At 33.4% G+C, this 128561-nt stretch overlaps 12 protein-coding genes and 1 long non-coding RNA gene across 25 annotated transcripts; 5 read left to right on the top strand and 8 right to left on the bottom strand.

Annotated features, from left to right (window-relative positions):
- Nucleotides 1-1702: 1702 nt before the first annotated feature.
- LOC120358523 lies at nucleotides 1703-3850 on the bottom strand. Its single transcript, XM_039453003.1, has 3 exons — nucleotides 3633-3850; nucleotides 3229-3348; nucleotides 1703-1991 (listed from the first exon to the last, which is right to left on the bottom strand). Exons 1-3 carry the CDS (start codon nucleotides 3774-3776, stop codon nucleotides 1806-1808), a joined length of 450 nt encoding a protein of 149 aa, XP_039308937.1. The 5' UTR covers nucleotides 3777-3850; the 3' UTR covers nucleotides 1703-1805.
- Nucleotides 3851-13323: 9473 nt separating this feature from the next.
- On the top strand, nucleotides 13324-27530 carry LOC105202753 (retrovirus-related Pol polyprotein from transposon TNT 1-94). 2 transcript variants are annotated; one of them, XM_039453049.1, is made up of 5 exons: nucleotides 13324-13523; nucleotides 13840-14036; nucleotides 14121-16454; nucleotides 27156-27347; nucleotides 27424-27530. In XM_039453049.1, exons 1-3 carry the CDS (start codon nucleotides 13433-13435, stop codon nucleotides 16371-16373), a joined length of 2541 nt encoding a protein of 846 aa, XP_039308983.1. In that variant the 5' UTR covers nucleotides 13324-13432; the 3' UTR covers nucleotides 16374-16454; nucleotides 27156-27347; nucleotides 27424-27530. The 2 variants fall into 2 exon arrangements, with proteins under 2 accessions (XP_039308983.1, XP_039308982.1); XM_039453048.1 differs by having other exon boundaries at nucleotides 14121-16499.
- A 68-nt stretch (nucleotides 27531-27598) lies between these two features.
- Nucleotides 27599-54406, bottom strand: LOC105207104 (protein ALP1-like). 2 transcript variants are annotated; one of them, XM_039453058.1, is made up of 4 exons: nucleotides 53433-54406; nucleotides 29906-30132; nucleotides 29738-29837; nucleotides 27599-29289 (listed from the first exon to the last, which is right to left on the bottom strand). In XM_039453058.1, the coding sequence occupies exons 1-4, from the start codon at nucleotides 53970-53972 to the stop codon at nucleotides 28966-28968; spliced, it is 1191 nt and encodes a 396-aa protein (XP_039308992.1). In that variant the 5' UTR covers nucleotides 53973-54406; the 3' UTR covers nucleotides 27599-28965. The 2 variants fall into 2 exon arrangements, with proteins under 2 accessions (XP_039308992.1, XP_011174849.3); XM_011176547.3 differs by lacking the exon at nucleotides 53433-54406 and having other exon boundaries at nucleotides 27974-29289; nucleotides 29906-31103.
- LOC120356847 lies at nucleotides 31187-44207 on the bottom strand. 6 transcript variants are annotated; one of them, XM_039453052.1, is made up of 13 exons: nucleotides 44072-44207; nucleotides 43157-43335; nucleotides 42468-42646; nucleotides 34442-34629; nucleotides 34223-34372; nucleotides 34002-34133; nucleotides 33774-33908; nucleotides 33511-33591; nucleotides 33220-33309; nucleotides 32377-32451; nucleotides 32047-32258; nucleotides 31560-31719; nucleotides 31198-31456 (listed from the first exon to the last, which is right to left on the bottom strand). In XM_039453052.1, the coding sequence occupies exons 1-13, from the start codon at nucleotides 44100-44102 to the stop codon at nucleotides 31350-31352; spliced, it is 1719 nt and encodes a 572-aa protein (XP_039308986.1). In that variant the 5' UTR covers nucleotides 44103-44207; the 3' UTR covers nucleotides 31198-31349. The 6 variants fall into 6 exon arrangements, with proteins under 6 accessions (XP_039308989.1, XP_039308986.1, XP_039308987.1 ...); XM_039453053.1 differs by having other exon boundaries at nucleotides 32440-32451; XM_039453054.1 differs by lacking the exon at nucleotides 32377-32451.
- On the top strand, nucleotides 44478-52619 carry LOC105207124 (cytochrome P450 4c21). Its single transcript, XM_039453057.1, has 12 exons — nucleotides 44478-44763; nucleotides 45124-45230; nucleotides 46644-46734; nucleotides 46973-47161; nucleotides 47967-48030; nucleotides 49491-49617; nucleotides 49681-49738; nucleotides 50002-50093; nucleotides 50258-50326; nucleotides 51551-51728; nucleotides 52076-52255; nucleotides 52322-52619. The coding sequence occupies exons 1-12, from the start codon at nucleotides 44601-44603 to the stop codon at nucleotides 52489-52491; spliced, it is 1488 nt and encodes a 495-aa protein (XP_039308991.1). The 5' UTR covers nucleotides 44478-44600; the 3' UTR covers nucleotides 52492-52619.
- Nucleotides 54407-54502: 96 nt separating the features above from the next.
- On the bottom strand, nucleotides 54503-57234 carry LOC120358534. Its single transcript, XM_039453059.1, has 6 exons — nucleotides 57099-57234; nucleotides 56184-56362; nucleotides 55646-55673; nucleotides 55346-55557; nucleotides 54860-55019; nucleotides 54503-54756 (listed from the first exon to the last, which is right to left on the bottom strand). The coding sequence occupies exons 1-6, from the start codon at nucleotides 57127-57129 to the stop codon at nucleotides 54650-54652; spliced, it is 717 nt and encodes a 238-aa protein (XP_039308993.1). The 5' UTR covers nucleotides 57130-57234; the 3' UTR covers nucleotides 54503-54649.
- Nucleotides 57235-57457: 223 nt separating this feature from the next.
- Nucleotides 57458-67771, top strand: LOC105203150 (cytochrome P450 4c21). The gene is made up of 12 exons (XM_039453056.1): nucleotides 57458-57790; nucleotides 58151-58257; nucleotides 59671-59761; nucleotides 60000-60188; nucleotides 60994-61057; nucleotides 62518-62644; nucleotides 62708-62765; nucleotides 63029-63120; nucleotides 63285-63353; nucleotides 64578-64755; nucleotides 65103-65282; nucleotides 65349-67771. Exons 1-12 carry the CDS (start codon nucleotides 57628-57630, stop codon nucleotides 65516-65518), a joined length of 1488 nt encoding a protein of 495 aa, XP_039308990.1. The 5' UTR covers nucleotides 57458-57627; the 3' UTR covers nucleotides 65519-67771.
- Nucleotides 67530-70427, bottom strand: LOC120358535. Its single transcript, XM_039453060.1, has 6 exons — nucleotides 70134-70427; nucleotides 69211-69389; nucleotides 68673-68700; nucleotides 68373-68584; nucleotides 67887-68046; nucleotides 67530-67783 (listed from the first exon to the last, which is right to left on the bottom strand). The coding sequence occupies exons 2-6, from the start codon at nucleotides 69364-69366 to the stop codon at nucleotides 67677-67679; spliced, it is 663 nt and encodes a 220-aa protein (XP_039308994.1). The 5' UTR covers nucleotides 69367-69389; nucleotides 70134-70427; the 3' UTR covers nucleotides 67530-67676.
- A 2439-nt stretch (nucleotides 70428-72866) lies between these two features.
- Nucleotides 72867-77868, top strand: LOC120358490. Of its 3 annotated transcripts, none has more exons than XR_005575434.1 (3): nucleotides 72867-77338; nucleotides 77446-77608; nucleotides 77773-77868. It is a non-coding gene; the product is annotated as an uncharacterized LOC120358490 (long non-coding RNA). The 3 variants fall into 3 exon arrangements; XR_005575433.1 differs by having other exon boundaries at nucleotides 77418-77608; XR_005575432.1 differs by having other exon boundaries at nucleotides 72867-77608.
- Nucleotides 77869-93944: 16076 nt separating this feature from the next.
- Nucleotides 93945-107381, bottom strand: LOC105196419 (outer dense fiber protein 3). Its single transcript, XM_039452813.1, has 4 exons — nucleotides 107219-107381; nucleotides 106360-106554; nucleotides 94559-94712; nucleotides 93945-94482 (listed from the first exon to the last, which is right to left on the bottom strand). Exons 1-4 carry the CDS (start codon nucleotides 107301-107303, stop codon nucleotides 94236-94238), a joined length of 681 nt encoding a protein of 226 aa, XP_039308747.1. The 5' UTR covers nucleotides 107304-107381; the 3' UTR covers nucleotides 93945-94235.
- A 5558-nt stretch (nucleotides 107382-112939) lies between these two features.
- LOC105204984 lies at nucleotides 112940-117245 on the bottom strand. Of its 2 annotated transcripts, XM_039452671.1 has the most exons (6): nucleotides 117065-117245; nucleotides 116693-116767; nucleotides 116535-116630; nucleotides 116098-116235; nucleotides 115609-115767; nucleotides 112940-115176 (listed from the first exon to the last, which is right to left on the bottom strand). In XM_039452671.1, the coding sequence occupies exons 1-6, from the start codon at nucleotides 117146-117148 to the stop codon at nucleotides 112954-112956; spliced, it is 2775 nt and encodes a 924-aa protein (XP_039308605.1). In that variant the 5' UTR covers nucleotides 117149-117245; the 3' UTR covers nucleotides 112940-112953. The 2 variants fall into 2 exon arrangements, with proteins under 2 accessions (XP_039308605.1, XP_039308606.1); XM_039452672.1 differs by lacking the exon at nucleotides 116693-116767.
- A 318-nt stretch (nucleotides 117246-117563) lies between these two features.
- Nucleotides 117564-121440, top strand: LOC105204312. 3 transcript variants are annotated; one of them, XM_039452673.1, is made up of 9 exons: nucleotides 117565-118021; nucleotides 118294-118418; nucleotides 118609-118716; nucleotides 119114-119243; nucleotides 119359-119684; nucleotides 119793-120027; nucleotides 120128-120238; nucleotides 120868-121003; nucleotides 121210-121440. In XM_039452673.1, exons 1-8 carry the CDS (start codon nucleotides 117778-117780, stop codon nucleotides 120888-120890), a joined length of 1302 nt encoding a protein of 433 aa, XP_039308607.1. In that variant the 5' UTR covers nucleotides 117565-117777; the 3' UTR covers nucleotides 120891-121003; nucleotides 121210-121440. The 3 variants fall into 3 exon arrangements, with proteins under 3 accessions (XP_025986078.1, XP_039308607.1, XP_039308608.1); XM_039452674.1 differs by lacking the exon at nucleotides 120128-120238; XM_026130293.2 differs by lacking the exons at nucleotides 120868-121003; nucleotides 121210-121440 and having other exon boundaries at nucleotides 117564-118021; nucleotides 120128-120379.
- A 1116-nt stretch (nucleotides 121441-122556) lies between these two features.
- Nucleotides 122557-124848, bottom strand: LOC105206794 (putative nuclease HARBI1). Its single transcript, XM_039453192.1, has 3 exons — nucleotides 124772-124848; nucleotides 123410-123956; nucleotides 122557-123328 (listed from the first exon to the last, which is right to left on the bottom strand). Exons 1-3 carry the CDS (start codon nucleotides 124846-124848, stop codon nucleotides 122630-122632), a joined length of 1323 nt encoding a protein of 440 aa, XP_039309126.1. The 3' UTR covers nucleotides 122557-122629.
- Nucleotides 124849-128561: the final 3713 nt, after the last annotated feature.

Here is a 128561-nt window from a genome sequence, read left to right as displayed (position 1 = left end):
TTGCTTTTAGATTGCCATGTACAAAGGGATTAGCATCTTCATTATAGCAACGTAATTGCAACCAAAGGAAAATTTGTAGTAGTAAATATTTCTCTTTATGTGCCAGGAATGCATTGCTATCTGGGTGGTCAAACTTGGCTAATTTCCATTATTACATTAGACGATATAAATAATCTTTGTTTCTCAACTCCACATGATTCTAGAGACTTGAAAAAAAATACGTAGATAAACCTTATAACGTGCAAAACAGAACTGCCATAGTGGCGTCAAAATCCTACAGAATTTTTCCATTCTTAATTCTCAGCGTACACACTATATTGGATTCGATATTTTGCCACACATAGGTGTACCGGACCATTTTCAATTGCGTATATCTTGGTATCTAATGCATAAAATTTGAACAATTTTTTTTAATTGATACGTCAGAAGTCAGAAGATCAAGAAGAAGGCTAAATAGTTGGGAGGAGAATCGAGAAATTGAATATATTTGAAATATTCAAGAGAGATGGAAACTTGCGAAGAAAAACGTAGTCCTTTTATAAATGGTCCTTGGTTTTTTTATATAATTTTCTTATAATTCGGAATGTCTCTGCATAATTTCGCTTTCTAGATCCGTATAAAGCTTCTGTATAGTTTTAACGTGTTTCTTTATGTATTGTTCAGCAGTTGAATTTTCTAAAGCTGCCCTTTTTCTGCTGCGTTTAGGGCACCTTCTGCATGATTGTGATTATAAGCTGCTAAATAATAGTATATAAAACATGTACTTATAATTTTGTATGAACAGAATAAAGAAAATAAAGTTCAATGAGTTTGTAGTTTATTTTTTTTATTTCTTAAATCTTGCAACAATATATCATCATCCGAACTATCACTTGGATTATTTTTAATCATAACTTTTATACAATTTAATAATAAAAATCGTCAATCCATTTTAGTTTATGTAAGTCAAAATCAGTTAAATATTGAGGATGATACAAGCTACAAATAGTTTTCTTACTGCTTACACTACTTTCCGTTTCGAAATTCAGTACTAGATAGTAAAAACGTGAATTTTAGAACACTAAAAATCAGTCAATTCAGTAACAGCAGTGACAGTACTTCCTAATTTCGGAACGTTTCCTTAATAGAAATAGCAGAAACACAATTTTTTTTTAAGTATAACTCTTAGCTTTATAACGCCGCGCCGTATTGTAAAGTTCTTAAACGTTTTTCGTTGCAAAAATATGATTATTTTAAAAAAGTGGATTTTTAGACACCCAAAAATACCTCATATTTTCCTTGTTGTATAATTATACTTTTTAAAAGAAATGACAATACCATAATTTTTTTTTGAAAATATGACTTTTTAGCTTTAAAACGCCGTATTTGAAAGTCCTTAAAAGTTTTTTGTTGTGGAGATATAATTTTTTAAATAAAAAGTGGATTTTTGAACAATTTTTTATTTTTGTTTAATGACTTTTTATAACTTTACAATAAATAATTTTTCGACAATGCCGATTATACAATCACATTTCTGAGATTCTGGACTTTTATGTGAAAAAAAAAGATTGTTGGAAAATGTTGATTGAAATCAAAGTTATAGCTTCTCAAAGTTAAAGTTCCCAGACTTGAAAATGTGTTAACGTATTTTACGGATTGGTGTGTTTAAGAGTTAACATTAGCCAAGTTTGACCAGTTATATCTCAAAAACTGTTAATTTTAGGAGCCCGCGCTTATTCACACTTTTAATGAGGACACCTACATTTTCCCAAAATATGAGAAGATTTGACCAAGAACTAGAAGCCATAAAAAATGTGCGAGGTCCTTTATCGACTAATTTTCAAAATATAATATATAATTTGTGTTTTATAAAAATAAAAAACAATTGTCTTACATGTTAATCCAATAGTGTAACGTTTTGCATAGATCGCATATTGCTTTATAATATTGATTTCATTTTCGTCAGTTAGTTCATTATACAAATGTTGCAGTTGTTCCAACATATACTTTACCTGTCATTTTAACAATATTGCAAACTATTTTTCTCATATTTAAAAGAAACTGTGTTTGTTTACATTATATTTTAGAAATATTTATTTCCAAAAATAAAACACATACTGTACACATACATAAATATTGTATATAAACACATACGTAAATACTGTATATAATGAATCACATAAAATTTATGAAATTGTTGAAGCTGAATAATTATTATTTGTGTAATTAAAATTATTCAAGAGAAAGAATAAAAGAAATTAAACATTACTCTGCAGAAAAATTTCGTTATTATTGTCTACATATAGTATGAAAAAAGTGTATATCTATAAATATAAAAAATAAATTTTATAGAATAAATAAAATTTTGCTGATTGCATGATTTAATGATTATATGTTTAGAAAGTTTCAACATAAATAACCATTTAAAAAAATTTTTCAGAAATTCTTTAAAAACATAGTTTTACTTACTAAGTTAGACAGCATACGTAACTTTTAGCCAGTAATGGTCACACGGGGTCCAAAAAACCCCACGCGTCCTTTTAACTTAAATTTATGGCTAGACAAAAAATTTTATGAATATTTTTGTAAAAAAAATCAAATTTTGCAATTTTTTTTATTTGAATTTGTTTATTATGTTAAATTTATCTGAAAGTATACTATCTTGAGAATACACCCTTAAATTTTTGTTGAATTATCTCAAAAGTTAAAAATTTTATGAATATTTTTGTAAAAAAGTCAAATTTTGCAGTTTTTCTATTTGATTTTTTTTAATATGTCAAATTCTAATTAAAAAAAATTTATTAGATGATAAAGAATAGACCTCAAGGTATGTCAGGTAAAATTTTTGCGACGAAATATCAAAAAGCTGGCAAATGGCGATTGATTTTGTGCAGGGGGATTCAGTGGACCCCATGTGACCATTATGTTATTATTTGGAAGTGTGACCATTACGGGTTAAATAAAGCTTCGAAAAACACCTTAATTACTATGCAAGTTCAAATTCTATAAATTATCTTAAATTGTTGAGTTACGCAATAAATTGTTAGCGGTGAATTTATTATTGTTGTATATTTTGTAATATTTATATTTATAAGATTATATGACTTTTTTTTACAACGCGCTAACAAAAATAACATTTTTTTCTAGGTAGAGTTTAATTTATTCTATTCTATCCGCTTATTATTAATTAACAACGATTTAATTTACAATAACAATTTTCCTGATTGTTATCTGGTATGTTTTACTTACGGCTTCAAGGTTAACACTAAATGAACTATATTTAATTGCAAAGAAAATATAAAATAATGCAGACGCAAGAATATTGACGATTAATTCTGATGTACATCGTAAAGTAAAAAATGCCGTAAACTAAAAAAAAAATTTTATAGAATTAAATTGGCATTGAAATTATTTTCTTATTCAATCTAAAAGTAATCCTAATTTAATTGCCAAACATATTAAGCGATATTAGAATACTTTTTACATGTTATAACACAAGCATATAAAATTAATATTGATATAATATATATAACATTTTCCTAGTTTTAGAACAGTTTTAATATATTAAAATTATTATAAAACAAAGTAAAAGATTCCTAGAAATGCCATATTTTTTATTTTGTAATTATAAAACTAAAATTATATTAACGTACCTGAACTAAGATAAATGTCATCAAAACGCTAATAAACAACGTTAATTGGAGTTGAATAAGTTTAGATTGCTGATAAGGCCATAGACCAACTATGAGTAACAAACTTTTATTGAGACCAATGTGTAAAGAATTGGTACAGATCATTTCTTCACGATCATGTATATGCGAATGACAACAGAAAGACTAGAGTTCACTTGTTTTTTTTCTTTCATTTCATTATTTGCATATTTTATAACTCCATTTTCTTTCATCTTCTAGCTCAAATTTTCTTGTAAATTGTTTAAATTATCGTAATGTAAAATGCGAAGTAAAATTTAACGAAATATTACACTGTGAGATCGAAACGCGAGAAATTCAACAATTTCACCTGTATTAGTTCAATTGAATGACATAAGATAATTGAATGGATACTTATCTCTCATATAAGAAAAAGCCTTATAAATTGTTTGTCGAAGATCGCGCAGGCAAATTTGAAAATTTCTAGTAGCGCATTTATTCATTCGTTTCGTATTGTGTGAATTCGCATGTTTTATTTCTTTTACAGATAAAGTGGAAGACGGTCGGTTTTTTACATTTCTATATATCGACTATAATTGACTCATTTATACGAGGGGCGATCCAAAAGTAAAGTTACAAAGCCTGCAGTGAAGAGAGAATGTTTTATTCAGGAAAATCAATATAGTCACTTTGAAATATTACTCCTAGGATTATTTTTCGACATAGTCTCCATAGCGATTTAGGCAATTGTCGTTTCGTAAGATAAAATTGAAAATTCCCTTTTCGTAAAATTTCTGTCCTGGCGCGTTTAGTTGTCGCGAAGTCTTTCACCTCTTTGTCCAAAGCGAATCGTCAGCTTACTTGCTCCTTGAAGTGAGGAAACAGGTGAAAGTCACTTGGATCGAAGCACGGGCTGTAGAGAAGGTGATCGATAACGTCCAGGCGGAACTGCTCCAACAGCGTCGTGGTCTTCTGTGACGTATGGGGCCGCGCATTGTGAAGGAGAATGACACCCTCGGTGAAGAGTACTAGTCGTTTCTTCCTGATTGCTTCGCGCAATCGTTTCAAGGTCTCGCAATATCGGTCAGTAGATATCGTGCACATGTGTCGAACGCGCAAAGACAGGAATTTTACGAGAAGGGAATTTTCAATCTCATCCGACGAAGTGACAAGTGCTTAAACCGCCATAGAGACAATGTCGAAAAATAATCCTAGGATTGATACTTCAAAGTGATTATATTGGTTTTTCTAAATAAAATATTTCCTTTTCGCAGTAGGCTTTGTAACCTTACTTTTGGATCGCCCCTCGTAATATTAAATAGTCCACTGTTATACTGGTAAAATATATTTTTTCATATATTATTATAAACCACAGCTTTACATGTTGTATTACTTCAGCTTCTACAATCTCTACAATGCCATCTAAGCTACCAAACTCTACTTTTTTCAAGATAATAGACAAAACTATCTTAATAATTAATATTAATATTCTTATATATTATTTGGCTCCATTTTCAATTAATATATTTTGCATCACTGCCTCATAGAGTAAGGAGCAGTGAAATATGGCATTGCGGTACTCAACAATTGCAATAATATAAGCTTTTTTTGTTCAAAACCTATCATATTAACATAAATTAACGTAAAAGTTAGTACATACACTTTTTTATTGTAGCCTCCTAACAACGCTACAAATATTCCATCAATTTGTATATGGAATGTTTTAGTATTTCTTTGCAATAAAAATGGTATCATTTTCTGTATTTTTGTCGGAGCCACGTACCATTGAATGCAGTACTTGCGCTATAATGCAAATTAATAATTAAAGGAAGACGAAACATGGAGAATTATTTTTAACGCATTCATATTCTTTTTTTTAATTAAATAACAGTGTTTATTATTGCAATATTCTATAGAACAAATATGCACGATATTATCGTATGAATATTTTCCATGCACCGCAACGTAGACATCAGTATTATAATCTAAAATTTTTTGCGCAAAATATAGTTGCACATTATCAAGTATACAAATTGGACGAGAATAAATATTAGGTGTAACAACAGTTTTTATAATGTCATGTTCAACCGATTTTATTTGACAAATTTAAAGTACAAAAGGCATTCTCCGTAAAAAAGAAATCAATAGTATAAAACAAATTAATAATAATTAATTAGAATTGTTTATAAAAGTCTGTGTATTGGGCTACTATTATTATATATTATTATACGTAAATATTTAAAAACGCAAGATAGTACTTATCTGAAATAAAGTAAGACTTGCGCAAATTGCTTCAAATGCTATCAAAAAGAAAAACGTTACATGAAATTTAGATATTAACGTGTTGCAAAATCTTTAATAGAAAAAGAGCATTATATGTGCATACATTTATGTGCGTTATAACAATTATTAGATATATATATATATATATATATATATATATATATATATATATAATTTAATTACTATTGCATTAATACCAATTTTATAGCTTTGCTAATGCATATCCACGGCACAAATTATTCCCTTATAAATTCTTATCAAATTCTTATTTTGCAAATTTTTGTTTGTTGATTTGTTTGTTCGGGTGTTATTGCTTGTGTTATTCGATAACTATACAAGCAATTGTTTCCTCTTTATTCTAATTAAAGCTGCGTTTCAAAATTCACTGTAAATACTGAAATCCGCATATAGTTTACGTTGCATGTTTTATAACAATTGTTGCAAAAAGCTTTCAGAAAGACTTGAATCTTTTACATTTTACACGCAGCACTTTTTAAAAAATTCGGCAATATGTCTTATAAAATTTAATAAAATTGTTTTAAAAATCTACCACATATACATTTTTGAATTAAGCTTTTTACAATTAGGCTTTCTGCTTAGATAATATATTCAAGCAGAAAATTTGCTTTGTTGCTCTCGCCGTTTAAATAAGCAAAAATTTTTTTTAATCTGTTTGCCTCATGTGTGAAATTTATGTAGTACGAGTGCAGGAATGTGACATAAATAAAATATAAATACATATTCATATGTATGTATATATATTGTATATATATATATATATATATATATATATATATATATATATATATATATATATATATTGTGTGTGTGTGTGTGTGTGTGTGTGTGTGTGTGTGTGTGTACACATATATTCTTATTTATATGCATTCTTTTTATTAAATATTTTAGAAATCATATTTACATTTCTTATATTTATTGATTTTAAATAATAAATTAAAGCACAGAATAAAATTAATTGTATTTTATATATAATTTTTATTGTAATTTTTTAATACTTATAATCTTTGAATATATAATACTTAGAATCTTTGAATATATAATAATACATTAAAATATCATTTTGGAAGTATTTTAGATTTTAAGTACTTTAGAAATAATATTTAAATTTGTTCTATTCAAAAGATTATAAGTATTAAAAGTTATAATCAGCAGCACTTTTGCAAAGTTTTAAATGCAAGAATCGCGGACATATTGCTACCTCAAAGACATCTCTCAAACATTGCAGAGATATTTCGAAACCTTTCCAAAATGTTTCATTTTTTCAGATCAAATATTTCCGAGACATCTCTGAAAAATTTTAGATAGATTTCAGTACTTTAAGCGAATAATGAAACACATCATATATAGCCTCCCTAATTTTTCTATCTCTCAGATTTTCTTTATTTGGTTTTGTATGCATTCTCTTTCTTGGATATTTAAGACATTCTGCACATACATATACTTTTAATAAACTATATTGCATTGTTTCTGTCGCTAATAATGTAATCACTCTTATGGCAAAGGCCACAATCGCGTGGAACAATATCAAATAGATGTATTTTTCTTGATGTATAAAATATTCAATCATAAACGACATTGAAGAATGTAAAATTCAGTCACATTTGAGGAGAACAATATTGAAAATATACAGTAAAAATAAGTATAAAATTAAAACAAATGCACCAAATATACTTGTAATTGAATGTTTAAAAATAATATTACTTGAAAAGTGAATAATGTTACAAACATAATTAGTATAGAAATATGAGATATATATATGTTAAAACTAAAGGTTTATTGGACATAAAAAAAATAATAAACTAAAAAAACTAATGAAAAAAGAAAACTTTTACTACTGATAAAATATTTAATTTTTCTTACTATTATGTATCTACTTTTTCTACGTAAGCGTTAATGTTTTTTTACGCATTTTTTATATCAGAACGCAAGCTCTTTTGTGCTTTCTGCATAAAAATCTGCTACCACAAAGTTGTGCCAATTCAATATTTTAATTACTATTTTATTTTCTTTATTTTCCTTAAATTATTAAAAGTCACGTTTTAAAAATCACTTTGTGCTATAAGGAGATTGCTTAAGAAGTCGGAACTTCTAAATGTTCATTAATTCGCGCACGGCATGCAGTTTAAACAATCCCATTCGACAAAAAAAATTATTTAAAGAATCGATCCATCAAAGATCGACCTTTTATTTAATTTGATAAAATTTTTAATATTCCTTAAAATAATTACTTAAATAATAATTTCTTAAAAAATTCTTTATAATAATAGCATATTTTTAAGTAAATATAAAACATCATAATTATATATATAATATATTCATCTTTTATGTTTATATATATATATATATATATATATATATATATACATATATATATATACACATATATATTGCATTTTGTACATCACATTATATTGCTTATATTAATTTATTCACATTATACATTATCTTCAGGAACTTATGTGAACTTAAGCAATATTGTTTATGCTAATTTATTCTAAAAGGTGCCTATCTATCATGTTTAGAGAATTTAAAAATAATAATCTAGAAAACCTAGGCGGTTATGAGGCCTAGGTCTTCTCTGTTGCACAAATTTTATATTTTTATAGATTCGATTTTCGGCCTCAAGACTCATCTGATTAACCAAAGTTGTAGGATTGATTAAAAAAAAAAAAACAGAAATCGGATACAAAAGAATCGATTCTTCAAAAGCTCGATTTGAAATTGCCCATTCTTAACGAGCAGACAATATTTTTTAAAAGTCTTTTAACTATTTTTTTAATAAAAATTTTGTTATATTTAATTTAATTATTGTATTATATTGACATATATTCATGGTTCATCTTTTCGATAATATATATTCACCTAATCTATCAGTTACATACACATATTAATATAAAGTGTTCATAGGTCATCACAACAGATCCAGTTTGTAGGAATCTTGAAAGTCAAACATCGTCCACCACAGTCAAAACTTGGATAAGTGGCTGCTCAGAAATTTCCAAGAGAAAATTTCCGGTTTTTTTTTGTGAAAAATACTTTTTAAAATAATACAAAAATATTGTTTTGTTCATTGGAATTATATGGTGTAATAATATAATATTTATACGGATATTTCGAAGAAATTCATAGAAGAATTCGAAACATCGATTAGATTTCGTCGTGGTTTCTAATACCGTTTTTGAATGAACTATCCACTCGATTGGTTACGATTGGTAGATTTCACTTGGATGATCCATGTGAAAAGATCGTGGATTCCACGTACCTGTTCTCCTCAGGATTATTCGTTTAAATAAAAATACAAACAAGAAAATTCAATATGATACAATAATTAAAGTAAATATACAACAATTCTTATTAAAAAGTCTAGTATAAGTAGCGAAGTGTATTTATAATATTTTGAGCACATCCTGAAAACATACTAGAAAAATAATATTCTATATATAAAGTTATAAAAAATATTCTGAACATATTATAGGTATTCTCGTATATTTTGCATTAAAACAAAATATTCATATGATACCATATTCCGTTAGGCCACTGTGACAGCAAAACAATATATATCTTTATTTCGCAAGGGGTGTAAACGATCGATTTCACTATGGCAATAATATAACGCATGTTTATTTCCCGTAGGACAATGGACTGCCGCAAGTGCGAAAGTACAATAAGTTTTAACGTTCCCCAGTCTGGTGCGTACTATCTTAAGCAAGGAGAAGTACAGAGCTAAGAACAATTTTAAAAAGAAAAATGTGTACTTATTTTTTCTCATCTACTTTCATTTCCGTATATTCTTTGACATGCATATAATTTTAATGATTAAAAAAAATAATTATACAATTCTGTCAACGATATATACCATTAGACATGTTCTACAACAAAGTTAATTGTACATCAATCAACTGTATGTCGAGTGAAAGAAAGAAAAAAAAAGTCTTTCCAATCTTGCCATTTCTTCGTGTATGTACATATGTACACTGCTTTGCGAAAGAATTACGAGAGAGTAGAGAATAAAACGCATTCGCAAAGAACTGAGAAACATATAAGATGTTGTGAAGTATTCATTCTTGATGGCACATTAACGCGCGCGAGACATATCGTGTCGAATATTCTTTGTATTATACTTTCAATTTTTTTTTCTTTTTTTGTATAAAATTTTTTTTTATAGTTTATTACTCAAACTGAATTTCTTTTACTTGCTCACGTATATGCGACAGTACTGTTTTTGGGCTTTCCTTGCGTAAAATTTTTTAAACTTTTGCGTTGTTTTCAACTTTCAACTTGGACACAACACACAGTGTGACAGAGTTATTTTAATTTAAATTTATACACTTCCCAGTCGACACACAGATTCAAAAAGAATTAAAAAAGAATTCAGACTTATGTCATCAATTTAGTGTTTATTTTGAAATGCAGAAAGAATTCTTTTTCTCAAAAGAGTTTTTTTTTGCATTTGAAAATGAATTTTGAATGACGACATAAGTTTGAATTCTTTTTGAGTTCTCTGTGCCGAGTGGGTTTCTATTCATAATAGGATGTTGATTAAAAAGAATTGTAATTTTATTACAATAATGTATTATATAATATATTAAAGCATTAGAAGTATATATACTTATTTATGGTATTTATTATTTATGGATCGTAAAAGTTAAAGTTTGATTACTCAAATAAAAAATTAACTCAATCAATTTGATTTGTTTATATTTAATTTTAACTTTACTCGGATTAATTTCCAATGCAAAGGTTAATTTAATGGCTACTTGAATTCAAGAATTGTGATTTAAATGCAAAGATTAAAGATTAAGACTGTCGGATATTAATAACTTTGTTTTTTATATTTCTAAAATGACAAAAACACTCTCACGAGTTTTTTATCATTTCCACTTGAAAATGTCATTTTATTTTCAACGATTGAGATTTAAGTGCGAATATTAAAGATTAAGATTGTTGAATATTGATAACTTCTTATCTTTTACATATTTTAAAATGAGAAAAACAATCTCGCGAGTTTCTTATCACTTCAATTTAGGAATACCATTTTATAGAAAAAGAAAAGTAGGATATTTTCTAACCCACATGAAATCGAACCTACATATAAAATATTATGTTTTCAAGCCATATCGCCACTGTTATCGCTGAGCAAAGTATTAGTTTGTTTCTAATTTCTTGATTCACTGCTGCTTTTAGTTTACTAAGCGAAATTCTTTCTTAAAAGAATTATTTGCGTAATAATTTAATTTTCGCAAATGTTTTTTTTGTTATAGATGTTTTCTTTACATCAATTGATTTATCTCATTATTTTGCGCATAAAAATAGTAAGTTAAGGTACAACTACTATAAAATTAATAGTTTTCGAGATGTTTTACATAATATTTTATATCAAAATATACCAGAATATAATATAAAATCGAAAAAACTGTTAATTTTTCAGTAAATCTATCTTGATAATACTTTTATGTGCAGAATAATTAAAGGAATCACATTATATGTAATAAATATCACGTAATGTTGTTGTAAAAATAGCTGTGATCTTTGGACAAGATCCGATAGCGCACGGTGCTATAGTCTATCAACCAATCTTGACTTATCTAATCTAATCAACGGAAAATCTCTATAAACATCGATCGCTGAGAGTGATGGTGTGCTATCAGTCCTGTGCGCTATCGGGATCCGCCCGGGGAAACTATATAAGATCATTAGCAAGTAAGTAGCGTTCGCATTTCAATAATAACTGTTGGGATGGATGGCGCTTAAGTCAGTTCTCATGATTGGGCGCTGTCGGCCATCGGTAAATTCTAATCGCTTTATGAACTCTCTCTACTCTCTGATTCATGTACGTTCGCTCAAGAATATATGTTGTCTTTCATTTAATCCTAAATCACTGCAATCTGCGCCTTTATTCAACCTTACACATATCCCATCAGGTTATGGGCCCAGTCATTGGTAAGGAAACAATAATAGTAACACAGGGTTAACCGTAATAAAAGAGTTGTACGATCGCAAAAACAGTGCCAAGCTAACCTCCAAGATGGCACAGGATAATGTAAAATTCCATATCCCTCTGTTAAATGGAGGAAATGACGTGTTTTGGAAAACTAAAGTACGGGCAATACTGACACGAGACGAATTGTGGGACGTCGTCAGTGAACCTAAGCCCGCGCAGCCCGACGAAGCATGGAAAAAGCGCAACAACAAGGCCATGGCGTGCATAACGCTAAGCGTAGAAGATAATCAGTTAATACATTTTGCGCATCTCGAAAACGCTTTCGACATATGGCAAGCGTTATCTAAGAAGTACGAGCGTTCGACTTTTGGTAGCCGTTTATATCTCCGAAGAAAATTGTACAGCATTCACTACCGAGATGGACCTATGAGCAGCCACATCGACGCGATCATGGAAGTAGTTGGACTACTGCGTGGTTCAGGAAAGCCTCTCGAAGACGAGGAAATCGTCGCAGTTTTATTGGTGAGTCTGCCAGAAACGTACAGTCGTGTTCATTATAGTTGCGACACTTTTTCTTCGATAGTTTTTGGAATGTAGTCTTGCTCATCGAGCGGCGAACGTAATTGGTTGGATCCACAAGTAAAAACCAATCATGTTCTTAGCTCTTGTTATAGTTGCGTGTTCAGAGACGCATCTAAGAAAAAGTGTCGCAACTATAATGAACACGACTGTACTCAGGTCTAGTTACAGCACTTGAAGGGAGAGACGAGGCGGACCTAACGATTGAGTACGTAACTGGAAAAATGCTGGACGAGTATCAGAGACGTACGGAAAGCGGTGAGTCAAGCGAGAAAAAGTCGGAAGTAGCTCTTCAGTCGGTAGTTGCAGTTTCTAATAAGGGAAGTAATAGCGATCGTAGCAGTTTTAATAAAAGCGAGAAAGGCAAACGAAATTTCAAGAAAGATAATAAAGAGATGCGGACGTGTTTCTTTTGTAGTAAACCAGGCCATATCAGAACGGATTGCAGGTTTTACAAGAAATCACAGCAACAGCAGAAGAATGCGAGCAAAGAACAAGAAAAATCGACAGAGACAGCCAAGTTTGGTGCCCAGAGCAATCAGGTTACGTTCAATGTACGTGAAGAGGTCCGAATAGCAACTACAGGAGTATGGCATATTGACTCAGGTGCAACGAGTCACATGACGAATGACCAATCCTTTTTCACAAAAATTGAGGATACTAACGTAAAGATTTACCTTGCCGATGGTTCGCCAGTCAAGGCAGCAGGAATTGGAGAAGGTCGTTTACCATGTAGAGTTTCAGATAACAATGTGCAAATGATAGATCTTAAAAATGTACTGTATATTCCGCAACTTGATGGAGGATTGCTTTCAGTGCAGAGGATAATTGAATATGGACATCGAGTAATATTCAAGGTAAACGCTTGCATCATTTATCAAGGACAACGAGTTGTAGCTAAAGTAGAAAGCAACGGAAATCTATTCCGACTACAGACAGCGGAGACAGAAGTTTCGGCAAGAGTCGCAAACGTAGCAACATGCATCCATCGGTGGCACCGTCGTTTAGGTCACAGGGATCCAAAAGCAATAAGACGTCTAGTAAAAGAAGAATTGGCAACAGGAATCAAGGTAACTGCGTGCTCCGAAGAGATGGTCTGTGAACATTGCATAATAGGGAAGTTAGCTGAAATAGAGTCCTATATAAAGAGAGAAGCGACATTGATGTCCGAAGCTCTGATTGGTAATCTGATTGATACTTGATTGGCTAAGTGAGCAGCTATATTGTGACCACAGCTGTTTGCAGAATGATACGAATGGTGTTTGATGACGTTAGAGCGGTCCCAAAATGGCGGTAGAGGACTCAATTGGGTACTGAAGGTTGTGGTGGGGGTTCGATGTCGCTTCTCTCTTTATATAGGACTCTAAGCTGAAACGAAGTTTTTAGAAAGCAAACGAAGAGAAAAAGGACCAATGAGGTTGATTCATTCGGACTTGTGTGGACCGATGCCGACGGCTACGCCAAGTGGTAACCGATATTTCCTTACTTTAATCGACGACTATTCTCGTTTTACCGTAATACGCTTATTGAAATCGAAAGCGGAGGTTCCCGGTCTCATAAAGGAATATATTGCTGAAATGTCGGTAAGGTTCGGTAGAAAACCGATTGCTTTACGCACAGATAACGGCAAGGAATACATTTCATCTGAATTAACAGATTTTTTGTAGAAAGAAGGGATACAGCATCAACTCACAGTGGTATACACGCCACAACAAAATGGCGTGGCAGAGAGGAAAAATAGGTCGCTAACAGAGTCCGCAAAGTGCATGCTATTAGATGCTTGCTTAGATAATCGTTTCTGGGGAGAGGCGGTTTTAACAGCGGCGTATCTACAAAATCGGATGACGAGTCGTAGTATTGATAAAACACCTGTCGAGTTGTTTATAGGTGAAAAACCGGATCTCAGTCATATTAGAGTATTCGGATCAAAAGTCTACTCCATGGTCCCCAGGCAAAAACGCAGGAAGTGGCATGATAAAGCCGAAGAAGGAGTTTTGGTCGGTTACGATGGAAATACCAAAGGTTATAGAATTTTGAATCTTAAAACAAATCGGGTATGGATAGCTCGTTCTGTGAGAATTATAGAGCACGAAGATAAGCAGCCAGGACATCATCAAGCATTACAAGAAGAAGGGGCAAGCAGCGACATAGCAAGGCCACCAAAAACTATCGAATATGAAATGTCAGAACAAAATGAAGTTTGTGAAAGTTCAGAATCAGAAGAAGAATCTGAGGAAGAGATAGATGATGAGAATTATGAGACACCTGACGATACTACGCCGCAGGTATGTCAAAGACGAGTATCACAACGAACAACGAAGGGAGTACCACTACAGAGATTAACATACAAAGTGCAAGAAAATTCAGTTCAGGAACCAAAATCGTGGCATGAGATGCTAGAACTACCTTCAAGAGAACGAGAGCTATGGATCAAGGCTGCCGAAGAAGAAATTAAATCACTAAACGATCATCAAATCTGGGAGCTGACTGATCTTCCACCAGGGAAGAAGGTAACCACATGTAAGTGGGTTTTTAAAGCCAAGTTAAATGGTGAAGGTAGAATTTATACACACAAGGCTCGCTTAGTAGCTAGAGGGTTTTCTCAAGCCTACGGAGAAGATTATTATGAGACATTCGCGCCTGTGGTTAAACATGAAACTATTCGTGTTTTACTTTGTATAGCAGCTCAGAAGGGGCTACACGTGCGTCATTTAGACGTGAAGAGCGCGTATTTAAATGGACAACTTGAAGAGGAAATATTTTTGGAGCAACCACCAGGTTTTCAAAAGAGTGGGCAAGAATCTAAAGTTCTGAGACTACGAAAGAGCCTTTATGGCCTCAAACAGTCGGCACGAGCTTGGAACAAAAGGGCTACAGAAGCACTGGTTCAGATAGGTTTTAGACCAGGAAAGGCAGAACACTGTCTATATACTAGAAAAGAGAGAAACGGAACTACGACTTACGTACTACTTTACGTTGATGATCTTCTGGTAGCCGGCACATCTACAAAGATAACTGAAGAAGTGAGCAGAGATCTTCAAGAATACTTTGACATCAAGGATTTAGGAGATGTTAACCATTATCTTGGAGTTCAAATAAAGCGCCAGGCAGACGGATCATCCTTACTTAACCAGAAAGGGAAGATCACTAAAATATTGGAAGAATATGGACTATTGGAGCCAAAACCCGCGGCTACACCAATGGAAACAAACTTTCTAAATTCTAGATCAGATGATAGCGCAAAAATACCAAATAATAATAAATACAGGAAAGCCATCGGATCATTACTGTATATTGCTACGGTGTCCAGACCGGACATTGCCACGGCTGTTGGCATTCTATGTCGACGAGTTGAAAAACCTACGAAACGAGACTGGGAAGCAGTCAAACGAGTGATGCGATATCTAGCATTCACAATAAATAAAAGTTTGCAGTTGTCTTCAACAGATACAATGGAATTGGAGTGTTTCGTGGACTCTGATTGGGCCGGAGACAAGACTGACAGGAAGTCGACTAGCGGATACGTCTTTTGCCTAGGAAAGGGAACGGTGGCTTGGTCAAGTCGTAAACAAACATCGGTAGCCACGTCATCAACGGAAGCCGAGTATATTGCGGCATCACACGCAAGTAAGGAAGTGCTTTGGTTTAGACAATTATTAAAAGACATGAACATTCCAAGAAAAGGTCCAACAAAAATCAATGAAGACAACCAGGGATGTATTCGTTTAATCGAGTCGGATCGGTGCGGAGCACGCACCAAGCATATTGACATCTGTCATCACAAAATACGAGACCTGAGGGAAAAGAAAATCATAGACGTATGTTACTGTCCAACGGAGGCAATGGTAGCTGACCTACTAACGAAACCGTTAGCCAAGGAACGATTCCAGGAACTAGTTAATCAGTTGGGAGTCAAGTAATTCAAACTGCCAACGCGAGAAGGGGTGTTGGGATGAATGGCGCTTAAGTCAGTTCTCATGATTGGGCGCTGTCGGCCATCGGTAAATTCTAATCGCTTTATGAACTCTCTCTACTCTCTGATTCATGTACGTTCGCTCAAGAATATATGTTGTCTTTCATTTAATCCTAAATCACTGCAATCTGCTGCAATCTGCGCCTTTATTCAACTTTACACATATCCCACACAACACGAAGTCGATTATGAGCCGACTTTAAGCTGACTATAAAAGGCAAGAGTTGACTTTTAAGTCAATCTGTCAGTCGACTGTGAGTCGACTGATAGTAGACGAATGTCCCAAAAGTAGTTGACTGTCAGTTCGACTTTTCAAGTTGACAATATGTTGACAATGTGTTAACAATATGTTGACAATATGTTGACAATGTGTTGACAATATGTTGACAATGTGTTGACTCTAAAATGACAATATGTTGACAATAAGTTGACTCTAAAATGACAATAAGTTGACTGTCAGTCGACTATTACTAGCCAAGCTAACGAAAATTGACAGGTTAGCGAATACTCAGCTATTGGGTGGTTTACGTCCCACTTTTTTGACTTATTGGACATTGATAAGTACAAGATATAATTATCAGTGACCTAGTTTACACCGGGTGTTTGATACGCGTACTAAGTACTATATTCGTACTAAATTAATTTAATTCGATGGTGTAAACGGTGACGTATAGTCTGGTACGATACGAATCAAACAGACGTATCGTATCAAAATAGTACGCACTTTCAGCACACATGTAACGGTGTAAACATTTCCGTATTAAGTAATAGGCGATTTAGGTTTTCTCAAGTTTTATTCAGTTAATAGTTAATAATGTCTTCGTCTTGTGAGAATAAATCTGCGATAATTAACATAATGTGTAAAAAAGGACTAAATTGGGGAGAAGAGGAGACGCGTGTTTTTTTAGAATTATGCATGGAAAAACAAATATTATCAATAATGGATGGAAAAAGACATAAACATGTTGAAATTTTCCGGCTACTTGTTCCAGAAATGGAACAAAGAGGTTACAATAAAACTGCAGAGCAGATGAAGCTAAAATTAAAAAATTTAAAACTTGCATACTTTAAATGCAAAAGAGATGTAGGATAATATGATTTTAAGAAGGATAAAATAGAAATAAATATAATGATTAAAGGTAGTTGTTATTAATAATGTCGCAATTTAATCAAATACGCGATTTAAATAGTTACATATACGTATAGAGCGAATCTTGTCGCTTCAGTCGAATTAATAATATCAATCGTCTCTTGCAAAAGTTCACGTAAAAGGAAAAAACGAACTCGTGGCTAACTCTGAATTTCCGCACTCTGTCTCTGTTTATCTCTTACTCTGTCCTTATACACTCTGTCTCTGACACGGAGCACTGTCTCGGCTCGCGACTCACAACGGACTCCCGCTCGCTCGCGCTCTTCCAAATTCCGACAACATATAAGGTCATTACGATTATCGACCGATAACAATCGATCTTCGATCCCTCGATCCTTGTCCGATATCTATTCTCCTACAGAGATAATAATGTTAGTGGAGCTGCAACTACACGTTGTCTATTCTATGATGAAATGGAAATATTATATGGCTGCAGACCAAATGCAGCAGCAAGCTCATGTAATTCAGGAATCGATACTGCTATTTCCAACATTAATGATAATAGTAAGTAATAACCCACACAACACGCGTGACTGTTAGTCGACTGGTAGCCGACTTTTCTCAGTTGACTTAAAGGCGACTTTCAACAGTCGACTATAACTCGACAGCAATTGACTATTTGTTGACTATTTGTCGATTTTTGAAAGTCGACAAATGGTTAATAAATAGTCGACTGAAATATGACTCAAAGTCGACAAAAACTCTGATCTTTTTACGACAAAAGATCTTATACTCTTTTAAGTTATTTATATCTTTTCGACAAAGCGAAAAGATATAAATGATAGATGGTACACGCTACGATTTTTCGTACTAGATTTAGCCACTAAGCACGAGAGCCTTTCGCGAGTATCTTTTAAGACCTAAAATCACAGAGGTTATGTTCAAGAAACGTGGTCATGTTCAAGTAAAGATGTAATTATATGTAATGTTTTATTAATTACTTAAAAATTAAAGGAATTAAAGGATTACTCTTTCAGGGGGTCGATTGTGTATTTTTGAAGGAGTGAAAATGTGAAAAGTGGAGCACTGATTGCATGGTATAGACTCTTAGATCTAACGATATCACCAATCAATACTGCTCATTTTTTACATTTTCACTCTTCTTCAAAAATACACAATCGACCCCGGGACAGTAAAACATAACATAATAATAATAATAATAATAATAATTTATTAACTTCAAGCTTACATTTCAGCCGAGAAGTGGACTTGGTTTACATAGAATCTATTCTCACTCATCCTTCCATTACATTCCGCTTGTACAGTTCTTAACTTAAAACTAATTCTGCTCTTACTTTTCTATCTATCTTTACCACAGCCTCTCAAAATTTTCTCTATATCTTATATTCTACGCCCTCCCTACTTCGTTAATCTATTGCTTTTTGTATTACTTATACCTATTCTCGCCTTTTCCATTGCTAATTCTATGACTAGAGATCACAGCCTCTTTACATTTTCATTTTTACATTTTCCTTTATACAATTGTTACACAATTACCTTATATTACCGTTATTACCTAATTCTTCTGTCTAAATCCTTCTGTCCTATTCTACTATTTCGGTACTATTCTTTGTGTTTTTCTCCCTCTCCTTGCTTTCTTCCTTTCTTCTTTTCAATTCTCTTTCCCTCTCTTTCCATAGCTTCTTCAATATTTCTCCTTTCCGCCTGTCCATGTGTTCCTCGCATATCTGTTCTATCACTCTATCTTTATCATCTCCTAAATCCGCAAACCATACGCTTGTTTTCACGCAATCCCTGACATAATGATCCAGACAGTCCCAGTCTTCCTCGCAGAATATACATAGTCGCTGCCTTTCTTCTAGCCAATATTTATTCGCTTGTTCTAGATTACCACATCTTACTTTTATCTTGGCTCTTATTTCCTCTCCTCTGCTTAGATCCTCTATACTCCTACATTCTAAGTAATTCGACAACTTCGCATCTAGCCCTATTTTCTTATATCTCCTATTGTATCTTGCCGCTTTAATTTTTTCGTTCTCCCATTGCCTCTGAATATCTCTTTCCCTGTCAATTAAGTCCTTTTCCAAATCGTCTCCCACTTCTTCTTTTACCTCTTTCGCTTCTGTTCCCCAGCCATTCCTGTTGTAATATCTTTCTCTTTCTATCCCATATATGTCGCTCCAGTTGTTCTGCTCTTTTTCCTTCCAACACTCCTTAACTATTTCTCCAGCTCTCCCTATTTTAATTCTATTCTCATATCTCCTCGCTCTGATCCCCCATCCTACTCTTAATTTGTCCATTAGCAGCTCTCTTGAGATGATATATCTTGGTGTACAAAAATCTAGCCCAAACATCCACCTGACGTAATCCATCATTATTTTTTCTAATTTCTCGATCTCTGTCCATCCCCAGATTTCCACCCCATACGCCATCACACTTTGCACCAGGTATGTGAACAATATCCATCTCCTCTTCATATCGTTTCTACAAATTCTCTCTCCTAATCCCCATACTTTCCTTACTGCTATTCTACCTTTACCACATAACTCTTTTATATGTTCCTTAAAACTACCCCTGTTATTTAATACGAACCCTAAATATTTAAACGCTTGTACTTCCTCGATTCCTTCTTTCCCCCATTTCCATTTTTCTATTTTTTCTTTTTTTTCCTATTAAAGACCATTATCTTCGTTTTCTCTGGACACAATTCCAATTTCCTATCCACCAAGAAATGTTTGAGCGTGCACATCATATCTAGTAGAGCTTCTCTATTCCTTGCTATCAGCACTATGTCATCTGCGTACGCCAATTCCCATATCCTAGTCTTACCTATTGCTATACCCCCTATCCCCCTGTTCCTTAATACCTGCTCTAATTCTGCTGTATACAAATTGAACAAGAGCGGACTCATCACACATCCTTGTCTAACGCCTTTTCCTGTTGCAAAACTTTCCGTGTTACCTAGTCTCGTTCTTACCACCGCCTGGGTCACTTCATATACTTTTTCGATCCTTCCTATCAGCTGCTCCTTTATACCCATACTCCTCAGCACTTTCCATAGTTCCTCTCTATTTACTCTGTCGAAGGCCGCTTTCAGATCCGCGAAGAGCATGTATACCTTTTCATTCCTTCCTCCTCTTCCTTTCTCCCTCTGCATCAAGTGACTGAGAACGAAGATATTGTCCATGGTCGACCTCCCTCTTCTAAAACCCGCCTGACTCGCCGGAATCAGACCTAGTTCTTCCACCTCCGTCTCCAGTCTGTTCCTGATAATTTCCGCATAGATTTTATACGCCGAGCAAAGAATAGAGATACCTCTGTAGTTGCTGGCCTTCTCCTTCTCTCCTCTTTTATATAACGGCATAATTATGCTCATTCTCCAATCGTTTGGTATCTCTCCTGTATACCAAATCCGTTTCATTATCTTCACCAGCCTTTTCCAAAGTTCTTTGCCCGCGTACTTCCATGCCTCTGCCGGAATCCCATCAATACCTGCCGCTTTCTTGATTTTCATTTTGCCTACTGCTTTAATTATTTCTGCCTCCACTATTTCTTCCTCCTCTTCTTCCTGTTCCTGCTGCTGTTTCTCCTCCCTCCTTCCTCTCCTCTCCATCAGGCCTAGCTCCGAACCGTCAAGCAGGTCCATGAAGTGCTTTCTCCATTCTTCTTTTCCTATCTTGTTGTCCGACGTTGTTCTCCTCCCTCTCTTCCTATTTATATATTTCCACACGTCTGCTTCATTTTTCATCCTTCTCAGTTCCTCCTCTTCCTTTCTCCTCTTCTCCTTTTGTTTCTTCTCTAGCAGTTCTTTCAGATTTCTTTTCTCCTTCATATATCTGTCTTTTCCTATTCGTCCTTTCCTCCATTTCTTGTAGATTCTTTTTACCTCTCTCTTCTTTCTGGTGCAGCTTCTGTCCCACCAATCTTTATGACCCAGCTCTTTCTTCCTTCTCTTTATTCTTTTCTTCACCATTGCTTCCTTTACAATCTTCTTTATCTTTTCCCATTCTTCTTCTAATGTGTCCGATTCCTTTTCTTCCAGCTCTTCCATGTTACACAATTCCTCCGTCCTTTCTGCGTACATCACCTTCGCCTCCTCATCCCATAAAATCGTTTCTATTTTTACTTCATCCTCTTCCTCTTGTTCTCGTTCTTGTTCTGGATCCATTTCTTCTTCTCCCCCGCTGAACTCCATCTCCAAAGGCATGTGGTCCGAGTCCACTCTGTCCCCTACTCTAAACTTACAAATTCTATCTCTTACATCTTCGCTTACAACTACATAATCTATAACCGTACATCCTCTTACTCCTACGTATGTAAACTCACCATCCCAGTCACCTTCCATTGTCCCATTTAAGATAAACCAACCTTTTTCCGTTATCCACTCTACTATTTTTTTCCCTCCATTACCTATTACTTTATCTTTACTGTGTCTCTCTCCTCCTCCTATGTCCTTACCTCCTAGTTCTCCTATCCTTACATTAAAGTCTCCTCCTATTATTAAATTTCCTTCCTCCTCTTCTCCTATAAGTTCCTCTAACTTCTCTTTCAAGTCCTTTCCTCCTTGTGCCCCGTATACTGAAATAATTCTCTGTTTCTCCTTCTCCCAAGCTATCTCAGTCATCACCATTCCCTCCTTCTCTTTTATTATCGTTATCCTATTCCTTTCTCCTACATTTTCTTTCCTCTTGCCTATTATAAATCCTCCTCTCGCCCTTCCTTTGTTTTTTTCCTTCCTTGCAAAACTACAAATCCATTCATGTGATTCAGGCATCCTATCTTTCAAGCGCTCCCATCCACTCTCTTCTATCCAGGTCTCACACATACTGACTATTTCAAATTCTCTCACATATTTCCAAAATTCTTTATCTTTGTTTCCTATTCCGGCCACGTTCCAAAATAGGCATTTCCTCCTGTTCCTCCTATTTATTACTACTCCCTCCTCTCTTCTCCCTTCCTCTTCTCGGCTTAGCTGAAATTCTGATTCTCCACTCCTCTGTTCCCTGCTTCTCTATTCTCTCTCCTTTCCTCCTCCCTCTCTATCTCTTCCCATGGTCTCCATATATCTCCTATTTTCACTCTGCCAAATCCTATTTTTACTTGAACTCCTTTCTCTTTCTGCTCTTTCCACCAACTTTTTATCCTCTCCTGCGTTCTTCTCTGTTCCCAGCTCATGTCGTTCTCCAAAAATATCCTTTCTCCTTTTAGCTTTAACTTCGACTTATTAATCATTACTTCCTTTTTCTTTTCCTCGTTCTCCAATTTTGCGATTATCACGGGTCCACTTACTCTACAGCTCGTTACCTTACAAGTTACTTCTATTTTTTCTTTTATCAATTCTTCTGCCCACTTCCTTCTTTCTAACCTGTCTTTCTTCACTGACTCGGGCATGTTTACACCTTTTATAATAATATTAAGTTTCCTATCCTCCCAGTCTCTTTCCGCTGCCCATTTCCTAAGACTACCTATCTCTCTCTCGCTTAGACCGCTACACCTAGAATCTAAACTTGCCCTACTGGCCCAACTGCTCCTCAGGCTCCACACGCTTCCAACGCTTCTCCTGTCTTCCTGCTCTCCTCCCTCCTCCACGCTTGTCAAATCTTTCTCCTTTTCTTCCTTCCAGTTCCTTTCCATTTCTTCTATTCTTTCCTCAAGCCTTCCTATCTTTTCCTCACATTCTTTAACTATTTCCTTAAATTTTTTCATCTCCTCTTTATATACTTTCCTATCGCCTTTCAGTATTTTTAATTCCTCCATCATTACCTTAATTAAATCTTCTCGCTCTCCTTTTTCCCTCTCTTCCGAGAGCTTGAAAGTCACTCTCATTCCTCCTTCTTTACCTTCACCTTTACCGACCGTAGTCAGTTTAAGCTGCTTCCCTACCTTACCGGTCTTCTCGTCCTTACTTAATCCCGCCATATCCTTGCCTACCATAACCTCCACTTTCTGTCCTCGCCTTAATCCGCCTTTTTCTCCGCCAATTCTCTCCACCTATCTTCTCCTCCAATTCCCCTATCTTCTTACCTCACTACCTCGCTAATTCTCGCCTCCTTACACCTGTCTCTATCCTAATATACGCTATTTCGCTTCTAATCACACACCGGCACTCACCACGCATTCGCACACCTTCACTCAGCCTAACCAAGTCCAAAACATAACATTATATAAAAGATACCAATATTAAGAAGTTAAGATTTATAGTATAAAGTTTCTTATACTCTTTTTCAATTGCAATCGGTTCATTTTGTTTTTACTGATTTTCTGGTTACAATATAAATATGTATAATGTAATTGAAAATGCTTTCTTCAATTATCAAACAATTTCTCAATTTAATTTTGCAAATATACTTGTTATACATAAATAATTCGTCAACGTTATAGTTTTGCCCAAATAGTTTTTAGAAATTGATTGCGCAAACAGATTTTATAAAAGATTAATATATTTTTATATCTATTTATTTGTATTTCTTTTACTGTGAATTTATATATGTTACAGATCTTTTATCACATTTGTGCCTCATGGTATTGTTTCGATTGGATGCGAAAGACTTGTATTATATCATCTGCGCTTACATTTATACTCTATTTCTGGTTGGATGCGAAGGACTTATATCTTATACGCTCACATTTATTGACTCTTCTATTTTCTGTTATACGGAAAGTACAATCTTTAAGGTAAGGTAATTTTTTTCTTTATCATATATTTAATTATTTCCTTTATCATGTTTTTTTAAAAGAAAAGTACATTGCACAATACTTGCAAAACGTAATTTAATTTTAATCTCAACTTTTATCTTTGTATAATTATAAATTTATAAATATAGAAACTCATTTTAATTGTACTCTGTTTACTATACTTTTTTGCTTCTTTTTTTATTTTTTACTTGTTATACATTAGAATCATTAATCTTTATTATGTTTTTCTATATTATTTTATAAAAAAGTATATATAATACAATATAAATATGTATAATGTAATTAAAATATATTTTTTTCAATTATTGAACAATTTCTAAATTTAATTTTGCAAATATAGTTGTTAAACATAAAATAATTCGTCAACGTTATAGTTTTGCCCAAATAGTTTTTAGAAATTGATTGCGCAAACAGATTTTATAAAAGATTAATATATTTTTATATCTATTTATTTGTATTTTTTTTACTGTGAATTTATATATGTTACAGATCTTTTATTACATTTGTGCCTCATGTGGTAAGTTCTATTGCTTTTACTTCACTGCTATTTTTATATTATAGAATTGCGTTCTGTTTATTAATAAAGAAATTATTTTGTCCTTCAGATGCATGCCGACTAAAATTTTTACAAATAAATGCAAAAATAAAGCATAAGCTCAACGGCATCATTAATCTGCTGGAAAATAAAGGAGGTGATAAAGCCGATCCAGTCGAACAAAATAACAATAACTTGTTACCAGATTTTCCTCTTACTACAATACAGGAATTGAATCATTTCAACGAGCAATTGATGCAGAATGACGTTCAACGACAATTCGTAAGTCTATTATAATTTATAAATTTAAATCTTTTATAAAGATATATCAACATAAAATATCACTAAAATATATGAAATATAAAACAAAATTACAATAATATAAAAATATAACAAAACTATAATAATAAAAGCAAAACTAGTATGATCTTTTAGTTATTTTAACTATTGTAATTTATGTTTCATAATTGAATAATTAGGCATTCTTCTTTTATAAATTTTAGTATTATATAAAAAGCTAAATTGGAAAATCCAGCTTCAAAGCACACTATAAGAAATATATATCTTTGTTTTTTTTTAATATTCAAAATATATTTATTGTATTATAGGTAAAAAAAATGTCAAATATTGGCGGAGATACTGTCAGTAAGACAGTGCGAAATGTCATGTCTCAAACAATTACAGATGAATTGGCCCAAATTTATACGTGGACAGGTCAAAAAAACAGATTAGCATTAAAGAAAACTAAAATTTCAGACGTTATTATCGGTACATATATTCATTTACTTTATTCATATTTACACAATATACTTTTTATTTGTTTTATTCATTTCGCATTTAACCGTTCCATTATTTTATCATCTTTTTCTAGAAGCAATTATGATTTCAATAAATACGACAATGGCCGAAGTGGAAGGATATATGAAAGAATGGGTGCGACGAGCCAGCGATAGAATTAGATCGCTCTCAAAAAAATAAATTTTATTAATTAATAATAGATGCGTCATTCTACTCGTAATAACGAGGACAAATTGTTCATGTTCTCTCGCTCTACAAGGCGATTGAGAGATAAAATATATAATAATATATACAAGATAAAATAATATATGTAATTTTATTAATAAAGTTTATATATGATTTATTTATTCCTATCCTTATATACATATATGTAGCACAATAAATCACATTAAAACTAAAAATGGAAAATTTTGAAAAGTTTATATAAAATTATTATTGTGACAAGTTAAAAATTTACACACGAGTTAAACGATCTTTGGATAATTATTTATTTAAACGCATTAATTCTTTAAACGTATTTATTGTGCTACTCTAAAAACTAAAGTTTATTATAAATTTCCAACTAACCAAAATTGACAAGTTGCCGAATATTCAGCTGTTGGATGGTTTACGTCTCACTTTTTAAACTCATTGAACACTGATAACTATATCTTGTACTTATCAATGTCCAATAAGTCAAAAAGGTGGGACGTAAACCACCCAATAGCTGAGTATTCGCTAACCTGTCAATTTTCGTTAGCTTGGCTAGTAGTAATCGACTGACAGTCAACTTATTGTCATTTTAGAGTCAACTTATTGTCAACATATTGTCATTTTAGAGTCAACACATTGTCAACATATTGTCAACACATTGTCAACATATTGTTAACACATTGTCAACATATTGTCAACATATTGTCAACTTGAAAAGTCGGACTGACAGTCAACTACTTTTGGGACATTCGTCTACTATCAGTCGACTCACAGTCGACTGACAGATTGACTTAAAAGTCAACTCTTGCCTTTTATAGTCAGCTTAATGTCGGCTCATAGTCGACTTCGTGTTGTGTGGGAATGGTAATAGTAAATAATATATAGATATTTATTAAAATCTAATTTTTATAAATTTAATTAAGAAATGGTGCAGAGAGATAGGTCAATAAATAAATTAATAATTGAAAGGATTTAACAATATGTTAAATACATAGTTGCCACACATGTATGTTCTTAATTTAAAATCTAAATAAAGATTTGATTTTAATTTTAAGGATCACAACATTATCAAATTGTTTCAAGGTATGACATCATTAAATAAAACATTTCACTAATATTGCAATTATATATATATATATATAAGAACTCGATTTTCAATATTTTGATATTTATATTATATTCAAGGTTATATTTTATAAATTATTCTTATGAGGCTGAAAGTAACTTAGTAAAGACAACTTTTTATTATAATTCTATATTGTGTGATGAAATTATGATATATTGTTCATCCTTTTAATTGTTAGTTTATTGACCTATCTCTTTATATTATTGTTTAGAACGTACAATTATTAATGAAGACAATCATAATTAAAATTAAAAAAATTTTTTAACCTTAGTTAGCAACGTAATTAAAAATGAACATGATAATATTGATAATGATAATGGTGGTGCTGATAATAATGGAAGTTCTGATGGTAATGATAAGGCTCACAGTAGTAATAGTACTGACTATATTTTGCCAGTTGAAGTTAATCTTGAAGAAAATGAAGAACCAGCAAAAAAAAGAAGAAAAACAAAACAAAAATCTGGTGAACATATATTTTTTATTTGAATTTTTAATAATAGATTATATGTGTAACAAATAATATTTATTTTGCTTTTTAGGAAGAGAAAGTTACAAGACTGCTTTACAAAACTGTACAGAGAAATGGTTCACATTGCAAAATACTACCTTGAATTCAATGTTAGAGCATCAAGATAAAAGGCAAAAAGAATTAATTCAACAAGAAATGGATAAGCAAAGAGAATGGGAGCAACATGAAATGGAAAAGGAACGTAACTTTCAACGGGAACAAACTAATTTTATTATGCAAACTTTTTTACAAAGTATACAAATGTTAGGTTCAAGCCTCAGATGCCTCTATTACCTCAAAATAATTATCCATCTGTAAAATTAATTCCTGTAAGTTCTGAAATAAAATGTTTTTACTAAATAATGTTTTATTAGCAAAAATATAAGACATATTTTTTTCAGATAAATAATGTTGGTTTTTCACCTTTTAAAATAAACCAAAAAGAAAAAGAAAATACAAAGATGCAAACAGAAGCTACTTCAAAAGAAGATTTATCCAAAAAGTTTTAGTTTAAACTATGTTTTAAATTATATAACGTATTGCCAAAAAGTCAGTTTTATGTTACTATATACTTCTAATACTTTGATCTCAATGTTTAATGTGTTATGTCTAATGTTTTAGTTTTAAATGTAATCTTTACATTATACTGTAGTTTATTTACAGTTTTGCAATTCCATATTCTGTTATAAAAAAGCAATGTTTTGTAAGGCAGTGAAACAGTTTATTTTTTATATTAATTATAAGTCTAAGATTTTTATTTTCTATTTTGTGATTATATTTTATTTAATATTTCTATGCTCAATATGATTAAAGATATAAGTGTAAGACAAATATTTGCAATGTCTAATGGTTTAGTTTTAAATGTGATCTTTACATTATGCTGTAGTATATTTATAGTTTCGCAATTATATATTTTGTTATAAAAAGCAATGTTTTGTAAGGCAGTGAAACAGTTTATTTTTTATATTAATTATGAGTCTACAATTTTTATTTTTTATTTTGCGATTATATTTTATTTCATATTTCTATGCTCAATGTGATTAAAGATTTAAATGTAAGACAAATATTTGCAATGCGAGACTGATATATATATATATATATATATATATATATATATATATATATATATATAAGACTGTTATATATCATATTAATAAAATTAAACTAATAAAGTAATAAATTGAATGTAGAACCACTACCATTCTGTAATTTATCCGTTCTATAATATACTGGAATTATTGGTTGTAGATTATATACGAAAGTAAAGTAAGTTATATACATTCATTTATTGATTATATAATCTTGCTGTATTTATCAATATTATATATATTATACATATAAAAGATATAATATTATTTCAGTTCAATTTTCTAAATCAATAACTTTATTTTAATTACTATTATTACTACAAACTGCAATTATTTTAACGCAAAATACTTTTATGGTCGTATCAAGGCTTTTCTTAATGGAAAATTGTCGGATAAATATTGTTTTAGATGATTCCGAATATTTGTACCATCTATAGAATCTGTACTAGTAATCGTTGCAGTTCTTGGTTGTGGTATTACAAGTTCTAATTGTTCAATTTCTTGTAACCATTGTATGTAAAACCTATCCTTGTTTTTTTCAAAAAATTATGTAATACACAACAAGCTGCAATAATTTCTGGTGCAAAACTGTAATCGCAATTAATTTTATGTAAAATTCTCCATCTAGCTTTCAGTCTACCAAACGCCATTTCTATCGATACTCGAGCAGAATTTAAATAGACATTGAAAGATTCTTCTTCCGATGATAATGAACCAGAAAATCCTTTTATGAGCCATGGTAACAGTGGGTAAGCAGGATCTCCCACAATTATAAACGGTATTTCCATTCCATTTATGTTACGAGTTTTCTGAACATTTATAAAATAAGTTTAGAAAATAAATTTCAGATCACATGTATATTTATCATGTATATTTATTTCATCAGTACAATTAGGTGTTCACTATGATCGTATTTCAATATTCATTACCAGTACTAAAAAGTTATAGTTGACATTACGTACACTATAGATTTTTAGTACTAATAGTGAATATTAGAACACAGTCCATATAATATCTATAAGTTTAAGAACTTGCGCCAATAGAGGAACATTATAGAAATATTAGCAAAATTTTAGGAATATTATATTGTATTTATAAAATATTCCCAAAATTTTTTTATCAAATTATCACAACTGTTTATCAAATAGTTATCAAATTATGTCAACTAAATAGATACGTATGCATATTTTTATATAAAAATAAATATAATTAATAGTTTATGCAATATTTTAAATTTGAAATAAGAAATCTAGATACCTTAGGTATTAGAGTATCAGCATCCTTATATAACATACTTTCTTTTAACACAGCTGCATCGTGACAACTCCCTGGATGTTTTATTACAATATTTCTAAATCTGTAATTTAAATTTATAAATAATATAAAATTTGATTTTTACATATTGTTTGAAATATAAAAAATTACCTTCCGTTATGATCAACAATTGCAAGTACATTATATGAAGGCCAACCTTTTCTATTTATAAAATCTCTGTATCCTTCTTTTGGTGGAATAATTTCTATGTGCGTACCATCGATACTACCAATAATTTGTGGAATAAAACATTTGTTTTCAAAATTTGAAGCTATTAAATTGGCTTCATTTTCATTTGGCATATTTATATAATTTTGAAGCATTACTTTATTGATAGCCTTTATTACTCTGTATAAACATTTTTTTACAGACGATTTATGTATTCCCATTGCATTGCCAATAACTCTATATTCTGCAGTAGATGCTAATTTATATAAGGCCACAGCTACTTGTTTTTCTACAGATATAGGTTCCCTTGGCATTAAAAATTGTGGTTCTGGTTCTAATTCATCTCTGAGCATATCACATAATTCTATAAAACTCTCCTTAGACATACGAAAACTTTCAATCCATTCTTTTTCAGTATAATGACAATTCACAATCCTTTTCCAAAAATCTGAACTTCTCTCAAGTTGCCAAATCCTTCGATATCGTATACCTTCTGCAATTAATTCTATTTGTTTTAGACTATTAATTTGTTTCCACCTTAATAACAACTCTGTTCTTTCTTGAAAACATAACCTTTTAAGCGTTGCCTTCAATGCACGTCGTCTACGGGAAAACAATCGTCGTAATTGTTTTTTCCGACAATCTTGTTGAAGTCTATTTATTGCAAATAATGCAATAAATAAGGATGTAACCTCTTGTATATTATTCATTGTTTACAATTTAACCTTTATATAAAATTATTCTTTCTATTGGAACTAAAACAATTGTTAGCAGAAAGATACCATATTATTTGATGCGTATTTTATTGGATTCTTAATGGTTCGTATTATTCACTTGATATTGTTCGGTGTAAACACATGCAGATTTCATACTTGATGCGTATTAATTTGATTCGCGTATTAAAATTGCGTTCGGTGTAAACAAGGTCAGTGTTCAATGAGTTTAAAAAGTGAGACGTAAACCATCCAACAGCTGAATATTCGGCAACTTGTCAATTTTGGTTAGTTGGAAATTTATAATAAACTTTAGTTTTTAGAGTAGCACAATAAATACGTTTAAAGAATTAATGCGTTTAAATAAATAATTATCCAAAGATCGTTTAACTCGTGTGTAAATTTTTAACTTGTCACAATAATAATTTTATATAAACTTTTCAAAATTTTCCATTTTTAGTTTTAATGTGATTTATTGTGCTACATATATGTATATAAGGATAGGAATAAATAAATCATATATAAACTTTATTAATAAAATTACATATATTATTTTATCTTGTATATATTATTATATATTTTATCTCTCAATCGCCTTGTAGAGCGAGAGAACATGAACAATTTGTCCTCGTTATTACGAGTAGAATGACGCATCTATTATTAATTAATAAAATTTATTTTTTTGAGAGCGATCTAATTCTATCGCTGGCTCGTCGCACCCATTCTTTCATATATCCTTCCACTTCGGCCATTGTCGTATTTATTGAAATCATAATTGCTTCTAGAAAAAGATGATAAAATAATGGAACAGTTAAATGCGAAATGAATAAAACAAATAAAAAGTATATTGTGTAAATATGAATAAAGTAAATGAATATATGTACCGATAATAACGTCTGAAATTTTAGTTTTCTTTAATGCTAATCTGTTTTTTTGACCTGTCCACGTATAAATTTGGGCCAATTCATCTGTAATTGTTTGAGACATGACATTTCGCACTGTCTTACTGACAGTATCTCCGCCAATCTTTGACATTTTTTTTACCTATAATACAATAAATATATTTTGAATATTAAAAAAAAAACAAAGATATATATTTCTTATAGTGTGCTTTGAAGCTGGATTTTCCAATTTAGCTTTTTATATAATACTAAAATTTATAAAAGAAGAATGCCTAATTATTCAATTATGAAACATAAATTACAATAGTTAAAATAACTAAAAGATCATACTAGTTTTGCTTTTATTATTATAGTTTTGTTATATTTTTATATTATTGTAATTTTGTTTTATATTTCATATATTTTAGTGATATTTTATGTTGATATATCTTTATAAAAGATTTAAATTTATAAATTATAATAGACTTACGAATTGTCGTTGAACGTCATTCTGCATCAATTGCTCGTTGAAATTATTCAATTCCTGTATTGTAGTAAGAGGAAAATCTGGTAACAAGTTATTGTTATTTTGTTCGACTGGATCGGCTTTATCACCTCCTTTATTTTCCAGCAGATTAATGATGCGGTTGAGCTTATGGTTTATTTTTGCATTTACTTGTAAAAATTTTAGTCGGCATGCATCTGAAGGACAAAATAATTTCTTTATTAATAAACAGAACGCAATTCTATAATATAAAAGTAGCAGTGAAGTAAAAGCAATAGAACTTATCACAACAAGATGTATGGTCTTCATTTATACCATTATGAACTGGATTTTGAATTCGTACATTAATCGAAATATTTGATATTACTCGCGGCCTACCTATTGAATCTTCTATAAAACAACAAAAAAATTTATATTAATTTTTTATATTAAGGGAGTAGAATGTCACTATCGATATCAAAAGCAGTTTGTAACTTTGATTGCGACTTCAAATATTACACAAAAACGGAAAATCCTTTTCGTGATAGAAAAAAAATTGTTCAAAATGGATATATACAAGTCTCGATTTTGCATTTCTGATGAAAAGTTACAAAATATATCTTTTGATTTCCAACACACATAATTTAAAACTTCTGAGTAGTCACCGCTGCCAACATCAAATCACAACATCAAAAGCGAGAAATGACACGCTGAGACGGTTAAAAATTCTTACGTGCCATATTTTAATAAAAAGATATTTTTATGAAATAACATAAATCATTTTAACATATTTTTAAAATTGTCTGAAAACTGTTTTTAATACACAAACCGTCAAATGAATGTCAATAAAGTACGCCTAGTTATGTACATAATAAGGCACAATTTTACAAGTATGTTTAAAGTGATTTATGGTCTTATTTCATCAAAATATCTTTTTATTTAAAATAGCACGCAAGAATTCTTAACCGTCTCAGCGTGTCATTTCTCGCTTCTGATATCACAATTTGACGTTGACAGCAGTGACTACTCAAGAGCCGTAAGTGACATTATACGTTATCATATTTGCCACTATTATAAATTATGTAGGCGTTCAACAACAGATTCGACTCTATTTATCAAATTCATTCAATTAATGTTATTCTTTGTAAAGTTTTAACACAATTACAATTGATAATATACCTTGTTGCGTCTTCTTTTTTGCTTCATAGAACTTTATTCCTGTATTGTTCGGTTTTTCAGGGATACTTAATTGTATTTTTTGTAGCGGTCCTAACAGGAAAATAAAAAAATGTGAAATATTTTATGTGCAATAATCTTGAATTAAATAAAAAAAAGAATTAAATAAAAAAGAAGAAAGCAACATATATCTAGATTAACTTTTAAAATGTATATATTGTATAATATATAATGTAAATCTTTCTAAAGATTTTTTTGGGACGAAATCACGCGATGCCAATTGCTTATATGTACCTTCTTTTCTGTCTTTCCTAATTTCTTGGGACTTCATATAATTTTTATGTGTATCTGTATTCTTCATTTCGTCTGTATTTTCTGAATAAAAATAAAAATGTAAATATTACATATTGGAAAACATTAATGCTTTTTTTATTTAAGTAAATTATTATTTTAATTCAGTTGAAGTTGTCAATATCGTAGAATTAAGTACAAACAATATATTTAAGGCTACTGAATATTTTATACACTTCGTGTTTAATCTAGTTTTAATGTAATACCTGGTACATCTTCTTCATCAAAGTGTTCGTGTGATGAATGCGATAATTCGCTATCTTTCTCCAGATCATCCAAGGAATCGTTGCATTTATCATACAAAATAGAGGCATGTTTTCTCATTTTCTCTGATCCGTATTCTATGCATTAGTAATAACATATATGTTAAAATTATTTTTGTATTATTTATGCATCATTGACAATATTATGCATTTCGTGTAGAAAAATCTTACCTGGCTCAATAGAAGAAACAGACTTTTCAATTGGTTGACTATAAGATATATGCTTCTCTTTTTTTTGCGGAACGTAATTAGAAGGCGCGTTTATATTTCCCTTATTCTTTTCTCTTTTCCTTCCTTGCTCATCTAGAATTTTAAAAATTATACATTAAAAATTACACTAGTATTCTGGATTATAACGAACAAAAAGACATATCCTGTACGAACGTAAATACCTTCATCCGTTGATGTGTCGCCATAAAACTTTCGTTTTCTAATCAATCTTTTTTCTTTGTCAACGGTTGTCGACACAAATATGTTTTCATCATTTGATGTTGACAATTCGCTCACAGTTTTTTCGACTGCTCGTGCATTACTGTAAGTATCTGAAAGAAATTTTAGAATATATAATACATGTGTTAACTGTTGCATTTGTTGCAAATCATGACACTCACCAAACGGTCCAAACTTTTTCTTGAATGACAGTTCGTGCCAATTGTCTAACGGAGTAAGCTGTTTATGACACGCTTTAGATACTTCTGTATGCTTTTTGGGTATCTTGAAAGTACTTTGATCGAAATTGATCCATGACGATGGCACAGATATGCAGTACATATCATACAATAAAACATAATACTCCATTCTGAAAATAATATATAAGTTATAAAATATACATATATAAGTTATAAATTAAAATATACAAACATTTATTTTATGACTGCACTTTATAATAATGTAAAAAATAAAATATAATTTGTAAATTAAGTTGTAATGGATTAAACAAAACACAAAATATTAATGTATTACTTAAAATATATGCTAATAATAATAACATAAAATGTTGAAACGCGTAGTCCATCGGGTGCCATCTAAAATATACTAACAAAAAATACAAATAAATTAATACGTTACACATAAAAATATATCATAAAATGTAGTACAATAAATAAAAAAATATATATGCAGTCCTAAAAAAATTGCATTCAAATGTGCATAACATTAAAATATTGTCGCAATTTATGAATAAAATTGAATCATATACCTTTCTCATTAGCGCGCTATCAGGAAGTATAGAGGTAGTAATAAGTTCTAATTTAATGCTACAATGAATGTAACAATGGCATACAGCACCATGAGTCTTCCCCGAATGGAAGTTGAACAGCTTTATTCGAAATTTCGGTAACTTCCGATATCATTAACTGGGATAAATTGTTTACAATATACTGTTACGTCCTGCGGAGTAACGATTCTTTCCTTCGCAACCAGCGGATATTCTAATTAACGGGCGAGCGACGGTGATCTCACCCCGATCCCAAGAATTCGGTGACTCTCACGGCAATAACCGGATGTCGGAAATTAAGTAGTTATAAATTCATCAATTGAGGAGATCTGAGGTGACACCGTTGCTCGATACCGGAAACACTCAAGATAGTAAAATCAGGGATCTGGAAGACGAACGTGTGCATCCCTTTGAGTTCTGATGCCCGACACCCGCATAGCAACAAATCAAAGAATTTTTTGACATTTAATGCTTTTGAGGGTTCAATTGTCAAACCTGCCGCTTTCTCGGATAACAATTACCGAGGAATATTAAAAAGTCGTAAAAGTAAATATTGCACGTGGGTGTATTAATGAATAAAGTGGTGCACACGGCCCTCGATGGGACAAAGGGAATCATAGACGAAAATTTGTATAAATAGGCGCGTTTTCCAGCGGAGCGCACAGTCTAGTCTTGATCATTCCGAGTCGCAGTTCCGTGGCATCTTGTATGCTCGAGTTCTCTGACTCTCGGATCGCGGCCTTTAAACTCGTGCGGAGCGTACGTCTCGGTCGAAAGAAAAAGTGCCATTCGAAACGTGCCTGGTTGGAGTCTGCAGACCATTGCCCATCGCACGCGGAATCCCTCCGACCGGACCATCTCCCGCTGAGTACGGCCCAGTTTGAAGGCCTGCGGCTCCGAGAGTATTCCATTCACTATTATCAACACTCACACATTCAGCAAGTAGTAAGTCCAGAATTAATCACCTAGTTTACTTCCGCTCTTGTTCTTTTTCTCGAACACCTTTTCTCTCTTTGCGAAGAATTTTTTTTTTTGTATAAACATAATATATTCACTAAATTTATTACTCTCCCCTCCCATACTCTCTCTCTCTCTCCCTCTCTCTCTCTAATTTTCCTCTTTCTTAGGATTTACTCACAAGAGTCAATCCGGAGGAATCTTTTTATTATTAATTTTCCTCTTTCTTAGGATTTACTCACAAGAGTCAATCCGGAGGAATCTTTTATTTACTAATTTTCCATTCTTCTTGGGATTTACTCACAAGAGTCAATCCGGAAGAATCTTTTTATTATTAATTTTCCTCTTTCTTAGGATTTACTCACAAGAGTCAATCCGGAGGAATCTTTTTATTATTAATTTTCCTCTTTCTTAGGATTTACTCACAAGAGTCAATCCGGAGGAATCTTTTATTTACTAATTTTCCATTCTTCTTGGGATTTACTCACAAGAGTCAATCCGGAAGAATCTCTTTATTTCTTCTCTTCAATCGTAAGAATTTCTTTCCTCCTCTTCCTCTCTTTAGATTCAGCCGAACCCTTTTTACCTTCAATCTCCTCTGGCTTCACTCGAACCCCGTTCGGGTTAACCCGAAGGAGTGTTTAAACTCCAACCTTTCGATAAACATAGAGAGAAACGGAGTTTCGTTTTTTTTTTTTGTGAATAATGATAATATTCCCCGAATCCACGAATATAAGTCCCGAGGCGTTTAACATTATAATTATATCACAAGTCCAGTTGTGTTCGACATTGTAATTGTTAACTTAAAAATTATAGAGCCTTTAGTTTAAACCGTTGTTTTTTTTATGAATATAAATCATTTTTCAAAATAAACAAATTTGTATTCTCATTTACTACTGATTAAAATAAACCAGGTACAATAATTAATTGGTGCTAATTTCATAACCACTACCACCATCCCTCGCTCTTACAAGATAAGCACTAGGTCCAATCCCGAGGTAAAGCAATTAAGTTTGTTGCCTCAAAATAGGACCAAGGCACGCGGAGCATCCTGGATATTTTGCCATTGGGGCCCCCCGCTGCGGGCCCTACTGACCTATATCCCGGGTTGTCGACGCGGTCTCCCGTGCCGCACGTGCACACTCTCGAATTGTTACGTCCCTCCCTTCTCCCTCTATATCTTGTCTACCCTTCTTTAACCCTGGACGTAACAATACATATCCATATTTTCCGATAAACATGGGTACAAAGATAATTAATTTTTCGTTAAAAACTTTCTTGCAATTATGACGGCAGTATCTCCGTTATAGCAAATGTGTTTAATAACAACAATTGTATTATCTTTTAGATAACAGCAATTGTCGGGTTTCTTAGCTGTCAGAATAAAGTCTTTGAATTGAATTACACGATGTGCTCTTTTGCAATTTGCAGGAAGAATTTCTCGAAATTCCTTCTTCAGTATGGGATAAATGGATTCATTGTCAGTAATTTTAAGTTCGGTATTTATTTCGGAGATTCTGTTGTACAGCTGCTGTAGTGGCTTTTCAGCTTTTCGGAGCATTTTCTTTATTGTCTGCATGTAATTTTCATAAGGAAATGCAGAAAAATTATCGAGTGATCCATATTTGAGTGCGTCTTCGCTTAAATGAATTAAATTGTGTACGTTATAAATAATTGAATCTGCTCCGTATAACTCTTTACAGATTTTCACAAAATGTATCAACAAATCTCTGCTATATTCATTGTTGTGTAAGAAATCGGTTGAATGACATAGTATGCGAATAGCACAATGTAGAACATTGAAATGTCGTAAATTATCTTGCGACAAAATACCATGCAGAGCAATTGGTCCTACGTATAGAAGAAACAATCGCAACTCAGTTGCTTTCCATCGAGACAAGTCATCCAATGATCGTGGTTTTCGAGGAAATTCCTTTGGTATCCATTTTGAAATAGCAATTAATTTGTCAGATAACTGCGTTATTTTTTGACCACTCAGTTTTGACGTATGATATCCATTTGTCCACAACTGTAACAATTTCTTTGTGACTCCCAGACACACTAGATGCATATAATCAAGAGGGAAACGTGACACCATAGGCAGTATGGATTCTAATGAAGACGTATTATTATGGTGCTCTTCTTGCAATCTATTTTTAAAATTTTCATCGGTGCGAGGAGGTGAATCAAAGTCTAAGAAAAGCATGCGACGATTATCAAACGTGCCTTCTTGCATACACTTGCCACATCCAAAAAAGGCATTGTGTGCTTTAGTGCCTGTAACAAATGATCTGGCAGGACTATCGCAAATTACGCATCTTATTTTTACTGCATAAGTTTTTCTACGGAAAGCGATTCCTGTGCGTTGAAGTTCACGATACTCTTCGCAGAAAGGAGCCAGAAAATCTGTTAAAGATTTCGGTTTTGTGTACCCATGATAGACACTAATAATAAAAGGCGTGAATGCTTTATTTCCGTAGATCTTTCCCAATATCGGCCAAATTTGACTTTTGCTGCTCTTACTTATTGGCAGTCCATCAATATTCAGATCTATTTCAATTACGTTATTTTCATTTTCATAATTAGTACGTATCAATTGATCAATTAGACCGTTTTCCAAACCGTAATGAAAATTACTACCTCCGCTGGCTGAAATCTTGATAGAGTTAAACCTGGGTGTTCGTAACAGTGTTCTTGCATCCTTTGGTAAATCGGCATGGCCGCATATGCTCAATTGACTCAAAAGTTCCGACATAGCACTGTGTGAAATGTTATGTTTCAATTTCCACGAACGTAACCAAGTAGAAAAGTCTTCATTTTTGTACGCATTTTCGGAAAAGTTTCCATTACTCTCATTTATAATATTTTCTCGATCGTGAGACATTGAAATATTATCGGATCTATCGTCATTATCGTCACTATCGTCTGAATTATCAGCAATGGATTGGTAAAAATTAGAGGCCAATTCCACATTGGTACGGACGTTAGCTAGAGTATTTTTTGGAGAAGAATTTGTTTCCTGCTCTTGTTGACTTTCGTACGCCTGCAAGCGACGATTTTGTTGCCTTGTTGACAATTCACGAAAAGATTTCCGCATCTGTTATAAATGTTATTATTATTTATTATTATTATTACTTTAAAAGATTTAAATTGAAAAATCTCCGTTCCGTCCAAGCCGTATAGATGGCTCCCATACACATTTATGCAGAGAATTATATAAGATCAACGCCTTCAGCTTAGTTGGTAACATCAGTTCCGGTTAGATTACTAAAGTTTAAGCAGCTAGGGCACGGAATACCGTTTGGATGGGTTATGATACCGTGGGGTATGATACCGTATGGCGTTGACAATAGGTCTAAGATATAGAAAAAGTGATGTGATTTAGTTCCGCTGTGGCCATTGGCCAGGGCATTTAGTTTACTGCAATAAAAAAAAATTATCACATAAGGGGACGCGCACGCGCGAGAAATTAACAATATACATATACGTATTTGCGATAGTTACAATAAACTTGCTTTATATAATAGTGTTCTTGATTTTTACACATTGGTGTTTCCCGCAGAAACATTTAACCCTCAAAGTGCACACCTTCATTTTATACCTTTAAAGTGCACAATATGTGCGAATTGGGATTCGAGATTTCTAACTTAACATAATTTTAAGGAAATAAAAGAAATTTAAATGTAAAACCAGTGTTTTTTATGTAAAATTTTGTCAGCAATCCAATTGTAATATGTACAATTTGATAAACATTTATTTCTTACCGATAATGCGTGTTTTTGAGAAGTACAATTTTAAATATCAATTTCTTTAAATTTTGCGATTTTGCATTAGTGTGCACTTTAAGGATTAAGTAATGGTACATTATTCAACAAGCGCGGGGATCAGCGATTGACCACGAGTGGGGGGAGGGGAGGGTGGGCGCACGGGCCGGAAGGCGAGTGCGACCATCCCCTCCCCCCACGAGTGGTCGGTCGCCGTCTCGCACGTTGTTGATCATAGTATTTTGTGAAATAAGCGCGGAGGAAGTAGCCCGTAATGGGCTACTTTCGCCACACGTATGTTACAAAAGTTTTACTGATTCAATGATATGATATATCAAAATGGAAAAAAATAGAAAGCTGTGTTAAATGTATCACAGAATATACTGTATCGATTCGTATTTGATGTTCCAAGTATAAGATAATTAATAAAAATGAGAGGTACAAATAAAACAAATTACGAGGCGAGACAGCATGTTAAGATATGGAGCAAATTTTACAAGCAATTATATAAAAACAAGTGTAATTTAACTTAAGTATAAAGATTCAAGGCTCTCGGATTGAATATAACTAATAACTAACAAGGCAAATAAGAGCTGTATGCGGATAGATTTGTGTATGAATAAAATTTTAATTTTAATGCACAAATCACAATATTTCTTGGTATTTCACAAAGTATTAAAATTAATAGATCTCAATTTTGAGATTTATTTAATAAAAAACCCTCTACACCCCCTAAACATGTAAGCGAGAAAAATATCGAAGCGAAAGTCTAAGTCGGAAATCGAATCCGAGACCTTATCGTTTTCCGGACGACTGTTCTACCAACTAAGCTGCTTCAAGTGTAATTTGTTATTACAATTTTTATTGTATATTATATACATATTATATTATATATTATATAAAAATTAAGTTATGCATATACTTTATAATAAACACAATAGTGTCATGCACATGATGAACACACAGTAAAGAAACAAAAAAATACCAACAATGTAGCAGGTTTAGAAATGAAAGTTAAGAAGAATAGTTTATAATGTGAAATATTAAATGACGCTGAAGCTAGCAGACGGACTTAGCAGACGGCCGCCGCGCGACACGCTCGATGCAACGGTTCTCAACTAAGTTTTCGCTCACAGCGTCTGCTGCTCTCACAAATTTTTCTAAGGAACTTTAACAGCATACATTATATACCACTACACAACAGTGGTACAAAGTGATATTTTAGGTTTAACAAAAAAAAAAAAACATGCTAAAAACATCATATAAGATGTTCAGAGAATTACAGGCTGCATTCGGAATTAAATTTCTGGAAATAAGTTTGTACTTCGACTTCTAAGAGGGCTCATTTTTCTATAATTTGCACACACCTTCGGGATGACATTAGAGAGTTACCAGTGAATTTTTAACAAATGAGCCCTCTCAGAAGCCGACTTATAAACAAATTTATTTCCAAGACATATGACAAAAAGTCGTTCAAGTTAACAATTATTTATTTATATCTCAGCTTCTGAGAGGGTTCATTTGTTAAAAATTCACTGGTAACTCTCTAATGTCATTCCGAAGGTGTGTGCAAATTATAAAAAAATGAGCCCTCTTAGAAATCGACATACAAACTTATTTCCGGGAATTTAATTCCGAATGCAGCCTGTAATTCTCTTAACATCTTATATGATGTTTTTAGCATGTTTTTTTTGTTAAACCTAAAATGTCACTTTGTACCACTGTTGTGTAGTATATAATATATGTTAAAGTAGTTGCTGTTAAAGTAGTTGCTTAGAAAAATTTGTGAGAGCAGCAGACGCTATCAGCGAAAGTTAGTTGAGGACCGCTGCGTCGAGCGTGTCGCGCGGCGGCCGTCTGCTAGCTTCAGTGTCATAAATATTAATAAATATTTGAAATATTAAACATGCAATTAATATCTTCGTATTAATTATTGAAAGTAAATGTCATTTTAGAAACAATCTAAAAACAGTTACAAATAAGGTATGCAAAAATATAAAAATTCACAATGCAAAACAAACTTCAATACCTGCGAAACTCAATCAAACTTTATATAAGGCTCATATATATTCATAATTCGTTCTTATACTTAAGATCGTCTTAAGTACAGTCTTAAGATATTACGAGAGAAATAAAGATATTACCATTTCATTGATTGAATGAGATTTTAAAATGACCCAAGATCACTCTTAAAGACGATCTTAAATATAAATTCGGACTATAAATACCAGTTATAGTTATATATGCACACAAACGGGTGACACTCTTTTGGACATAGCACGATTGGACACCACCACTCACAGCGCTTGACCAGTGGAAAAACTCTAGGCATCGGCCGCTATGAGTGGTGGTGTCCAATCGTGCGGTGTCCAATCGTGCGCACCCCCACACAAACTGCACTTACATATAAACAATTTAACATGTACATATACTTTTTTATAAAATAATATAGAAAAACATAATAAAGATTAATGATTCTAATGTATAACAAGTAAAAAATAAAAAAAGAAGCAAAAAAGTATAGTAAACAGAGTACAATTAAAATGAGTTTCTATATTTATAAATTTATAATTATACAAAGATAAAAGTTGAGATTAAAATTAAATTACGTTTTGCAAGTATTGTGCAATGTACTTTTCTTTTAAAAAAACATGATAAAGAAAATAATTAAATATATGATGAAGAAAAAAATTACCTTACCTTAAAGATTGTTCTTTCCGTATAACAGAAAATAGAAGAGTCAATAAATGTGAGCGTATAAGATATAAGTCCTTCGCATCCAACCAGAAATAGAGTATAAATGTAAGCGCAGATGATATAATACAAGTCTTTCGCATCCAATCGAAACAATACCATGAGGCACAAATGTGATAAAAGATCTGTAACATATATAAATTCACAGTAAAAAAAATACAAATAAATAGATATAAAAATATATTAATCTTTTATAAAATCTGTTTGCGCAATCAATTTCTAAAAACTATTTGGGCAAAACTATAACGTTGACGAATTATTTTATGTTTAACAACTATATTTGCAAAATTAAATTTAGAAATTGTTCAATAATTGAAAAAAATATATTTTAATTACATTATACATATTTATATTGTATTACATATACTTTTTTATAAAATAATATAGAAAAACATAATAAAGATTAACGATTCTAATGTATAACAAGTAAAAAATAAAAAAAGAAGCAAAAAAGTATAGTAAACAGAGTACAATTAAAATGAGTTTCTATATTTATAAATTTATAATTATACAAAGATAAAAGTTGAGATTAAAATTAAATTACGTTTTGCAAGTATTGTGCAATGTACTTTTCTTTTAAAAAAACATGATAAAGGAAATAATTAAATATATGATAAAGAAAAAAATTACCTTACCTTAAAGATTGTACTTTCCGTATAACAGAAAATAGAAGAGTCAATAAATGTGAGCGTATAAGATATAAGTCCTTCGCATCCAACCAGAAATAGAGTATAAATGTAAGCGCAGATGATATAATACAAGTCTTTCGCATCCAATCGAAACAATACCATGAGGCACAAATGTGATAAAAGATCTGTAACATATATAAATTCACAGTAAAAGAAATACAAATAAATAGATATAAAAATATATTAATCTTTTATAAAATCTGTTTGCGCAATCAATTTCTAAAAACTATTTGGGCAAAACTATAACGTTGACGAATTATTTATGTATAACAAGTATATTTGCAAAATTAAATTGAGAAATTGTTTGATAATTGAAGAAAGCATTTTCAATTACATTATACATATTTATATTGTAACCAGAAAATCAGTAAAAACAAAATGAACCGATTGCAATTGAAAAAGAGTATAAGAAACTTTATACTATAAATCTTAACTTCTTAATATTGGTATCTTTTATATAATGTTATGTTTTACTGTCCCGGGGTCGATTGTGTATTTTTGAAGAAGAGTGAAAATGTAAAAAATGAGCAGTATTGATTGGTGATATCGTTAGATCTAAGAGTCTATACCATGCAATCAGTGCTCCACTTTTCACATTTTCACTCCTTCAAAAATACACAATCGACCCCCTGAAAGAGTAATCCTTTAATTCCTTTAATTTTTAAGTAATTAATAAAACATTACATATAATTACATCTTTACTCGAACACGACCACGTTTCTTGAACATAACCTCTGTGATTTTAGGTCTTAAAAGATACTCGCGAAAGGCTCTCGTGCTTAGTGGCTAAATCTAGTACGAAAAATCGTAGCGTGTACCATCGACTTTACTCTTAAAATAAATGATTTTTATCATACGTACCTCGTAGATACCGAAGCACATGGAAGCACATGGAAGCAGGAAGAACAGAACACAATTAAGTGTTACACAGCGACCGGCGGAGAGAGAGGCCCGGGAGAGCTGCGCAGCAGATCGCAGCGCAGCTCTGTTGCTACGCTACGAGCGAATTAAAACTAAAATTTCTTTTTATGTTAATTGTCTCTTCGGCAAGATAAAATCTCTATCATTTATATCTTTTCGCTTTGTCGAAAAGATATAAATAACTTAAAAGAGTATAAGATCTTTTGTCGTAAAGAGATCAGAGTTTTTGTCGACTTTGAGTCATATTTCAGTCGACTATTTATTAACCATTTGTCGACTTTCAAAAATCGACAAATAGTCACCAAATAGTCAATTGCTGTCGAGTTATAGTCGACTGTTGAAAGTCGCCTTTAAGTCAACTGAGAAAAGTCGGCCTACCAGTCGACTAACAGTCACGCGTGTTGTGTGGGATCCCATCAATAACTTTCAATATTACTTTAGTATTTCGTCATTATATATACTAAGAGCAATGTTGTTCATTATTGTGGCACTAATTGCGATTCTTGCGTGTATAATAATAAATTACTTTATTCGAAAATTCTTTTCGTTTGAAGCACTGAACAAATTACCAGGTCCAGTCCGACTGCCACTTGTCGGTACTTCGTACATCTTTTTGCAACAAAAATCGCAAGGTATATATTTATATTGTTCTTATTTTAATGTTATAGAAACATAACATCATATTTATCAAATTTTAATTTAATAAACGTAAAGAAACAAATCAAAATGTAATAGAATATGTAACATATGTTACAATATGTAACATCAACGTAAATTGACTTGAAACTCGGTTTAAGTTTCTATTTTTTTTCTAGTTCTAAGAGTTAGAAAAAAATAGAAAGTAAATTAAACCGAGATTCAAGTTAAGCTATGTTGAAACTTTTTAAAACTATCTATCTAAATGTAATCCAAACAATACAATAAATAGAAAATCATTTTATGAAAATATTTTATTTACAATATAAAATTTCTAACATCTCAAAACTTTTTAGATTTTCTAGATATTATCATGCTGATCTGTAAGAAGTATTCTTCTCCATTTCAATTTTGGATGGGTCCTCAACTAATCATCGTCATATATGAACCAAATGAAGTACAGGTAAAGAAATAACATTTATAATATTTTATTATATATATGTATTTTGATGAAAAATTTCTCTGAAATTTTTGTTGCACTTTTTCTGTATATTTCTCCAAAGTTTGTTTAAAAATAGAATCCATTTACGTAAAAATTGCGGAGAAATATGTGGTGAAATTGTACAGAAATTAGCAAATAAACTTTTAAGAAAGGTTTGGAGAAATAACCATAAAACTTTTCTGAATTTTCTGAATTTTTTTCCACGTTTTACAACATTTTTCAGTAAAATTTTAACAAAATTTTAATATAATTTTAGTATAACTTTAGCATAATTTTAGAGTGAAAATATTTGGAAAATATTTAATTTAATTAAACTTTAATGGAACTGTTAAAATTGTTTTACTCTCTTTTAATTTGAAGTCCAATTTTGGGGACTCTCTTTCAAAAAATCTTTTAATAAAATGGAATTTTTTGTAATGTCTGCAAGCGTTACAATTAAGCGTTAAGTGGAACGCAAATAACTTTTATCTGGAACTTCATTCCAATAAACTTGCAATTAAAATATCTCACAGGGACCTGTGATAACCTATAATAAAAAATCTAAATCACTTTTTTAGATAATCGCGATATAGTATATCGAGCAAACTAATTTGTTGCATGTGTCCTTACATATTTCTTGTCGTATATTTGATAGCACCAAAATAGAACACAAATGCAGCAATATGACTATTTATATATGCAACAAATTGATGAAATTTCAACAATATTAGTACGATATGTTGTCAACAATATAATAGTAATATACAGACTTTTTAAAAATAACTTTCCGTATACTTTTTAAAATTAACTCAATATCTTTTAAAATTTTAACGTCTTTTAAATAATGATTTAAATGATTTACAAAAATTTTCTTTTATTTCTTAAAAAAATGTTTGCACAATAGTTGAAAATACACATTCACGTCTATTCTATGAATGTTATGACCGAACTATCAAACTACTGTATATGCTCGATGTCTTATAAGGACTTAACATTATAAATGGCACACAAATCTTCTTGACCGTATTTATTTAAATTAAAAAGGTCTTATTTGGAATACAATTTGTCTCACTATTCTCTATATTTTAATATATATAGACATATTTTATATACAATATAATCATATAATTATACATAATTATATATTTTAATACATATGGACGTATTTAATATATAATAATATATGTATAATTATAAATAATTTTATATAAGTAATTTTTCCTTGGCCCTTGAGAAGGCAAAAAAAACTTTTTAATACGACAATTTTTTACAGAGTTATGCTCATTTGAAGTTTATAGAAGTTTATTAAATTTTGATATAAAATTACTAGTTGCGATAATTTTGTTGACGAATGTATATTATAAAAAGCCATTAATAAATATGTGATGTTTACAGACTGTTTTAAAAAGCCGTCTCTGTTTGGATAAAAGTATGGTGTATAAGGTTTTAGAACCAATATTTGGCTCAGGAATAGCGTCAGCCCCTGGTAAGATATATTTAAAGAAAGATAAACATTTATTTAGTTGTAGAACTCCTTTGTAATTACTATAGCATAACATAAAGAATGCAACATATATAATAGCATAGATTTATTAATTTTATTCTATAAACTAATATTATAAGTCTCACAACAAGCAGCCTATTTTACTAATATTCTTCTTATTATTGTACAACTCTTATTATTTTCCATCTATTTTTTTACTCTTTGGTAATATTTAATTTAGCACACATATGGACTGGACATCGAAAAATGATAGCTCCAATTTTCAAAACAGTCAATTTGAGAAAATTTGTTGATATATTTGTTGAAGAAGCTTCAATGTTAACTGAAGAATTAGAAAAAGTTGAGCATAATGAAAATGAAATTTTCTTTCTTAAACCTCTAGAAAAATGTGCTCTTAAAATTGCATGTGGTAAGGCAATACAAATTTTATATTTTTAAGTAGAAGATAAATTACGTATATGATGAATTACTGTGAATTATTGATAATCAAAGTATTGGCAACTATTGGCAGTCTAATTTAAAATACTTGGAATATATAAATTATATAGAGAATTATTTTTAATTTTACTTTAATTCTTAAGTAGTCTACTTATTATTATAACATTTCATTAAAAATAAAACTTCAATCTTTTAATTTAAAAAAATGCTTAAATTCTGCAAGTCTCGATTTTTATTTGAGCGACATTTATTCTTACTAAAAAAAATGTCAGAAAAGACAGTTACAAAAATGAGTAATTTTAACTTAAAATTAACAGACTATGTGTTATCATTGAAATTATTTTATTTAATAATATAAACTTGAAAATAAATAAAAAAAAGCAAATTATTAAGTATATTATTAAGTAAATTATGCATAGTTACAATATAGTTATTCAGATCGAATAAAGTCGCTTATCATGAAATGTCGTTTTCTAAAAGATTTATGGAAAATATATTTAAGTTTTATCACTAAAAGTTAGCAATTGTTAATAGCAATACTTTGTTGTATGTAAAATAAGAAATAGGGTTAAAATTTAGTACTCTATACTACATAATAATTATCAATATCAATTAATGTAAAGTATCAACTAATATTTATTTATCTGTTTCTATATCATATTTTTTCTTATTTGGAATTACTTTGTTTATGCTTTATTTATGCATAGTATATAAAATAACAATTAAAGACTACATATTAACTTGAAAGTTTCCATTTCATATATTGCTATGTACAGGCACTATGATTGGTATCAAGGTAGAAGAAAATATACTTGATAAAACTGTGGAGGCATTTGAAAGGTATATAATTTTCTTATAATTGTCGAGTCTTCTAATATAAATTTAATATAAATATATAATAAAATATCTATTTAAATACAATATTTTCTTAAAATATTTTATTTTCATTAACACCAAGAAAACTTCTGAAAAAATGTTAATCTTAACCCAGTCGGCACACAGATTCAAAAAGAATTAAAAAAGAATTCAAACTTAGAGTTTGAATTTTTTTTTAATTCTTTTTGAATCTGTGTGCCGACTGGGAAGTTAATTTTGTAAAATTCAAAAAGAAAATGAACTGTTTACTGAGATCGCAGTTTTTGATGTATAAGAATTATCTGTATTTAAGACTTGAGAATATATATACATATACTATATAAGTTTGACCCTAATCTGAATCTTCATCAAAATTAAGATAAATTTAATGGCAATCGAATAAAACCTGATCTGATCTTTCTTCCACACAACAGTTAAAATATCCAAAGATTGTTAAGAAGTCACAAAACGTTGTTTCTTATTATTGCCAAAATTTAAAGTAGTTTATTGTTAAAATTCTAATAAACAGATCGTAGAAAAATATATCTAGTGTCGTGGAATATCATAAATATTTTGTGTATAAATATAAATATTTTGCATTGATTTCTAAAAGCATCTGTTAAAATTACTTCGTGCACTCTATTTAGATATTGTAGATTACTGAGCATTAGTGTTTGCTGCATTTTTATAAAAACTAAATTTCTATTTTGCAGGTAGCAGAAATTTTTGTAGATCTATATCTCTACGTAATTTTGAAAAATATATATTACATATTAATTTTTTAACTTTAATCTAATTGAAAGGCATTGCATGTGAATTTTAAATAATATTATTGAATTTAATGTGTGTATAAATTCGGCAAATAAAGTATTATAGGTGAGCTGTGGTTGTGGAGTATGATCATCCGCTTGTGCATCTCTCTTGCGATTTTGCACTTAATCTTATTGTAAACATTGTATATTGTTTTTTAGAAATTACAAATTATTTAAAAAACAGGGTTTTTAATAAGTTTTAAGTTTTATTAAAAAAATTTTTTAAGCCAAAAAAATTATTTAAAAAAATTTTTAATAAAATATATTTTATAAAATATTTGTAAACCTTTGTTTTGCAGTACTTATTTGTATATAAAATTTCTAAAAGATTATTAATTAATACTTTTTTTTATAAATAAAAGTGGAATAATGTCTTTCATGACATTTATATTCAAGTAAACAAATTTGCCTAATTTTAAAAAGTTTTATTTGAAAATTTACTGCATATAATGATAGATTTTAGAAATATTTCTGTTGCAACATTTCATACCTTGCAGAATCCTTTCTAAAAGTGTTGCACATGAAATGCAAAGTTCAAATTTTCTTTGAAAACTCTTTGTAACAATCAGTGCTCTATGAATATTCATGGTGATAATTCATATATAAAAGTTTATTTTTCATAACACCTTTCAGAATGAAAGAAATTATAAGAGCTAGATTTCGGAACCCATTTTTGATTCCTGATTTTATATTTAATCTTACATCTATGGGAAAGATGCAGCGAGAGATATTAATCTTTGTTCAATCTTTTATTGATAAGGTATACATATTTATTAATATTTCATGTTATTTTCTTCACTATATAATCTTTATTATTATATAGATGATTCAGCAATGGGCAAATGAATCAAATACAACAAACGTTAATGATAGCAAAGCTCGTAAGTTTATCAATATTTTATTCTTGTGCCTTGTAGTATTGTATAATGCTTCCAATGTAGATTAAAAATAATAAATTGAGAATTGTATTTAAAATACTTGTATTTTCTCTTTTTTATTTCTCTTTTATCTTTAACAATATATATTTTATTTGTTCAAAATTTATTTTTACCATAAACTTTTAAAATAATATACATAAAGATTATCACTATAAATATATTGATAAGTAATTTATACAAACCTTTTTTTTTATATAACATTATAGATAAAAGACTTGTGGACATTTTAATGAATTCAACTGATAAAGAATTCATAGAAAAGGACATTTTCTACAATTTGTTTACGATGTTAGTAACGGTATGTAGAATACGTACTCTTTAAATTTTTTAAAATTAAATGTCATTCAAAAATTATACGGACACAATTTTCACTCTGGTACTGCAGTGACAAAATTTACGAGATTTAAAAAGTATGTAACTATTTTCAAACTAATTATAAGATATTATTTTTATTTTTTATAGGCCAGTGACACCACTGCTGTTACGATGTACTTTGTGATCTTTATGTTAGCAAACTTCCCAGAAATACAGGTACGTATGCAATAGTATTGTTGCCCTCAGGTTGAGTCGGTTCTAAAACATTGTATTCATAATGCTAAAATCGGTGCAAAATTTCAAAAAAAGAGAGAATTCACCAATCGCATTTGTACAATTTAACCAACTAATTAATACGACTGATTAATTCCAATAATTAGTCTAAAAGTTAAAAGTTAATTAAAAAGTAAAAAGTTAGTAATCTTAATCTGTTATCTTAACTTAGTTAATTTTAAATTATTTAATTTTTAACTTTAATTAGTTATTTTTAAAATACAAACTTTAATTTATTAAATTAAATAAATTTAATTTAATTTATTAAATTAATTTTTAACTAAAAAGTTAAAAATTTATATATGTAAAAGAAAAAAATTACAGAAAAAAACACATTTTCAAATAAAAAACAATATGTCTTTGTTATTTTATATAAACGTAATTTAAAAATAAAATATCTGGTAAAACTTTTTTTACCGATAATTATACATATATCGTTACACTTATGCATATAATTATGTAATATTAATTATATGTCCACATATATAATTATATATAATAATTGTATATATTTTATATAAAGATCATACATAACTATAAATGTATAATTATACATACAGGGTGATTATTAATGAATGTCCCCACTTTTTACCATTAGAGCACGCATTTGTAATTTCTAATATAATAATATGTGTGAAATACGTATCCGTCGGTAAATCATGCTCCTATGATAAAAAGTGGGGACATTCATTAATAATCACTTGTATATAACTATACATATATAATTATGTATACATATATGTACAATTTTTTACGGGGTATTAAATTTCTTTGATAATCCATATTATAATTGCTTTGAGTAATTTAACGTTAAAAATTACAACTGTCTAATTTAATATAAATGATATGCTTTTCACAATAAACTTTTAATTTAACTTAATTTAATGTAACTTTTAATTGAATTAGTTTTTTTGTGCATATAACTTTAAACATAACTAAATTAATTTTATAAGCCATTAACTTAATTTTCCTCAAAATTATGATGTGATTGGCCGTCTTTGGCCGTCGGATTTGTTTTTAGCAATCAAAAATTCATCGGAAAAAGCTTTATTACATTTCAAAAAAATGTTAAACTATGTTTTAAAAGAGAAGAAAATTTTAATATAAGTTAATAAAAAATGTATTGTATTATTATGTACATATTTACTTTATTTAACTTTATAATAGGAAAAAGTATACAAAGAGTTGTTGGAAATTTATGGTACACAAACTCCAAAGGCAGCACCGGTTAAATATGAGGATCTACAACATATGAACTATTTGGAACGTGTTATTAAGGAAACTTTGAGAATTTTTCCTACTGTTCCTATTATCGCACGACAAGTGACGGAAGACTTCAAAATAGGTTTACTAATTTTTATAAATGAGCATATATTAATTGTTAATTTTTCTTGAAATTTATTAATTTGTCATAATAAAACATGAACAAATTAAGATTCAAAAATCCTAATTTGTTCATATTTTATTACGACAAAAATTTCAAAAAAGGTTAACAATAAATACATATTTTCATAGAAATTTATTTATTTTAATTAATATACTGGTATTGATTCTATTATTCTAATAATATGACTATCAGAATATTAATTTTTATTTTATCTTAATTTTATTTTAATAAGAAGATTGCTACGTTTCTATCATACTTTTCTTTGCAAAGTTTATATCTGGATATTATTTTTAAAAATGTTTTAGGAGATATTGTTTTACCAAAACATACTGATATTCTCATCCCATTTATTCAAATGCATCGAAATAAAAAGTATTGGCCGAATCCATTGGTGTTCGATCCGGATAGATTTCTTCCGGAAAATATAAAAAATTATCATTTGTTTTATTTTACTCCTTTTAGCGACGGGCCAAGAAATTGCATAGGTAAACATAAATAAATTATTATGTATTATAATAAAATTGATTTACATATAATTGAAAAACTTGCAGGTATGAGATATGGAATGATGTCTATGAAAGCTATTCTAGCGACGTTGATACGAAGTTTCATATTTAAAGTAAATGAAACCATTGAAATAGATAAAATAAAATTAAATATGGACATCGTGTTATCGACTTTAGAACCTGTAAAAATTAAATTAAAAAAACGAAATCCCTAATAATGTAACATGTCTAATGTATGTATATATCGATGATAGTATCGTGCAACAGTTTTTTTTTTTTTAATTATTAAAACTGCATATGCATGTCAAAGAATATACGGAAATGAAAGTAGATGAAAAAAAAATAAATACACATTTTCCTCTTTAAAATTGTTCTTGGCTCTGTTCTCCTCCACGATCTTCGAATTTGCATAGGAGCTTTGGGAAGCGCAGCGAGATCTCTTGCGATAATTGTATCGTAACGATCACGAGTTTATCTTAATTCCTAGAATATTTAATAATATGGGAGATTGTGTATTCTATTCAATTGAGTATTCTAAATTATTAATGCCAATTTCATGCAAGAAAATCTGCCTGCCTGCAGAATCTTGAAAAACTTGAACAGCATGAGGAAGTTTCCAGTAAACACATTATCTTTCAGACCTAGTCTTAAAGGCTATACGGTCCACTTGACGCTACAATGCTTCGTAACACTTTTTGATCGGTTAATTTGTAAAATTCTTTGTTCCGATTGTTTCGATAAAATCAAACGGTTTATCGAAGCACTTGTAGCGTCAATTGGACCGCAGCCAAGACATCTTCTTAAAGACTTCTGTTGAACTTTGTTTTAAAAACAACTTTTTAAAAACGACTTTTAAATGTCTTTTTTATGACGTTTTTGAGACATTGTCTGAAAGATGATGTCTACTCCTACAGAGAGGAATCCGAGAGCAGCCAGGTCGGCTTTTTTTTGCGTAACGCTCGAAACTCCAATTTCCCAGGCGAAAATGGATGAGGTTTACTGCGCGAGCAGTTTCAATACGGTAAAAAGGTTTTCATACAAATTATATATTAAATATGTTTATATATATTAAAATATATATAATAATTAAGGAATTTCAAAGAAGACACTCTTCTTTAATCAATTTGAATGTATTTCGATATTTCATGATTACAGCCTTTATTACTCTGTATAAACATTTTTTTACAGACGATTTATGTATTCCCATTGCATTGCCAATAACTCTATATTCTGCAGTAGATGCTAATTTATATAAGGCCACAGCTACTTGTTTTTCTACAGATATAGGTTCCCTTGGCATTAAAAATTGTGGTTCTGGTTCTAATTCATCTCTGAGCATATCACATAATTCTATAAAACTCTCCTTAGACATACGAAAACTTTCAATCCATTCTTTTTCAGTATAATGACAATTCACAATCCTTTTCCAAAAATCTGAACTTCTCTCAAGTTGCCAAATCCTTCGATATCGTATACCTTCTGCAATTAATTCTATTTGTTTTAGACTATTAATTTGTTTCCACCTTAATAACAACTCTGTTCTTTCTTGAAAACATAACCTTTTAAGCGTTGCCTTCAATGCACGTCGTCTACGGGAAAACAATCGTCGTAATTGTTTTTTCCGACAATCTTGTTGAAGTCTATTTATTGCAAATAATGCAATAAATAAGGATGTAACCTCTTGTATATTATTCATTGTTTACAATTTAACCTTTATATAAAATTATTCTTTCTATTGGAACTAAAACAATTGTTAGCAGAAAGATACCATATTATTTGATGCGTATTTTATTGGATTCTTAATGGTTCGTATTATTCACTTGATATTGTTCGGTGTAAACACATGCAGATTTCATACTTGATGCGTATTAATTTGATTCGCGTATTAAAATTGCGTTCGGTGTAAACAAGGTCAGTGTTCAATGAGTTTAAAAAGTGAGACGTAAACCATCCAACAGCTGAATATTCGGCAACTTGTCAATTTTGGTTAGTTGGAAATTTATAATAAACTTTAGTTTTTAGAGTAGCACAATAAATACGTTTAAAGAATTAATGCGTTTAAATAAATAATTATCCAAAGATCGTTTAACTCGTGTGTAAATTTTTAACTTGTCACAATAATAATTTTATATAAACTTTTCAAAATTTTCCATTTTTAGTTTTAATGTGATTTATTGTGCTACATATATGTATATAAGGATAGGAATAAATAAATCATATATAAACTTTATTAATAAAATTACATATATTATTTTATCTTGTATATATTATTATATATTTTATCTCTCAATCGCCTTGTAGAGCGAGAGAACATGAACAATTTGTCCTCGTTATTACGAGTAGAATGACGCATCTATTATTAATTAATAAAATTTATTTTTTTGAGAGCGATCTAATTCTATCGCTGGCTCGTCGCACCCATTCTTTCATATATCCTTCCACTTCGGCCATTGTCGTATTTATTGAAATCATAATTGCTTCTAGAAAAAGATGATAAAATAATGGAACGGTTAAATGCGAAATGAATAAAACAAATAAAAAGTATATTGTGTAAATATGAATAAAGTAAATGAATATATGTACCGATAATAACGTCTGAAATTTTAGTTTTCTTTAATGCTAATCTGTTTTTTTGACCTGTCCACGTATAAATTTGGGCCAATTCATCTGTAATTGTTTGAGACATGACATTTCGCACTGTCTTACTGACAGTATCTCCGCCAATATTTGACATTTTTTTTACCTATAATACAATAAATATATTTTGAATATTAAAAAAAAACAAAGATATATATTTCTTATAGTGTGCTTTGAAGCTGGATTTTCCAATTTAGCTTTTTATATAATACTAAAATTTATAAAAGAAGAATGCCTAATTATTCAATTATGAAACATAAATTACAATAGTTAAAATAACTAAAAGATCATACTAGTTTTGCTTTTATTATTATAGTTTTGTTATATTTTTATATTATTGTAATTTTGTTTTATATTTCATATATTTTAGTGATATTTTATGTTGATATATCTTTATAAAAGATTTAAATTTATAAATTATAATAGACTTACGAATTGTCGTTGAACGTCATTCTGCATCAATTGCTCGTTGAAATGATTCAATTCCTGTATTGTAGTAAGAGGAAAATCTGGTAACAAGTTATTGTTATTTTGTTCGACTGGATCGGCTTTATCACCTCCTTTATTTTCCAGCAGATTAATGATGCCGTTGAGCTTATGCTTTATTTTTGCATTTATTTGTAAAAATTTTAGTCGGCATGCATCTGAAGGACAAAATAATTTCTTTATTAATAAACAGAACGCAATTCTATAATATAAAAATAGCAGTGAAGTAAAAGCAATAGAACTTACCACATGAGGCACAAATGTAATAAAAGATCTGTAACATATATAAATTCACAGTAAAAAAAATACAAATAAATAGATATAAAAATATATTAATCTTTTATAAAATCTGTTTGCGCAATCAATTTCTAAAAACTATTTGGGCAAAACTATAACGTTGACGAATTATTTTATGTTTAACAACTATATTTGCAAAATTAAATTTAGAAATTGTTCAATAATTGAAAAAAATATATTTTAATTACATTATACATATTTATATTGTATTATATATACTTTTTTATAAAATAATATAGAAAAACATAATAAAGATTAATGATTCTAATGTATAACAAGTAAAAAATAAAAAAAGAAGCAAAAAAGTATAGTAAACAGAGTACAATTAAAATGAGTTTCTATATTTATAAATTTATAATTATACAAAGATAAAAGTTGAGATTAAAATTAAATTACGTTTTGCAAGTATTGTGCAATGTACTTTTCTTTTAAAAAAACATGATAAAGGAAATAATTAAATATATGATAAAGAAAAAAATTACCTTACCTTAAAGATTGTACTTTCCGTATAACAGAAAATAGAAGAGTCAATAAATGTGAGCGTATAAGATATAAGTCCTTCGCATCCAACCAGAAATAGAGTATAAATGTAAGCGCAGATGATATAATACAAGTCTTTCGCATCCAATCGAAACAATACCATGAGGCACAAATGTGATAAAAGATCTGTAACATATATAAATTCACAGTAAAAGAAATACAAATAAATAGATATAAAAATATATTAATCTTTTATAAAATCTGTTTGCGCAATCAATTTCTAAAAACTATTTGGGCAAAACTATAACGTTGACGAATTATTTATGTATAACAAGTATATTTGCAAAATTAAATTGAGAAATTGTTTGATAATTGAAGAAAGCATTTTCAATTACATTATACATATTTATATTGTAACCAGAAAATCAGTAAAAACAAAATGAACCGATTGCAATTGAAAAAGAGTATAAGAAACTTTATACTATAAATCTTAACTTCTTAATATTGGTATCTTTTATATAATGTTATGTTTTACTGTCCCGGGGTCGATTGTGTATTTTTGAAGAAGAGTGAAAATGTAAAAAATGAGCAGTATTGATTGGTGATATCGTTAGATCTAAGAGTCTATACCATGCAATCAGTGCTCCACTTTTCACATTTTCACTCCTTCAAAAATACACAATCGACCCCCTGAAAGAGTAATCCTTTAATTCCTTTAATTTTTAAGTAATTAATAAAACATTACATATAATTACATCTTTACTCGAACACGACCACGTTTCTTGAACATAACCTCTGTGATTTTAGGTCTTAAAAGATACTCGCGAAAGGCTCTCGTGCTTAGTGGCTAAATCTAGTACGAAAAATCGTAGCGTGTACCATCGACTTTACTCTTAAAATAAATGATTTTTATCATACGTACCTCGTAGATACCGAAGCACATGGAAGCACATGGAAGCAGGAAGAACAGAACACAATTAAGTGTTACACAGCGACCGGCGGAGAGAGAGGCCCGGGAGAGCTGCGCAGCAGATCGCAGCGCAGCTCTGTTGCTACGCTACGAGCGAATTAAAACTAAAATTTCTTTTTATGTTAATTGTCTCTTCGGCAAGATAAAATCTCTATCATTTATATCTTTTCGCTTTGTCGAAAAGATATAAATAACTTAAAAGAGTATAAGATCTTTTGTCGTAAAGAGATCAGAGTTTTTGTCGACTTTGAGTCATATTTCAGTCGACTATTTATTAACCATTTGTCGACTTTCAAAAATCGACAAATAGTCACCAAATAGTCAATTGCTGTCGAGTTATAGTCGACTGTTGAAAGTCGCCTTTAAGTCAACTGAGAAAAGTCGGCCTACCAGTCGACTAACAGTCACGCGTGTTGTGTGGGATCCCATCAATAACTTTCAATATTACTTTAGTATTTCGTCATTATATATACTAAGAGCAATGTTGTTCATTATTGTGGCACTAATTGCGATTCTTGCGTGTATAATAATAAATTACTTTATTCGAAAATTCTTTTCGTTTGAAGCACTGAACAAATTACCAGGTCCAGTCCGACTGCCACTTGTCGGTACTTCGTACATCTTTTTGCAACAAAAATCGCAAGGTATATATTTATATTGTTCTTATTTTAATGTTATAGAAACATAACATCATATTTATCAAATTTTAATTTAATAAACGTAAAGAAACAAATCAAAATGTAATAGAATATGTAACATATGTTACAATATGTAACATCAACGTAAATTGACTTGAAACTCGGTTTAAGTTTCTATTTTTTTTCTAGTTCTAAGAGTTAGAAAAAAATAGAAAGTAAATTAAACCGAGATTCAAGTTAAGCTATGTTGAAACTTTTTAAAACTATCTATCTAAATGTAATCCAAACAATACAATAAATAGAAAATCATTTTATGAAAATATTTTATTTACAATATAAAATTTCTAACATCTCAAAACTTTTTAGATTTTCTAGATATTATCATGCTGATCTGTAAGAAGTATTCTTCTCCATTTCAATTTTGGATGGGTCCTCAACTAATCATCGTCATATATGAACCAAATGAAGTACAGGTAAAGAAATAACATTTATAATATTTTATTATATATATGTATTTTGATGAAAAATTTCTCTGAAATTTTTGTTGCACTTTTTCTGTATATTTCTCCAAAGTTTGTTTAAAAATAGAATCCATTTACGTAAAAATTGCGGAGAAATATGTGGTGAAATTGTACAGAAATTAGCAAATAAACTTTTAAGAAAGGTTTGGAGAAATAACCATAAAACTTTTCTGAATTTTCTGAATTTTTTTCCACGTTTTACAACATTTTTCAGTAAAATTTTAACAAAATTTTAATATAATTTTAGTATAACTTTAGCATAATTTTAGAGTGAAAATATTTGGAAAATATTTAATTTAATTAAACTTTAATGGAACTGTTAAAATTGTTTTACTCTCTTTTAATTTGAAGTCCAATTTTGGGGACTCTCTTTCAAAAAATCTTTTAATAAAATGGAATTTTTTGTAATGTCTGCAAGCGTTACAATTAAGCGTTAAGTGGAACGCAAATAACTTTTATCTGGAACTTCATTCCAATAAACTTGCAATTAAAATATCTCACAGGGACCTGTGATAACCTATAATAAAAAATCTAAATCACTTTTTTAGATAATCGCGATATAGTATATCGAGCAAACTAATTTGTTGCATGTGTCCTTACATATTTCTTGTCGTATATTTGATAGCACCAAAATAGAACACAAATGCAGCAATATGACTATTTATATATGCAACAAATTGATGAAATTTCAACAATATTAGTACGATATGTTGTCAACAATATAATAGTAATATACAGACTTTTTAAAAATAACTTTCCGTATACTTTTTAAAATTAACTCAATATCTTTTAAAATTTTAACGTCTTTTAAATAATGATTTAAATGATTTACAAAAATTTTCTTTTATTTCTTAAAAAAATGTTTGCACAATAGTTGAAAATACACATTCACGTCTATTCTATGAATGTTATGACCGAACTATCAAACTACTGTATATGCTCGATGTCTTATAAGGACTTAACATTATAAATGGCACACAAATCTTCTTGACCGTATTTATTTAAATTAAAAAGGTCTTATTTGGAATACAATTTGTCTCACTATTCTCTATATTTTAATATATATAGACATATTTTATATACAATATAATCATATAATTATACATAATTATATATTTTAATACATATGGACGTATTTAATATATAATAATATATGTATAATTATAAATAATTTTATATAAGTAATTTTTCCTTGGCCCTTGAGAAGGCAAAAAAAACTTTTTAATACGACAATTTTTTACAGAGTTATGCTCATTTGAAGTTTATAGAAGTTTATTAAATTTTGATATAAAATTACTAGTTGCGATAATTTTGTTGACGAATGTATATTATAAAAAGCCATTAATAAATATGTGATGTTTACAGACTGTTTTAAAAAGCCGTCTCTGTTTGGATAAAAGTATGGTGTATAAGGTTTTAGAACCAATATTTGGCTCAGGAATAGCGTCAGCCCCTGGTAAGATATATTTAAAGAAAGATAAACATTTATTTAGTTGTAGAACTCCTTTGTAATTACTATAGCATAACATAAAGAATGCAACATATATAATAGCATAGATTTATTAATTTTATTCTATAAACTAATATTATAAGTCTCACAACAAGCAGCCTATTTTACTAATATTCTTCTTATTATTGTACAACTCTTATTATTTTCCATCTATTTTTTTACTCTTTGGTAATATTTAATTTAGCACACATATGGACTGGACATCGAAAAATGATAGCTCCAATTTTCAAAACAGTCAATTTGAGAAAATTTGTTGATATATTTGTTGAAGAAGCTTCAATGTTAACTGAAGAATTAGAAAAAGTTGAGCATAATGAAAATGAAATTTTCTTTCTTAAACCTCTAGAAAAATGTGCTCTTAAAATTGCATGTGGTAAGGCAATACAAATTTTATATTTTTAAGTAGAAGATAAATTACGTATATGATGAATTACTGTGAATTATTGATAATCAAAGTATTGGCAACTATTGGCAGTCTAATTTAAAATACTTGGAATATATAAATTATATAGAGAATTATTTTTAATTTTACTTTAATTCTTAAGTAGTCTACTTATTATTATAACATTTCATTAAAAATAAAACTTCAATCTTTTAATTTAAAAAAATGCTTAAATTCTGCAAGTCTCGATTTTTATTTGAGCGACATTTATTCTTACTAAAAAAAATGTCAGAAAAGACAGTTACAAAAATGAGTAATTTTAACTTAAAATTAACAGACTATGTGTTATCATTGAAATTATTTTATTTAATAATATAAACTTGAAAATAAATAAAAAAAAGCAAATTATTAAGTATATTATTAAGTAAATTATGCATAGTTACAATATAGTTATTCAGATCGAATAAAGTCGCTTATCATGAAATGTCGTTTTCTAAAAGATTTATGGAAAATATATTTAAGTTTTATCACTAAAAGTTAGCAATTGTTAATAGCAATACTTTGTTGTATGTAAAATAAGAAATAGGGTTAAAATTTAGTACTCTATACTACATAATAATTATCAATATCAATTAATGTAAAGTATCAACTAATATTTATTTATCTGTTTCTATATCATATTTTTTCTTATTTGGAATTACTTTGTTTATGCTTTATTTATGCATAGTATATAAAATAACAATTAAAGACTACATATTAACTTGAAAGTTTCCATTTCATATATTGCTATGTACAGGCACTATGATTGGTATCAAGGTAGAAGAAAATATACTTGATAAAACTGTGGAGGCATTTGAAAGGTATATAATTTTCTTATAATTGTCGAGTCTTCTAATATAAATTTAATATAAATATATAATAAAATATCTATTTAAATACAATATTTTCTTAAAATATTTTATTTTCATTAACACCAAGAAAACTTCTGAAAAAATGTTAATCTTAACCCAGTCGGCACACAGATTCAAAAAGAATTAAAAAAGAATTCAAACTTAGAGTTTGAATTTTTTTTTAATTCTTTTTGAATCTGTGTGCCGACTGGGAAGTTAATTTTGTAAAATTCAAAAAGAAAATGAACTGTTTACTGAGATCGCAGTTTTTGATGTATAAGAATTATCTGTATTTAAGACTTGAGAATATATATACATATACTATATAAGTTTGACCCTAATCTGAATCTTCATCAAAATTAAGATAAATTTAATGGCAATCGAATAAAACCTGATCTGATCTTTCTTCCACACAACAGTTAAAATATCCAAAGATTGTTAAGAAGTCACAAAACGTTGTTTCTTATTATTGCCAAAATTTAAAGTAGTTTATTGTTAAAATTCTAATAAACAGATCGTAGAAAAATATATCTAGTGTCGTGGAATATCATAAATATTTTGTGTATAAATATAAATATTTTGCATTGATTTCTAAAAGCATCTGTTAAAATTACTTCGTGCACTCTATTTAGATATTGTAGATTACTGAGCATTAGTGTTTGCTGCATTTTTATAAAAACTAAATTTCTATTTTGCAGGTAGCAGAAATTTTTGTAGATCTATATCTCTACGTAATTTTGAAAAATATATATTACATATTAATTTTTTAACTTTAATCTAATTGAAAGGCATTGCATGTGAATTTTAAATAATATTATTGAATTTAATGTGTGTATAAATTCGGCAAATAAAGTATTATAGGTGAGCTGTGGTTGTGGAGTATGATCATCCGCTTGTGCATCTCTCTTGCGATTTTGCACTTAATCTTATTGTAAACATTGTATATTGTTTTTTAGAAATTACAAATTATTTAAAAAACAGGGTTTTTAATAAGTTTTAAGTTTTATTAAAAAAATTTTTTAAGCCAAAAAAATTATTTAAAAAAATTTTTAATAAAATATATTTTATAAAATATTTGTAAACCTTTGTTTTGCAGTACTTATTTGTATATAAAATTTCTAAAAGATTATTAATTAATACTTTTTTTTATAAATAAAAGTGGAATAATGTCTTTCATGACATTTATATTCAAGTAAACAAATTTGCCTAATTTTAAAAAGTTTTATTTGAAAATTTACTGCATATAATGATAGATTTTAGAAATATTTCTGTTGCAACATTTCATACCTTGCAGAATCCTTTCTAAAAGTGTTGCACATGAAATGCAAAGTTCAAATTTTCTTTGAAAACTCTTTGTAACAATCAGTGCTCTATGAATATTCATGGTGATAATTCATATATAAAAGTTTATTTTTCATAACACCTTTCAGAATGAAAGAAATTATAAGAGCTAGATTTCGGAACCCATTTTTGATTCCTGATTTTATATTTAATCTTACATCTATGGGAAAGATGCAGCGAGAGATATTAATCTTTGTTCAATCTTTTATTGATAAGGTATACATATTTATTAATATTTCATGTTATTTTCTTCACTATATAATCTTTATTATTATATAGATGATTCAGCAATGGGCAAATGAATCAAATACAACAAACGTTAATGATAGCAAAGCTCGTAAGTTTATCAATATTTTATTCTTGTGCCTTGTAGTATTGTATAATGCTTCCAATGTAGATTAAAAATAATAAATTGAGAATTGTATTTAAAATACTTGTATTTTCTCTTTTTTATTTCTCTTTTATCTTTAACAATATATATTTTATTTGTTCAAAATTTATTTTTACCATAAACTTTTAAAATAATATACATAAAGATTATCACTATAAATATATTGATAAGTAATTTATACAAACCTTTTTTTTTATATAACATTATAGATAAAAGACTTGTGGACATTTTAATGAATTCAACTGATAAAGAATTCATAGAAAAGGACATTTTCTACAATTTGTTTACGATGTTAGTAACGGTATGTAGAATACGTACTCTTTAAATTTTTTAAAATTAAATGTCATTCAAAAATTATACGGACACAATTTTCACTCTGGTACTGCAGTGACAAAATTTACGAGATTTAAAAAGTATGTAACTATTTTCAAACTAATTATAAGATATTATTTTTATTTTTTATAGGCCAGTGACACCACTGCTGTTACGATGTACTTTGTGATCTTTATGTTAGCAAACTTCCCAGAAATACAGGTACGTATGCAATAGTATTGTTGCCCTCAGGTTGAGTCGGTTCTAAAACATTGTATTCATAATGCTAAAATCGGTGCAAAATTTCAAAAAAAGAGAGAATTCACCAATCGCATTTGTACAATTTAACCAACTAATTAATACGACTGATTAATTCCAATAATTAGTCTAAAAGTTAAAAGTTAATTAAAAAGTAAAAAGTTAGTAATCTTAATCTGTTATCTTAACTTAGTTAATTTTAAATTATTTAATTTTTAACTTTAATTAGTTATTTTTAAAATACAAACTTTAATTTATTAAATTAAATAAATTTAATTTAATTTATTAAATTAATTTTTAACTAAAAAGTTAAAAATTTATATATGTAAAAGAAAAAAATTACAGAAAAAAACACATTTTCAAATAAAAAACAATATGTCTTTGTTATTTTATATAAACGTAATTTAAAAATAAAATATCTGGTAAAACTTTTTTTACCGATAATTATACATATATCGTTACACTTATGCATATAATTATGTAATATTAATTATATGTCCACATATATAATTATATATAATAATTGTATATATTTTATATAAAGATCATACATAACTATAAATGTATAATTATACATACAGGGTGATTATTAATGAATGTCCCCACTTTTTACCATTAGAGCACGCATTTGTAATTTCTAATATAATAATATGTGTGAAATACGTATCCGTCGGTAAATCATGCTCCTATGATAAAAAGTGGGGACATTCATTAATAATCACTTGTATATAACTATACATATATAATTATGTATACATATATGTACAATTTTTTACGGGGTATTAAATTTCTTTGATAATCCATATTATAATTGCTTTGAGTAATTTAACGTTAAAAATTACAACTGTCTAATTTAATATAAATGATATGCTTTTCACAATAAACTTTTAATTTAACTTAATTTAATGTAACTTTTAATTGAATTAGTTTTTTTGTGCATATAACTTTAAACATAACTAAATTAATTTTATAAGCCATTAACTTAATTTTCCTCAAAATTATGATGTGATTGGCCGTCTTTGGCCGTCGGATTTGTTTTTAGCAATCAAAAATTCATCGGAAAAAGCTTTATTACATTTCAAAAAAATGTTAAACTATGTTTTAAAAGAGAAGAAAATTTTAATATAAGTTAATAAAAAATGTATTGTATTATTATGTACATATTTACTTTATTTAACTTTATAATAGGAAAAAGTATACAAAGAGTTGTTGGAAATTTATGGTACACAAACTCCAAAGGCAGCACCGGTTAAATATGAGGATCTACAACATATGAACTATTTGGAACGTGTTATTAAGGAAACTTTGAGAATTTTTCCTACTGTTCCTATTATCGCACGACAAGTGACGGAAGACTTCAAAATAGGTTTACTAATTTTTATAAATGAGCATATATTAATTGTTAATTTTTCTTGAAATTTATTAATTTGTCATAATAAAACATGAACAAATTAAGATTCAAAAATCCTAATTTGTTCATATTTTATTACGACAAAAATTTCAAAAAAGGTTAACAATAAATACATATTTTCATAGAAATTTATTTATTTTAATTAATATACTGGTATTGATTCTATTATTCTAATAATATGACTATCAGAATATTAATTTTTATTTTATCTTAATTTTATTTTAATAAGAAGATTGCTACGTTTCTATCATACTTTTCTTTGCAAAGTTTATATCTGGATATTATTTTTAAAAATGTTTTAGGAGATATTGTTTTACCAAAACATACTGATATTCTCATCCCATTTATTCAAATGCATCGAAATAAAAAGTATTGGCCGAATCCATTGGTGTTCGATCCGGATAGATTTCTTCCGGAAAATATAAAAAATTATCATTTGTTTTATTTTACTCCTTTTAGCGACGGGCCAAGAAATTGCATAGGTAAACATAAATAAATTATTATGTATTATAATAAAATTGATTTACATATAATTGAAAAACTTGCAGGTATGAGATATGGAATGATGTCTATGAAAGCTATTCTAGCGACGTTGATACGAAGTTTCATATTTAAAGTAAATGAAACCATTGAAATAGATAAAATAAAATTAAATATGGACATCGTGTTATCGACTTTAGAACCTGTAAAAATTAAATTAAAAAAACGAAATCCCTAATAATGTAACATGTCTAATGTATGTATATATCGATGATAGTATCGTGCAACAGTTTTTTTTTTTTTAATTATTAAAACTGCATATGCATGTCAAAGAATATACGGAAATGAAAGTAGATGAAAAAAAAATAAATACACATTTTCCTCTTTAAAATTGTTCTTGGCTCTGTTCTCCTCCACGATCTTCGAATTTGCATAGGAGCTTTGGGAAGCGCAGCGAGATCTCTTGCGATAATTGTATCGTAACGATCACGAGTTTATCTTAATTCCTAGAATATTTAATAATATGGGAGATTGTGTATTCTATTCAATTGAGTATTCTAAATTATTAATGCCAATTTCATGCAAGAAAATCTGCCTGCCTGCAGAATCTTGAAAAACTTGAACAGCATGAGGAAGTTTCCAGTAAACACATTATCTTTCAGACCTAGTCTTAAAGGCTATACGGTCCACTTGACGCTACAATGCTTCGTAACACTTTTTGATCGGTTAATTTGTAAAATTCTTTGTTCCGATTGTTTCGATAAAATCAAACGGTTTATCGAAGCACTTGTAGCGTCAATTGGACCGCAGCCAAGACATCTTCTTAAAGACTTCTGTTGAACTTTGTTTTAAAAACAACTTTTTAAAAACGACTTTTAAATGTCTTTTTTATGACGTTTTTGAGACATTGTCTGAAAGATGATGTCTACTCCTACAGAGAGGAATCCGAGAGCAGCCAGGTCGGCTTTTTTTTGCGTAACGCTCGAAACTCCAATTTCCCAGGCGAAAATGGATGAGGTTTACTGCGCGAGCAGTTTCAATACGGTAAAAAGGTTTTCATACAAATTATATATTAAATATGTTTATATATATTAAAATATATATAATAATTAAGGAATTTCAAAGAAGACACTCTTCTTTAATCAATTTGAATGTATTTCGATATTTCATGATTACAGCCTTTATTACTCTGTATAAACATTTTTTTACAGACGATTTATGTATTCCCATTGCATTGCCAATAACTCTATATTCTGCAGTAGATGCTAATTTATATAAGGCCACAGCTACTTGTTTTTCTACAGATATAGGTTCCCTTGGCATTAAAAATTGTGGTTCTGGTTCTAATTCATCTCTGAGCATATCACATAATTCTATAAAACTCTCCTTAGACATACGAAAACTTTCAATCCATTCTTTTTCAGTATAATGACAATTCACAATCCTTTTCCAAAAATCTGAACTTCTCTCAAGTTGCCAAATCCTTCGATATCGTATACCTTCTGCAATTAATTCTATTTGTTTTAGACTATTAATTTGTTTCCACCTTAATAACAACTCTGTTCTTTCTTGAAAACATAACCTTTTAAGCGTTGCCTTCAATGCACGTCGTCTACGGGAAAACAATCGTCGTAATTGTTTTTTCCGACAATCTTGTTGAAGTCTATTTATTGCAAATAATGCAATAAATAAGGATGTAACCTCTTGTATATTATTCATTGTTTACAATTTAACCTTTATATAAAATTATTCTTTCTATTGGAACTAAAACAATTGTTAGCAGAAAGATACCATATTATTTGATGCGTATTTTATTGGATTCTTAATGGTTCGTATTATTCACTTGATATTGTTCGGTGTAAACACATGCAGATTTCATACTTGATGCGTATTAATTTGATTCGCGTATTAAAATTGCGTTCGGTGTAAACAAGGTCAGTGTTCAATGAGTTTAAAAAGTGAGACGTAAACCATCCAACAGCTGAATATTCGGCAACTTGTCAATTTTGGTTAGTTGGAAATTTATAATAAACTTTAGTTTTTAGAGTAGCACAATAAATACGTTTAAAGAATTAATGCGTTTAAATAAATAATTATCCAAAGATCGTTTAACTCGTGTGTAAATTTTTAACTTGTCACAATAATAATTTTATATAAACTTTTCAAAATTTTCCATTTTTAGTTTTAATGTGATTTATTGTGCTACATATATGTATATAAGGATAGGAATAAATAAATCATATATAAACTTTATTAATAAAATTACATATATTATTTTATCTTGTATATATTATTATATATTTTATCTCTCAATCGCCTTGTAGAGCGAGAGAACATGAACAATTTGTCCTCGTTATTACGAGTAGAATGACGCATCTATTATTAATTAATAAAATTTATTTTTTTGAGAGCGATCTAATTCTATCGCTGGCTCGTCGCACCCATTCTTTCATATATCCTTCCACTTCGGCCATTGTCGTATTTATTGAAATCATAATTGCTTCTAGAAAAAGATGATAAAATAATGGAACGGTTAAATGCGAAATGAATAAAACAAATAAAAAGTATATTGTGTAAATATGAATAAAGTAAATGAATATATGTACCGATAATAACGTCTGAAATTTTAGTTTTCTTTAATGCTAATCTGTTTTTTTGACCTGTCCACGTATAAATTTGGGCCAATTCATCTGTAATTGTTTGAGACATGACATTTCGCACTGTCTTACTGACAGTATCTCCGCCAATATTTGACATTTTTTTTACCTATAATACAATAAATATATTTTGAATATTAAAAAAAAACAAAGATATATATTTCTTATAGTGTGCTTTGAAGCTGGATTTTCCAATTTAGCTTTTTATATAATACTAAAATTTATAAAAGAAGAATGCCTAATTATTCAATTATGAAACATAAATTACAATAGTTAAAATAACTAAAAGATCATACTAGTTTTGCTTTTATTATTATAGTTTTGTTATATTTTTATATTATTGTAATTTTGTTTTATATTTCATATATTTTAGTGATATTTTATGTTGATATATCTTTATAAAAGATTTAAATTTATAAATTATAATAGACTTACGAATTGTCGTTGAACGTCATTCTGCATCAATTGCTCGTTGAAATGATTCAATTCCTGTATTGTAGTAAGAGGAAAATCTGGTAACAAGTTATTGTTATTTTGTTCGACTGGATCGGCTTTATCACCTCCTTTATTTTCCAGCAGATTAATGATGCCGTTGAGCTTATGCTTTATTTTTGCATTTATTTGTAAAAATTTTAGTCGGCATGCATCTGAAGGACAAAATAATTTCTTTATTAATAAACAGAACGCAATTCTATAATATAAAAATAGCAGTGAAGTAAAAGCAATAGAACTTACCACATGAGGCACAAATGTAATAAAAGATCTGTAACATATATAAATTCACAGTAAAAAAAATACAAATAAATAGATATAAAAATATATTAATCTTTTATAAAATCTGTTTGCGCAATCAATTTCTAAAAACTATTTGGGCAAAACTATAACGTTGACGAATTATTTTATGTTTAACAACTATATTTGCAAAATTAAATTTAGAAATTGTTCAATAATTGAAAAAAATATATTTTAATTACATTATACATATTTATATTGTATTATATATACTTTTTTATAAAATAATATAGAAAAACATAATAAAGATTAATGATTCTAATGTATAACAAGTAAAAAATAAAAAAAGAAGCAAAAAAGTATAGTAAACAGAGTACAATTAAAATGAGTTTCTATATTTATAAATTTATAATTATACAAAGATAAAAGCTGAGATTAAAATTAAATTACGTTTTGCAAGTATTGTGCAATGTACTTTTCTTTTAAAAAAACATGATAAAGAAAATAATTAAATATATGATGAAGAAAAAAATTACCTTACCTTAAAGATTGTTCTTTCCGTATAACAGAAAATAGAAGAGTCAATAAATGTGAGCGTATAAGATATAAGTCCTTCGCATCCAACCAGAAATAGAGTATAAATGTAAGCGCAGATGATATAATACAAGTCTTTCGCATCCAATCGAAACAATACCATGAGGCACAAATGTGATAAAAGATCTGTAACATATATAAATTCACAGTAAAAAAAATACAAATAAATAGATATAAAAATATATTAATCTTTTATAAAATCTGTTTGCGCAATCAATTTCTAAAAACTATTTGGGCAAAACTATAACGTTGACGAATTATTTATGTATAACAAGTATATTTGCAAAATTAAATTTAGAAATTGTTTGATAATTGAAAAAAAACATTTTCAATTACATTATACATATTTATATTGTAACCGGAAAATCAGTAAAAACAAAATGAACCGATTGCAATTGAAAAAGAGTATAAGAAACTTTATACTATAAATCTTAACTTCTTAATATTGGTATCTTTTATATAATGTTATGTTTTACTGTCCCGGGGTTGATTGTGTATTTTTGAAGAAGAGTGAAAATGTAAAAAATGAGCAGTATTGATTGGTGATATCGTTAGATCTAAGAGTCTATACCATGCAATCAGTGCTCCATTTTTCACATTTTCACTCCTTCAAAAATACACAATCGACCCCCTGAAAGAGTAATCCTTTAATTCCTTTAATTTTTAAGTAATTAATAAAACATTACATATAATAAAACATTACATCTTTACTCGAACACGACAACGTTTCTTGAACATAACCTCTGTGATTTTAGGTCTTAAAAGATACTCGCGAAAGGCTCTCGTGCTTAGTGGCTAAATCTAGTACGAAAAATCGTAGCGTGTACCATCGACTTTACTCTTAAAATAGATGATTTTTATCATACGTACCTCGTAGATACTGAAGCACATGGAAGCAGGAAGAACAGAACACAATTAAGTGTTACACAGAGACCGGCGGCGAGAGAGGCCCGGGAGAGCTGCGCAGCAGATCGCAGCGCAGCTCTGTTGCTACGCTACGAGCGAATTAAAACTAAAATTTCTTTTTATGTTAATTGTCTCTCCGGCAAGATAAAATATCTATCATTTATATCTTTTCGCTTTGTCGAAAAGATATAAATAACTTAAAAGAGTATAAGATCTTTTGTCGTAAAAAGATCAGAGTTTTTGTCGACTTTGAGTCATATTTCAGTCGACTATTTATTAACCATTTGTCGACTTTCAAAAATCGACAAATAGTCAACAAATAGTCAATTGCTGTCGAGTTATAGTCGACTGTTGAAAGTCAACTGAGAAAAGTCGGCTACCAGTCGACTAACAGTCACGCGTGTTGTGTGGGTTGAAAAAATCTGCAGCCGAGGCGCATCGATTGCTTGTAGAAGCATATGGTGAGGCTGCCTTAAGTGAGAGAAGTTGCCGTGAGTGGTTTCACAAGTTTAAGAACGGTGAATTTGACGTCGAAGACAAAGAACGTAGCGGAAGGCTGAAAGTGTACGAAGACGCGGAATTGGAAACATTATTAGATGAAGATTCGTGCCAAACGCAAGAAGCACTTGTACTTACATTAGGAATGACTCAACCAGCAATTTCACATCGCTTAAAATCATTGGGAATGATTCAAAAAGAAGAAAACTGGGTTCCATATGAACTGAAGCCGAGAAACGTTGAACGCCGATTTTTCACATGTGAAATGCTGCTTGCCAGGCATAAACGAAACGGTTTTTTGCATCGTATAGTCACTGGTAATGAAAAATGGATCCACTACGATAACCCAAAGAAGAAGAAATCATGGGGACCACCTGGCCATGCTTCAACATCGACAGCCAAGCCGAACATTCATGGAAAAAAGCTCATGTTGTGTATTTGGTGGGATCGGCTTGGTATCGTGTATTATGAGTTGCTCAAATCGAATGAAACCATTACTGGGGCTCTCTACCGAACACAATTGATGAGATTGAGCCGAGTACTCAAGGAAAAACGTGCCCACTACTACTCCAGACACGACAAAGTTATTCTTCTGCATGATAATGCTCGTTCACATGTTGCGGCGCCGGTCAAAACCTATCCGGAAATCCTCAATTGGGAAGTTTTACCCCACCCGCCGTATTCACCAGACATTGCTCCTTCTGATTACTACCTGTTTCGATCGATGGCGCATGGCCTGTCTGTACAACACTTCACATCATATGAAGATACAAAAAATTGGGTCGATTTGTGGATAGTTTCAAAAGATGAAGCATTCTTTCGACGCGGTATCCGTATGCTGCCAGAAAGATGGGAAAAAGTAGTGGCTAGCGATGGACAATACTTCGAATAAAACATTAGGTACCGTTCTTTCACAATAAATGCCCAATTTTTGATAAAAAACGGCGGAAACTTATTTATACGAGGTGTGATCAAAAAGTAAGGTGACTTTTTGAATTTCGCGCGCTCTGTACACTCTAATTTCAAAATTTTTTTTTTTTGTGTTGGTACACTCGTCACGATCATATGTTCACAGTTTTGACTATATAGCATGTGTTGTTTTTATGTGAGAGGCTTAAAGGTTAGACTCGTGTTTGCGTGCTCGGCGATTTTTTGCTGTTGAAAATAATGGAGCAGAGAGTTTGTATTAATTTTTGTGTAAAAAATGGTATTAAGTGTTCAAAAACTCTTGAAATGTTGACAGTGGCGTACGGTGAGTCAATTTTGAGCAAAAAAAATGTTTATAAATGGTATAAGTTATTCCAAGAGGGCCGAGAAAATGTTAACGATGAACCTCGCTCTGGACGCCCCAGCACGTCAAAAACCGATGAAAATGTTCAGGAAGTGAAAGAAATTGTGTTGAAAAATCATCGAATCACGATTAGAGAAATAGCTGATGATCTTAACATATCGTTTGGCTCATGCCAATCAATTTTAACGGATGTTTTGGGTATGACACGTGTGTCAGCGAAATTTGTTCCAAAACTGCTTAATTTTGATCAGAAGCAGCGTCGCCTGAATATCGCCCAAGACATGTTGAACGACGTCAATGATGATCCTGATCTGCTCAAAAGGGTTAACTGGTGACGAAACATGGGTTATGGTTATGACGTCGATACCAAAGCCCAATCATCCCAGTGGAAGAGCCCATGAGAGCCAAGACCGAAAAAGGCATGCTAAGTTCGTTCGAATGTGAAGGTTTTGCTCACAGTTTTCTTTGATTACCATGGCACTGTATATCAAGAATTCCTACCACAAGGTCGTACGGTAAACAATGAGTATTACCTTGAGGTTATGCGGCGTTTGCGTGAATCAATAAGAAAAAAACGTCCGGAAGTATGGAAAGAAAATTCATGGATTCTGCACCATGATAATGCACCTGCACACACGTCGTTACTAGTGAGTACTTTTTTGGCCAAAAACAATACTATCATCATGCCTCAGCCACCGTATTCACCAGACTTGGCCCCCTGCGACTTTTTCCTCTTCCCAAAATTGAAAAGGCCTATGAAAGGACGAAGATTTGCGACGATTGAGGAGATTAAGGCTGCATCGCTGGAGGAGCTCACGGCAATACCCAAAAATGCATTTCAGAAATGTTTTGACGACTGGAAAAAGCGCTGGCACAAATGCATTGTATCAGAGAGGGATTATTTTGAAGGGGATAACATAATTTTGGATGAATAAATGAATATTTTTTTATAAAAATGAAAAGTCACCTTACTTTTTGATCACACCTCGTACTCCTAATATTTCCTTTCTGCTAAGAGACTTTCGATGGAACCAAGGATATTTGCGAGAGTCTTGCTGATACAAGGCAGCATGTTGGGCGCCTGTTCTGTGAGCAGCGTCCTCGAGGTATGCTTTGAACTTGTTACATTTATCGATGTTAGCCATAGCAAAGAAGTCTGCGTAGGGTATCCGAAATGGTGGAGCGTAGCCGCAACGAGCAGCTTCTTTAGCAGCTGCATCCGCTGCCTCATTTCCTGGAATTCCTCTGTGTGCCGGCATCCAACAGAGGGTCTGGTTTACCCCGGCTTCATTAAAAGTAAACAGCTTATATTTAAGTCGATAGACGACGTAATTATCGGCTTTGTGACTGTCTTGCGTAACGGCGCGTAACACGCTGAGAGAATCCGTGAAAATCACTACATTCTTCCAATGGAGTTCCTCAATGATGCTAACAGCCTCGAGTAGGGCCCATGCTTCGGCGGTGAAAATAGACGTTTCGGCGTGTAATTTATGGATGATAGAGCGGCAGGGGATCCAGACACTGGCTCCCACGCGAATTCCTTTTCGGATTTGGTTCCGTTTGTGTATAGTTTGACATGCAAACTAAATTGTTCCTCTACTAAACAGCGGAAGCTTTGTCTGATAAGTTCGTTAGGTTTGTCTTTTTCGAATTTTGTAAGGGAATCATTGATTTTCGGTTTAAAGCAAGAAACAGGATAACTATATTGAAATCTTGGAATTACTGTACTGCGGAAAATTCTGTTGCCATCCCCGATAACGTGTACGTATATTCCAAAGATGGGAAATCTTTTAAGGATACTGATTCTATCCTGCTGGGAAGTCGCCACACCCTTCAGGGTTTCCTGAGAGGAGATGACAGGATTACTCTTGTTGGCTAGTGCTTTATATAGGTATTTGGAAGAGATATGTGAGATTCTAATTTCGAGAGGGGGTTCTTTCGAGAGGGGGGATATGTGAGATTCAAAGAGCATAATATTGATGGGAGTGGAAATTCTGTAGCCATATGCAACTCTGATGCATGAATAATACAGACTGATAAATTAGCCTTTTGAGCTTTAGAAAATTCATGGAATTGCGTTGAAATTGAAAGATCTGACCTCCGTATTCTATGGAGCTCCGAAAAATTACTCTATAGATTTGAAGGAGTATACGAGCGTGAGCGACTCCACCAGACTCCTGAAAGGAAAGAAATGATATCAGCAAACTTTCTGCCTTTAACAATTAAATGTTTTAGGTGAACGTTTTCTCTGAGTTTACTATCAAACCAGACGCCCAGAAAGCGTCGACCCGGGGTATGGGATTGTCGTTAATGATAATGTTAGGAATATCATTTGTGTTGAGTTTTGATGATAGTTTCCTAGAAAAAATAATGAGCTGAGATTTTTTAGACGACAGATCCAAGCCTCTCTCATTAAGGAAAAGGGAAATGCGATCTATAGTAGCCTGCAAGGCAGCAATAGCGTTTCTCTCATTATCAGAAACCACAAACATCGCGAGGTCGTTAGCGTATTGTAAAATCTGGGTATTTCCAGCCAAGTGTTTGCCTATATTTCGAAGATAAATGTTGAAGAGTGAGGGACTAAGAATGGAATCCTGTGAAGTATCCTTATGTACACGGTATGGACCCTTTAGTTCGCCGCCAACTACAAAGAATATCTCTCTTTTGCTAGTGAGATTGTAAATAAAGCGAAAAAAATTCGGGGGAAAGCCTATATTTATAAATTCCTGTACCAGAATAGCAGGAATGACGTTATCGAAAGCGTCCATGATGTCAAGGAAAGCGCACGCGACGAGTTTGCCCTCGAGGAAGGCGGATTGCACATAGCTAGAAAGAGAGACCAAATTGTCTACACAAGTCCTGTTAGCTCTGAAGCCAGCCTGAAAATCAGGCAGAGAGCATCTATTTTCCATAGCCCATCTAAGTCTAAAATATAAAATTTTTTCCAGGACTTTAAGAAAACATGATAGAAGAGAAATTGATCTAACTCCTCCTTGCGGCTTGGGTATCAGCACGATGAGCGATTGAGACCATTGTTTCGGAAACCGACCCTCCTGTAAGAGGGCATTAAACAGATCCACAAGTACGATAATGAATTCGTGGGGCAAGCTTTAATAATTTTGTAGGAGAATTGGTCAAGCCCAGGAGCAGAGGAATTCTTCATACCATCTATGGCCGCCATGACTTCAGGAAGAGAAACACTCAGGTCCATGCCTTGTAAGTCAGTATTGGATGCATCCTGTGGGTCGCCATTGCTATCACTAAAAGAGCTCGATGTGCCATTAGTCCAAGAAGGATCCTGAAAGTAATGCAGACATGAGGGAGGGTAGAGCTTATCAATAATAGCTGATTGCGCTTTAATGACATTCTCAGTGTCAGGTTGAGTATGTGCGTTGACTAGACTGCGCTTTTTGAAAAGTTTGATCAAAGACCAGAGCTAAGCGGTAGGAGTTTTGGAATTAAACGTGTAACAATTCTTCCAACCTTTGCTTTTGTGTTTTTTGAGAAGTTTGGTACACGATCTTTTGGTCTGCATGAAGTGATTGTAATTTACAAGCGTGGAATATTTTTTATAGATGGCAGTGGCTTCTTTACTAAGGTCGACGGCCCTCTGGCAATCATTATTCCACCAGGGGGGGAGGGAAACAGAAGGCTTGATGTTAACGGTTCTAGGAAATCTTTGTTCTTCGAGAATGAGATCGAACAAGATATTCCTGATATGATTGACAAATGCTATATACTTCTCGCAACTGTTAGAGCTTGAGAGGTCTTCGAGTTTTATAGGATTTTTTTAAACATAAGGCATAAAAGATTTTTAATTGCTTCTTGGAGAGGCCATTTGTAAATAAATTTTTTTGTATGTTTAATAGATCCATTGATTTGTGTGGTTAGCGGAAAGTGATCACTGCCCCAGGTGTCACTCAATATTTGGGATAGACATAGAGGAGCCAGTTTATAAGAGGAGAGAGAGAGGTCTATAATTGAATCTCTAGATCCTGGAGCCGTCATCAAGGTAGGGCTCATTTCGTTGAGGATAACATAATTGTGTAATTCTATAGCTTTGGCTAAAGACCGACCGGGACCATCATCATAAGCGTTATACCAATGCATATGATGGCAATTAAAATCGCCAATCAAGAGTGTGAGTTGAAATTTATCCTGAAGTTCAAGCAGTCTATTAAAAGCGGCGAGCGGAGTACATCTGCCAGGATGGCGATAGGTGTTGATAATCACACACTGAGAATTGTCAACCTTGATAATGATTCCGAGATTTCTAAAGAAGGGTGCGAAAATGCGTCAAGGTCTATGGTGGAATAAGAAATGTTTTCCTTGATCAAGATGCAGAGTCCCCGCATGTTGGGGCCTGTAACATCTCGCCTAACAGTGTGATAGCCTTTGAAATGGAAGTGGTTTGACTCATACAGTATAGTTTCTTGAATGCAGATTTTATCGTAACTAAGCGCGAGAGACTGTAGGGTGGCCGCTTTGCTACGGAGACCCTGACAGTTCCATTGTAAGATATTCACAACATTAGACTTACGCGTCCGATTGTCACCGTTATGAGTGAGCTGTGCCCTCCCGTTATAATAATAATAATTATTATTATTGTTGCAATGGTATTGAATATGTTGTATCGCGGATGACATTATTTAAGTAGACCAAAATTTAAGATGTAAGGTTAGAGTCGATTAATACAGGGAGAACGTGATTAGATGAGGATTGATTGTTTTCTTTTAGACCGTTGTGTGAAGCCATGCGATCTCTAGAGTATTCTACTGTGTGACTTGAATTAATTTGCATTGTCAGGATTATTACCGTCAGTATTAGTCCAAGAGTTAGCAAAATATTTAAAAAGGCTACTAAGTTTATTAGTACTAAAGTAGTTAATCAAAAAATTAATTGACTCTTCCATAACCGCATCATAGTTTTTGTTAAGTAGTAGTGGGAATAACTTTTGAAAGAAGAAACTGCTAATATCCTTAATAAAATCGCCAAAGCTTGCAATGTTACAGTTTAGTTCAGATGAATGCCCAGCGTTTGCAGGTTCATTTAAATTGTTATGGTCATACACTACTCTATTTCCTGAAGAGACCAGGGGACGGCCATTGGGGTAACATTGGTAAGGCCTGACCGGATCCGTCGAGTGTCTGACGGGAGGGGGAGGACAAAGGTGATATGGGCTGTCACGTCTGCGAGAAAAGCTGGGCTCATGTGAGAACAAATGCGCATGCGGATCGCCATTAGAACTGGACTGAAAGTTACTGCTGCCTGCGACCACTCCGGCATAAGAACCAAGACGGCGAGATGGAGCAGAGGAATGATGAACATCTTCCATATTTTCAAGGGCGCCGAATCTATTCTGACTATGAAAATTGGGAAGGTAATTAGTATCAAGTGAGGGCCGGTTGGGCTTATCCCTGAAGTGTTTATTATTTTTAATGTAATCGTTATCTCTCAAGGGAGGGAAATTACCGAAGTCCGTTCTAGGATCACTAACAATCTGAGGTGGACAAAAGTATTGTGAGTTGACGTCAGGATTGCTGCGTCTAATAATCTCTCTTGCTTGAAACAGGGGGATGTTTTCAGTGGCCGCAAGGGAGGTGATCTTTTTTTGGCTAAGGACTGTAGGACAGATTGGAGACGTAACAAGGTGATCGCTCTTGCAATTAATACAAACCGGTTGCTTATTGTGCATGGGACAGTCATTGTCATTATCGTGTTTTCTTAAACCACATTTAAGGCATCTTTCATAGCCTTTGCACGATGTGCTAATATGTCCAACCCTGTAACACTTATAGCAAATTTTTGTTCTAGGAATGAAGGGGGTGACTTCATGCTTGGATTTAAAAATGTAAACATACTTTGGTAATGTTTGTCCTGCAAATTTAATACTTATGTATGACGAAGGAATTAATATGGGTTCGCCATTTCTAATAACCCTTTTATTTAATCTCTTAATTTCTAAAATTCTATGTGAATGGGCTTCAATTGATTTGAGTATCGTATCCAAACTAATGGTGGGAGGGACATCTTTAACTAAGCCGGTACGTAAAATGCGATATGAAGGGATGAAGGCACGTAGGTTATGATGCTTCAATAGAGGAGAGACTATTAAATTGTTAGCAGCGATGACAGATTTAAATTTAACCATAGCTTTTTCGCGACCTATCTTTTTGTTTTCAATGATATCGTTATTAGCAATACTGGAAATCTAGCTGCAGACGTGCAACGGGTGGGCGGCCTCCGGATTATCAGCATCAATATTAGTGTCATACACGTACACAATGTATGGGGGATGGTCGTCTTGCGAGTATTTTGGTACATTAGGTCTGTTAGTAAAAGTGGTGAGGATCTTATTATGACTATCATTGGTAGTACTATCCGCTCTTGAGCCGCTCACATCCTGAGTGACATTTACTTGACGAGAGGAATCAAATTCTTTGTGGCTAGGAGGATTTGTGAGTCTGAAGCCTTGTTGCTATTAGAGAGGTTATGTTTGCTTGACTTATTGATTTTGGAAGTAGTTGCGCTCTTTTTGTCTGGCGTTTCCTCGAGAATCCTTTTCCTTTGTGGTTTAACTGATTTAAAATCCATGGACGCCTGTCCGTTTACCAAATCAAAGTCACTCACTGTAGACTGCTTGTCTTCCGTAGTTTGATTGTCATCTGGAAGCGTTTGAATATGTAGAGGTTAGTTCGCGGTTATAGGCGGCTTCGAAGTCCTCAAAATTGCCAGCCAGGATGCCACTGGGTATGTTAGGAGCTGGGGGAATGGGAGGAAAAGGAGGGTAAGGAGGAGGGGGGGACTAGGGGAGTCCCCGGGCACGTCCGGCCGACATCGTCGACCGGTGTTCGTGCCCCGCCGCCCCTCGCCACTAGGGCAGGGGGGTCTTTGTCCATGTTGCGCAATACCTAATATTTGCGTAGATAGGCTATGATTCGCGCACTTCAAGTCTAATTTGCTCTATTTCTAATGTCAGAACACTGTGTGCTATCTGAGGTAGCTATAAGTTTCTTAATTCACGATCGCAACAAATGGAAGCTTCGATCACAACTACAATCGATCACCATGAAGCGCCATGCGCGAATCGAGTAATTGTCCGACTGGTACGTTTGCGTGCTTCGCGCGCTGCAACCGATCTCGAGCAGTGGGGATGCTGACTCCGAGGAGTTCCGAGGAGGGGGGATGCTGACTCCGAGGAGTTTCCTTCCAAACCTCTCCGACGTCTCGAGATACGGATATAAAAGAGCCGCAGCAAAGAGAAGCTGCTACGCCAACACCAAGTTACATGCAATGCATGGTAGTTGTAATTTCCCATTCAACAACATAATTGTTTCGTTATATAACAGTTACATTGTTTAGTGGGAAATTATAACTAACATTTGTATTACATACATTACTTGGTGTTTGCTGGGTGCACTCTTCTTCTGCCGATTTTGTGGAAAAACACTCTGCCAAATAGTCTGAAACAGCTTCTGAAGACTTGAGGTAAAGCGTATTTCGCCTCTGCCGAGCATTCTCAGCGACTACCGCAGGCAACACCCCTCTTTTCTGCCGACGTAGGGTTCTAGTGTGGATTCTGTTAAGCGTTCTTGACCGTCGGTTTCTTGAACCGATTTTATTGCGACGACTGACACGAACGGGGTAAAGTGTCTTTGCCTCCGCCAAGTGTTCTTGACACAGTTGCCGCATTCCTACTTGCGAATATTGCGTGCAAGAATCGAAACCCCGTGCCAAGAATTAAAAGCCCGCACATTTTTGTGTCACGCCGCGACCCTCTGCCACGCACCTGTCGGCAACGAAATGCGCCAGACTCGACATGCGAAAATCTATATAGAAAAAGCGTATAATTAAAGCATATTATTCATACAAATATATATAAAATTATAGTTTTTTTAGTGATTTTTACAAATGCAAAATAGCATTTGAAATAACTTCCGTTATTTGTTTAAATAAGAATGCAACTAGAAATATATGCCAATATAATACAATAATTAAATTAAAAATGAAAAAATTGTTATTAAAAAAAACATTTAAAAAACATTTTGAAATATTGTTTGCTCATTAGGATGTAAATTGAGGTTTTTTTCATCCATAGACTTATTTTGTCTATCGATAATATTTATGTTTCTCAATAGTACTGCGTTTAAGATGAAAATTTGGAACTTTAAAATTAAAAGAGCAAAAGCACAAGTTTTAAATAGTTAATATATGCTATGTAACAACCCGTTTCTCTTGGATAGAGATCGCGCACGGACGTAGCTCGTCGGGAATTCCAGGGCACGATCCGGGTTAAGAGAGAATTAGACTCGTGTGTTTGAACGTGAAAAATAGGTACAGGTTTTATTGAGTGACGAATACAAATGTCTTACAGCTAATATGTACAGAGGGTTCGGCGCGGGGAACGTCGTCGGCGCAGTTGCCGCTTCTTCCCACGGCAGGTGCGTGGTTTGCGCGGTCGGCGTTTGTTTTCGGCGCGCGGGCGGCCCCGTGTTTTTCGGCCTTGCGAGGTCGCGTGCTCGGCTTTTCGCGGTCGCCAGCACGGTAGCGGGGCGCGGGGCGTCGCTCGGCTGAGCGGCTCTTTAAATCCGCGGCGGTTGCGTTGTGATCTTACTCGCAGGCAGGATGCGACGGCTACGTCGAGTACGCTCGACGGAGGCAAAGACGCTTTACCCCGTTCTTCTGTAGCCGCCGCGGTAGGATCGGATCGGTGTCGAGGAAAGCCGGTCGGGCAAGTACGCTTGCCTGAGCCCAAGACACTTGAGCCCAGCTTCGGCGAGGAGAGACGGGTGCGAAAGCGGTAGCCGTCGAGAACGCTCGACAGAGGCCAAGACTCTTGACCCCAGGACTACCTCGGGAGACTTCTTCGGAGACTAGTCGGCGGAGTAGCGGTCCGAGCAGTCGGCGGAGAAGAAGCGCAGCATCTTGCTGCTCCGGCGCTTTTATACCCGCATCTCGAGACGTCGGGAACGTTCGGTGGCGGTTCGGTTCGTGTCGGAGCCAGCGTCCCCGCCGCTCGAGATCGGTTGCGTGGTGGGCGGACGGAGGCGCGTGAGCACGTCGCTAGCGCGTGCCGGTTTGGGGCCGGTGCGCGTGCGCGGCGCGGTAGCCGCGACGCGCGGATGCCTCGCTGCTCGTATTGGCGCGTTTAAAGTCGTTTATCGGCGCGTAGCGCCTTGTGTGACGCTCGGCGGATGTTCGGCCGGCGTTTTGCGGACGGTGACCGGTCCGTCGGGGGGGTCGCGCGGAAGCGGTTTGTTACACCACCCCCTTCCTAAGAATGCCTGAAATTAGAGGCATACTATTCATTTTCCCGGTGTGCGGGGAGTGTCGTAGGACTTCTCTCGACATGATCGGAGTCGTCCGGCACGGTCGAAGCGCAAGTGCCACCGTCGAGCTCCGAGTCTGGCCTTGTACTCGCGGCCGGAGTGGATGGCGAAGTACGGTACCTCTACCGTGATGCCCGGTGCGACTTCCACTGGCACAGGTGGTGGCGGCAGCGGCCCCATCAATCGGATCGGGTTGAGGGACGGCTGTGGTTTTTCCGGTCGTGTCGCTATCGGCCGCGGTATTGGCGGCGGTGGTGTCGTCGTGAGCCAGGAGATCTTGGTCTGCGTCTGGCGGTCGGATGGCTGTCGTAGCTGGCCCCGTCTGACACCGGCTATAGCGGCTGGTTTCCGCGGCTGTTCTCTCGGCTCGGTGGACTGGCTGGGTCCAGTTCCGGAGGCTGGCCGTGACTGGCTTGGTCCGGCTTCGTCCATGCCGGGTCGCTCCGGGTCGTATTCGGCCACGGGTTCGCCCAGGAAGTCCCGGATGATGCTCAGGATATCGTCGGATGCTGCGTCGCTTGCCATGGCTCGCGTCAAAGTGAGCTCTGCGATGCCTGGGCCGTTATGTTCAAATTCGGGCGGACGTCCTTCCCCCAGATCGGTGTTGTCATCTTCGGCCGCATTGTTTTCATCCTCGGTGTCGGTATCACCGTCGGCTCGTGGAGTGGGGGCTGGCTTCAGATCTTGGATGTGCGTGTGTCGGTACCACTTCCCCCTTTTGCTCCGGAGGTCGACTATAACGGGTGAGATGATTTTCCGGATTTCTAGCGGTCCAATGTATTTTGGCGCGAGTTTTGCGTTGAAGGCATCCGCGCGCCGCGACAACGGGCGGTCGCGCTTCCATACCCATTCGCCTAGCCGCGGTCGCCAATTCCGGCGGCGCAGATTATAGTATCGTTCTTGCCTTTGAAACGCTCGGGCAAGTTTTATGCGTACGACTTCGTACGCCTCGCGTAGGCGTCGTTGCAGCGCGTGCGGCGCCTCTGCGTCGTTCGATGCCGCGCGTTCTCCCGGACGTCGTAGTTCGCGGCCGTGGTTTAGGAACGCCGGCGTATGCCCCGTTGCTTCGTGCACTGCGGTATTGTAAGCGAACTGTAGTTCAGCGAGGTATGCGTCCCACTTGCGGTGGTCCTTTTTTACGTACAGGCTGATCATTGTTTTTACGGACCGATTCGTGCGTTCGACCGGATTACAGTGCGGGGCGTACGCCGGCGTTAATCGGTGGCGGATCTGCAGTTTCTGCAGAAGCTGGGTCAGTGAGGCCGAACGCAGCTGGGTCCCGTTGTCGGAGAGGATTTCGTCGGGGCATCCGTGGCGGAGCACGATAGCTTCCGTGAGGGCGGCGGTCAAGTTTTGTGCGGTGGCGCGGCGGAGAGCACGCATCTCGAGCCATTTGGTGAACCGGTCTTGCATAGTGAGGAGCCACGTGTGGCCCCGGGAGGATCGTGGTAACGGCCCTATGAGATCGATGGCAACTTGTTGCCACGGTCGCGTAATTACGGTCGGGTGGAGCAGTCCGGCGGGTCGGCGCTGCTCCGCTTTGTGAGCCAGGCATGTCTCGCACCGCCGCACGTATTGGGCTATGTCGCGGAACATTCCGGGCCAGTGGTACTGTGCGGCGATGCGCGAGATCGTCTTGGCGATCCCGAGATGTCCGGCGGTCGGCTCGTCGTGATACCGCCGCAGGATCTCGGTGCGTCCTTCGCGGGGGACGCACTCTTTCCATTGTGCGTCGCTCGGCGTTTCGGACAAGTCGAGGGTATGTAGCATGTGTTTGTATAATTTCCCGTCTTCGATGCGGAAGTCGGGGGCGTCGTGCGGCGTGTTGCGTGCGGTTCTCCACCATTTCCGGTACCACGGGCATCGGGGCTCCGCGATGACGTTGACGGCGTGTCGGCGGGACAAGGCATCGGCTACCTTGTTCAACGCTCCCTTGCGGTATTGAACGTCAAAGTCGTATTGTCGTAACTCGAATGCCCACCGTCCGAGTCGGCCGGTGGGCGAGTCGAGTTTTTGTAGCCAGCGGAGTGACTGGTGATCGGTCACGACCTTAAAGCGATAGCCCTCGAGGTAATCCCTCATTCGGCGTATTCCCCACAGTATTGCGAGACACTCCAGCTCCGTCGCGCTGTAGTTTCGTTCGGCGGGATTCAGGGTACGACTGGCATATGCGATCACGCGCTCGCCCTCGGGGAAGTATTGTGTGAGTACGGCCCCCAGGCCGGTCGTACTCGCGTCCGTTTGTAAGACGAATTGTCTCTCGAAATCCGGGCAGGCCAATACCGGCGCGGTCGTGAGCGTTCTCTTCAGGGCGTCAAACGCCTCCTGCTCCGAGGTTCCCCACCTCCAGGCGGCGTTTTTGCGAGTGAGTGCGGTTAGCGGGGCGGCGAGGGTCGCGAAGTCGCGTATGAATCGGCGGTACCACGAGGCGATGCCGAGGAATTGGCGTACTTGCCGCACGGTGTGCGGCACCGGCCACTCTACGATCGTGTTGGTCTTTTCCGGGTCGGTTCGTATGCCCTCGCGGTCCACGACGTGTCCGAGATACTTGATTGTTGTCGTACAGAACCGGCATTTCGCGGGGTTAAGCCGGAGTTGGGCGGATCTTAGTCGCGAAAAGACTTCTCGCAGGGTGTCGAGGTGCTCGTCGAAGGTTCGGCTAACGACGATAATGTCGTCTAGGTAGACGAACACGCTAGGCTCTAACTCCGGGCCTAGTATGCCGTCTAGTAACCGTTGGAACGTGGCGGGCGCGGAATGCAGTCCGAAGGGCATTACGCGGAACTGCATTAGTCCGCGTCCGGGCACCGTGAACGCGGTAATCGGTCGGCTTTCCGGTGCTAGCGGCACCTGCCAGTAGCCGCTCTCCAGGTCGAGCGTGGTCAGGAACTGCGCGCCGCGAAGTTTATCCAGCGTCGCGGCGATCTGTGGCAGCGGATACGCGTCGCGTTCGGTCACATCGTTTACCCTGCGGAAATCGATGCAAAAGCGTGGTTTGCCGTCCTTTTTTCTCACGATCACGATAGGTGAGCTCCACGCGCTTTGCGACGGCTCGATGATTCCGTTACGGAGCATTTCGTCGACCTCGCGGTCGATGATGGCCTGCATCGCCGGATTCCGAGGACGGTACCGTTGCTTAATCGGCGGATGATTTCTGACGCGGATCGTGTGTTGCAGCCGGTCGGTCGGTCCGTGTACGGCTTCGAATCGGGGGAGTTCTTCGGCGAGGAAGGCTTGCAGGCGTTCCTGTTCTCCCTCCCCTTCGGCCGCGGGTCGTATCGGGAGGGTTGCGTGCGGAGGAGTGCGTGCCCTCGCGGCGTGTTTCGGTGGCGGCGGGATGGCGATTTGGGCCCGAGCCATGATATCGACGCCGAAAAGTACGTCGGTGTCGAGTCCGGGTAATATTTGGAACTCGTGCGAAATTGCTCGGTTGTTGATGACGATCGGTAGCACGATGCATCCCCCAATCGGTACGCTCGACCCGTCCGCCACGTAGACCTGGCCGGTGACGGGTCGTATCTCTCGCCCTCGGCGTCGTAGACGGTTCGCGATAGCCGGGCTCACGAAGGAGGCTTCCGAGCCCGAGTCCAGGAGGACCTCGAGCTCGTGCTGGTCGATTCTGAGGTAGATGTGCGGTCGCGGTTTAAATATTACTCGGAGGACCGGGGTGCGGCAGGGGCCTCCCCGGTCCTGGTGGCGTTTCCCGGCGGCGGGTGGCAGTCGCGTGTGTAGACGCCGTCTTTCCCGCACTGGGAACAGAATTTTTTCGCGATGCGACGGCAGTCGAACCGAGTGTGCCCGCGCTGCTTGCAGCGCCAGCAGCATTCGTTCTTGTCGTACGTGGTCGCGGCGGTGTTGGTGGCGGTTGGCTTGGGGGCGACGCCGCGATCGCGGCATTGCGCGCTGATTTCCTCGAATTCCTCCGCCTGACGGAGCAGGTCGGTTGTTCGGCGGAGGCCGTCGCGGCGGACGTACAACTTGTACCGCGGTTGGAGGTTTTCGTACAGCAGGTCGAGCTGCTCCTCCTTTTCGTACCCGCCTGCGCGTCTCATCATGGTGAGGAGCTCCGTCGCGTACTTGCGGTATAGCTCGTCGGTACCTTGTTTTCGCGCCTGAATGTCCCGTTTTAATTTGGCGACGTATCGCCGTGGTAAGTAATATTCCCGGAATTCGCCGGTGAACGCCTGCCAGTCGTCCCAGGAGTCGCGATTGTTGCGGTACCACAGGAGCGCTTCCCCGCGCAGCAGTTCGGGGAGACCGCGCAATAACTGTGCGTCGGAGAACCCGTACTCTCGCTGTAGTTCGTCGACCCGCTCAAGGAACGCGATGGGGTCTTTCCCTTCGAAGTGGCATCCCCACTTCCGTATCTGGTTCATTTGCTTGGCGTCGGACGCGTGCCCCCCGCCAGCGAGTGGTGGGTCCGGTATCTCGATGCGGATCTCGGACTGGTCCTCCGGGGGCGGCATGTTCGCGGGCTGATATTCGGGATGCGCGGTCGCGTATTCCCGTAAGCGGCGGCGGAGATCGTCCACGTTCCCGGTTGTGTCCAGCCTGAGAGTTTCGAGGTGCGACTCTAGCGCGGTACGGTCTATTCGGTAGATCCAGCTTCTCGGCATGGCCAACGCGGGTCTAATTCTCCCCGGACGGCAACGGTCCCTGTTCGGGCGCCATGTAACAACCCGTTTCTCTTGGATAGAGATCGCGCACGGACGTAGCTCGTCGGGAATTCCAGGGCACGATCCGGGTTAAGAGAGAATTAGACTCGTGTGTTTGAACGTGAAAAATAGGTACAGGTTTTATTGAGTGACGAATACAAATGTCTTACAGCTAGTATGTACAGAGGGTTCGGCGCGGGGAACGTCGTCGGCGCGGTTGCCGCTTCTTCCCACGGCAGGTGCGTGGTTTGCGCGGTCGGCGTTTGTTTTCGGCGCGCGGGCGGCCCCGTGTTTTTCGGCCTTGCGAGGTCGCGTGCTCGGCTTTTCGCGGTCGCCAGCACGGTAGCGGGGCGCGGGGCGTCGCTCGGCTGAGCGGCTCTTTAAATCCGCGGCGGTTGTGTTGTGATCTTACTCGCAGGCAGGATGCGACGGCTACGTCGAGTACGCTCGACGGAGGCAAAGACGCTTTACCCCGTTCTTCTGTAGCCGCCGCGGTAGGATCGGATCGGTGTCGAGGAAAGCCGGTCGGGCAAGTACGCTTGCCTGAGCCCAAGACACTTGAGCCCAGCTTCGGCGAGGAGAGACGGGTGCGAAAGCGGTAGCCGTCGAGAACGCTCGACAGAGGCCAAGACTCTTGACCCCAGGACTACCTCGGGAGACTTCTTCGGAGACTAGTCGGCGGAGTAGCGGTCCGAGCAGTCGGCGGAGAAGAAGCGCAGCATCTTGCTGCTCCGGCGCTTTTATACCCGCATCTCGAGACGTCGGGAACGTTCGGTGGCGGTTCGGTTCGTGTCGGAGCCAGCGTCCCCGCCGCTCGAGATCGGTTGCGTGGTGGGCGGACGGAGGCGCGTGAGCACGTCGCTAGCGCGTGCCGGTTTGGGGCCGGTGCGCGTGCGCGGCGCGGTAGCCGCGACGCGCGGATGCCTCGCTGCTCGTATTGGCGCGTTTAAAGTCGTTTATCGGCGCGTAGCGCCTTGTGTGACGCTCGGCGGATGTTCGGCCGGCGTTTTGCGGACGGTGACCGGTCCGTCGGGGGGGGTCGCGCGGAAGCGGTTTGTTACAGCTATTCAAAAACTTAAGTATTTACATAGCTAAATAAAATAAGCCTATAGATGAAAAAATCATAGGGGTTATCAAAATTATACGCGTTTGACGTGGTTATAATCCAGACGGCAAACCTCCTAGGGATGTCCTAAGGACGTCCATGAGATGTTGTAACGCTCTAAATCTATCTCATTCACGTCTCTGGACATTCAGAACGGATTCAGGATTGTCCTGAGGACGTTTTGTGCTGTTAGAGTTTGTATATTATTAGTAATAAAAAAAATTTTTTTCAGATCAGAATAAGATATACTAAATGGCCATTAAATACTTTAATGGCAATCACAAATGTTCTAAGGATATCCTATAGATGATTTTACATTTTCGATCAGAATAAGATCAATCCGATGAAAATAGGATATCCTAAAGAGATTCATTGCTATGGTATTATTAATGTAGTCATTGGTATTATTAATGATGCCGTAACATATTTATCTCCTGTAACAATATGAAATAAATAAATTACCTAATTTTCTTTAAATATAATGATAAATATCAACATACCTGACATTTTTCCCGTTATATCTTTAAATGGTTTCAAGACTAAAAAAGCCTCAGTTATCACGTCTTTTTCTTCTGGCATTAAAATGGATGGAGTTTTAGCAGATTTGCTAAGTGCTATGGTCAACGCATCTCCAATTTCAATAAGTCTATCTAACATAATATAAGTGCTATTCCATCTTGTTTCTACGTCTTTTAAGACTTTTAGTGGCACTTTCCGACCGAGCGTAACCTGCTCATTATTTAAAACTTTTATAGCCTTGTTACTTCTTTTAAAAAATGTAACAATATTACTACATTTTTTAACGATTGCATCAAAATCTTTATTCTCTTTTATTGCATCTTTAATTACTAAGTTTAGAGTATGTGCACGGGAGATTTTTTATTTGTAAGATAGTACAAACTGCTTTTACATCACTTCCATTATCAATAGTAATGCACACTATTTATTTTTAGTTATCGTCCAGTGATCTAGAATAGTCTAAAACGCAACAATTTGAATTAAAATGGTTTTTGTCAATGTAATGTAAAATATGATTTTTACCTGAATGTGACAAGCAATATCCTTAGCAGTATGCTGGCCCATCATTACAGATGTATCAAGAACGCAAGATTTCAATTCATTCTCGTATAAAAAGTGGCAAGTTAGAGTAATGTACGATTCTGAATTTATTGAGGTCCATAAATCAGTTGTCAAAGATAACCAATCAATATTGATCAGAATATTTTTCAATTTAGTGGATGCTTCTTCAAAAATCCCAGGAATAATTTTCTCAGTAAAAGTTTTCTTACATAATACCTTATATCGTGCATCTAATTCATGTATTAAACTTAAAAAACCACTATCTTCTACAAACGAATAGGGCTGTAGATCAATTTCAATCATTAAAGCAATTTTTTTATCCAACACCATTTTTTTATGATTATTATTTTTGTAAAAATCTGAGGGCTGTCTCAGTTGTAGAACAGTTTGGCGGAATTTCTTTTTCGAAGATGAAGTTAAAGGTAAATTGTCGTTATCCTCATCCTCTATCTCCTCCACATTTAACTCAGAAACTTCTTTATGGTGCATGCGTTTGAGGTGATCAATCATGTTTGAGGTGTTGCCGCTCGTTGAATATTCTTTCCTGCATAAAGTGCAACTTGCAAAATAATTTGATTTTTTTTCAAAATAATTCCAAACAAAAGAGGACCCCTTGCCCTTCAGCCTTACGCTCATGCTTGATTTTATAATAGAATTTGACAAAACGGATACAATAAAGCTGTAAAAAATAAATAGAAGTAATAGTATTGATGTTATCATGCTCTCAATTCATCATACATCAAACCCATAACCTGCCACCATCACCACCAACAACAATGAACACAACAGTGCAAATGCAAATAGTGCTATAGCATAGCTAGATTAAGTTTTTTAAACAGGTTAGGTTAAGTTTTTTAAACAGAAAATATTAGAAAACATTACTTACCTATAATCCTATATAATATACCACACATTTACTCATCAAAATAATGAGTAAATACGTAAAATGACACGACACAATCTAGCTCCCAGTTTCCAACTGTTCTTTGCCGGGTCTGGGTCTTTGGGCATGGGCGCTGCAATAGTTCGATAGTTGTCCTACCGACTATCGATAATTCGATAATGGCAATCACTATCGATTAATCGATAGTACTATCGATAGTTTCCCACCACTACTGCAATATATCCTTCTAATATTACCGCAATATTACAACAATATTGCAGCATTATTACGTGCTATGCGGGTTTATACATGGACATATTTTATATGTAAAATATTTTTTCCCCGATGTTTTCTGCTGTCTTCAGTTCCGTAGTGAAATATTGCATAAAAATATACACTGAGCGCACAAATCTGAACCTGAAATATTACATCAAAACTCACTCAAGAATACTCGGAGTATCGAACAAGCAGTAAATCGTTCATAAAGGATTCCGTGATTGGCGGGCCTAGCGTACGGATGCATCGTAAGTAACGTGAGTAATTTGTTGGGGTTGGCGTGAACGGCGTTTATCAGGGCGATCTTTTTCTGCTTATTGATGTATAGGAATATTTGTTATAGCATTACTCCGTACGCGCGAAAACCGTCGATGAGTACGCGTGCACCAAGACGTCAACACCGCGTTAGGCGACGTGCATGTGTACCCTGTGTTCCGTTGCCGGATTGATCTTGAGCGGCGAGGATACCGGCAAGTGAAAGGACCCGAAGCCCCGCCAAATATCACCGTCTTGAGATACGCCGCGAGTATAAGTGAACTGGATCGCAAGTGAAGATTGCTCTTTCCGCCACTGACTCGCCGTTCGGAGCTAGAATCCGGAATCAGACTCGAGATAGAGTATGTTTTCTTGTCTCTGCCGAGTAATCTCGACGTTTGCTCAATCTACTGTCTAAATTCTGGGCCAGCACCAAATGGAGTTCTATAGAGCGTTTTGTACGTTTTCGTTGAGTGCTCTCGACCGGCAAGCCTGAAATTCCACCTAATATTCGTATCTTGGCGAACGATCGAAAGAAAAACGGAGTAGAGTGTTCTTTCGCTTCCATCGAGCGCTTTCAGTATGGTCGACGCGCATCTGTCATTGCACTTCGAAAATCTGCGTAATTCTCAATTCACTTCGCGAAGAAATTTCTAAAGCAAAATAATAATAGTCACCTATGTCGTTCAAAAGCCCGTTGAGCCATTGTATAGCAAACGCGAATTCGCGGAACTAGTAAACGCGTCCCGCCAACCCGTACACCGCGACCATACCAGCTAGCGCAAAGCAAACATGATACGCGTCGTTGTTCGTAAGAGTAAACAATCCTGCATAAAAATTGATGGAGACATTTTCGGTGCCGAGCAAAGACAAAGACTGCGAAACCGATCTTATAGTATTCCGTATATTAATGTAAGAGTTTTTAATCCGTAATACGTCTTATGGATAACCTACGAAATTGTATCCCGTTCGCGTTAATATGAAACCGATTACTATTGTATCTTGCGAGTGAACTCGTGAACAAAGCATGTAATTTTTTTTCGATTTATATTCAATTATAAAAAATCTGATTTTTAAACAGAGATTGTATGATCTGTTACATCTGGTGCGTAAAATTTTTTCCTTTTTTTCTTCGCGCTATCCGCTTTTAAATTTATTAAAGTAAAATCAAGCAACGAATAATCAATAACACGATCAAGCAGATAATTCTTATCAATTCAAATTATATTGAACTAAAACTACAATTGTAAATTACTGTGCAGATTTAATTAATTTTTTGTAATTTCTCTCTTTTTTGATTAATAAAGAAATAATAATGGTAAAATAATAATAATATTTGGATCGCATAATGATTGCGCGTACTGTTATCGCACCGTACACGTCAAACTGATTGTGAGATCCCCTAAAACAAAATAAGGGTACAGTTCCGAAAAGGTAAACTCTCCGATTTGGTTGTCAATTGTTATACTACTGTATTTTGGTTCGCTGATTACAAATATGATAATAAAAATCACTGACAATGTCATCTTCAAGGTTAAAACTGTTGGAGTCTAGCGTTTGAATGGGGCGCGATTTCACGGACCCGCGCGGTGGTCCGCGATCGCCGGCGGCGCTCTCGGCGTTTAGCATGCAAGAGCCGTTCGTCGGCCTAGTATGTATGTACTTGAGTGTGTGTGTGTGTGTGCGTGTGTGTGTGTGTGTGTGTGTGTGTGTGTGTGTGTATGTGTGTGTAACGCGCGAGACGAAGCGCAGATTGCCGTACGAATATAGCATTTTAATTAGAATAGAACGAGTCTTTTTTCAAGCCACACATTGGTCCTTCGAGCCGAATCACAAGTTTAACAGTCTACGGTTGTGATACAGTCCACAGAAAAGCGCAGGCAAGGCGCATAGACAGGTTACATAGCACAAACCGCCAAAGGAGGTTAGCTAGTCGAAAACATGGCAGAAATCGGGAAGCTTTGCAAACAACGAAGGCTAGTCAAGGCAAGGATGACTAGGCAAAGATCGAGCAAGGACGAAAGCATTAAGTAAGTCGAAAAAAGGCGGAAGTCTATATTGCCAAATTTGAGGAGATCCAAAGGGATTTCGAGAGCATGCAACAAGAGATCTACGATATCACGGAAGATGAGCCAATGGTTGCAGACGTCATCGAGGACGAAGAATTTGAGGCGAGGTATCTCGAGGTATCTTGAAAATTACGCTAAAACGATGGCACAACATACCGGCACAGCAAACCGATATGAACACGTCGGCGAGCAACGAAGCATTGGCGCGAGTGTTGCAGCAGCAAGGCAAGCTCATAAAATAATTGAGCCTACAAAACAGCGGAACGCAAGCGTCGGGCAGCAACGGCAATTTGATCGTGAGATTGCTCGAGCAGCAGACAGAGGTTATGCGCGGAGTCGCAGACGCAAGCGGCACGGTTAGACAAGAATCAAAGATTAAATTACCAGTGATAAAGCTTCCGGCGGACGAACGGAGGAATGGAAGCGTTATTCAGAAACGTTCCAGTCTATGGTACACTCAAACGAGAGTATTCCAAACATTTAGAAGTTCCAGTATTTGGTTACATCATTAAGCGGTGATGCAGCCAAGACCATCGAAGCTATCGAGTTAACCGAGGTGAACTACCCAATTGCGTGGGCATTGCTGAAGAAACGGTTCAATAATTCAAGAGCCATTAAGAAGAAGCACATCCAATACCTATTTATGATGTCAAAGGTAGGAAAAGAATCGGTAAATCTTTACAAAAAGGGAGCAGCCTCTAACAACCTTGACCTTGACATATGTTATCAATGGGAAGGTACTGAGTGACATACAAAAGGTTTTAAGTAATGCTCACGTCTTATTAAAAAAATATCATTACAGAAAGAAAAACAGTTTTTCTTACTTATTTCAGAAAAAATTCATTTTACAAAAAAATGTGTCAAACAAAAAATGAAGCTCGTGATAAGTTCTATAAAAAATGTTATATGCATATTTTACCTAACTTCAATACTGTAGTTGTTATAGTAGAAAAACTGTTTTAAAATAATTTTTTTTTTAGTTTGAGTAGTTTTGCGTGAAATGTAGATGCTTAGGCAGGGGAGGAGCTCCGCCCCTCCCCTGCACCCTCTCCCCGTATTTTTTCTAACCCAATCTAATCCTAATCCAATTTTAGTTGTAATTTGGTTAAGGTTATTTAATTGACCCTGTTGCGATATTTGATTTGAAATTATGGCCCACCCTTTCCCGCATCCACTACGTTACTAGTGGTTTTACTGAGACGGGGTGGGTTAGGTTAGGTTAGAAAAAATACGGGGAAGGGGTGCAGAAAAAGGGGCGGAGCATGCTTTTTGCTCCACATGGGTAGATTGTGGGAAGCTGGCATAAGGTCCTGCAAATACCACTTAAGAAGAGTAATGGGAAACGTACGATTCACATTTGAGGAATTATCCACAGTACTCATACAAGTCGAATCTTGTTTCAATTTGAGACCATTGTTGCCATTGTCTACAGATCCAGATGATCTGCAACCTCTGATCCTAGCGCATTTTCTGGTTGGGGGACCAATGACTAGTATACCTGATGCGGACGTAACCGACATATAAATGAATCGCCTAGACTATTGGCAGCTCATACAATGAGTGTTTCAAGACTTTTAGAAACGGTGGACGACCGAATACGTCACCAGTCTACAAGGTTGAACAAAATGGACGATAGAGCAAGTTAATCTTCGAATTGGCGATTTGGTGATTTTGCGTGAAGAAAATTTTCCACCGTAGAAGTGGAAGTTAGGTTGAGTCATAGAGTTGCACCCAGGAAACGACGGGTTAGTCCAAGTCGTTTCTGTATTAACTGAGAGCGGTCAGTTTAAGCGAGCGATTACCAAGCTGTACAAGATCCCGGTGAAGTCGAGCGAGGAAAAGGAAATTAGCGTGCCTAATTTGGTGGGCGGAATGTTGGAGCCTAGCGTTTGAATGGCGCGCGATTTCACGGGCCCGCGTGGAGGTCCGCGATCGCCGGCGGCGCTGTCGACGTTTAGCGTGCGAGAGCCGTCCGTTGGCCTAGTACGTATATACTCGAGTGTGTGTGTGTGTGTGTGTGTGTGTGTTGTGTGCGTGTGTGTGTGTGTGTGTAACTCGCGAGACAAAGCGCAAATTGCTGTACAAATATAGCATTTTAATTAAAATAGAACAAGTCTTTTTTTAAGCCTCACAAAAACTAAAAAAGACTTGAAAAATATCGGTTTCTTAATATTATATTGATAAATATTAATTTAGCAAAAAAATGTTTCAAATAAAAGTTATAACTCTTGAAATAATACATTATTAATGTATTATACATTTTTTGCATAGTACCAATAGTTTTCAAAAATAATGAGATACCAAGTTATAGAACGGAGCACACGCCGGAACTCCACGTTTTTAATATAAGTTTATATTTTATGTTTAGAATTTTATAATATTTTTATAACATTGTTTAAACATTTTAGTGAAATATTAAGATTGTATGTCTCTGAAACATTTCTGCAATATTACATTGTAATTTGCAATGTTGAATATTTATGAAATGTTATTAGAAACTTCAATGCTATATGGAAAATAGAAAGATTTAATTTAATTTGTTAGCAGTTATTAGCGATCAATTAATCTCAATACAGACATTGATGAATATGATAATTTAATATAAACGGATCTTCTTTTTCATTGTTAACATTGTTCATCGCATTCGGTGATATAAGGTGGAGCACATTCGCTATGTTTTACACCAAACGAAAAGGCAGGACTTGGTTTGAATGGCGGGATAGCGTATATCGGGCCCGGACCTTCAGAAACCAATTGAAATGTTGGCCTACGACCAATAGTATACATCGGCGCTTTTGGTTTTACTAAAGCCAAACTGTAGGAATAAGGACCCGCGCTGGTCACATGTTTCTTCGCAGTTGTACGCAGTCCCCTGGAAATAGTAGAATAATTCATGTATAAATTAGTCTAAAATGCTGATAAAAAATCACAAAAAAATCTGAATGTACATGGAAAACGCTGGCGCATCAATGATAGGCTTGATATAGTAAGGTCCTGGTGTTTCGCTAGTTTTTCTCAATTTGGTCCTCCATTTGATTGAGAAGAAAGGGCCGGGACGAACATCCGGCAACATGTACTTCGGACCAGGCCCGAACACGATATCTAACCAAGTGCAAGAAAAAAAAATTAATAATAAATAACAAGACTGATAAAAACAAAATTTTTATAATATCTTTCATAATTTAATTTGTGTGTATAAAAAATTTTTGTATTTTAAAATAAATATCTCTAAATAATGTCTTAAAATTTTTTTAATTTTATTTTTTAGAAATCAGAATAAAAGTCTTACAAATTTTTAAATATTCTAAATAGCATCCGAAAAGAATTTTTTTTTAATTCCCAAATTACTATAAATAAACTCTTTCCGTCTCATTTATACTTTAAGAGTATTTTAACTCTATCTCGCCATATCAGGGTCCGTTATATTCTGTGCGATTTTTTATTGTAACTTTTTAATAATATAATTTGAAGACTTAGATTAAAAAATTTTAATTATCCATACATATGATAAGCTTATATAAACATTTTTTTTGCTATATAGATAATATTCTCAATAAGAGTGCATGAAGATTTAAAAAGATACTTGATAACCACGTATAGATATCGTACATTTTTGACATTCTGAATATCTCTTTATTTTTGTTTCATTACGTATACGTTTATTGGGCTCTGGACAGAATTGAGCATTATGCGAATAACTTTTTTGTTTAATTAATTATTTAAATAAAATTTTATTCATTAATTACATTATTCATATTAGACTTCCGTTTCCGATAGCGAGAGTGATTGACGTGTGTGTGAAGAGTGCGATTGATAAGCAGGTGTTAGGGGATAAGGTGGGACGTGGTGGAGTGCGAGGAGGTGAAAGGAAAGGGAAAAGGCTGATGGTGGAGAGTGAATAAGGGTAAAGGGCGGGGGTAAGGGAATAGTAAGACAAGAGTGATAGTAGAGTTGAGACGGGATTTGGAGGTTAGACGGGAGAGCAGGTATAGAGAGTAGAGAGGAAGCAGAAAAAAGGAAGAGTAGCGACATTGGGCGATAGAAGTGAGAAACATAGGAGGAGAGAGTAAGTGCAGTTGCGGGCAATTTTGAATTGGAGTAACTTTTGAGTAATCGATATATTATCTTAATATATAGTTTTGTATTTTTACATTTGCTACATTTATATAATGATTTTACAAATAAGCTAAAAATATTATTTGTAATAAAATTTGATTAAATTGTTTTCTTAGATTAAAAAGTGTGATCATCTTAAATATAAAAAGTCATATTTTCTAGTAAATATTTTTCTAGAACTGCAAAAATAGATTACTTAATTAAAAAAATTTTTTTATTTACATTTTATTTACATAGATATAAAAAATAAATAAATAAATAAATATTTTAAAAAAATTTAATCCGATTGCAAGTAAATAAACCCTTGAATAGGGAAAGTTAGCAGGTTAGAAGAAAGACAAGATGGAGGAAGGAAAGGAGGGAGGAAAGGAGAGGGAAAGGGAAGTAGAGAAGGAAAAAGAGGAGGAGAAAAGGAAGGTGGGAAGACCGAGCAAAGCAGGTTTGATGAGGGATAGAGTATATATAGTCTATCGCTGATAGATGCGTGTAAGAGAGGAGAAAAAAGGAAGGAGATAGATGCATTACAGGCAGATATTTTTAAGAAAAGTATAAAGGTATTGAGATCTCCGGAAAAACAGCTGGAAAAGCAGCCAGAAAAGCAAGAAGAAGGGGGGTTAAGTAAGATATTAAGGAAGGTGAGGGAGGGTTTTAAGGAAATTAAAACGGAATTAAGAGAGGTGAAGAAGAGGAAAGCAGAGATGAGGGAGTAGACGAAAGATATGAGGAAAAGATTAGACAGTTTAGAGAAAAGAGTGGAAGAGATCGAGAAAGGTAGGGGGAGGGAGGAGAAAAAGGAAGGGGGTGAGGAAAGAAAGGAGGAGAAAAAGGTAAAGCAGATAGAGAGAAGGAGAAAGGGAGAAATGAAGGAATTAGAAGAAAGTATGAAGAGAATAGAGTTAGAGGGGGAAAAGAAGAAAAGGGAAGAGAGGAAAAGAAATATAATCATAAAAGAAGTGAAAGCAAAAGAGAAAGGGATAGAGGGATTAAGAAAAGAAATAGAAGAGATAGTGGGGGCGACGGGAACGACAGCGAGAGTGGAAGGGATAAGGAGTATAGGGAAGAAGGATAAGGAGGGAAGGAAAATGGTATGGGTAAGATTAGCGAGTGTAGGGGAGAAAATTGAAGTGATGAAAAGAAAAGCAAAGCTGAGGGAAAGAAGGGAGTGGATAGTAGATGATCTGACAGAAAAGGAGAGAAGGATAGAGTGGTGGATAAGGAAGGAAGCGGAAAGGTTAAGAAGAGAAGGTATGAAAGTAAGAGTAGGATATATGAAAATATGGATTGAGGAGAAATGGGTATAGGATGAGATTAAGGATGAGTTGAGGGAATGACACGGAAAAAAAGTAAGAGAATGAAAGGGGGAGAAGGGAAAAAAGAAATTTGAGGAATACTTTGTATAATTTGAGGAAAGAGGGATATTGATGGTGAGGAGGGTAGGGGAGGTTTTGAGGAAAATGAAGAGAAGATTAGAAGTGGCATTAGAGAGTAGAGAAGGAAGAGAAGAAGGAACGGAGAGGATGGTGGGATGAGGAATGTAGGGATAGGAAAAGAGAGGTTATGAAAGAATTAAAGTGGTTGAGGAAGAGAGGGGGAGAGGGGAAAAAATATAAAGAAATGAGGAGGAGGTACAGGGAACATTGTGAGGAGAAGAAGAAAAGGGAAAGAGAACGATGGGAGAGGGAAATAGAAGAACTAAGATCCGAAAATGTGTGGAAGGTAGTGAATAAAGGAAGGAGGAAGAGAAAAAGAGTCAGGGAATGGATTAAAATGGGGGAAAAACACTTTAGTGGAGTACTGGGGGGAGTGGAGTGGAGGACAAGAGGGGAGGTAATGGGGAGAGGGGTAGAGGAGGAAGAAGAGATTAGTAGAGAGAAAATTAGCAGGACGATAATGAAATTAATGAGAGAAAAGCGGCAGGACGGGATGAGATTATGAATAAGGTATGGATATACGGGGGAAAAGAAATAAGGGAATGGCTTTGGGAGGTACGCAATAGAGTGTGGAAGGGAGAAAGATGGCCGGAAGAATGGAGAGAGGGGATAGTGGTACCGATAGTAAAAAGGAGGGAGGGGGAAAAGATAGAAGATTATAAGGGGGTTACGCTTACGCAAACGGCGTATAAAGTGTACGCGGCGGTTTTGGCAGAGAGATTGAAGGAAGAAGTGAAGAATAAAGGAATACTACCACCGAGTCAAACGGAGTTCAGGAAAGGGGTAGGAATAATGGACTACATATACGTGTTAAATTATCTAATAAATACAAAAATAGCAGAAACAAAAGGCGAAGTGATAGTTATGTTTGTGGATATGAAAGCAACGTTTGACTCGGTAGATAGAGAAAGAAACTGGGAGGAGGAGGGGGGGAGTTGGCAAGGTTGTGTTGGGAGAAGATAAGAGGTAGAGCAAAGGAGGGAAAGGTGATGGGAAAATAGGAGGAAGAAAGAAGAGGTTTCTATGAAGAAAAGAGCTGGAATATCAAGGAGATAGAAAAGTTGAGAGAAGAGGGAGAGTTAAGGGGGGAAGAGGTGGTAGCAAGAGAGAGGAGGCGGCAGGAAGAGGAAAGGTGGGAAAGAATTAGGAGCTCGAGGTTCAACAGATGGTATAACAGAATGAAGGGGAAGGGAGTGCCGGAGTACTTGAAGAGGGATTGGAAGGAGGAGAGATGGAAAAGGATTGCAAGGTTTAGATTAGGAGATGGTATGAGAGGAGGTAGATACTGGGAAGAGAAAGAGGAAAGAAAGTGTAGGATATGTGGATGGGGAGAGGAAACGTGGGAACATATATCGGAGAAATACACGGATTGGGGGACGGAAAAGGAATAGCAGGAGATGGTAGAAAAGGTTTTAGGTGTAAGGGGGGAGAAAGAGGTTTGGATGAAAAGACTGGAGAAGATGAGGGAGGGAAGAGGTTGGCTTGGAATGAATGGAAGTATGGAAGGAAGGAAGGAAAATGCGGCGAAAACGGAGGTCCAAGGTATGAGTGTAGAATGATGTATGGATGGATGAGTGTGTATTTTGTTCTCTCTTCTCTCTCGTGAGGAATGAAAAGATGCGAGAAGCATAGGTATTTTGTAAGCGGAGCGGAGGTCCGCAGTGTACCCCGCAAAGGGAATAAAGAACTACTACTACTACTTACATTATTCATATTATTTGTTATTCATATTATTGGCTATTATTTGTGAATTACGTTATTCATTATTTGTAGTATTAACATTATTTGTTATTTGCATTATTTTTTTTAATAAGTTTGAAATTTGGTTCGATAAAAATATCAAACATAATTATGATACAGCCTATATATATATATATATATATATATATATATATATATTATATATATATTGGTCACAGGAAATCTTAGTGCTTAGTATTGTAATAACATTATGCTATAATGAATTTATACTTTTGAAGTAACATAGCGTAGATTGTATATCCAGTAGAACAAAAAATTATGGTAGACAAGAAATTCCTTAAGCACCGCCAAAATGTCGGTTTTTAGTAAAAAAATCGTTTTTGAATAGGTACATGTATTTGAAAAATTTGAATAATTTTATTATTCATTATCCAATTTTAATGTTTTTTATACCGTTGAAAAAGGGAAGAAAAACCCTTTCCAATGATATGTTTGTTATTATATGATGGAAAATGACTGTGCTACATTTGCAAAAATGTAAAATTTTTTCTTTATTTCTGATATTTCCCACTTTAACGACATTTTAATAGAATATTTTATTCTGCAGTGATAAAAGATTATTTAGACTATAATTCAATAAAACAAATTTATTATACGCAAAATTAATACAGGAAAGAAAAATACATGTAAACGCAAAAAATGAATAGCGGAAGATAACAATACGTTGCTAAGAAGAAGAAAAGAGATGATCATTCTATCATATGACTAAAGGCCTGCGCATAATAGAGGAATATAAGATATTAGGAATAAGAATTCAAATTTTAGTATTAGTTTTCTCAATGAATATTAAATATGACGCACAATGGATACGAAAAAACGTAAGACATAAATGTGCTGTACAAGTACAACTTACAGTACAATTTATTATACAGGTCTACAAAATTGGGGGGGAGGGGGGTCTTGTACTTTGAACTTTAAAATTCTTGTCTTTTATATTGAATCCGCCATTTGAATTTGTTTATTTTTAAAATCAGTGACCAAAAACTATAAACAATATGATCTCATATAATTTTATAACTTCTTGAACTTTATTCGATGGCAGTCCGTCAGACGTGAGAGGATATCGCGCACCGTAGGTAACGCTCGTAGGATGCATTTATGATTTAAAATCAATAACTTTTTAACAAATAGTCGGAAATTAATTAAAAAAAAAAGAATTAAACTAGAAACATAGAGCTAACTTGTTTAAAGAGTCAAATATTTTGTAAGATTTTTTTGTTTTTGAATTATTTGATTTTATATTTCAAAATTTATCATTTTTTACGATTTTTTACGATGTTTTGAAAGTTTTTTGTTTACGGTTTGCATAAAACATTTTTATAAGATGCGAAAAAATATTTTCTGTCTTGTGGGAATATTTCTGCGTAAAATGCCGTAAAGCTGACCTCGCTATCATTTTTTCTTTAACCAGAAAAACTTCATAAAGAAATAAAGTTTGAAAAAAGCTGTTTTTGTGATTATTTAAAAAATAAAGGATGATGGAAAAAAACGGACAACGTAGTTGTTTTCAACGAATTAAAATTCTATAGAAACGTCATTTAAAGTTCAAAGCTCAACCCCCCCCCCAATTTTGTAGATCTGTGTTATTTATATAGTATTCATTGAGGAAACTAATCCTAAAATTTTCTATGTAATCATTTTGCAATCAGATGTAATCATGAAATTAGATAAAACACCAGAAATCATAATGAAATTATCTGAAATCATCAGAAATCATTTTGGATTTTTGTATAATCATTGGAAATCATGTGCAATCATCATGAAATTTATTATGAAATCAGTGTGAGCTTTTAGTTTTTGTAGTCAATTTTTGTTATTTCTAAAAAAGTCATGAAAAATTTTTATGACGATTTTTGTTTAAAATTTTTTTTACCAACCCTTATGAATTCAAGTTAGCAATCAAGTACATATCTATTTTCTGAATAGTTATGCCTCAATTTAATTTTATTTGATAAAAGTTAATAATGGTTCTAATCAAATAAAATCATTTTTAATTACAAGAAATCTGATAATTACGAAATCATTACGTAATTAAATAAAATCATTTGTAATCAGATAAAATCACTATAAAATCCTTACGAAATTGTTTGTAATCAGATGAAATCATATGAAATCATTATGAAATCCTTACGAAATTTTCATGTAATCATTTTGCAATTAGATGTAATTATAAAATCAGATGAAATCATCAGAAATAATAATAAAATTGTATGAAATCAGAAATTATATGAAATCATGTAATCCTGCGACAACATTTTAGCTAGTGGTTACCCCCTTGCGTCGAGCATTGGGTATCTGACACGCTGTGTTTACAGTTTTGTTTACATCGTTGATACAGTACTCCCTGATGAAACTTTCAGAGAGGAATTTAATACGATTTTCCCGAACTATTCCAAAATCTGTGTACGTTCTAAACCGAGATCATCCAAATCAAATTTGTGAACCCAGTTAGAATAGTAACCTTGATTCAAGGTTCATTTAATGTTGATACAGTTGACAGCTAGTTGAGTCGACAAAAATTTCTGCAATATTAATTGCTCCTTTGAAAACCCTTACAAAAAAAAAATTACAAGAATACGAAAAAATTATTGATATACTATATAAAAACTGCAGTTTTTCAACAGTATTCTAGTAATTTTTTCGTATTCTTGTAGTTTTTTTCCGTAAGGGAACCATGTTAATTCAAGGTTGATTCAACGTCGAAGGTCTAAAAACTAATAATATCGACATTTGTATATTAATTATTTGCAACTTATGCTTGTGCTTTTTTGATTTTAAAGTCCAAGATTTTTTTCTTGAACACAATACTGTTGAGAAACATAAATATTATTGATAATATTTCTATAAATGCAGAAACTTCAATCTACATCCCAATAAGTAAACATTATTTTTTTCTGCAAAAGAAGCACATTTTTCGCGACATTCTGGGACAGTTGGTAACATGGCCGTAAATGTGCAATCTTTGGGGTGGGGGATATTGCCGTCCGTGAACGGCAAAATCAATATTTTCGTACGGTTCGCATGCGCAACCGTGCTTTTGTCAAGAAACTGTAAACGTTTTGTGATGCATGCGCTGAGCGTAGGGTCGAATGTATGAGCGAAGGTAGTATATTGATCTCTCATAACTTATAATCAGGACAGGCAGTGACAGGAAAATGCGCTTGTTCTTCCTCGAATGCCGCAAAAACGTACTTTCGTTGCATAAAATACCATATGCAACATGGGGCCGAGCGCGTTCTCGACTTCGGACGCTATTTTTAGCACTCGGCTGCGCTACGCGAGTTTTGCACGCGTAGCTGCGCCTCGTACTGAAAACATTGTCCTCAGAACGGCAAAGTTTGGCCCCATGTTGCATAATGTACTATTAATCGTTTCTTAAATACTTTTTTAATAAAATTTTTTAATATTTAATTAAATTATTGTATTATCTTAATTAGAAATAGTTCCTTGAAACGATGTTGTTTCGACATCGTTAAGATCGATTCGAAACTTACGTCAAAATTATAACATTTTTGATTAACCAAAAGTTGCGTATGTAAAAAGTTTAATGGAAGTTTCATACATTTTTTAATATTTTTGGTATGTATATGTAATAAATAATCTTATATTCTAGAAAAATTTGTTTAAAAATCAAATCGATATCGATTCGACATCGATTCGACGATGCAATGATGCAAAAAAACTAATTGCATTTTTATATTTTCATCGTTTATTTTTGTTATTTATTACATGAAAAAAAAGTAGAACGATTTTTGCATGTAATGATTTATAAAATCGACGTCATTCGACATCAATTTGAACAATAATTTTATTAGTTATCTAAACTTTTTTTCAAAAATTTTATATAAATTGGAACACTTTAGAAATATTAAAAAATTCATATTTTTTCTCCGAATTTTTTATATATATGTGTATTTTTAAATATCCTAAGATTTACATTAAAAAATCTGAGAACTATTCTAAAAACTATGTTATACAGAAAATCAGAAAAATTCCAAGAAAAGTTTTCATCGGAGTATATAAATTTGTCTCAGATTTTTAAATATAATTTTCAAAATTTTTAGATATTTTTTAGTCATTTCCAGAATTTTTCAAAATTTTTGTAATATTTTATAGTTTTTAGAAAATTTTTCAGTTTTTTTAATAGAATATTATAATATTTCAGAATTTATATATACATGAATAATTTAAAGAAAAAACTTAATTACTTAATATTTTTGAAAAATGTTCTGTAATTCGTATAAAAAGTATATCAGAAAAATTTTTATCAGCAATAGAGCTAATGATGTCTTTCTTCTCAAACCGATTTTTCTAGTTTTATCTTTTTTGTTTACCAAAGTTATTACATATGTTTATAAACTATATATTTTTCTTCCGATGTTTATTTTGAAATAGAATTGTTGCAGCATGAAATATCTTCTGTGTTTGATCAAATTAACCAAAGTATATGCACTCCGATTAGATAATCTTAATCAAATAATCGATTTTTAATAAAGCGATAAAAATAAAGCAATTTTTGAAAAAATAAATTTAATCAAAAGTGTTATTATCTTAAATACACAAAAATGAAAAATAAAATACCTTTAACAATAATCCTAACTCAAACTAATATCGAAACGATCTCGATTTTTCAATTATTTTACCTAGTCAGAAATAATTCTTTAAAAAGAAAAAATTAATTATTTTTTTGTATTTGACGGGAAGTTCTCGGAAAATATCAAAATAGCTCCTTGAAACAATATTGTTTCGATGTCGAATGAAATCAAAAATTACTCGAAATTGGAGTCAAAAATCCATCAAAATTAATAAAAATTTCAAAAATTTTTGACTTGCATTTTCGACATCGAATCGTTTCGAGGAACTATTTCTGACTGGGATATTGACATATATTTTTTAATTGCATTTTTATTTAAACAAATAACAAAAAAGTAATTCCAGATGCTATTTCGCATTTGTCAAATTAGTAGAAAAAATCAAAATTTTATATTTGTTTATATAAGTAGCGTGTTTTAATTATACATATTTTATTTTTTTGATAATGTATATTGACCTGATCTACCAGTTATATATATGTATCAGCACAAAATGTTCACAGATCATCACGAGGAATCAGTTCGCAGTGATCACAGAGGTTAAGCAAAGTTCACCGGAATTGCGACTTGGATGGGTAACCGCTTCGGAATTTCCGAAAAAAAATTTCTAAGAATGAAATTTTTTTGTAAAAATAGTTTTTTTTTAATATTACAAAAATATGGTTTTGTTCACATAGATTTCACTTGGATGATCCACGTGAAAAAAGAAACATGGATTCCATATACCTGTTTTCATCAGGTTTCTTTGACGTTGAATCGACGTCGAAACGATAATTGAATAGTCATTGATATTTGTTACGCTTTTGACGACGTCAGATTGACCAGAATTTCGACATTCTGTTTTTAATGTTGATTCAATGTCGTATCAGTAAACATTTTTAGCTGGGAAACCTTTTCAATCCATGCATCAACTCAAAGTTCTATTTGATTGAATTCGTAATACAACAAGGAAAACAACTTTAAGCCGGTAAAAAGTTGACACCCCATTTTAAAAAAATAAACATTTTAATTAGAGTTCCATTTGCATCCACAATAGTTCTACAGTTTCTGATAGATTAGAACAATAGTTCTGTCAACCCGAACAAAAAAATTCCAGAGTTCTCACTTTCAGATGCGAGTTAGCATCATTCATTATTAAATTGATTTTCAATTTGAAAAACGCGATATTACTAATTCTTATTCAACTTATAGCTATTCCCAGATAGCACATGGATGTCCATCGGACATCCATTGAACGCTTGTCTGTGGACATTTGGACGTCCAATGGATGTTCAATTATGGTCCAATGGGCGTTCGATGGACGTCTATTACGTTTGCAAATCCGCTGAATGTCCGTAGAACATTCATGCGAGACATCCATTGGACATCCAAGAGAACCTAAAATGGACATAATTTTCAGTACCCTTATAAAAAAAAAAATTATTTATAAAACTTTATTTTAATATTGTAAAAAACCGTTTTCTTAATTTTAAATAAAATAAAATTGTTATTTAAAGTAAAAAAAGTCGGGAATTTTTCTCAAGAATTTTTTTTGGAAATTTTTAAGCGGCCAACCATTCATGTCGTAACCTCGCTGAACGTTGCTTGACCTGTAAGACCGCTGCGAACTGATGCCTGGTGATGATCTGTGAACACTTGTGTTAACACATGTATATCGAATCAATACATGTTATTGAAAAGATAAAACATATTATATAATTAAAGCATATTATTTATATAAGCACGTATAAAATTATACTTTTTTACGATTACGACTTGGATGAGTGACCGCTTGGAAATTTCCGGAAAAAATTCTTGAGAAAAATTCTCAATTTTTATTACTTTAGAAAATATCGTTATTTTGTTTAATGTTAAAAAAACGCTTTTTTACAATATTAAAATAAATATTTATCATAAAATAATTTTTTCGTAAAAAAATTGTTAAGTCTGTAGCGAAAGCAACGCGTCGCAAGCAGACTTAGAAAATTTTGTAAATAAGATGGACATTTTAAAATGTCCAAATGTAAACATACTTTGTATTTACGACAAAAAACGCATGAAACATTATACTTGCGCGGTAATAGCGCACTTTCCGATTGACATCTAAATACGAATATTCTATGGACGTCCAAAAATTGGCCATTAATAGACATCCAAAATCGGACATACGATGAATGTCCATTTCATGTCCATGGACGTGTGGACCTAAAACGGATGTCTATAGGATGTTCTGTGCTATTTGGATTATGACTGAAAAATTTATTCGGCGCTCAGTTAGGTAAATTTGAAAAGGTATGTAAAATCACACGAATAAATTTTAGCACTAAGATCTAGTTATGATTTTTAAAGGCATTTTGTTTATATATATATTGCATTTGTTTTTACTAAAATTGAAATCGATACGTAATTTATTTTATTTTAAATATCATGTTAGAATTGAATACTTTTTTTTAATAAAACAGAAAATAATATGCAATTTATTTTATTTTAAACAATGTGTTAAAACCGAATAAATATTTTTTTTTCTAATCGCGTTATACGGGGGCAGTAGCACAATTTCTAGTTTGCGCTATAGTAATACCGCGTTATATGGGGTTCTACCGTACAATCAATATTCAAACAATAATAAATGAAATAAATAAAAGACAAAAAATAAGTTTGAAACACATTTATCCACTCTTTTCCCTTTTTCCTTCCTAAAGCTTTCTAAAAATCTCAAAAGTCAATATAACGAAGTAAAGAAATCTCTTAAGGTATGTTTTAGAAATCTTCAACATTTCAAATATGAAAAATTCTTAAAAATATTATGAGATGTTACGAAAATTTTGCTTTTTTCAAGAATAATCTTGTTTAAACGAGCACGTTCTTTACCGCGACGTTGTACGGCATGTCCGAAGGTAAATCCCTCAAGCCTGCGTTCTTTGATCATATACTGCGGTCCTGGGCTTTCTGTTACTTTAAAGATTAGTTGACGATGGCCGAACGTATACGCTGGATTTCGATATTTTGAAATACAGTGATTCTTGTAACCGACAAGTGTCTTAGGCTGATATTTAGGACCTGGAGCTGTAAAGCAGATGATGAGAAACTATCATATTTAATAATAATTTTTAAAGTATAGTTCTTTGGAATATGAATATGCCAAAAAGTGATCAAGGTTATGACGAATACTACCAATTTAATAAATTGCTGGTGGAAAATTTTTAATAAAATTTTGATGATATTTCAATATCAATCGATTTTGCAGATTTTGTGATTATTTTGAAATCTTTTGATTAAAATTTTATTAAATTCATTAGTATTAATAAAATGTTATAATTTATCATTAATATCTGTGATCAAAAATATCTGTGATTGCAATTTTATAAAAAATTTATTACAATTTTAATAAAACATTTTTACTTTTTTATTAAATAGTATTATTGAATAAAAATAAATTTTTTTGTTAAAATTTTGTTACATTTTTATTTAATTTTTATTAAAATATTATATGTTTTTTATTAAACGAAATAAAAATATTTTTACCGAAAAACAATTTCGTTGTATATTTATTGAAATTTCATCAAATTTAATAAAATATCAAGTTCATCAAAATTTTATTACAATTTTTTTATCAGGAATAGTATTCGCATTTTTATTATGAGACTTACTGCTTTAGTAGAATATTATATGAAATATACGTTTGTCACTTCTAACCACAATTTTATTTAAATTAGAATTGAATGCATACTGATAAAGCGGCACATAACGGCGCCCTTTCTCTCTAAAATTTTCTTTCCACTTTTGTCGGCATCCTTGCCTTTTCTACGCTCCATTTTTTTCACTTGTAAATTTGGAAATTTTATTTATTATGTAATGTATTTGCAAATGTCACATTGTCATAATTTTAATTCTATTTTGGCAAGAAAACAATTGCTTGTCATAATTTATTCCAGTGCTATAAAATGTCAACTACCATGCGATACTTAATTTTAGAAAAAGGGCTTTCATATAAAGTTTTATGTCCACGATACTGGAAATTTGTCCGAGATCTCGAATGGAGAATGAACCAATCGCGTTAATCAGATTGCAGAATTATATAAATGCGATTGGTTATTTTTCTGATTGCCCAAGATCTTAGATCAATTTTTAGCATCGTGGATACAAAGCTTAATAATTGTTCCAAAGGAACCAGAGAAAAATTTTTTTATGTATAATCATATATAAATAAATGTAAGAATATAGAGGAGAATTGTCGGGTATTTCTTTGATCACATAGCGGTTATGTGAATATAATAAAGAGAATATGAGAATACAAGAAGAGAATATTATGGCTACTGTCGGCAATATGGCTACCTCAATTATTTCCGTTATTAAGTGGCGTATTCTAACAATTGCTTATGGAGTTGTTCGATTAGTAGCCCGCCGTTTTTTAGTGATGCTAATATGCCAATACACGATGACTGACAATTGTTATAAGGCATTTTTACTTTTGAGCACTTCCAAACTTTTTCAAGGTACATTTAACCTTTAATTACATACACTTCTTCCTCATTATTCTTAAACTTGAGTGTATTATAACACGAAGGTATATATTCTCGAGTATTTTTTTGTTATTTAACTTTTTATTTGGCCGTACATTTCGAGTAAAACAAAGTTAAAATAATAACATGATATTTTGTTAATATGGTTTTTTAAGCGAACTTTTTATATCGAAATATTTCTTCGATAAATCGATTGTCATTCTAAAAAGCGGTGTTTAGAAACATTAGAGACATATATCATTTTATGCTTGTTGTTTAATGTTAAACAAGGATAAAATGATACTTTAATGAACTTTTTAACGGTATTTCTAAAGTTTTTAAACGCAGGAAAATTCTAAACAATGGAAAATTAAAAATATATAATTTTGTAACAAGGTACTGTGTTTCTTTTAAACTAAACTAATTTTTTCAAATTATTTTTATGAATAGCCATATTACAACCACTTTTTTCCATGTAGTGCATTAGATTTTTATAAATCACGTCTTAAATGACAAATATTTCATTACTTTGAGTCTAGAATCTGTCAAACAACACTTTGAACAAATGTAATTGTTTAAATTTCAATAGAAAATACCCAGATAACAAAATGCGCGTATAGTAAGTTCACGGAGCGCGCATGCCGTGCGGATCATCCGCACGATGTGAGCTCACAGTATCCGACAGATGCGTCATCATACGAGAATCATATCGGTCGCACGCATGCAGTACTCATGCGTGCGAGCCACTGCGAGCGATATGAGCCTCAAATGCGTTCTCCAATTGAGACTCATGTTGCTCGCATGCATGCATACGGCATTCAAAAATTCTAATCAAAAATTGCCCATTTTTTTCACGTCCCAATCAGCACAAAATATTTAAAAAATGTTTTTAACAATCCATACAGCACAGAAAATTGCAGCAACATTGTAGCAATGTTGTAGATTGCAATGTAATATTACGAAGATAATGCAGAAACATAAATTAACAATATGCCTGCAACATCTCATTGCATATGCCAGTAATATTCCGGAAACATTGCAATATCATAATTTTTTAATAAAGTAATGGCAATAAAGAGCCAAAGCAGAATATTGGCGTATAATAATATATTAACTTAAGTTATCTCTAATTATTCATCCGCATTTAACAAACTAAGGTCGAGCGACGTTACTAAATTTTCCGCTGAATCTCTACATTTCCTAACAGCACAACCGTCCGTATGTCGACTGTAAGAATCGATTCATCCAAGTCAGGCTTTCAGAGTTGACTGCAAATCGACTTTGCATAGACATCTGCAGACATTCTTTAAATGTTGACTCTAAGACATCTAGAAAAAGGCATGTGGTCCCGTGGTGCTGTGTGCATCATAGTATTGTTGAGAAACATGAATATTCATATCAATAGACGAAATAGGTCCATATATGAAGAAACCTTGATCTACATCTCAATGAACAAACAATATTTTTTAATTGTTTTTTTAATAAAAATTTTTTTATATTTAATTTAATTATTGTATTATATTGATATATATTTTCTAATTGCATTCTTATTTAAACAAATAACAGAAAAGTTATTCCAGATGCTATTCTACATTTGCAAAATTAGTAAAAAAAAAACTATAATTTTATATTTATTTATATAAATACTGTGCTTTAATTATACATATTTCATTTTTTTGATAACGTATATTGACCTAACTTACCAGTTATATACACATATAAAGTGTTCACAGGTTCATGAGGGATCAGTTCGCAGCGATCACGGAAGTCAAGCAATGTTCACCGGAGTCGCGACTTGGATGAGTGACCGCTTGGAAATTTCCAAAAAAGAATTCTCGAGATTTTTTTTGCAAAAAATGTTTTTTAAAATGTTACAAAAATATTGTTTTGTTCATTGGAATTATGTGGTGTAATAATATTTATGTGAATATTTTGGAAAAAATTATAACATTGTTGCTGGGATGTTTCAATGCAATATTTCAAAAAGCGGACATCTTAATGTTGCTGCAATCTTCCAGCAATGCTGCAGCAATGTTTCGCAATCAAAATGCAATATTATAATGTTTCAATGAAATCATTCTGCAATGTTCCTGCAATCTCTCTGTGCTGTATGGGAACGTTAAAATTAATGGATTTATGCCCCTTTTTACATTAAACAAATTTTTTTTTAATATTGAGATTTTTTCTAAAGAATTTTTTTTTCCGAAATTTCCACGCAGTCACCCATCCCACATGTGCGTAAATATTATAATATAAATATTAACTGGCGATATTTACGCACATTTTTTGCAAAATGTGTTGCCCGCCCTTCTCGAGGAGTTCCTTGACGATTTTCCTCTTCGCGAATGGACGGAAATTATTTATCAACACAACGGGGCTCCTGCGCATTTTTCGCAGCAAGTACGCACTATTTTAAACGAGCGCTATCCGGACAGATGGATGGGTCGAAATGGCCCAATCATTTGGCCGGCGCGGTCGCCAGATCTTAACGTGCTCGACTATTTCGTTTGGGGTTACATCAAAGATTTAGTCGTGCACAGGCGTGATGGTACGGAAGCTGAGATGCGAGAAGCGATTCTCGCAGCTTTCCGTACCATCACGCCGGAAATGGTGCATCGCGCAACGCGCAATATTACTCGAAGGGCCGAACTTTGCGTACATCCATGGAATTTGATTCTGTCCATGGGAAAATTTTTCTAAACTAAAAAATCGCTATCTTTCTACATACTTACAGTTTATGATTAATGTAATGACCAATAAGCTTACATTAATCATAAACTGCGAGTATGAAGAAAGTGGTGACTTCTCAGTTTGGAAAATTTCCCCATGGACAGAATCAAATTCCGTGGATGTACGAGAACGAGGACGGCACTTCGAACAATTCTTGCATTAAAAATGCAAGAAAGTGGATTAGGCCTACTACGGATACCACTTAAAAAAAACGCATCATGCTATCTACCGCAAGGTGGTGTGGAAATGATAGCACTTTATCATTTTCTTACCACAGCGCAAAAAATTACTTCTTAAATCGTGCGTATCTGTCACGCGTTGTTCATGCATGTATGTGTGTATACACACATTTGTAATAAAAAAAGATACATTTTCATATTTAGATATTGTATTAAAAAATTTTATTTTCATAAGAAAACGAGGAAACGAGCAGTTCAGAGCGACGATCTAGCACCGCTCGCCGCTCGCAAGTACCCATTGCTACTTCTCCCTCCTTGCCGCGCCGCTCGCAAACCGCAGCTACTGCTGCTTTTCCCTCCTCATCGCACAGCGCCGCGCCTATAGCCGCGGTGCCTACGTCTCGGCGACCGGCGGGCGGTCCTTGCGCGCGGCGATACGCGCTTATTCGCAAACTTTATTAATTTTTTTTTCGTTAACTATGGCTGTAACATTACGCCCCTCTACCGTGCTGCCATTCCAGACCGACCGACCGTCAGACGCACCGCAGCCGGGCTCGTGTGTACACCCAAGGACTTTGATTCTGTCCATGGGGAAATTTTCCAAACTAAGAAGTCACTACTTTCTACATACTCGCAGTTCATGATTAATGAAACGACTAGAGCTTATTGGTCATTACGTTAATCATGAAGTGTAAGTATGTAGAAAGATAGCAACTTCTCAATTTGGAAAATTTCCCCATGGACAGAATCAAAGTCCTTGGGTGCACAGTCGTGAGCTAAAAGGTTGCAACACATTTTCTTTGAGGGTGCAGTCCCATGGAGCGTATCAGGCGTATCGCGGATTGCGCGTATCGAAAATCTGACCAATCGCGAACGTTCCGCTGCTTCCGCTGTTCTTGGTTCGCTGCCGTTCCGCCGAAGTTATTCTTTAGCGTATTCAATCGAGCGGATCAGAGCGGATTGAGGTTAACATAAAATAGCAGTTTCTTGTAATTGATACAAAATTAAAACAATTATGAACAAAGAAAATATAAGTCCTGTGAGTAGCATATAGCATTTTAAAATATTATTTTTGTAATACTTATTAATTATAATATTTTAAGGTTAGTTTAGAATTTGACGAAGCATATTTTTGATTAGTCTACACTGATTATTTCAGTTTAATATAAATACGGATATAAATATTGTATTATGAATTGCAAATTACAAATTGTTATAGGTATCAAAAGTCTTCCCTTACGAAAAAAAACTATTGAGACTGAATAGTTACTATTGGTGCTTCAATAGTAACTATTGAGACTTCACGAATAACTATTAGGTCCCAATAGTAACTATTCAGAGATTTTACTATTGATAAGTAGTTCCTATTGGGATTCCAATAGTAACTATTGAGACTTCACGAATAACTATTAGGTCCCAATAGTAACAATTCAGACATTTTACTATTGACAAGTAGTTCCTATTAGGATTCCAATGGTAACTATTAGATAATTAGTTACTATTGCTAAGTAGTTGCTATTGGCGAATAGTTATAAAAACATTTTACTATTGAGTATAAAAATATAATTTATGGAGATATAATTTATTATTAACTAGGTAAATATAGTTTTATTTGTATTTGACAAATAAGTTTTTCCAATAAAAATATATTAATTTTTACAAATAGGTTAAATTTGGCGAATAAAATGTGTTGGAAAATAATATTTAATTTATAAATAATTATTATTTCTTAAATGAAATGATTATATATATTTTTTTCAATTGTCGAAATCTGCAAATATTACAGTATATTACATTTTTAAAATAAAAATTATTTGAATAAAAAATAATTATTTGGATAATTATTCAGGCAAATAATTATCCAAAAAATATATAACTTTGTGCCATAAATTATGTATTATAAGACATATATGACAAGTTTATGTCGAATATTAATAATATAAATAAAAAATTATAACAATAATGCATCATAAAAATTTAAATAATATAAAAAGGAATTTAAGTTTATTATAGATTTAAAATAAAATAAACATATATGCATTTTAAAATACAATTTAATCAATTTCTGTAGAATTTACAAGAGGCATAATTATACATTGGTTTCTTTGTGAATTATAATCTATTTTTATACATTTTGTCTTAAGTGACTCCGGAAGAATACAAGTAATTTGTTCTGTTTTTCGCACAATGCTACTGTATATTTTGGAACTATTCTGAATTTCTGAATCCTTAGGAAGTTCTAAATTGAGCGATAAAAACTTATTACCAACAATAATACATATATAGTTATTGGAATTGATTTTACGAATCATAAGAATTTTCGTAATCAAAATATAAGTTCCATTGGTCAGTTGTGCAGTACTATTTTCTCTTTTTCTGAGACGCTCGTAATTAGTTGAATGATATAAAATGCCCTTGAAAATAAAACGTTTGTAAGACTGAACGTCGTTTGCTACTATGTCTTCTTGTAACAATTCTGTGATAGATACTTGTTCTGTAATAGACAATGTTATGTTAACACTTGAACCTAATAATCTTAAATGCGGTCCATAATCGACACATAAATTAATTTTCCGCGACCCCAACATTCTATTAAAGAGCGTCTTTGCACGAACTGCACAATTTTCATGTGAAAAAGCAGTATTGCTTATTTTATCGACAGTTTTGAGTCTTAAATATGATTTACATATTTGCTTAGGTACTACTTGTGAATTTTGAAATAATTTCCCTAATATTCCGTTAAAATGCTCATAAGGAAATGTTGAATGTGCCCATAATGATCCAAAATTCAATACTGCTTCTGGAATATGAAGAAGCAAATGTACATTAAATTTTACAAATTCTTGTCCATACAAAGTTTCAACTTTAAAAACAAATTTTTGTAACGCTTTTTTTGCTATTTTTAGTTCATTTTTGTCAATTTTGTCTTTAAGATAGATATGCATGCTAAAAACTAACAATGACCAATGTTTGGCGTATACTGGAGGTATTATATCCAACACACATAACAGTGAGTAGTACAGAAGAAAATTTTTCCACTCCGAAGCTTTCCAAAGTTGTCTATCTTGTATTGACCGTGGTGTTCTAGTAACTTCGCAAGGTGGTTTTATATTTAATAGTGTTTCATCAATTTCTTTAATTTTATTTCCAATATACCACGGTCTATTATCACTATATACTGGATTTAACCAAATATTACAAACAAATGTTTTAGTAACTCCTAACAGTATACTGTGCATATAGTCAGGTACGAACGAATGTATAATGTTAAATACGGGTAACAACATTAATATAGATGGTCCTTTAACGCCTCGAACGGGTGAATTTGTTTCAATCGCTTCAGCACAGTCGGTTATATGTTGCTCTGAGGTACGACGTATACCTACATCACCACAATAGGTTCGTGTATAACCTCTTCGGATTGGTACTCTGTCTCCTTTTTTTAAGCAAAAAGAACATCCAAATTCTCCATTGAATTGTTTAATGTTTTGCAATAGTGGTCGAGCAACTGAATCTACAGATGCGATAAGCGTATGCACTTTGATTTTAATTCCTTCAGGGTTTTGTGGTGTGATACATTCTATTCCATTGTTATGAAGAGTGATTAATTCTTCTACAAAAGGTTTAAGGAAAATGTCCATAACAGGTTTATCAGGTCCATACCAAAGACCACATAACATTATATTTTCTCTTCTTAAACGATATGGCAATTCATTTATGCTGACTTGAATAGGCCAAAATGAGGCTTTGGATGAGTTGAAAACTTGTACGCCATCAGTATTCCATTGTAACGTTATGTCTTGTTCAGTGATCACTTGTTCCTCCATCATTTTACGATACACTCGTCCATTAACTACATCACTTTGATTTATTCTGTCTTTGGAAAGTTTATAATAAAGCTGACTATTCATTATTCTTGTCAATTGCTTATCTAGAGGTAACTGTAAAAAATAGCTTCCTTTTTTCTTCAAATCATCTTTGGAATAATCACGTTTGCAGTCATCGCATCGACCAAGCAATGCAGCATCGACAAATTTCAAAATATTATTTTTGCACTCAGGACAGTAAAAATGCGGTATAATCGTAACTAGAGGAGTAAATTTCTTTAAAAACAAGTATTTCGATATATGTTGTGCGTATGGTAAATGACAGTTAACAAGCTCTAGTAAATCTTTCAGTGCATAGTCTGAAAGTCCATGTCGAACTGTAAATGCCATGATAAGTAGCTCGCTTTCTTCTTTTGTTAGATCGCAATCATTATATAAAGGAATCCTTTCCTGAAAATGAATATTTATAAAATATCTGCAATTTTACAATTATTTGATTAATTACTAAAATAAACTATTAAAACAATTGAAAACTAGAATACAAATTTCATTTGTATACTTCAGTCGAATATTAATAACAACTATTAATAACAATTTAATATGGATAAAAATTTTATACAAAAACTGTTCAATTTTGATTCTATTATTAAAAAGAGACATATGTTGATGTTTTAATAATTATATATAAATATTGCTTTTATAGATTTTGTAAATATTTTCATAAAAATTTTATTTAAAAATTATTCAATTCTGATTCTATTATTAAAAAGAGACATATGTTGATGTTTTATTAGTTATGTATAAATATTGCTTTTATAGATTTTATAAATATTTCTATAAAATTCCTGTTCCACAATATTTCCCATAAATTTCCATAAATACCTGCGGAATAAAAGGCTCTAAATTTTCTTCGATAGCGTCGTGAAAAATTTCACTCTCATCATCATCTATTAAATCACTCTCATTATGATGTATATCGCTCCAATCGCTATCAGTTGTTCCGTTATCATCAGTATTATTGATTGTATTTTGTTCAATATTCTAATGATGAATATATAAATATTAATAATTTAGGCAATATCGGTAATTCCTCTCTCCCACGTAAAATTAATAACTTTAGGAAATAAAATGTAATCGAGATATATGTATTTCAAATTTTTTAATTTGAAACTTTTTTGATATGTCGAGTAAGTTTTTTAAAATGTCTTTAAGTTACTAATTTCTTATATGCAGAAAAGATATTGCATTGGCAACGATAATATAATTATTCACTAATTTTAAATAGATGAAAATTTATAATTAACAAAAATATATTTTGAAATGCATTAAAATTAATTTTCTTTGTTTTGAAAATATTATATTTATATTTACCTGTTGATTCATATTAAAATGTATTACATCATCATTGTTATCAACCAATATTGGTCTATCATTATCTACATCATTCATACCTTCCACTTGGACATTTCTAAATCTATTGTTACGATTCTCTTCGTTTGCTTCAATATTCTATATTAATAATTGAAAAAAATATTCAGTTATTTGTTTTTCAATTTTATTATAATTTTTGGTGGCATATCGAGCATTTCGTTTATTTTTTGAATCTCTCTTTCTAGTCAAATAAGGCAACGTGAGTTAGAATAGAATAAATGGATGGAGTTTTAAATTTTTAAGTAAACCCACTTTTAACATTTCTTAACTCACATCGCCTTGGTCGATCAGAAAGAAATATTCGAAATAAAAACAGAATGCTGAGTGCCGCAATGTTAGTTGAAAATCTAGATAAAATGGAAATCTAAATAAATTACTTCTTTTAGATGACGTCGATGTTCCGTTCTCTTTGGAATTGCAATGTTGTTAGCTCTCAGGTATTGTTTATATGACTTTCTACGTTCTATTATTGCCTAAAAATATATATAAGAATAAATGACAAATAATTTACAACGGTAATATTTCAATTACATACTGAATTATCGCTATCACTATCATTTTCTGCCCTGACATCATGAATCTGTCGACCTTCTCTATTTCCAACGACATTCTACAGTAAATATATATTATATGATACATAACATACAAATACATTGTTTTTAATGTACTAATCATTGATTCAAGGATATAAAAAATTCATTAAGTAATCCATTGGTTAGCACGATCATACACATACTATACGTAACGATATAATATATAATGATTTTTTAACACTTTTTATTACTAAGCCACTAATAATGCATCAAATAATTTTTATTAATAATGTGTATGTACTTATTCATTAATAATAAAAAAGAGATTGAACAAAAAACAATGCAACATAGCAATTAAAATACTTTCTACATACCTCGATTAGATGACGGTGCACTGTTCTCCCTGGAATTGGGATATCATTAATTTTTAGATACTTTTTGTAAGGGCCTCTTTTCATTATAATATTAAATAATTATAATATTAAAAACAGTACATTTATATTTATCACTATATATCCGCACAAATCCGCAGTTTTATTTCTTTTTAGGTTATTCAACCGGACGCACTAAACATCGGCGTATCCGTATCAGAGCTATTTCTGCTCCCCGTCTCCGCTTTATTTGCGTCGAACGAGCAAAAGAGAACAAATGAATATAGAAAGAACGAAATAAAATTATCTTGTAACGTGCATGTCTTTATTCCTACTCTTCCTACTCCTGGCAAAAAGCCTGTAGGCCTGTTCGGCCTGCCGCCTGTTCTACAATGCGTCACATGTCGGAGTTGTGCGCCGTGAGAATTGACCAATCACAGTTGAATACTCTTCTTACATTCGACTGTGATTGGTCAATTCCCACGGCGCACGATTCCGACATGCGACGCATTGTAGAACAGGCCGTAGTGGCACCGGAGTACTGAGGCGCGGAAGCAGTAGCGGTTTGAAGAGAAAAAGAGATATCCTTTCAAGCCCGATCTCCCACCGTGTGGCAATTGTTTTCTTCATTTGCAGAACATATTTCGTAGTGCATACACGTGTATTTGGTACAAAATTTGCAATAAGATTAGTAAATTCAATTACACTAATGCAAAATGAACGATCGTGATTGCATTATTTGTGAATTTACAAACGAAGGTGAAAGTTTGGCAGTAGGATTCCGGGCTTGGTTATGTGAAAAATTTAACGATGAAGATATTGAAGAAATCATTAAAAGTGGACAAACAGTCACCATAAAATGGCCTTCAAATGTAGAAGTCGTACCTGCATCAAAAATGCAGAAAAAATTAAAGAATTGTATATGGCAACAATCAGTTGCCAAAATTTTAGCACATGGCGGTAAGTTTATTTTTCACTTTCGGTAATGTCGTTTCATAATGCAATGTCGCATATGCAAATGCAATATAGAATTGAAATCAATTTTACAATGATCGCAAAATTCAGCCATATAAACTTCTTATTATTGGCTTATTATTGACTTCATATTATTGTGTTATGTTGTTACGTTTTGCTACTTTAACCTCTTTGTATGATCATCTACTCTGTATAATCATTTTTTGTACGTGTTTAATATTTTTTCTTTGCTGAGAATTATTTTATATTATTTTCAGATTGGACTAGTATGTGTAATATTCGTGAAAACTGTATTAAATATGGCATCCCTAATCCTTCTAAAGAAGAACGGAAACTAATAAAAAAGAAAGTTACTGATGATTCCAGTGATGAAGAAGATATTGTAAGTAATTTTATATTGATAATACATGTAGAGGGAATTAAAGAGAATGCTTGATCAAGTTTTTTACATCCTGTAGCATAAACAGTAAATTTTATGGGCATGATCTCTGAAAAGTATCATTGAAAACGTTACATTTGGAATTTATATAATATACAGACTTAAAAATTAATTAATTATATATGTTATATAGGTAAAAAATAAAGCAAGTACTTCAAAAGATGCAAACAAAGAAAGCATTATGTACAACAGAAGAAAAGAAATATTGAAACGCTGCCAGGAAACGAAGAAAACAAATACGGTACAATTTTGTTTTATAAAAATAATTTTGTTTTATAAAAAATATTCGTAATAATCCAAAACAGGGATCCGTAACAAAACGATGCTTATAAGAATCTTAACGAAACTCCTGACAAATTTTGTACGTTATTGAAAATAATGAAATCAGCGTTATATACTTTTATTATTAAAATTAACATATATTGTAAATAACTCTAAACGTAATAATGTTCTATATTTTGGTTACTTGAAATAAAATATACTTAAAGTTTGTTCAAAGTAAACTGCGTAGCATCTAAAACATTTTTTATATGATTTACATTACAATTAATTTACATATAATTAGAGATTTCTAATTTTAAGAGATTTTGTTACACTTTTAATTTTATATATTTATTACTTCTTTTATATTTGTACAGATTTTAGATGATTCAGGCGAAAAATTATCCGAAAGAGATTTATTAAAAGAGTTATCTTTTTTGCGAGAGAAAAACAAAAAACTCGAAGAAGACAACAGAAGATTGAGAGCGTTGAGAGCTGTTAATGAAAGTACATTCTATATATTTGCATCAATATAGATTTTTTATAATATGAACATTATATAACAGACTATGATATATAGACTTTAATTAATATAATATTAATAATTTATTTATATTTTCAGACTTGTCCAACATACAAGATATGAGCAAGCGTGTCAAAAAAGATTTGCAAGAGATGAAGGACATGCTACACGAAATGAATAATAATGCAAAAATAAAAAGTAAAATTACTTGCGAAAATGTACCGGTGTCTCAATTAAAACATGACGATAATAATGAAGAGAATTTGAACACCTTTCTATTCGATAACATTGAACTGACAAATCATAATCATTTCTGCGATAACATTGATGGGGATCAATTAATAAAGGAAGCAGACATATTAATTGATACGACTGTAGATACGTCTACATTGGAACCAAGTTCAGCAATAAACAGCAATGAGCAGGTCTGTTCCATGTTATTAAATTTGTTAAGCCAAATAACTAGCATTTCTTTTTATTTTTTACATAATATTTGTGCATTAATATTATAATTTTTTCATAAATGTTTTTAGGCAAAATTAATTGATTTGGACGGGAGTGCACGTGTGATGGTCAGTGAGGTCCAAATTAATAGATGCAACCATACATCGGTATCAAAACTTACTAGCGATCTAATGTCAGTAGTTTTTTCGCAAACGGACCTTGCAAATTCTTCAGTAACTGGGAAGGTAGCAAATATACACAAGAAAAAAGAGGGAGTTAAGGCTAAAGCAAAGCTCGACCCACTAAAAGTGGATGCGATCAAATGTAAGCATAAAATAATAAAAAGAAAGTAATAAAATTGTAAGTAAAATATTTATTTTATGTCTATTTATATATATATATATTTTAACGATTTTTGTTTCAGTTTATGTGAACTCAAAATTTAAGTCATGTGCAATATCTAATATAGATCAACTAATAAATAAAGCGATTGTTCAGAAGCTAAATAACGCTTCTAAAAATAATAAACGTACAAGTACGTGCAATATGGAGTCAACATTGACATAAAATAAAAGAATATACCCAAAATCAAAGCAATTGAGCAAAAAGTTTTAAAAATATTAACACGTGAAAACATAATATTTAAAATGCATTAATAATATATTAAAAGTTTCGATTACAGCACATTTTATTTTCATGTCACGTAATTTTAATTTTATTTTTATATTTTATTTTTCGATATTCTATACTTATTGCTTTTATATCTTAAATGTTTTTGTATTTCCCAATATTATAAAATTTATATTTTAACAATAATAAATAATACACATATATTTAGACAAACAAATTTTGAATAATTTATTTTCTTCTTGATTAAATTTTACTATTGACAAATAGTAACTATTCGCTAACAGTATAAAAAAACTATTGATGAATAGTAAATTGGCCAATAGTTATTTGGCTAATAGTATTAATATTGCGAATAGTTACTATTGGCGAATAGTTATAACTATTCGCCAATAGTAACTATTCGCAATAGTAACTATTAGCCAAATAACTATTGGCCAATTTACTATTCACCAATAGTTTTTTTCCGTAAGGGTTTTCTAACATCAAAATAACTACTTTTGTTCCTTGATGTTTATTATGTTTTTTTCCTTGCAGCCAATAAAGTGTGGAAATTGTAACTGGTTAATCAATGGCTTGTTACATGTTAGCCTGTTAGAGCATTCATGTTTTCGACATTATGATGAGGAAAAACATTTGCTACATGTTGACGACAATAATGTTGCATCTATTAGTAAGTATTTTAAGAACAATCATTATTTGTATAATCAATTCTGTAATAAATACATATAATTCATGTTGGTTTAAAGTTTAACTGTTAATTTTATTACAATTTATTGATACAACAAGCACTGCCACAAGTCAGTTGTATTATAGTTATATGTATACTACAATATGTATATATATTATATATGTTTATGCATATTTTATATTTACAAGTTGAAAAGGATCAATCAATAGACATCCAAGCAAGCAATGTTACTGATTACAATGAAGCGCTTATTAATGCTGTATACGCTAGACCTGCATTATACAACTATCGTATACCACTCAAAGAAAGGACATCTTTGAAAAAAAAGGCATTATGGAATGAAGTCGCGAATTTAATGAGTACAATGACAGGCACAAGTGACGTAGAATTTGTTCAAAAACGATGGAAGCAACTTCGTGATAGTTACATTAAGGCGAAAAAAAAGGAAAAGGCATACGTGCCGAGTGGATCTCCTGGAGGTGGTGTACAAAATAAGATTGTTTTTGCCTTTTACAACCAGATGAAATTCCTTGATGATACAATAGAAAAACCGTGGTAAATATTTTTTTTGAACAACTTTTTTTAAATAGACATCAAATACATCATTCGTTGGATGCCATTTTTTGTTTTAGCAATAACTCTTTCTCCTTTCCGATAAAGGAAAAAGAATTGAAATAGTTAAAAAAAAATTCTATCTTATTTTTGTCCACAATATTTTTTAATTAAAATGATTTGAAAGAAATTATATAAAAATAAATATCAGATTCAATTCTTTTTTATTTATTGGCTTAGGTATTAGATCAAAAAGAAAAAAAAATCTATTATAATTATAAATTTAAATTTATTATTATTATTGTTATAAATTGATGTATTAATCCACAGCACAATCACTAGCTTATCAACAGATGTAGAATGTTCAATGCAACCAAAAAGTAATACTACTCAAACGATTCTGCCATCTCAAACAATTCCGACACCTCAAACATCAGATTCTATCTCGTCGGATAGCTGGGTTAATGTATCCGATATGTCAAATGATGATACTTTTTCATCTAAGACACAATCATCAAAGAAAAAAAGTCAGTTTTCATTATTATTTCAATACTTTTTGAATGCAATTCTAATTTTTAATTTTTTAAAGAGACATATTGCTTTTATATTTTAGAAAAGAAAGAATGCGACGATAGCTCAGACATTGAAATAACAAAAGCAATCTTGTCCAGTATTCAAGAATCAAAAAATACTCCTGATGCTGTTGACGGGTTTTTCCTCCAAATAGGAAATAGATTACGGGCACTGCCACAACGAGAAAGGACAAAATTTGAAATAAAAATATTAACCGACCTTTATGAATTGGAAAATTCATTGCTTTAAATTTGTGCTTTTCATTTTTATATTTTATTTTAATATATTTTATTTTAATGTGATATTACTTGTATACAAGTTCAAGTTAATGTTATGTAGTTTAACATATTACAAAATAATAAAGTTTTATATGTTTCTAAATAGCTTTATTGAAATTTTTTAATTATTTGTGAAGATTTAGGTAAATTATAATAATTTTAATATTTGTTTTAAATATGTATATTAATTATCATTTCTGTACAATTAAAAATTGTTCTGAATAGCCTTTTCCCATTGATAAGGTAATGCGCCATTTCCATTAAAAAATGCAGTGTATGCGTTTCGAACTTCGATTCCACTTTGAGATGTTCTTCCTCTACAGATTGGCAATGAGCGAAGCTGTCCTGAATTCATTGCTGAATTGAAGTCGCCTTCATTAATATTCACATACCTACGTGGTAATTGTAAATGTTCTTCATTATTAATAATAAAATTATGCAACACTACTGTTGCTTGCACAATTTTCTTTGCATTAGCAACACTTGATATTATTGGCCTTCTGTAGATTCTCCATCTCTCTGCCAATATTCCAAAAGCACTTTCTACCACTCGTCTTGCTCTACTAAGCCTGTAATTAAATACTTTTTTTGACAAGTCCAATCTGCCACTTCGTGGGTACGGCCGCATGATAAAGTTATTCAATGGAAAGGCTTCATCTGCTAGCAGCACATAAGGGAGAGCTATTCCATCAATTTCAATTGGCTTCGGATTTGGCAGCTTTAATGAACCACTTTCGATGTAATTTGCAAGAAGGCTGTTCCTAAACACTCCTCCATCGCTCTGTCTGCCTTCGCCTCCGATGTCGACAACAGTAAAGCGATATTTGGCGTCGCTGATTGCTAGGAGATTAATACTATGGTTTCCTTTGTAATTGTAATATGTCGAGCCGGAATTCGGTGGAGCCTGCAATGAAATATATTTATCAGCAGTATTAGTTTATAATTGATTAGTTTTTATTTTTAATATTGCATTTCTCATACATACCTGTAAAGTTACATGTTTTCCATCTATGGCTCCTATACAATTTGGAAAATTCCAGAGCCTTTCAAAATCATTAATAACATTTTGCCAGCTTTCTTCATTATTTTTTATAAAAGCGGTATCTTTCAAACATTGCCAAATAGCTTCGCAAGTCTCTGACACTATTTTAGAGATAGTATTGTGTCCAACACGGAAGGCATATGATAAAGATCGCGTACTATCTCCAGATGCCAAGAACCTGATGGTAATATGTAGCCTTGTTTCAGGTGGAATAGCTTCTCGAACTGCAGATTGTTTAGCAATGGAAGGTCCAACTAATTGTAATAATTTGTCAAAAAGTACCGGTTCCATTCGCAAATAATTAACAAATTTTTCATGATCATGTTGTAATTCATTAACGAGATTATTGCTCGCTCCTTGTGCTAAACGTCGTTCAATGGAAAATATTGGTCTGACCCAATATTTCCGTTTTCCTTTATTCGCAATTTTTCTCTCGTTTTTTAATGCTAAATAATAAAGCGCATAAAGATTAATAATTTTACGATGTATTTCATGCCTGGTAAAAACATCGTAATTTATTCGTTTTAAACGTTTTATTAATAAAGCAATTGAAAGCAATATTGTTTTCGATTTCATTCTGCACCTGTTAAAAGTCAAGTTTTATTTACTTATACTAAATAAATTAATAAATTAAATAAAATTCACTTTATATATACTGTGAATATTCTACTATTCTTCCGTCTGCTTTTGTTCCTACGGTCCCATGAAGCGGAATTCGCGTAAGCGGATCAGCGGTTCACCAATCACAAGACTGTTTGGATGAGAGAAATAACAAAATTCGTTTCGTGATTGAGCATCCGCTTAATACGCTTACGCAAATTCCGCTTCATGGGACCGTAGGAACAAAACGTTCACGTACCGAAAGCAGCGGAACGTTCGCGATTGGTCAGATTTTCGATACGCGCAATCCGCGATACGCCTGATACGCTCCATGGGACTGCACCCTGATGGTAGATGGTTCGATGCTTAATTGGTTGGATCCGTAGGTAAGAACCAATGACGTTCGCCGTTTGATGAGCAAATCTACATTTCAAAAACAATCGAACAAAATGTGTTGCAATCTTTTAGCTCACGACTACATGTATACGCTCGGCTTACGATAGCGCGACCACGTGATATCCAGCGCGACCGGCGCGCCATGCGCCGCGTTCGGCAAGCGTTCCCACTCTGGCTGGCTCGACCGCGCGAACTGATTGGTGTGTCCAGCCGCGCGAACTGATTGGTGCGTCCAACCGCGCGGAGCGGTATATAAGCCGGCAGTGGGCAGCCGAAGAGAGAGAGATCACCGCGACTATCCGATCTCACCGGATCCTATCCAGCGCTGGGCATACTCGGCGCCTTCTAGCTCGGAGGAATCCTCGAGCTCCTCCTCGAGTACCCATATTCCAGCTGCCACCGCAATACGATGGGTATACTCGTCGTTCCCGAGGCCGGGTATGCTCGGTCAATCCGATCCGCTCAGCCGCGCGACGGGCATTCTCACCGCACGGCCTATCCGTTCCGTTCAGCCGGACGACGATCATTCTCGTCGTCTGGCCAATCCGACGCATCCGTTCCGTACGTCCCCGGATAGTTCAGAGAATTAACTCCGCCGACACCGTTCCTGTGTCTGGCACACAGTACCTCGCGGGAGGTTCGCCCCGCGAGAAAAGACCGCGCAGGTCTACCGCCGACTACCCCGCGTAGTCGGAACCGTCCGCCGCGCCGCACACCGTTGATCCCGCGATCACGACCGGCCAGCACACGGGCCAATTACGGCCCGTCGAAACCGTTTCTGGGAGTTCGCCACCCTGCGGCGACTCCAACCGTACACGCCGTATGAAAAAATACGCGTCCGACCGCAGCATTGCGGTAATCCGAATCCATCGTGTATATAAATTAAAACGTGAACGTCCGTCCGTTTTCGTTAGTTATACGAACTCGTTCTATTGTTTAAATATTAAGTTACGCCGCGAATTATATTTTGTCCGCGGGGCCGATTATTGTTTGACCGGGCACTCCGGTGCCTTATTATTACTTGTGTATTTCCACTACATTTAATAAATCAATTGTTACGTTATCACAACCAAACCTCGGCGTGATTATTTACACGAACCCGGACATCCGGCGAGCACAACCGAGCAACCGATCACGAACGCAATTCCGTAACCGCCCAGAAAAGTACCAGCGTTACATGGCAAATATTAAAAAATGGTAAAGGACTTTTCTGCTCAGTTTTACTTGATCTATCAATCCACGAAACCACGGGCGGTAGTTACCTGACACCCTGTATAGAAGTATAAGTGCGTCACAGCGCTGGATTGTACAAGAGTATATCGGCGCGATCTTGTGTGGGCGCGGCCCTTGGCCGGCGTGCCGCATTTCGCGGTAGGCGTGGTCTCGCGGTACGGTTCGCGGGCTAGCCGTCGCGACGCGGACGATCAGTGGGTGTCACGAGGCGAGGGAGGTTGCCTCCGAGCAGCCGGGGGCCGGCTCGCTGATCAAGGACCTTGGCCCCGAGCGGGTCTCGACTTCCGAGCGGCCGTATGTTCAGGAAGGATCGGTGTTGGAGGCGGAGTATCCTCTCGTCGCGGCTAAGCACTCTTCGACTGGTTTTTCTGACTTTTGGGAGTGAAATGTCACAGGCGCAGCGGATCGGTGTCGGGAAGCTGGCTGGTGACGGAGTCGACGTTTCTCGTCGTGACGGCCCTATTTATGCCGGTGTGAAGTTGGCACCCCATTTTTAGAAAATAAACATTTTAATCAGAGTTCCGTTTGCACCCACAATAGTTCTACAGTTCCTGATAGATTAAAACAATAGTTCTGTCGATTTGAGCAAAAAAATTGAATTTTAAAAATATGGGGTGCCAACTTCCCGTAGCACCCCAAGTTATGAAAAAAATAAATTAAATCACAAAATCCTATAGTTCTCGAAGAGTTCTATAGTTCTTGATAAATTTTAAGAATAGTTCTGCATATTTAATATTTTTAAACAATTTTTTAATCTGACCGCTGGCACCCCAAGTTACGAAAAAAATAAATTAAATCACAAAATCTTATAGTTCTCGAAGAGTTCTATAGTTCTTGATAAGTTTTAAAATTAGTTCTGCATATTTAATAGTTGTAACAATTTTTAAAAATCCAAACGAAGACATCTTATCATAAGAGTAAAGTACTATTTTAATGCGAGTTCTGGATCGCTCTTTGGCATTTTCCGACAGTTCTGCGATAGTTCTAAAGCTTTTTATAGGATTTGTAAACAGTTCCAGCGTTTACTTATTATTAAACAATTTTTAAACCTAAATTCTGGCACCCCACACAAGAGTAAAGTACCATTTTAATGCGAGTTCTGGATCGCTCTTTGGCATTTTCCGATAGTTCTGCGATAATTCTAAAGCTTTTTATAGATTCTGTCAAGAGTTCCGGCGTTTACATATCTTTAAACAATTTTTAAACCAAAATTCTGGCATTCGATACAAGAGTAAAGTACCATTTTAATGCGAGTTCTGGGCGGCTCTATGGCATTTTCCGATAGTTCTGCGATAGTTCTAAAGCTTTTTATAGGTTTCGTGTAGAGTTCCGGCGTTTACATATTTTTAAACAATATTTAAACCTAAACTCTGGCACCCCACACAAGAGTAAAGTACCATTTTAATGCGAGTTCTGGATCGCTCTTTGGCATTTTCCGATAGTTCTGCGATAATTCTAAAGCTTTTTATAGATTCTGTCAAGAGTTCCGGCGTTTACATATCTTTAAACAATTTTTAAACCAAAATTCTGGCACTCGACACAAGAGTAAAGTACCATTTTAATGCGAGTTCTGGGCGGCTCTATGGCATTTTCCGATAGTTCTGCGATAGTTCTAAAGCTTTTTATAGGTTTCGTGTAGAGTTCCGGCGTTTACATATTTTTAAACAATATTTAAACCTAAACTCTGGCACCCCACACAAGAGTAAAGTACCATTTTAATGCGAGTTCTGGATCGCTCTTTGGCATTTTCCGATAGTTCTGCGATAATTCTAAAGCTTTTTATAGATTCTGTCAAGAGTTCCGGCGTTTACATATCTTTAAACAATTTTTAAACCAAAATTCTGGCACTCGACACAAGAGTAAAGTACCATTTTAATGCGAGTTCTGGGCGGCTCTATGGCATCTTCCGATAGTTCTGCGATAGTTCTAAAGCTTTTTATAGGTTTCGAGTAGAGTTCCGGCGTTTACATATTTTTAAACAATATTTAAACCTAAACTCTGGCACCCCACACAAGAGTAAAGTACCATTTTAATGCGAGTTCTGGATCGCTCTTTGGCATTTTCCGATAGTTCTGCGATAATTCTAAAGCTTTTTATAGATTCTGTCAAGAGTTCCGGCGTTTACATATCTTTAAACAATTTTTAAACCAAAATTCTGGCACTCGACACAAGAGTAAAGTACCATTTTAATGCGAGTTCTGGGCGGCTCTATGGCATCTTCCGATAGTTCTGCGATAGTTCTAAAGCTTTTTATAGGTTTCGTGTAGAGTTCCGGCGTTTACATATTTTTAAACAATATTTAAACCTAAACTCTGGCACCCCACACAAGAGTAAAGTATCATTTTAATGCGAGTTCTGGATCGCTCTTTGGCATTTTCCGATAGTTCTGCGATAATTCTAAAGCTTTTTATAGATTCTGTCAAGAGTTCCGGCGTTTACATATCTTTAAACAATTTTTAAACCAAAATTCTGGCACTCGACACAAGAGTAAAGTACCATTTTAATGCGAGTTCTGGGCGGCTCTATGGCATCTTCCGATAGTTCTGCGATAGTTCTAAAGCTTTTTATAGGTTTCGTGTAGAGTTCCGGCGTTTACATATTTTTAAACAATTTTTAAACCTAAACTCTGGCATACAAGAGAAAAGCACTATCTTGAAGCGAGTTTCGGATGACTTCTTGGATGTATTGAGATTACACAATCGGACTTTGGGACTTTGCACGCCATGTGTGTGTGTGTGTGTGCGTGTGCGTGTGCGTGGGCGTGTGCGTGTGCGTGTGTGTGGATCCTGCTCTCGGTGTTATCCAGGATCAACGGCGTGGACGTGGCAGGAATCTGACCCCGTGTGTATGTGTGTGTGCGTTTTTG

Source organism: Solenopsis invicta, chromosome 8 (genome assembly GCF_016802725.1).
Source record: "Solenopsis invicta isolate M01_SB chromosome 8, UNIL_Sinv_3.0, whole genome shotgun sequence".
Classification (NCBI taxonomy): domain Eukaryota; kingdom Metazoa; phylum Arthropoda; class Insecta; order Hymenoptera; family Formicidae; genus Solenopsis; species Solenopsis invicta.
This window is presented reverse-complemented; position numbering and strand designations above follow the sequence as displayed.

Excerpts from the sequence above, each read along its gene's own strand:
- LOC120358523 (XM_039453003.1), bottom strand. The coding sequence starts at position 3,776 with ATGATCTGTACCAATTCTTTACACATTGGTCTCAATAAAAGTTTGTTA. Across the intron at positions 3,349-3,632 it reads TGACATTTATCTTAGTTCAG|TTTACGGCATTTTTTACTTT; the intron begins GTACGTTAATAT and ends TTTTTTTTTTAG. Across the intron at positions 1,992-3,228 it reads TTAGTGTTAACCTTGAAGCC|GTAAAGTATATGTTGGAACA; the intron begins GTAAGTAAAACA and ends TTAAAATGACAG.
- LOC105202753 (XM_039453049.1), top strand. The coding sequence starts at position 13,433 with ATGCATCCATCGGTGGCACCGTCGTTTAGGTCACAGGGATCCAAAAGC. Across the intron at positions 13,524-13,839 it reads AATTGGCAACAGGAATCAAG|AAAGCAAACGAAGAGAAAAA; the intron begins GTAACTGCGTGC and ends CGAAGTTTTTAG. Across the intron at positions 14,037-14,120 it reads AATATATTGCTGAAATGTCG|AAAGAAGGGATACAGCATCA; the intron begins GTAAGGTTCGGT and ends GATTTTTTGTAG.
- LOC120356847 (XM_039453050.1), bottom strand. The coding sequence starts at position 42,623 with ATGGTATTGTTTCGATTGGATGCGAAAGACTTGTATTATATCATCTGC. Across the intron at positions 39,101-42,467 it reads CGGAAAGAACAATCTTTAAG|ATGCGGAAATCTTTTCGTGA; the intron begins GTAAGGTAATTT and ends CATTTATAACAG.
- LOC105207124 (XM_039453057.1), top strand. The coding sequence starts at position 44,601 with ATGTTGTTCATTATTGTGGCACTAATTGCGATTCTTGCGTGTATAATA. Across the intron at positions 49,739-50,001 it reads CGTTAATGATAGCAAAGCTC|ATAAAAGACTTGTGGACATT; the intron begins GTAAGTTTATCA and ends ATAACATTATAG. Across the intron at positions 51,729-52,075 it reads GACGGAAGACTTCAAAATAG|GAGATATTGTTTTACCAAAA; the intron begins GTTTACTAATTT and ends AAAATGTTTTAG.
- LOC105207104 (XM_039453058.1), bottom strand. The coding sequence starts at position 53,972 with ATGAATAATATACAAGAGGTTACATCCTTATTTATTGCATTATTTGCA. Across the intron at positions 30,133-53,432 it reads GTTTATACAGAGTAATAAAG|GCTATCAATAAAGTAATGCT; the intron begins GCTGTAATCATG and ends AGAGTAATAAAG. Across the intron at positions 29,838-29,905 it reads ATTGTTGATCATAACGGAAG|ATTTAGAAATATTGTAATAA; the intron begins GTAATTTTTTAT and ends TTTAAATTACAG.
- LOC120358534 (XM_039453059.1), bottom strand. The coding sequence starts at position 57,129 with ATGTGCTTCCATGTGCTTCGGTATCTACGAG. Across the intron at positions 56,363-57,098 it reads TGTGCTTCGGTATCTACGAG|ATCTTTTATCACATTTGTGC; the intron begins GTACGTATGATA and ends TATATGTTACAG. Across the intron at positions 55,674-56,183 it reads CGGAAAGTACAATCTTTAAG|ATCTTTTATTACATTTGTGC; the intron begins GTAAGGTAATTT and ends TATATGTTACAG.
- LOC105203150 (XM_039453056.1), top strand. The coding sequence starts at position 57,628 with ATGTTGTTCATTATTGTGGCACTAATTGCGATTCTTGCGTGTATAATA. Across the intron at positions 62,645-62,707 it reads TTCAATCTTTTATTGATAAG|ATGATTCAGCAATGGGCAAA; the intron begins GTATACATATTT and ends ATTATTATATAG. Across the intron at positions 65,283-65,348 it reads CGGGCCAAGAAATTGCATAG|GTATGAGATATGGAATGATG; the intron begins GTAAACATAAAT and ends AAAAACTTGCAG.
- LOC120358535 (XM_039453060.1), bottom strand. The coding sequence starts at position 69,366 with ATGGTATTGTTTCGATTGGATGCGAAAGACTTGTATTATATCATCTGC. Across the intron at positions 68,585-68,672 it reads TTACATTTGTGCCTCATGTG|ATGCATGCCGACTAAAATTT; the intron begins GTAAGTTCTATT and ends TTTGTCCTTCAG. Across the intron at positions 68,047-68,372 it reads ATGACGTTCAACGACAATTC|GTAAAAAAAATGTCAAATAT; the intron begins GTAAGTCTATTA and ends ATTGTATTATAG.
- LOC105196419 (XM_039452813.1), bottom strand. The coding sequence starts at position 107,303 with ATGGAGCGTAGAAAAGGCAAGGATGCCGACAAAAGTGGAAAGAAAATT. Across the intron at positions 94,713-106,359 it reads ACATGCCGTACAACGTCGCG|ATATCGTGTTCGGGCCTGGT; the intron begins GTAAAGAACGTG and ends GCACTTGGTTAG. Across the intron at positions 94,483-94,558 it reads GATGCGCCAGCGTTTTCCAT|GGGACTGCGTACAACTGCGA; the intron begins GTACATTCAGAT and ends TACTATTTCCAG.
- LOC105204984 (XM_039452671.1), bottom strand. The coding sequence starts at position 117,148 with ATGAAAAGAGGCCCTTACAAAAAGTATCTAAAAATTAATGATATCCCA. Across the intron at positions 116,768-117,064 it reads TGCACCGTCATCTAATCGAG|AATGTCGTTGGAAATAGAGA; the intron begins GTATGTAGAAAG and ends TATTTACTGTAG. Across the intron at positions 115,768-116,097 it reads ATTTTAATATGAATCAACAG|AATATTGAACAAAATACAAT; the intron begins GTAAATATAAAT and ends ATTCATCATTAG.
- LOC105204312 (XM_026130293.2), top strand. The coding sequence starts at position 117,778 with ATGAACGATCGTGATTGCATTATTTGTGAATTTACAAACGAAGGTGAA. Across the intron at positions 118,717-119,113 it reads AAACGAAGAAAACAAATACG|ATTTTAGATGATTCAGGCGA; the intron begins GTACAATTTTGT and ends ATATTTGTACAG. Across the intron at positions 119,244-119,358 it reads GTTGAGAGCTGTTAATGAAA|ACTTGTCCAACATACAAGAT; the intron begins GTACATTCTATA and ends TTATATTTTCAG.
- LOC105206794 (XM_039453192.1), bottom strand. The coding sequence starts at position 124,848 with ATGGGTACTCGAGGAGGAGCTCGAGGATTCCTCCGAGCTAGAAGGCGC. Across the intron at positions 123,957-124,771 it reads CCAGCGCTGGATAGGATCCG|AATACATCGTAAAATTATTA; the intron begins GTGAGATCGGAT and ends TACCAGGCATGA. Across the intron at positions 123,329-123,409 it reads GAAAACATGTAACTTTACAG|GCTCCACCGAATTCCGGCTC; the intron begins GTATGTATGAGA and ends ATTTCATTGCAG.